Source organism: Rhipicephalus sanguineus, chromosome 7, assembly GCF_013339695.2.
Source record: "Rhipicephalus sanguineus isolate Rsan-2018 chromosome 7, BIME_Rsan_1.4, whole genome shotgun sequence".
Taxonomy (NCBI): Eukaryota; Metazoa; Arthropoda; class Arachnida; order Ixodida; family Ixodidae; genus Rhipicephalus; species Rhipicephalus sanguineus.
In genome coordinates, this window is record NC_051182.1 from 21983960 (window position 1) to 22108131 (window position 124172).

Sequence of the window (124172 nt, forward strand, 5' to 3'; positions counted from 1 at the left end):
TTTATTGACGCGCTCGCTTGTGACACTTTCTAGCACTCTTTTTTTAGTCAGGCAATGTCAATAACGTCTTGAATTCCTGCGGAACACGTACCAGCAGTGAATACACATTTTGTGCATGCCGCGCATATATATCTGTTTTGCATCCGTGATGCGTTGCGGTAATGACTTTATATTGTAATGTTTATAAGTGTGGACTTATCGGTCTGAATATACACAGCAAGTCGTCACATCGCCATGCAGTTGGTAAGTAAATAATCTCTGGCTTCGCGACCTCTCCCAACGAATGCCAGAAAAACAGCCTTCGTTCAATATCGCCACACCGTATATGCATCTCGGGCAATTATTGCACTTCCACTTACTTCGGCTATACGTTAGGTAACAGTTTAAAAAATGCCCCACCTCCCCGAAGGAAATCGTGAGGAAATGCGAATGCATTTCTAGCGCCGAGAGTACACGGCGTAGTAATTTTAATGGCGTAAAGCTGGACACATCGACGCGCTCGAGTGTCTCCCTTTTGGGCGCCTCTTTCAACGAACGTTTCCTACGTGCGTTCGTAATCACCTCAGGGATGTTGCCACCGCCTTCAATGCAGCACAAACTCGTTTAGAACGCGCTGTTTTCAGGCTGTGCCAAGACAGCACAAACGCTACAAACGCGTTTCAAACGAACTGCATTGAGGCGGTGGCGCAGGGAGGAGAGAGAGAGAGCGAACGGCGAGAGAAGGAGCGGCGAAGCACTGCACCTACGCTTTCCTACACTCTCTCCACACATGCGGGAGCTCCGCCGAGCTCCCGCGATGCGAGCGCCCTCACACGCCAGAGCGCGCTCCTCCTCTCTACTCACTCTCAGCTACTCCGCCCGCACCACCTGCTCTGGTTGCTAGGGGCACCCGCAGCTGTTGCTATGGGAGAGGGAATCAGAGCGGGGAGGCGCGCAGACACCGACCGACGCCTGAAATAGCCCGACTAAGAAATGCATTCGCATTTAAAATGTTCCGAGGCCGAAATGCAGAAACTTCAACCACAGCATCTCATTCGTGCCGACATCGGTCCTACCCAGTGCGACTCCCAGCGAGCGTTAGGACTGGCGTACCGGCCGAGTCCGTCTCCATGACACCGGCGCTTCATGGCTTAAGTACACGCAATTCCAACGAGTAAGAATGACTAGAAAGTACAGTCTGGACACTCGTTAACCTAACGTACCATATTTTCTTGTGTACGGTGTCCACACAAGGAGCGATGACCATCGATGCGACGCGCTTTCAGCAACGGACGCAGGCCCACTGAAAGCAGCTGGCCGCACTCAATGGGCTTTTAGTACGCGGTAGTACCTCTGTACGTAACGAGCGTGAAGCGTGTTGCGCCACCTGGTAGACCAAAATAGAAGTACGTGTTTTTGACAGTCAATTTGACCCAATCCAAGTATGATAACCAGAGTATGGGCATATTTTTAGCAACATTAAATGGCCACTGAAGGCAAATATTAAGTCGACGTTGATTGTTGAAATAGCGGTCCCTAAACCTCGTAGTGCTACTTTTATGCCAAGGAAGTGCTTATTTTGAAATAAAAAGTCACAGTTTCGCCGCAAGGGCGAAGCAATGAATGCGATAGCAAGAAACTAATGCTATACGAAGTGAGGCTCGCCAATGGATACTCTCAGTTTGAACAGCGCTCCTGTTGCAAAGCGTGCTTCAAGTGCCGAGCTGTGACACTTGATAGTTTGCGCTCATCTTCTGCTTGCTCCTTTAGCGGCGTCCCTTGAGCTCGAGTGTCTTTCGTACGCTCCGTAACCTGAGCGCGGACATCACGGTGAAAGCGTGAAACATCCCTCTTCCCCTCAGCACGAGAAAACCGCGCGAGCAGACAGTGGAAGGGCAAGGTTCTCCCTGCGCAAGTATAAGAAGAAGCGAGCGAGCTCGCCGACGACTTTTAAACGCGCCCGTCGCGCCTCTAGCGCCATCTCGCTGGTAATGAAGAAACGCTTATAAGCGCATCCGTCTCTGAGTCCGTCCAGCGGTAAAGGGTGTGTATATAACGCTCGCCGTTAGCTACGTGGAGGATCTGCCTTTCGTGGCCTCGTGGTTAGCGCCACTCGCTGCGGAGCAAGAGGTCCCTAATTCGATTCCGCGCTTCGGAAGCATTTTTCTGAATTATTTTTCTTTGGGGCTTTTATATATATATACATACTTATACATATACGGTGCATGACGGCGACGGCAAAATTCAGCCGAGACTGTCCATATAATTGCTAACGCAATAAAATCACGTTTTAGTGGTCCGCATCGCGTTAGCGCACTTCTAATCACCCGCCTGAAATCAGACTTTCATACCTCACTGCTGCCATGCCCAACGTTGTCCGCCTTTACTGCGCGGCCGCCGACATTAGTAGCAGCAGAGCGAAAGTAGCGGGACCCACAGCAGCAACAACGGCCATCGAAGCTTGCCGGAATCGCCGCAATGGATGTGGACGGAGAACTTGACAACGAGACATTGGCTCGCAATGCTGGGCTCCAATTCAGCGACTTGCCACTTGAGTTCCGATGAACGCGGTATGCTGCTGAGGGCTCCGAGTGCCGGCGTCGTTGCATGCGGCATTTTGTCGAACTTTCTGTCAGAGCGACTTTCACGAGTGCGCAAAACACACGCGGCAGTACGCGATACCGAAACTATCACTGAGACGCGACCGCGTCAGCGAAGCAGGGTGCCGGGCGAAGCGCAGTTCGGTGAAAACGTAACCTTTGAATCACGCGCGCCGTTCCCCATGGCAACGCCACTGAGGTTCTTTTTTCCATCAATCAAACGGAAACGAACAAACAGCATTTTATTACGTCTTTTGATGCACAGAAGGTTCTTTTTTTTATGGCTGCTAGTCTGATTACTAGTGATTTATTGTAGGCAGACTGTCATACGTCATCGGGATCACTTCGAAAATGTCCCACTCGTGGCGCTCATCATGTCATACATTTAGCTTAATTTCTCGGTAAGTAGGGCACTGCTGTTGATAATATTGCCGTTTTAGAAGTTGTCATACATTGAGCTTTCACTCTGACATAAATTGTTATTTTGCCTTTAGTGTAGTCACTCAAAGCGGACGGTTAATGCACGCACGAGTACGACTGCCAAACGTTCGGGCTTTCTCACCTGCCTTGCGGTAGGTGCGGCGATCTCTCCAGGAGAATGGTGAAGTCAAGTATATTTTGGGACACCTACTGCCTAGTGTACCTGAGTTGGGAGGACACAGAGGCACTCAGAGGCCGCGGGAGAGAGAGCCGCCGCGGCGTCGGGTATACGCAAGGTGGCCTAATGAACCTAGACTCAATGTCGAGTCATTGTTTTTTACGACACTTTCGCTTCAAAAACGCTGACTTTCCAGTGCTCGTGCGTGCCCTGACGATGCTGCAGTGCATCACTAGTGCTCAGGGAGTGAGGGTAACGGCCACGGAAGCCCTATTCAGATGTCTCAGGAGACTTGCCTATCCAAACAGGCTGTGTGACCTGCAAGATTATTTTGGACGTCACTATTCTGTGGTGCCCAGAATATCGAATAAATTACTCTGCCACATCGAGAGAACTTCGGTTGCCTCCTGAATAATATGACTACTCACCCGTGGCTCACACATTTGGACTTGAAGGCTAGGAGTGAGGTAAGTTATATTTTCTTTGTTTAGCCCTTCGAGATTGAACGCATTAGTGCGCGTTCTCATGTTGATATCTGTGCTGCCCCAGGCTCTTCATCTTAAAGGTGCTCCTCTGAGCAACTGCTGGGCGTTTATGAACGGTACAGCACGCCCCATATGCCGACCCTCGCAAGACCAGCGCCTCTACTTTTCCAGCCAAAGAGGCCACATGTGCTCAAATATCAGTTTTGATGTGGCCAGATGGGCTGATCTGCCAGCTGGAGGGACCATACCCGGGACGAAGGCATGATGCTGGTGAGTTATGTTCCGACAGAACGTTATATATTACCGCGTTCGAAATAGACAGAGAACGAAGACGATGTGCGCGCCAACAGTCTTGTAAAAAGGGACACTAACCAAAGAATACGACGTGCTTTTGTTTATGTCTTTGGTCTTGGCTGCTGCATAAAAACACACCGTCGGTTCTCGGACTCAACGTCTCGGTGGTCTGCTTACGCTGAACCGCGACACTGGTGGAGGTGCTGGACTGCAAGCCTGCCGATGCTCTACACTCCATCTGGGAGCCGTTCATCAAGTCCCGACACGCAGTCACCTGTTACGACACCAGTGCACCGCTTCAGTCGGTGGTTGCTAGGCCTCTCTCCTGAGCTGACTTCCTTGGACGAACATTCTACCAGGCATTTCTTACCTCTGCCAATGGCCTCCGCCAGCCAGCCACAGGTGGTCCAAGGGATACGAGGCCGCCCCGTTTCCAATCCAGCCCAGGTAACGCTTCTTCAGTCGCTTGTACCTAATCGCTTCAGTGGTGCCCCACATGAAGATGTTGAAGATTGGCTTGAACATTACGAACGCGTTGCCGACATCAACCAGTGGAATGACCAACAGAAGCTCGCCCGCACGTACTTCACCCTCGATGACAGCGCTCACGCGTGGCTTGAGAATCGAGAAGGCCGTATATCGACATGGGATGAGTTTCGTCAGCAGCTGATTGACACCTTTGCTAGCGTCGACCGTCGAGAGCGGGCTCAGCAGTTGCTCGAGTTAAGACTTCAGAAACCTAACGAAACTGTGGCAATGTTTGCTGAAGACGTGACACGCCTGTGTCGTCGCGCTGATCACAGTATGTCCGAGGAAAAGAAGTTGCGCTACCTTATGCGCGGCGTGAAGGAACAACTGTTCGCCGGCCTTGTGCGCAATGCCCCAACTACCGTGGCCGATTTTATAAGAGAAGCCACTGCCATTGAGCGTGCTCTGCACCAAAGATTGAGGCAGTATGATCGCTCGTCCACTACCACCCCAATCAACGCCGCTTCTGTGACTCTGGACAATCAGGGCTCCCTACGTGACTTGATCAGAGATGTTGTTCGCGAAGAACTTCAGAAGCTTTGGACTCCGCCAGTGGATACACCAGTGACCGCCGTTGCCGCAGTCGTTCGTGACGAACTTAGGCACGCTTTCTCAGCAGCTGATCTCGGTCGCGAGCAGCGTGAAATGAGTTACGCCGACGCTGTCCGCCGTCCACCACCCGTCCCGCCTATCACGTCATACTACCAGCCACCAACAGCCGCACCTTCGTCGCAACCTTTGCAGGAGGCTTTCAGATGTCAGCCCATGTCTCCGATGTCTTCATGCCACCAGCCATCACTTGCCGCGCCTTACTCACCACCACAAGAGGACATGGGACGCCCACAATTTCGCAGAACGGACACTTCGCGCACTGTCGATCGGCGCCCCCTCTGCTTCAACTGTGGTGGTGCCGGCCATATAGCTCGCTATTGTTGGTACCGCGGCACATCGCTTCGCCCGCCTCGGCCAGGGTGCGACGGTCGCCGTGCCAACGCCGACTATACTGTTCGCCATGGCGAACCTGGTTTTCGAGGGCCTCCAACGACGTGTTCTCCATATCACGAGTCGCTTCCCAGTCGCCAGCCCAACTCCGCCCACCGGTCACGCTCTCCATCCCCTGCACAGACATCGTCACCGAATCGACGTACTTTTGCTGACCTTCGGGGAACAAGGTCGCCCGGCCCTTACCGGGGAAACTAAAGGCGGAGACCTCTCGGGGTAAGGTCGCAGCCCGACCACAAGACGATAAAAAGTCCCCAGTACTGCTCAGTACAGAACGGCGCGACGTCGATGAATATTAACAGCGACGAAACGGTGAGCGCCGACCTCAATGTACTTATTGATGGAGAGCAAGTGACGGCTTTAGTCCATACGGGTGCTGATATTTCCATAATTAGTCACAAGCTGGCCGATCGTCTTAGAAAAGTAAAAACGCCATGGACAGGACCACATATAAGAACAGCGGGTGGTCAATTGCTGCTCCCTACTGAAAGATGCACAGCAAGAATCGGCATACGAGATTCCCCTTTCGTCGCGACTTTCATCGTTCTCCCAGAGTGCTGCAAAGATTTAATTATAGGAATGGACTTTCTCAGGGAGCATGGCGCAGTAATCAACATCCCGGACCGCGTGGTTTCGTTTTACGAGAGTGCTCGTCTGCCTGATTCTTCATCACCAGAACACAAATCCTTTCGTCTGAAAGACCACGACATAGTTGTGCCGCCTCGATCATGTACCCTCGTTTCAGTAGCATGTGACGTACCGTTCGACGGCGAAGGAGTCGCCGACCAACTAACCTCGCTGCTTTTCACTCACGAGATTTCAGTAGCACGAGGAATAGTCAATGTCACCGACGGCCGAACGAACTTGCTGTTGACCAATTTTACCTCCGAGCGACGGCACCTTCCAAAAGGCACAACTTTGGCATATTTTGACGAGATAGCAGATGTTTGTGACTGCTTTTCAGCACTCGAAGCAACGCCTACACAAGACCCACATGACCTAGCACCTAACCTTGACGTCAACCCTACTTTAATTCAGCAACAGCGGGAACGCCTCCTTGCGCTGCTAGCCGAGTTCCACGACTGTTTTGCGTCGGCCACGAAAGTTGGCCGAACGTCCTTCACCAAGCACCGAATCATCACAGAGGACACGGCTAGACCAATCCATCAAAATCCGTACCGTGTGGCTTCAAAAGAAGGAGAAGCGATAGAACAGCAGGTAACAAAAGTGCTTGAAGACGATGTGATTCAACCGTCTAAAAGCCCCTGGGCGTCACCTGTTGTTCTAGTCAAGAAGAAGGACGGCAGCCTGCGTTTCTGTGTGGACTATCGAAAGCTAAATCAGGTGACAAAAAAGACGTGTACCTGCTTCCCCGCATAGATGATTCGCTCGACAGGCTTCGAAACGCACGTTACTTCTCTTCTATGGACTTAAAGAGTGGATATTGGCAAATTGCAGTCGACCCCAGGGATCGTGAAAAAACCGCTTTCGTGACGCCGGACGGACTGTACGAATTTAAGGTCTTACCATTTGGCTTGTGCTCCGCGCCTGCTACTTTCCAGCGTCTCATGGATACCGTGCTTCTGGGCTTAAATGGAGAACCTGCCTAGTATAACTTGACGACGTCATTGTGTTTTCTGCAACAATTGACAAACACCTTGAACGATTGCAGGTGGTCTTGCAGGCCATACGGGCCGCAGGCCTGACGCTCAAGCCGGAGAAGTGTCACTTCTGCTTTGAGGAACTACAGTTTCTTGGCCATGTCGTCAGCTACGCAGGAGTTCGTCCAGATCCCGAGAAAGTTGCCGCCGTCGCACAGTTTCCAACACCATCAGATAAAAAGGCAGTCAGGCGTTTTCTGGGTCTCTGCGCATATTATCGGCGGTTTATTCCAGATTTTGCGCGCATTGCGTCGCCTTTAACTCGTCTTACGAGGGATGACGTTGCATTTGTTTGGGGTGTAGCGACGCGTTCCGACTCAGTAATGGGTCGTCCTCTCGAGCGCCTTCCAGTGGGTCGTTCTCTTCTCTGAGAGCACGCCCCTCGTGCAGAGAGTCACCCCGCTTTGACTGTCGCTGCCGTGCGCCGTCGCTGAGTGCCCGTTAATAAACGTCTTGACAATTTGGTGGAGAGTGCTGTGCCCTTTAAACAACTAGGATCCGCATTCGATGCCCTTGGAGCTACGATCCCGTACCGTGCCTGCTACCATGACTCAAGACGCCGCCCAGCAAACGCCTCCTCTTGCACCGACGCCATATCCGGGTGTCCCCCGCATCCGCGACCCTCCTAGTTTCACCGGCGCGGATGGCACCGACGTCGAGGACTGGCTCGCAATCTACGAGCGTGTGAGCGTCCCCAATAAATGGGACGAGGCGGGCAAACTGAGCAACCTCGTTTTCTACCTCGCGGGTGTGGCAAGTCTATGGTACAACAACCACGCATCCGATTTCGCTACGTGGTCCGCTTTCAAGACCGCCATCATCGACGTGTTTGGCCGCCCTGCCGTTCGCAAGCTGCAAGCCGAACAGCGTTTACGTGAACGAGCCCAGCAGTCCGGCGAGTCTTTCACGAGCTACATTGAAGACGTGCTCGACTTGTGCAAGAAAGCCAACGCAACCATGACTGAAGCCGACAAGATCCGCAACGTCATGAAAGGCATCGACGACGATGCCTTCACCATGCTACTCGCCAAAAACCCTCGCACTGTGGCAGAGATCATCACGCTGTGCCAAAGCTACGAGGAGCTACGCCGGCAGCGGCTTATGACGCGTCGACCTCCATCACGCGACGCCGATCTCGCTGGCTTGTCGGCCGTGTCGGACCACTCCGGCTTACTCACCGAAATCAAGTCATTCGTGCGGGAGGAAATTGCCTGCCAGTTCTCCTTACTGGCCTTCTCTCACCCGCAGGATGTTGTACAGTCGTCGACCACACTGCTGCCTCCCCTACGCCGGGCTATTGAACAGGAAATCGCGGAGGTTATGCCAGAATACCACCAGCCCCCACCGGCGTCTGCGCCGCTCAGTTACGCACAAGTTGCAGCCAGGCCGCCCCCAGCGCTCCCTGTGGTGCCCCCGCTGACATACGCTGGAGCCGTCGCCAGGCCTCAGGCCTTCGAAGCGAGTGTGCCGGCTGCGTACGCCGACATCATCCATACGCCCCGACTGCAGCTCACCATGCAGTCGTCTTGACAGGGGCGACGACCAGAAAGCTGCTTTCAATGACTTGCGGCAACGTCTACACGCGACCCCCGTGCTTGCCCATTTTGATGAGACAGCCCCTACAGTGCTCCTGTTGGCCTCGGAGCTGTGCTTGTGCAGCGCCAGGACGACGAGAAAAGAGTCATCGCTTACGCAAGCAGAACTCTGTCATGCACAGAAGCAAATTACTCGACAACTGAAAAAGAATGCCTCGCCGTGGTGTGGGCAGTTATGAAATTTCGCCCATACTTGTACGGCCGCCCATTCAAGGTTATCAGTATAACGTTTGAACTAGTGCAGGTGAAACTAGATTTTATTTCACCTGCACTAGTTCAAACGTTATCTACATGATCGAATGTTCATATTGTCAAAAACGGTACATTGGCGAAACGGGACAACCTGTTAATGTTAGATTAAACGGGCATCGCGCGGACACAGCGAAAAAGTTACCCAAAGCAGTGGCACAGCATTTTAATGTAGCAGGTCACAACTTCGAAGATCTCAAACTTTACATACTTCAGTCAAACTTCCGGTCCCCTAGAGACAGAAAATATACAGAGTCATACCTTATTCACAAGTTCAATACACTCCAGCCAGCAGGCATTAACGTTTCTAAGGGGGCTCTCGAATCTATTCGATATGGTACATACACAACGAAAACGAATGAGAGTTAATCCCTTCTTCTAAGCTTTCGAACCTACTATTGTTAAAATGCCACGTGCTTCCATTGACAATCATTCAGTGAAACGTACACCCTCCCGTCCTCCCCCCCCCCTTTTTTTTCTTCGTTCCTTATGACTCACCCAATCGTCGCGGTGGCCTCTCCCCCCCACCCCTTCTCCCCTCTTTTGGAGAGGGCACGAAGCATATACACACGATAGCTAAGGAAATCAGTTCCAGCCTTGAAGAAGACAAGTCCACTTGTCGAAACGTTGGCTCGAGCATCCACCCCCTGTTTTACGGATTTTTTCATCTGAACTTCTTCAACCCACAGAAATCCCTGTCGTTCTCACTTGCGTTCGCCATACTTTGGTACTCATGCCGTTGCTAAAATTAGCGACCGGTTGTCTGTGTCATTACGTACCGAAGGAGACTTGTGACGCTGGCACCAGCGTAGCAGCGGCAGTGTCGTGGGTCGCAGCCGCACTGACCCTCTGACCCGCAGAGGACTGCGCTTCGAGGCTTTTGATATTGTAGCCAACGTCCTTTGCGAAGCTGCATATCTCTTGTAGCAGATTTCTTTTTCCTCGTACTCCTATTCGGTACCCGACCTGGAAGTAACACAGACAGCTGTTAAAATATGACGACACCGTGGAAACATCGACAAGTGGATCTGCATGAATTCAGCTATGGGACACATGAATAATGTGAAGATGCGAATGCGTAGACATCCTTATGTATTTCAGTGTATTATTAAAACTATGCGCCATTTGCACTGCAAAGAGCACAGCAGTACACCGGGTAGCCTACATATACTACGCCCATTTCGATCAGGGCTCTGACGGCCTGTTTCACATGGCAACGATTTCAATCTGACAGCGGAGCGGCAGCTGAGGCGCGAGGCCGGCAGACACACTGCCTACACGCGCTTTACACGAATCGCCGCGACGGCCTAATCGTACAAAAAGACATGTAAAAGGGCCGGGAAAAATGGCTGCGGCTTAGTTAGGCTAGGCCTGGTTATGCAAGAGAAAGCTTTAAAACAAAACGCCAGGTCTACACCACAATTCAATTTCGCGAGGCTTCTCACGGGGGATCCGTTCTTCGCTTCAATGCAACGCAGAGATACACAGCGAAACTCGCTCGTCTCGGCCAGTAGGGCTTTCGCTTAAAGTTACACATGCGACATACGAAGCACATCGTGAGGCATCAAAACTTGAGTGCTCACTCTCTGAGGCTGGCGCGGTCATTTGCGATAAACTGTGCCAACAGAAGGTCCAGCCTTTCGCGCAAGGGGCGCGCACTAAACACTTTTCCCAGAGCAAAGTTCATGTTCCTCACGACGCCTTTCCACCGCGAGGGATCTTGAAATGGGTGTTGCGCGTTTACTGCGCGCAGCAGCGCCAAATCGTACGAGATGGAAAACTAGAGCCGGCTGGTGCTCGCCTTTGATGCCGCCATTTTGCGGAACGAAGTCTCGTGGTGTCGCGAACGTGTTCGAGAGCGGCGCGACCACTTAATCGTACGTACGCACGCACGCATCGCACGTGTGCGTACGTAGCGGCCGCGTACGTAACGTGATACGTGCGTGTTGCGTTCTTCGCATGCGCACTACGCAAAACGTGGCGTCCTTACGTGCGCAACGCCGCCACGTACGCAACGTACGCAGTAGTTATACTCTCTATGGTGGTTATGCTTTCTTATCATGCAAAATCGCTCATTTAAGGGTACAGGCATTCCAAAACACCGATCCCATTTTTTGTGGCAGCGTACCGGCTGCAACAAAAGCGTTTAAATAGAGCGTTTAAATACAGCGTTTAAATAAAGCCCGCTAAATATAAAAACTCCAGGCCTGCGCTGAAATCGCAGCACAGTCACAGCGAAAGCTGGAAGAGCGGCGTTTCTAGAGCCCGTTGTAAGCTCTCTTGGGGCTACAATAGAAGTACACTAGAATGGTACCCACTAGGCCATAAATCACAATTTTTGTGAAGTTGGGAAGCACCTACTGAGACATTATTCGTCATTCTGCGGAGAAGCGAGGCACCAGCTACACGTCTGTAAGGCATTATGTGCACTTTGTTGACGCGACGACTGATGACGATGAAGAATTATGGCTCAGCCCTTTGTAATGGGTTGGAAGCTTTAAACGGCCCACCAGTTATGCAATTTGCATTGGGTGACGCCCGGTCGCTATTTCCCTCTCCCATCATGCTGTATAACATACGTTGACGTGGGAGAGAGACGGGGGGAGGGGGGGGGGGCTAAGACTTTTACTGAGACCCCGAGGAAATGGATCATGCGCTTATGGACTTCCTTGGCAACCAATAGAAGTGCACTTGCGAGGAACCCACTACGCTATAAATCATTGTAATTTTACTGAGACCCCGAGGAAATGGATCATGCGCTTATGGGCTTCCTTGGCAACCAATACAAGTGCACTTGCGAGGAACCCACTACGCTCTAAATCATTGTAATTTTACTGAGACCCCGAGGAAATGGATCATGCGCTTATGGGCTTCCTTGGCAACGAATACAAGTGCACTTGTGAGGAACCCACTACGCTATAAATCATTGTAGTTTTTGAGAAGTAGGGCAGCAGACACTGTGCCATTTTTCGTCATTCTACGGAGAGCCGTGGTACCTGCTAAACACATGTAAGGCATTATGCGCACTTTGTTGATGCTGTGCCTGATGACGACGAAGAATTATGGCAGAGCCCCTTGTAATGGGTTGGAAACATTCAACAACCTACTCGTTGCGCAATTCGCATTGTGTGACGCCTCGTTACAGAATTCGCGTTGTGCGACGCTTGGTGCTTATTTTACTCTTCTACCACGCTATATTGCATATGCTAATGTGGTTCCTTCCCGACATGAAGCCTGTATAGGACCTTTTTGCGAAGCAGTTTCAAGCACCGGCATGGCTCAGAGGTTGAATACTGGGCTCCCACGCAGAGGGCCCAGGTTCGAACCTCGTTCCATCCTGGAATTTTTTTCTTATTTAGTTTTATTTTTCTTATTTCGAGCGATACTGGTTACGGACACCGGCGGCGGCGGCGGACAACTACGGCGCCAAAAACGGCCGGTGAAATGATCTCATAACAGCTTTCGCTGTAAAATAAAACCACGTTACTGCGCCCATGCGCTGCCACAGCGAGGCGCTGTCAATCGTGCTGCGAGAGAAGCAGCCGGCGCGTGTACCGTCAACCTGTCGCTTATCAGGGACGATGGTTCTTCCTTGTCATATGCCGTCGTCAAAAATCCTGACGCACTGGGAAGCTTATGCCTATAGCCACGGTCGCTCTTTTGGGCACGGTCGCTCTTTTGGCCACGGTCCGCGCGCTGGTTCTTTTGCTCGAAGCTTGTTTGAGAGCGCTGCAGCCCGGTAGCACACGAGCGCAGTCACGAGGTTTTATTTCATATTAAGTGCGGAGCACTATAGGGACTCGGACGTCGTATGCTGTCATCGTATGCTGTGGTATGCTGTCGTCGCCTGATGTCGCTTGGCGTAACCCAGGCAAAACCATGTATATCATAGCCATGTATTGTTAGGGGGCGGGAAAGGGAAGTGAGGCTGAGGAGCAGCGATGTGAGGGTGAGGAGAAGCTAAAGGAAGAAGCCCCGTTGAAAGCCTTCGCGTCGAATCCAACGAATCGTCACTTCATTTGCAGAGATTCTAAATCTCCTTCGCATATTTTGTAAAGGGCAATGGAAAGAGTGAACACCCCACATATAGTGCTTATATACATATAGTATATAACGCAGCGTTCGGTCCCTCCTTTTCGAATGCTGATGCCCTCCACCCCAACGCAAGCATTTTCACATCAGAGTGTTATGCGGTACTGGCGGCCGTTAAACAGATTAAAGAAATAAGCTTACACCGCGACGTTATTTACACTGATTCCTTAAGCGTTGTAAAAGGTTTGAAAACTCCTAAAGCGCACAAAATTCCTGTTTTTGGCTCGCTGTACTAACTTTTATGCACGGTCTAGACACTCAAACAGCATGTCGTAGTGTGCTGGGCGCCAGGGCGGCACGAAATACAAGGAAGCGTGCTGGCGGACCAGCTAGCTGCATCCGTCCACGAAAACGCTGCCGATACATTCATAGCTGTCCCTGCACTAGGTCTCAAACACTTCGTCAAACGAAACGTCACGGCTTACTGGCAGCGCCCGTGGGACAGTCAAACACAAAACAAATGACATGTTAATAACAAGCCGAATCTTGGAAACTGGCCACCAGTATCAATGTCACGCCGCACACAAGTAACACTTACCAGGCGCACATAGGACACACATACAGCACACATGTGTATCTTCTGTGCGGCGGTGATCGACCAAGGTGTGAAAGATGTGGAGAACCACATGCCGTGCTCCACATCCTGATCCAGTGGAATAAATTAGACACTATCAGGAAAAATCACTTTTCTATACCCTACCGACAGCAATTGCCACTGCATCCTACCATCTTCATCAGTAGGGATCCGCTTGTTGAATATGTTTCATTGTGCGCGTTTATAAACCACGCACATAATTTGCCTATCATATTTCCGGACAACCCGTAGCACGACCTCTGAATAGAGGTTGCTGCTGCGGTAGCTGCATTAGGAAGAGCACCTGCTTCGCAGTCCTAAGACTCAAGGGCCGTGACGAGGTGTTCGTGCTCACACGATATCCGCGTCATTTGATTGTCACGACCACTTGTCATTGATCCTTACTGGACACATGTCACGTCACTCTCATAACTTCAATACTTCTATGTTATACCCGCCTTTAGCGCGAGGAATTTTCGGCCCCTATACAGCCGCTTTACATCACCATGGTTCACATCTTTCGTCCAACGACCTGGCGCAGTTTGCCCATCAAAGGGCCCTTGCTCCAATGAACACCATATATCATTATCATTAGGGTTAGGTGATGGCAACGCCCAGGCGAAACTGGTGGAGCACGATGGCGCGCTTTCGGTTGATTTCAGTCAGGAGGCGAAAAGTCATATCAGAATCTGCTTCCCCCTGATGCCTGCATCGATACTCTCGTTGAGACCTCTAAGTTGCTGTGCACTCGCGCATGAGCGATCTCAAAAAAGAGTTCATGTAATTTCTCGAATACGGCATTGTTATGTCGACGGCCGTTGTACACAGCGGTTCTTGCTTCAGTGTCACCTAGCAGCTAGCTCGTTGCTGGCTAAATCACAGTGTCCAGGAACCCATCGGAATGTGATTGAGGGACCCGTCTTCTGCGTAGGCTCGAATGCTTCAATCGTACCTAAAGCTCATTCAAAATATACTAGCATTTTCTCGAGCAAGAATCAATGGCTGAACGCTCATATTGCATCAGATACGTGTAGTTTGGCTAGATACTAATTGCATAGTTTCCCATGCAGCAAGACGTTGTGCGGCTGTCAAAGCCGACTTTTGGTCTAACATGAACTTCCGGGAAGTGCACAGTTGAGGGATCAAAAAGGCTGGAGTCGATGCGGACGGAGTCACAGATCCATTGGAGCATTTGTGCAAAGAGTCGTCGCATCCTTCAGCCAAGTGGATCAAGGTGAGTTGCTTGAGGGCAGCACTACTAATATGCTATTTCTTCAAAAACGGAGGCATCTGAAGGCACACCACTGGCTTATTTAGTGTCCACGGTGGCACTCCGGGGTTCACGGCAGTTGTAAAGTCTGAAGAAATAATGTGCCTTCGTGTATAGAAGCATCGTGAATAGGTGCAGCCTGGATGGTTTTACAGACCAATGAGTGTTATGTTGAAAAGTATGGGGCTGAGCATAGCGGCTTGTGGAAATCCATGCCTTACGTCGAGCCGACACGTGCCTCAGTAAGAAGTCGACATAAAATAGCACGTCCGCTAAAAGGAAGCGAAACAGGGAAGATAGTAAGGCCGGGATGTTAACCAGATGGAAATAGCGGGCATGCTACCCTGCGCTGAGGAAAGATAGCTGCCTATCCACGCTAAGAATCGACCTCCTATACCAGCGCAGCGCCTCCTCTATTTTTCTGTACCTGGGCGAAGGAGCGGAGCGCAATGGTATTGATTGACTGATTGATTGATTGATTGATTGATTCTTTGATTGATTGATTGAAAACTTTATTGTAATATATACAAAGTGCTCTCGCTTGTTGGCTTCAGCACCATGGTGTAAAAAATGGGAAAGAAAATAGAGAAAAAAAGGATAAAAAGGTGATTTTCTCAAACTGGTGAGCTTGTTGTGCTTGTTATTGCTGGGCATGTGATGGCCGTCTTGCGCAAGTCATTGCACCGTATATTCAGCCTGGCTCTGATGAGTGCATCTTCGAGTATCCAGTGGGTGGTTTCCACGATGTCTTGCTGTAGGTGGGGCAGCGTACGTTGGGCTCATTTTATGAAAGCAGTTCGGCTTGATTCGTGAATTGGGCATTCCCAGAGGATATGCTCCGTGGTTGCTGGGGCTTGGCAGTAGTCGCAGTTGGGGTAAGGTTATTTAGTCAGCTACATCTTGTGAAGCACTGGGATTGTTGTGAAGCTTCGTGTTTGTATTCTTCTGAGTATGACATGGCAGGGGCGGGTGGATCTTGGTGGCGGGGCGTCGTGTTTTGTAGCTTCTTCTAATTTAGCCCTTAACTTTCGCCGACGCTGGACTTTTGCCCGGTAGTTGGCTTCATGGGTGTCGTCTTGGATTTGGAACCGACCGCCGGCGTTAGTGCGGCTTTTAGCCGCCGGGCGCCGCCAACGTAGTAGACCCGCCAATGCGTCGTCGCTCGCGGAAACGAATGCCGTTGGTGCATTCGAAGCTGCTATATGGTTCAGTTTTCGGCTGTATTCGCGTTGTTTAAAGTATAATGAAAACTTTGAAACTGGAATCATGAAGCACTTGTCGTTCTCGGCAACCAGCCCATTGTCAAAGTCATGTGTCTTTCGCGCTCTTTGATCGAGACGCTCGCGCGTCGTCTGCTGTTTTGTCACCGTTACGTTCGCTTGACTGAGAGTCGGTTATTGACTGTCTGAAAGTCGATTTTCGAAAACAGCATTTGCCAAGGGCTAATACTGAAAGCCTGGGCGCTTAAAGTTCCCCGATGCGTGATACCGTCTTCTGGTGAACACACTGTAGGTAAGCCTGGAGTTCATGCGCTAAATAGCATGAAATGTCACTAGACTGCTTCCAGGGATATACGTGATCGCTCGTTCCCTTCGTAAAGCTTTTGAGAATTACATTTGTTACCACCGGGAGAAAGCAACACTTGGTGCCAGAAAAAGAACTATGCCAAGTGGTTCCACCATTTCAGAGCTTACACCAGTTAAATCGTAATGGTGCGAAAAACAAACAAAAAGAGCTACATATGCCGCGCGCTTCCTGCAACATTGACCGATGTGTGTGAACAGACGCTGTCGTTCAAGTATAAAGTCGTAGTGCCGACTCTCAACTTGAGCCAATGTGAAAGGCGTGAAAAATGGCGCGGCCTGTTGTCAGTTGCTTGAGCTCGTCTTTGTATTTGTCGACGGATTGTTCTAGCCTCAGTCTCCGGCTCCTCAGGTATCTTTCTTTTCTCTTCCATTTGCTCCTTTCGGTAGTGAGCATAGTATAGAGGCTGAATGGCTGTCGACCTGGTCGTTTTTGTCGCATGGGGCAGACTGCTCAGCCTTGTGCACTCATTTATTGTGACACTGTACATAATGATTGTTGGTTGTTTCGCCGGTAGCGCATGTGGTGTCCATGGGCTCCGATTCTTCAGCTTCGGGACCTAATGTCAGCGGTGCATGCACATGGCGGCGATCGCGAGGCAGCGTAGCTACTGGTACTACATGCATTGGCTGACTGTTCGGAAGCAACACAGTCACGTTTAGGCAAACTTGACATGCTTGGTTTAGTTGTTACCTTGGGCTGCATACGTGAACGGTAGCTTGCAAAGAGTGACGCTACTGCATCCTTCTTAAGCCACCGCTTCTTATATTCTATGAAATCTTCGCGTTGTAAACGACGGCTGCATATTCTAGTGTAGTTTGAAGATGTATTAGGAGACCAATCATCCCGCCCAATTACTGCAAGCCACCTCTACCAAACACCAGCGCCAGCTGGAATTTCGTGGAGCGACAGCCGAATAGTGTATTAAGGCGGAAGCCTAAAATGCCTCATCAAACTCAAAAATTGACCGTCGGCGGCGTCAGCATGAGCGATGCAAAAAATAATTACGCCATGACGTCATCATATGACGTCATAGATCATAAAGTTTTGTGAGATCATCGTGACGTCACATAACGTGACGTCGTCGTATTACATCTTCGCTTGGTCAAAATGGGCCGATCACGGAGGCAGTGCATGCCGCCGCTGATGTGCAGAAAGCTTGCACTGCCTCCGATCCTTGAGACTGTAAGAAAACCCCGTTAGCTGCAGAAATACCTCGGAGGGAGGCAGGGAATGTTCAATACACTAACTGGAAGAAAAATAAGAAGATGGCTTTCGTCTTTTAGTCGTCTTAGATGAATGTATAAGGTACCTTGTGAGATTTTTTTCTGTACCAATAAAGGGAAATGAAAAAAAAAAGACAATCGTGATTTTTTTCAGTTTCATTTGCAGGGTGGTGCACAACAGTTTTACATACTAGGGCATGGGGGCGGTTACAATAGCCTGAAATAGAAAATAAAGCGAGAATACTAAGTAAACTCGAGTGCAAATACCGAACCGGCAGCACGGAACTGACAGACTGCCTGGGCGAGCAGGTCGCGCAAGTGAAGTAAGCCACTCGCGTCCCAAACAACAACTGAACTGTTATTTCTGTTGAAGTGCGCGAAGAAAAGTCACGTGGTTCCTCGCGCTTGCGCTGTTGGCCTTCGCGCACACACCGAAGCACACATTCGCGCACTCTCAGAAGCGCCGTTTCACGGCGCTACACGTGCAGCGGGGATGGAAAGACACGCGAACATGAGGCATCTGCATTCTTTTCTGTTTCGCATTTATTTTCAAGTGGTTATAGCCTGGATGATTGATGAAAAGACGACGTCATCCATGACACAATAAAAGACCATCTCGCATCTTTTTATTGCCACCACGATTAGAGCGTGATGAAAACAGCGCGCCGCTATGCTCGCGTTTCTTTCCATTCCCCTGTACCCGTGAACACCTGCAATAAGCACAAATGCAATTAAACTCGGATGCAAACACGAATTCGTGAGCTTCGCGATACGCGCGGCCGTTCAGCGCCAGCTTCCCGTAGTCTACTTGCACAGCGCCACCACGCGGCAGCGGCGAGCGGACGCGACGCGCGCGCTCGACGGCCCGAGGAGAGCGTTCGCCCAGGCACTGAAAAAAAGAGGAGGCGCTGACCAGCGTCATGAATCTCAACAAGAATGGCCTCGTGAAGGGCGGCATCGTATGATCCTATCAGACCCAAAAAATTGCGTCTGCCAATCTCTGACGTCTTTCTTTTTTACACAAACTAAACTAGCTCTAGAACGCCGTCTATCGATGATGGACCCCTGCGAAAGCTATTCAGGAAATATGGCAAGGTGCCTTGTTCTCCAACAGCTATACCAGTCTAGTGAGCACCATGCGTTCTAATACTGCGCCGACGCACCTGTCTGGAAAAACACGCTGCGGGGCTGCGCAGACATCCAGTAGACAGGCGATGGAAAAACACTTTTTATCAGGAATATGCTTATATTTTCTCATACTGTGCATTTTCACATGACTCCACTTCTACATATGCTTCATATGCAATTCTCATACCCAGGACAAAGGAAGGGTTACCTTTGTATGCTCTTTGATTTATGTGCCTGTAAAGGACAACCACTGTCATACATTGGATTTTCTAAGGTACAGCTGGCCGGATGCGTTGCATTAGTAAAGGCAAGTCTGCAATACAGCAGCAATTTTTTAGGCCGCACGCTTGAAAATATACAAGCAAAAAAGAATTTGAGCTATTGGTTACATAATTGCACATTGGAGTGCAACGGCGGTGCACTTGTACGCACAGAGAGAAGCACACTACCTGCCCATCAATGAGATGAGACTGTGAAGGTCCAGGAATACTCACGGCGTATCATCCAGAAACGCACCTTCATTGTTTATGTCACATGCTATAGAAATATTCAATAAAAATGAAATTCAATGCTTCATCTACAGTTGTTGGATTTACCATCATTAACTTGGACAATTTGTGAACATCGTAAAAATCAAGAATGCTAATAAAATAATTCAGAACATTTGCGCAGGCATAACGCACTTTAAGAAATACGTAAGGCGGAGCAGTTAGCAAGGGGCTGTTTATGAAGCAATAATTGACATGCAGCTAAGCATTACAAGGCGAATGTAAGGTCCGACATGACGTCGGTACTCGCGTTCGAGCGCACACGTCATGACGGTTTTTTAGAGCGTCGCACATACCTGAGGCCGTGTTACAGCCGACGTCCAAACACAGATGTCATCGGCATAAACTAATATATGAACAGAACACGGTATACGTTCCACAAGATTGATGAATGTGGGGCTTAAAACGCCACCTTGAGGAACACGGCAGTGTGTTTAGTGCTAAGAAGACGGCCCATCATCAGTTTGCAGAAAGAATTATCTCGTGTGCAGGTAGCAGAAGATACCAATGGTACACTCGACCACCAAACCAAGCGACTGGAGGGCATGAAGTATGGCGTCGTGAGAAAAATTGTCATATGCTGATTTTATATCGAAGACACGGTGTAAGAAAAATAATTTAGGTGTGGACACTCCGCCCGACGGCGCGTCCACATAATGTTCGCCTCTTTCCTCCTCTCGGCCCCCATGTCGCAGCGCCTCCCACGCAACCGCGGCCGGGGCATGTACTATAGAAGACGAGCTGCGTGCGTAGCGTCCGTAACGGCGTTGCGCACGTGAGAAGTCAGCGAGCAGAAAGACTGCTCACGCGCTCTAAGCAAGACGCCGCGCTTTTACGTACGCAACGCTGTTAGGGACGCTATGTGCGTCGGGTGCGCCGTTTACACCGTGGCCGTATGAAAACTCGCCGTGAAAAAATGCAATGAGGTGAAAAAAAATGAAGAAAAACGCGCGTTCGCCTCGTCGCAATAGGTTTCTTAAGCCCCCATGTCGCAGCGCCCCCCACGAAACTGCGGCCGGCGCATGTATTAAAGGCGAACATTATCTGGACGCGCTCTCCTTCGCGGCGGGCGGAGAGTGTCCACACCTAAATTATTTTTCTTACACCGTGATCGAAGAATAGCGCAACGAATAACCGTCTGCTCATTTTCTGGTGCTAGACGTATGTTACCAGATCAGTGACATTATGAATGGAATAACGTACGCATCGAAAACCGGCCACGGCATATGGGTATACGCTATAGCGTTCCAGGAAATACTTGAGTCTGGCAAGGAGCATTCACTTCATCAGGTTCTCTACGCAACTAGCCAGCTCTATTGCGCCGTGTGATGGGAGCTCAAAGGCGATTTCTCAGATTTTATAAGTGGAACTAAACGACTCATTTCGCATTCTTGTGGGGCTTGTCCATCTCGCGAAGATTCGTTCAACACTGTATCGGACATGCGCTGTCTGTGTTATCGTGACAGCGTGTTGACTGGGTTATCGTGATCCGTGCGTTTATCACTGAGACTGCCCCAGCCCCACCACCTATGTAACGACGTGTTAATAAACGCTGCCGTTCTTCTTGTTCCCGTCAACATGCAGTTGCCTCTGTCCTTTGTCAGACACGTGACACGTTATAGGAAGCAGAAGTGGGATACCAGCCACAACAGCGGAACTTCTCAAGGCTCCGGCCCCCTTGTAACTGACCGGCTACATCTCGGAAGATTGGAGGCGCTTCATACAGAAGTTCGACCTGTTCCTGCAGGTGACTACAACGAAGGAGCATCCTCGAATCGAAGCTGTGAAAGCGGCGCTGCCGCTAAACGTAGCCGGTGATGATGTTCTCGACGTGTTTGAGGAAGACGAAAGCAAGGACGACTACGCCAAGCTCGCTGGGAAATTCCAGTCCTACTGTGCTAACGTGAGCAACAAAGTTCACGAACGCTACGTGTTTCGGTCAAGGAAGCAGGCGGAGGGAGAACCTTTCGAGAAGTTTGTCCGCGACCTCAAAAGGCAAGCCGCGCAATGCAACTTTGTAGAGCAGCAAGGTTCTCAGATCAGGGATCAAATCGTGTTTGGCACGAATGACTCGAAGCTGCGAGAAAAAAAATGCTTCGAGAAAAGTCTTTAACGTTGCTGAAAGCTGAAGAACTGTGCAAGGTGGCAGAATCATTGGCACAGCGAAAGAGGTCTGGAAGGCCACGGAGAACCGCGTCGATGCTGTTTCAAGGCACGTGACAACATCGCGAGGCAAAAGTGATCAGGATTGCAAGCAGTACCGTTGCAAAAAGTGCAATCGACGACACTTGGCAAGAAAGTGTCTGGCCTACGGCAAAAGATGCAATGAATGTCGCAAGCTTCACCACTTCGCGGTTTGTTGTCGAGAAATGTGTGGAGTTGGCCAAGTGAGCAAGGACAGCAGTGACGACGACTTTGACGTTCTAGAAATTGGAACTGACAGAGAAGGCAGCAAAGATTGGATGTTCGAAGCTGAAATTGCCGGAAGAAACATCGCCTTCAAGGTGGACACCGGTTCACAGGCCAACCTGCTACCGTTCTCGGTGCACCGCAAGATTCCAGGGGCGGAAAAGTTAACGCCCACAGGTGCGGTGCTGCGAGCTTACACCGGGGGCGTGATTACTCACTTTGGAACGGCGCAACTGAAAATCTCTCTCGGTAACTCTTCCACCACAGTTAAATTTTTCGTCGTGAAGAACGCCCGCCAAGCCTTAGTGGGACTGGAAGCAACCGAATCGTTGGGGCTCTTTCAACGGACGATGGCCAGTGTGAAGGCTTCAAAGTACGAAGCAATTAGGGATTATAAGCATGTCTTCCAGGGGCTAGGCTGGCTTAAGAAGCCCTACAGCATAGTCATGCAACCTTCGTCAACGCCAGTCGTCCAACCAGCCCATCGGGTTCCCCTGTCTCTAAGAGAGCCACTCCGAGACGAACTTCAAAGAATGAAGCCTGCAGGCATCATCATGAAAGAGGATGGCCCCACAGACTGGGTAAGCCCCTTGGCTTTGGTTAAAAAAAGTCACAATTTCGCCGCAAGGGGAAGCACGAATACGATAGCAAGAAACTGTAATGCTATACGAAGTGAAACTCGCAGCTTCAGGAGAAATAATAATTGTAGCAAACATGCACTTGCTAAGTGAAGAAGTTTCTTGCGGCACAGGTGAAGGTAAATTAAACATAGCTCACTCGACGACCGCGACAACCGCCATATGGTCACTTAAAGGAGCACTGACATCAAATTTACGCATGTCAAGATTTTTGCACCCACGAGTAGTTATCTACCCCCTAGTAGTGATTCGCGACCGAAAATGCAACTGAGGGAGGAATAGCTATCTGTTTTATTGATTTATATCACCGGTATCTAGCACGATTCAAAACGGCCGGCAAGCCCGCCATTTCTTAGCGCTGGCAGCGCTCCCTCGCGGTCAATTCCAGACCGCGCCCAGTTTACCACTTGTCCACAGAAAGGAGTGACGTGAGGATCAGCTGCTCAGCTAACATGACGTCTGCTAGGCACGCACGTTCAGTCATGCCTTGTCACCAGCATCGCCGTCGTCACCGTCAAGAGTATCGACTAGTGTTGAAGACGACATTCTGGAACTTAGAATCACCGCGGTACGTGACGTCGCGAATCATTTTCGCTTCGACCCTTTGCAAAACAGCGATTCAAAAATGGACGCCGTTCCAAGCAGCAACGAGGAGGTGCCCGGGGACGCACGCATGGGCCATACTCGCTGGTGTGTCTCAATTAGCTATATCAGAGAATTTTAGCGTGCACAGCATTTCGGTATACGCATAACGGTCTATAGAATATCGGCATAGCGAATGCACACCAGCGGAGAAATAGCATACGATAGGTTTCTACAATAACAATCCTGCGCCGCCAGATGTCCCCACCTATCCGGCCTCTCACGGTTACGGCTGCAGTAACCCGGTATTACGCTAGCGCAAGGAAGTCCACGGACGAACTGACATTCACTAATAATGCTATATACGTGTTACTTGTTAGCGATGATATTTATCAATAGGCTGCTCCACTTCGATATCTTGTGGTCGTGTTGGCGTGTACCGTACGTGTAATGAAACGCCACGCACTTTCCGCTTTTTCCGCGCCTCGACGAGCAGGTCCGCACTACGCAGCGGTTTCCCGACATGCTGGCACGCAGTCGCTCCGATTGATCGCACTCGTGCCGAGGATCACACGACAAATCAAGCGATACGACACGATGAATCGCAGGTACGGTTGGGGACAGCGAGACGAGCCAGTGAGAGCCGGTGAGAGCGTCGCCTGGCGTCGGCGGCACTATAAATGCACTCAGATCGTCGACGTCATTGTTACTAGCGTATCGTCACTCAGGATGGTATGGTCGGAATGTATCACACCTGTTACGTAGCACTAGTGTCGATGTCGCAGCGTGATCAATCTTCCGTTGAGCTTTCGTATGCTGTTTGCCCTCGAAATCAAATTACTTCCACGCGACGGATTCAAATTTGGCCAAGGAGACCTATGCATACCGAGCAATCGACTGAAGGGCACATCTCGACTTTGAAATTTGATGTCAGTGCTCCTTTAAGTACGTTGGCAATGGCACGCAGTGCACACGTGACGCAACACCCTTTCCGAACACAATATCTAGACAGGTGTTGTTGCGTGTAGTTGGCTGTGTGACGTCAAAGAGGAGGTGGAGTCCAAGTGCAGCACCGAGAAACACCACAAGCCACTCATTTTAACGTCGAAGTACATTCACATTAAAGTATCCAGTGACGATCACCGGCACATCCTGTTGGCACACCGCACTGAAGTTGTGCAGCAAGAAGTGAGTGATGTCTTCCCGCGATGTTGCTGGCGAAATGTAGACTGCTGCGACGACGAAGCCGTGTGATGTTTTCACGGCACATGCATCACCACAACTCATCTTTGGCAGCGAGATGAATTGGTACGGAACGCTGCGCGGTAAAAGTGTGGGGTCGTCGAAGCGTTCGTAAACGGCCACTCCAGCAGCTCGGTGATTTTGTCGTTTTGCGATGCTGACGCACTTGTATCCTTGCAGTTCGACGGAAGTGTCCATCCAGGTTTCCATGAGGCACAGTAGAGGTACCTCGCGGATGACGTGATCGTGCGAGACATCGACGGCGTGCGCGGGCAACGAGCGCACGTTCATGTTGCAAGTTGCTAATGTGTACGGTGACCGGCGAGGCACTTGGCGGTGATTGTATTAAGTCGACGACTTTCCAATCGACGAATATCGTCCGACAAGGCCCGATCGCCATTTTCTGTACCATAGTAAACTGTGAAGTCCTGCTCTGCGTTTGTTAAGAAAAGTCCGTCCAGTGTGCTCGCTCGACTGAAAGCAACGTAGACGAGCTACTGAGGATGCCGCTTGTGATACTCGTGCACCACCTGGCTGTATGTTCCCCCCTAAGATTCGTGTATGGTGACAGCACTCGCATGCATTACAGGGAAGTGCTTGCGACGGCAAGAAACATGCGTTTTTTGTCCAAAGTGATGGTGGCGGTGCGCAGTTCGATGGGCACAGAGTCGACAGGCACGACAGGGCCTGCAACTTCGCGAATAGTCTTCGACTTGACTCGTGCAATGTTGCCTGGTGCTTTAGAAGGAAAGTGGAGCCAAAGGCGTTTAGGGAGGCCCAGTTCATCCAACTGCCCGTGCTTGAGTTGACCTACCGCTCCATTACCTAAGCCGTTGGACACGTCAATGTTGAGGGTAAGCATGTATGGCTTTCCTGAACATAGCACAAATCTTCGCGGCAAGTTGTCAACCTCAGAAATGGTAAGGTGGCGTAACCGACGCTTCGCACTCTTAGAGTCGGCATCACTGCAGTAGCCGACAATGGTTTCGTCTGCATTAGCCTCGTAAATAGCGTCCACGCCCTGGGCGGCATCCTGCGTGTTGTACGCCTCATCTTCCTTGTTGCAATGGAACAGCCTGACGCCGTGAGGGCAGTGGAGCTTCGCGTCGTCCTTGGAGAAGAAGCGGGCCTGAAGCATGTCGACTTCCTCCTTTTCGAGCACACGACCATCGCCGACCTTAGACAAGGCGGTGGAACAGTTGGCGTCGCTCTGGCGGACGACTTGCGTAAGTGGAAAGTGGGAGAGGTGATGCCAAGTGACGTGCATGTTAAAGATGTTGTCCCGTGTCCTACTGCGTTTGTACACCTCGTTTGCGCGAACGGGGGGAAGCTGGCGCGAGTCACCGCACATGATCAAGTCCAAGCCACCGAAAGGCTCATTGTAGCTTACAGTTATCTGCCACAGACGGTCGTCCACACGTGCGAGAGTGTCGCTGCTCATCATGCTGCATTCGACAACAATGACACACTTGATGTTGGTGAATGTTGAACGGAAGGAGTTGAGGTCTCCATCGCGCAAGCCCCCGTCGGTGCGCATACTCAGCTTGAACGCGGCGCGCACGGTGAGTCCGCCGGTGGCAACCGCTGCCTTACCTGTTGTGGCGCACGAGACATACGCGTTGTGCGTGCACATTGAGGCGGTGTTGGTGTAGCGGTTGTACGCGTCGATAATAAGCCGCAGAACGAAGGTCTTGCCACAACCCGCCACGTCAGTCAGGAAAATTGTGAGCGGGTCGGAGGCCGGGCACGTTAGGCGGTGGATGACTTCCCGAATAACTTCGAACTACTCCTTGTTGGTGAGACGCATCATTTCCCTGTAGGTATCACCGGTCATGACGTCCTGACGCGTGCAGACGGCGGCGCAACGAGCTTTTGCCGTACTAAGTTGGCATCAGGGGCTCCAAGCAGATCTTCCTCGTCATTTTGGTCGACCACGCGAGCGTGCTGTGGGTCGATTTCATTGCGCAGTTCGGTATCATGAGCGTCGTCTGCGTACGTACATCTGGAGACATGTGTCACGCAGCTGGTGCATATCGAACCAGGGGGATAAAACTTCTCGGTTTTTCTGTCCCGCAGCGATTCTATTGTTTGCGGGCTGTACTGCCTACGAGTATAAATGAACGTCGTTGTTCAATTTTATATTTATTTACAAGGTCACTTATTAACTCCGGAGTTTTTAATACGCAAGTGAACCTAAAGGTTGCAGTTCGAGATTGTGAAAATACGAGCGCCACCCGGTGTGGAAAACGGGAACTGTGCCGTCCTATCTCTCACGGCGAAAAGGGGGCATTTCTTGTCGCGCGCCCATGTACGCTACCACCTACGGTGTCCCAAAGGCTGCGTTTACCACCGTAAAGTTTGTTTCAGCGAAACCCTTGCAAGCTTCAGCGAAACAGACGCATGAATGGACTCGCTCCGTCATCAACAATCGTGCTGTGCTGAGTGGTGTCCAAATTCCTCACGCCACACCGGCATAAAAATCTTTCGGATCCCGGCGGACGAAAGGTACGATCTGCATGCTGCTCGTTTTGTTTTTCTACGCTTGCATGGCAAATTAGGATGCGGTTGCTGCAGTAGCGTAAGATATTGAAGTTGTGTGTTTACTGTATGAATGGCACGGTTAGGCAATAAAACATTCAAACGAACTCCGCTCTTTATTCTTGTCTAATTTATGTGTACACGTAAACAAAAAGAAAGTCTTACTTAGAATAAGTGGTGCAAAATAGGTAGATGGGCAAACCTTCATCAATAAAATCTCAAACTTTGCCGTTTTGATCATGTGGCGGTTTGTGCAACAGGAAGAAGGTCGCGCCCTCACCATCTGAATACCTTCCACTCGCTCATTTGGCTTGCCGGTGCATCCCAATTGAATTTGGCGCTAAATCACCCCCCTCCCCCCGCCACTCAGATCCTCAGTCCTCATCAAGATGGCGCCCCGAGCGCGTGTCTGCAATGCGCCGCCATGTTTAGCACCGCCCCCAAAGACCAGGCGTTCGTCCAGCGCTGCGAGCGAATATCGCGTTCCATGGATGGTATAGGAAATTTCACTTCCCTGGGCAAACCTGCTGTCATATTAAGATCGCTTCAGAAGCAAGGCGTCGACGTTTTCGGCGTAAATATGTTCAAAAGCATTACCATCAAGAATGTCCACTTCCCGGCGGAAACGAAGGAACAGTGTTACCGCTTCTTGCTTGTAGTTAAGTGAGTCGTCGACAGAGTAGCCGCGGTAACGAATGACGGCTGGATCGCGACGCTTTTGGTAGGAGTGGACACTGTAAAGCGCTGCAAAGTCTGCCCAGCACACGTGTTCCAAGTTGGCGGGGCGCTCTTCGTATCTCCGCAACACCGCAAATTTCGACACATGCGTTGACGCCGCGTCGAGTCCAGCTGCTTCCATCTGCGCACGCGTTTTGTGAACGCGTGTGCACTCTGCCGGGAGGCGTGTGGCAATATACGAGATCCGTCTACTTGATTTTGACATATCCTGTCGGAGCAGAGTCCAAGCAGCTTCCTGAGCACTCATCGCAACAGCCTTGACGCCAAGTACACAAAGCGCCTGGCCATAAGGTATGTTTGGAGTGTTTGCCAAAATGTCCGAGACAGCTTTGTGTAGGTTTGAGACTGCGCGATTAGACTTGTTCACGCAATCTACGACATAAGTCGCACACGAGTACGCGTTCAGGATCACCTGAGGGACCATGTTTGAGTCTTGCATAGAGGCGACCCACGGTTTGAATGTGTTGATCCATTTTCGCTGCATTATTCGTTGGATAAACATGGTCGGGCGTGTAATGCCAGCGCGGAGCACGGAGACGTACTCTTCATAGGATGTGACTGCGTGGTGTTGAAGGAATTGACTGATATTGTCGTAGTCATTACTTTCTAGAGCGGCGTGTATCTGCAAGAAGCGTTATTTAAGTGTCACGCGCCGCGCGGCTTCGTCATCGTCTTCTGTGAGCGGATAGGGAAGCAGCACCATGATGTTTTCAGTGGACCAAAAAGGAGCGCCAAAACGGCAACGAGCGTTTCCGCGCTTGTAGCAAGTGTGCTTGTGTTTGTGCACTTGAGTACGAAGGCGCGGCAACAAAGAGGTATCGAGTGACACAAGGTGCGTGGCGAGGCGCATCGTATCTGGCATGTCAGGGGAGACGGTTTCGTTAGGTGCGTTCACCAGCCAAAGCAAGATATGAGCGTGTGGACTGCCCCGGTGCTGGAACTCAATTCGCTTGAAGTAGTCCGCGACGCGGTGAGGCTTCAAAGGAGAGCGACCGCGGCAACGCAGGATGTTTAGGATGATGCACACAAGCCTGTGAATGTAAATGGGGCACACTACGGGGTCACTGTTGACGAGCTGGGCACGGTAGATTGATGTCATTTCCGACACGTGCACTTTTAAGCCAGAATCTTGATGGCACAACCGCTGAAGCAGAGTGAGCAACCGCGGCCAGTGCATCTCTGAGGCTGAAAAAGTGAGAAAAGCAGTTGGCTTGCCAAACTGGCGTATCATAGCGAAAACATCTTTCTTTCGCTGCTGCCAAAAGTGGACTGTGTCGGGAACGCCTTTCATAAATGCCATGTCTTGGTCAATAGAATCCTGAATGAAGTGTTCGTCTTCAAGCATTTGGCGCGTGATTTGTCGGTGTCGTCGTTCGGAGCACCTTCATTGCCATGAACAAGATGTGGTGAGGCGAAACACCGCGACGGTCTTTGCGACGTATCTCACTGGTAGCATATGTAAAGGGATGCGCTTCTGGTTTAACTCGCACTGGCTCCCCAAGCTATGTTTGAGGGAAGGACAGTTCTTCCGCTCTTTCATCGCTGTTTGTGTTCACCAGGAGCTATGGCCAGGTAGCGCTCTTCATCCCATACCACTAGTGTGCCTCGATGTCGCGCAACAAAACGCGCATCAAGGCACCCTACATACCACAGACTGTTCGAATAAATTAAGCGCCACACGTGCATCAACAGGTTTTTCTACGTCGGGACACTGGGGCAAGCTTTCGACGGAATCGTCAAGCAGTTGGAATGCATCGTAGTCGGGAAGACCATCTAAAGCCGAAGCGTCCAGAGTAATACCAAAGTACTTGTACAATGTACTCCGACACAACACATCGAGCCAGGGTTTCAACTCAGATTTTTTTCAAAACAACAGAGAGTTATGTTGTCTTGTTCATTAAGGCTTACGCTTAATGCGAACATTGATGGCATGGTCTTCGTGGACGTTTCGTAGTAACGATTTAACCATTGTATCATATACTTCGACGAGAACGTTAACGACGGGGCCCACGATGACATACTGTCCTCCACCGTACACAAGGCGACGAAATTGCATGGATGGTAGGAGGAGATCGATCAAACGCTCACTCACCAAGTTCCGTGGAGGCAACTCAGCGGGAATGGCCGGGTAAACGTAACCGTTACTCCCAGAGAGGTCTGGTATTGCATTCCTTTGCAGTGCCCCGCGGCATGTTGAACACAACATGGAGGAATGCACGTCTTCGTTCGGAAACTCGGTAGCAAGCAGGGGCACATGACCTACGCGGATGGTCGACAGGTCAGCTTTAAATCAAAGGCGATCACAAACGTCACATGTATATCCAAATGGGTTATTGAAGAACTGTTTTACGAAATGTGCGGTGGCTGCTGTCAAATGTGATGCCTGTGGGCAAGACGCGGTTACTTGAGGCGAGCGCCGCTGTCAACTTGAGTCGGTTTCGTGTTCTCGCACAGCTGCATCGTCACGCCGTATTCGATGAGTAGCCGCTTCCTGCGCTCGAAGTACAGGGTCCTGTCGGCGTTGTTTCCTCGCCTCGACCTCGCGTTCCAGCACTGAGGCATCTTGACGATGGGCACGATGTGCCTCCGCTCACGGTCGTAGCCAGAAATTTTTTTCCGGTGGGGGCACCTCCTTGATCTTAAGTGGGGGTCGGGCGGGCAGACGTGATCGAGTGTAATTTTGAGCTCTGTATGTCATGGCAAAAAAATTTGGGGGGAGGGCAGGGCCCGGTGTGCCCTCCCTGGCTACGCCCCTGCCTCCGCTTCGTGCTCTCAAATGTGGCATCCTCACGGCGGGCACGACGTTTGTCCGCGTCGTGCTCTCGAGGTGCCGGGTCTTGTCGACGCTGTCGCCTCGGCACAGCCTCGTGTTCTCGCAGGACCGCGTCTAGGCGCCCTCGGCGTTCAGCTGCTGTGTTAGATGCACGCGCAGCAGCACGTCGTTCCTGCGTCTGGGCACATGCGAGCCCGCCTTGCTTCAGAACGACTAGCATTTCGTTGAAGCTGTTCGGCCGGTGTTCGGACGACACGCAGGGACATGACATCGCGAAGTGCCCCGTGATGGACGCGCTGCTGCGCTGCAGAAACATCTGCCCCCGGCAGCAACCACTGTGGCTAGTAAGAGTTAGGAACCGCTGGCTGACCAGGTGGACAGGGGAGCATAGACGACCTTCACTTCACGAGTATGCCCTATGCCATGACGGTGATGACGGCGCGCTGGCGCCGCCATGTAAGGTGACTTATCAGCGGAATGCACTGCAGCGGCTCACCGTATGTCAGTACCACATCCGGTGCGGCGGTTACCCCCCCCCCCCCCCCGCGCCTGCAACTCGTTTAGGCTGCTGGCCGTTTAGTTTCATTGAAAACAGCTAAGCAATGAATCTGATAGCAACAAAGGATACCGCAACGCGAAGAGCGGGTAGCAGCTTGAAATGTCCGGTGCGTCCCTCGAGCTCAAAGGACGCCTCTATATGAACAAACAGAAGATGAACGCAAACTATCAAGCGAAGCACGCACGAAACGAACGCACAGATATACACCGAGCGATCGCGAATAAGCTGTGACAATGGATACTCTCAGTTTGAATAGCGCTCCTGTTGCAAAGGCGGCTGAAGCAGCGAAGGAAACTATCGTGCTTCAAGTGTCGAGCTGATCTTCTGTTTATTCGTTTAGCGGCGTCCCTTGAGCTCGAGTGACTTTTGTACGCCCCGTAACATCAGTGCGGACATCATGGTGAAAGCTCAAAACATCCCTCCTTCCCTCACCACGAGATCATCGCGCGAGCAGACAGCGGAAGCACAAGGTTCTCCCTGCAAAATATTAGAAGCGAGTGAGCTGGCCGACAACTTTTAAATGCGCCTGTTGCGCTTCTCGCGCCATCTTGCTGGTAAAGAGACGCTTATAAGCGCCTGCCATCTTTGAGTACTGCCAGTGGTAAAGGGTGTGTACATAACGCTCGCCGTTAGCTCCCTGAAGGATCTGTGTTTTGTGGCGTAGTGGTTAGCGCCACGCGCTGTGGAGCGAGAGGTTGCTGGTTCGATTCCGCGCTTCGGAAGCATTTTTATGAATTATATTTCTTTGGGACTTTTATATATACATACTTATGCATATACGGTGCATGATGGCGCCGACGGCGACGGCAAAAACCAGCCGAGACTGCCCATATAATTGCTATCGCAATAAAAAGATGGCAGGCTTCGTATTTGCATGGACCCAAGAAAGATAAACGAGCATGTCAAAAGGCTGCATTATCAGCTGCCAAAGCGCGAGGACATGGAAGGGGAATCGGCTGGTGCAGCCTATTTTAGCTGTTTAGACGCAAATTCTGGTTTTCACCACACTTCAATATACGAAGAAACGTCAAAAATATGTACCTGTGCAAGCCCCTTTGGAAGATACCGTTATCTGCGGTTGCCGTTCGGCATTTCGTTGGCCCCCGAAGTTTTTCAAAACAAATGAGCGAGATCTTCGATGGCCTTCCTGATGTACACGTGTACATCGACGACATTTTGGTGTGGGAGGCAACCAAAAAAATAATACGACCAAAGACTAGTGGTAGTCATGAAAGCGGCCGAAAAAGCGGGCCTCACATTCAACGCGGAAAAATGCAGGTTTGGCTTCGTTGAAGTGCAGTTCCTAGGTGATATCATTACTCGCTAGGGCATATCACCAAACCCCAAAGTTTGCTTCAAACGTACGTGTCTAAAGACCAATCAGATGTGCAGCGCATGCTTGGCGTTCTAAACTATTTTGTTAAATATGTGCCACGCCTGTCTGAGGGAACGGCTTCACTGTGAGCGCTTATCAAACCACACGCACAGTTCGAATGGACTGAGAACCATATAAGGGAGTGGTAAAGCGTCGTGCAGATTCTAAGCACAACACCAGTGCTAGCCATCTTTGATTAAAAGAAGCAATCAAAGATAACTTGCGACGCTTCAAAAGACGGCATGGGTGCAGCGCTCTTGCAATGTCACAACGGCCACTGGTGGCCAGTGGCATATGCATCTCGTATGCTAAAGGACACAGAGCAGCGTTATGCGTAAATTGAAAAGGAGGCGCTCAGCATTTCTTTCGGCTGCGACAAATTTTACCAGTTCATTTACGGACAGAAGATTGTCATCGAGACGGACCACAAACCTCGGTTGTCTATAGCTGCAAAAGGAATTTGTGACATGCCTCCTCGTCTGCAAAGGTTCTTTCTGAGACTTCTAAACTATGACTTTGTTTTACAGTATGTCCCAGGGAAGCACCTTATCCTGGCAGACAGGCTGTCGCGATAATCTCCGGCTCCTCAGGACGATACCAGTGGGGCTACGGACGACGACGAAGTGCACGCAGTTGCCATCCTTGGCTACCTGGTCACTGAAGACCCACGCCAGAAAATGGTGAATGAAACAGCAAAGGACGACTACCTGCGGACAATCATCTCTTGTCTCTCAACTGGCGAAAATATCGAAGGCGAGCTAAAGCATTTTTCCTTTGAACTTCCCGTTGTGAATGGTATATTGCTAAAAGGCACGAAAGTGATAATACCAAGACGCATGAGCCGTGATATCCTGGCAAGAACTCATGCTGGGCATCTCGGTCTTCAGAAATGCAAAGAAATGGCCCGTCGTCTTGTTTTTTGGCCTGGTCTCAGCCACGATATCACTACTATGATCCAGAGTTGCCCCACGTGTTATGAATATGCTTATAAGCAACAGCAGGGGCTACTGCTGATGCGCCCAGTCCCTGCTTCGGGTGGTATCGAGCTGGTGTAGATATTTTTATTTCGCAGAAATTTCATACACTGTGGCGTTCGATGCGCTTAGTAACTTCCCTGAAGTCGAGAAACTTGCCGATGCCACTGCGAGGACGACCATCACGGCACTGAGTTCCATGTTCGCACGGTATGGCGTATCCATGGAAGTGTGCACCGACAATGGGCCACAATTTGTAAGCCACGAGTTTGCAGCTTTTGCAAGAAAATACGATTTTACTCTAGAAGAGTTGTATGCGAGCTCGTTGGTACGGATTCATCTTAAAAACACAGCGCTAATTTAAACATGGACAGAAGAAACAAAGCTTAAATGATTTGCTACTGGCACACTACGATAGACAGCTCTCGGACCACCTCGTATAAGTTGGCTCAACCAAAGTGTTTCGCTACGTGGACGATTTTTTGGTTCTGTTCAGCGCTAATTCGGAAGACACCCTCACACATGTGCAGCTGATCTTCAGTGCCTTCCAGTCTATCTTCCGAAGCCTTCACGAAAGAGAGACCCCAGTCGACGTCTGTATCCGTATTCTCGACCTTGAGCTCCCCCTCAGCCAAAACCACACCTGCTGGGCATACGCGCCGCTCTCAAAGAAGCAGCTTTTGCCATTTTCCTCGGCCCACTCAAGAATCTTCAAACGAGCCATTGCACTAGGAGCCCTGAAGAATGCTCTCACCCACTCCTGCCACCACGAAGTTAACCGCAGCTTTTGCAAACAAATGGAGCGCCTCAAAATAAGCGGTTTTCCGTAACCTCTTCTCTCGTCGTTGGCAGAGGTTCTACTTCACGAGCTCAAGTCGCCCAAGGTAATGGCTCGGCCCAAACTCGACAAGTCGAACTTAGCGGTCATCCCGTGCGTACATGCGGTTTCCCACCGAATCAAAAAAGGCTGCAGGGCGTGCCGGTGTGCAGGTTGTGCTCTCGGCCCTCGTAAACTAAGGTCTTTGTGCAAACGTGCGAACGGCACCCACTGTGACGCCGACCCCTACAGGAAGAACTACGTGTCGCCCCTAGTGGAATGCAAAAGTGGTGTAATGTATGAAATTCCCACCACTTCCGGTGGGACGTACGTCGGCCAGACCGGACGATGCGTAAACAACCGCCTGCGGGAACATGCGAACAACGTGAGGAATAAGCACGGCAGTAATCTGGCGTATCCACTGTGCCATATGCGGATGCGCACCTCTGCTTCAAGACACCAAGCTACTATGCAAGTACCATGATGTCAATCGCGCTCGAGAAATTTTGGAGACTTTCATGATGATGCGCAAAAGCTCAGAGTGTGTTAGAGCCCCGTTACTCACCCTGTCTGACAAGGAATACAGTTTCCTACAGCAATCTTAACTATCTGCACGCCTGTTATTAGTGCCTCACGCGTAGAGGTGTGCGCCGCCGCGCCGCGCCGCCGCCGCCTGTGTTTGGTCACGCCGCTCGCGCCGCCGCCGACGTCCCAAGAGAGATCACGCCGCCGCCGCCACCGCGCAATAATTGCGGCGCCCCGCCGTTAGCCTTTTCTTTTAATTCGAATGGGGAATCTGGAAATAAAATGCAGCACTTCGCCGGAGGTGCTCTTCTCGGTGTGTCCATGTAATGAACTGTCCTTTTCAGCGGCCGCTGAATAGCGGGAGCTCGGCGAAAGCGCGCCCCCTGTTTCCGGTTCTTGTTCTGCAGCACCATCAAGACGTCACGAAGCTTTCAAACACTCTCGGCACAAATGACAGGGACGGAATGCGGTTCAATTCAACGCACGCAGCCCTCAGAGATCCGATTTTCGGTGCACATGTCTTTTGATGGTGTTAGCCATCGATTCAGGTTTAATGCGGCCGCTCGTGTAACGCACCTGTAAGGTCGTTACGCATTCTCTGCATCGTTCTCAAACATCTGGGACACATTCATATGCAAACTCACTCTTGAAAAGTTCCTGTTTCTGTGCATTTCGTCCACTCTGTTCTTACTCTAGGAATGTGCTGGCGGGTTCGGTGCGGCGACGTGGTCAAGAGTAGAGCACTGCACGGGCTCGGGCCTACCCGAAAACCCGGGCCCGCCCCGGCCCGTGGGCCGGGCCGGGCCGGGCTCGGGTTTGAAGCTCCGGGCTTAGGGCCGGGCCCGGGTTTGAGGTGGCGGGCTCGGGTCGGGCCGGGCTTGAACTTTGCTTAGTTCTTAAAGCGAATTTAAAGCGATGTAATGAATCGGTTAAGACTCGTAAAGTGAGAACACGAATGTAACTGGTTTAACCATCATAAGGAGAAATAAAGGGCAAAGTTTCATTTTTAAATTTGGCGCCGGAGTCTCCGCGCGTGACGTCACGGATTTCAAACTGTATTTGTCGTATTCTGGGGACCTTGCGTCAACAAAACCTCTTGAAGGTTCGTATGTTGAGTCTATGGCGCTCTCAGAGGTTAATGTACTTAATTTTTACCGATTAGGAACTACGAAGATGCCAGTAGACGCCGTCAAAATCTATGAGGTCACGGTGTTGTTGCACGATTTTCAAGGTGGCGTCGGCACGCGCATTTTCTTTTCGCGCGTTTTCTCGCTTACGAAATGCTCTTGTCGCAGCGAGCGTGGCCATTATGGTATTTTAAGAGTAATTTACTGATAATAGAAGAATTGTTTTTATTTAGTGTCCATTCAAGTGTGTTCCTCATGCGTTGCGCGCACACATACACTTCAGATTTTATCTCGATAAAACGATTCTTTTTTCTTTTTTTATGTGGGCCAAGCTATTTGGACAAGTTTTATGAGTGACAAGTATTGATCTTCTTTTGCGTCTTGCATATGGGGCTACTCGATTTATCTGAAACAGGCCAGCTAAAAGTAAATACACCAGGCGCAAATATAGACGTCAGACTCTGCCCAGGCGGCGCTGCGAAAAACACCGCCACCAGCGCCCTCATCGTAGCCCTGGCACTAACTGGGTAGTGCAAAGAGAGCCGCCCGCAAGCGAATGTGCATAGGCCGCAATATAACTCCTCCTCTTTCGTTGGTGTCGAGGCGCGGTTTCCTGAAAATCAAGGACCTATAAAGCTTCTTCCGCCAATCCACGCTTCAGAAACAAAGGAAGCTGATCAAAGCGAACTGCGAGTACAATGCAAAATTAGTTTTAGCTATTACCGCGCGCTGCAACTCGTAAGTACAAGCGAGCATCACACGACACCGAGTTCGAGGCAAGGCCTCCGACATCCGTTCTCTAGAGCCTAAATGCGTTAAAATCGGGTATATACGTATGCCACAGCGATAAAGTACCTACATACACGATCAATTTACTTAGCTGTGCATCTTACGATCAGTGGTACAAAACTCGGTTCATCAGGGGCGAATGGCTCCGGCGATTTTCGCCTTTTCAGTTGCATTCTCCCTTAATTCGTCTCTCGCTTCCTGTGCGTTGGAGTGTTTTATTACGCATCCTCAAATGGTCTCTTGATGGTCGTCTTCCGTTTGTATGTACTGCAAATGGGGATACGTGCACGTCCACTTTCGCGGGGTACAACCAAATCCAAAACCGTGGCCTCCGAGATAGCTACGGCAACCGCGGAGGACACGGGCGAAACAAACCTGAAGGGGGTCACGACCAACATTCTGCGATTTACTTGTATGACGCACGTGGTGTTAGCTAGTTAGAACCAGAACTATGAGCCTTCAAAACGTACGTACATGCGTCCGCGATGCTGTGTTGTGACGACCAACTCGTCGCGGTGTGCGTATCACGCGTCTCCAGTCTGCCTCTAGCTGCTCACGTCGTGTTACACGACAAGCACCGCGGTCAGAGCCTCTGCTGAGCTTCATAGTCAAGGTTACCACGGTTTTGCATCAGGGCTACGCAAAACAACAGCAGAGCCACACATTCATGCCACCGGCTCTGGCGAACGCGGGTACTTCGCTTACCCAACACGCTCGCAACGGCCCGTATCCAGCGCTCTCGCCTTTCTTCTTCGTACGACAACTATGGAAATCGGTAAAACTGAACGTTGTCATTCAGTCTTTTACGTCCGTGGCAATTCACAACGCAACAGTGCGTCTTTTGCGGCGTTTCTTCGTAGCGTGCGGAGGGCTCTCGTCTGCTGCTGTTTTCGCCGTCGTTCAGGCGAGTGATCCAGCAAGCACTTCACGACGGTTCGAAGGCGCGTCCGACTAGCGGAGAGCAATTTACAGCTCTCGTTCTGAGTGCTAAATGCGCCAACACACGCGATATTAAGCTCAATCGTTGTTTCGCACTCGCTAGTTGCAGCTGGTCCCATAGCAAACTGTGCGAGAGAGTCGGTCTATGCACTATTCAATACTTCTCCGACAGGTGGCGCCACACATCTTGGAAACTCCAGAGTCTGACGTCTATAGTTAACATCTCGCTATTCCGTGCTTTACTTGCATTCGTTATTATTTTATACCCAGAATGTTATTCTGTAATCGCCGTAATAAATACAATATAATAAATGTATACCTATAACTTATCATCGCAAGTGCGATTACGGAGCTTCAAAGCCGGGGAATGTTCTTGAAAGTTCCAGCCCTCCACTAAAACGAAAAGACTGCGCGGAGCCTCGCTGCATAAGATCCCTATAAAGACATTCTTTTTTCGTGGCTTCGTCTAGGTTCCCCGACGTCATGTGACGCGAGATGGACATGCACTACCTCCTTTTTGTGCCCGCATTATTGAGCTCTGAGCGTTCGTCTTGTTCCGCTCTATATCAGGGGTCTCAAAGCCGCCTCAGCTAACGGGCCGCATTTACGAAAATTTACTTCCGCAAGGGCCAGGACAGTGACGAAGGTAGGAGGCGATGGGGGGGGGGGGGGGGGAGGGAGGAATAGGTTGTACACAGGCCCGTAGCAAGGAGCGGGCCCTAGCCACCCCCCCACCCTGAAATTTTGGTGAAGTAGGTGTTTTTACCAAAAAATAAATAATGAAAATAGGTGCTTTTCTTAAACAGTATAGGTTTTCAGCAAGCGCCCCCCCCCCCCCCCCCCCCCGCCGGAGAACATTCCTGGCTACGGGCCTGGTTGTATCAGTCGTCAGACAACGTTGCCATTTGAAAGACCTTTTTAATATATCATATATGGGTCATTTCTGAAGGGTATCTGGCGGCAAGTTCCCACCAACATATCGATACCCTCTCCAAAATGACTAAAATCTGGACGCCACTTCTGCAATATAGTGTTTTGTTTCACGGTTACGTATCAACACATGGTGGCTGCAGGCGGTGCCTCGTGAAAAAAAATCACACCATCTCCCGCTAAAGAGGACCGTGAGGCGATGCGAAGCAGTGTTTCGGCATGTAGAGCCCGCGTTTCAGAGGGGGAGTGGTGAGGGGGGAAGAGAGAGGGGGAGGGGTAGGCGAGGGGGAGGGCGTTTGCGCATGCGTAGTAAGGGTGGTCACGCCGCACACCACCACCACCACCGGATTGAACTCCGCTATAAGATGCTTCACATCTAAAAATGCTTTAGGCCTTTCATGACTGTGTAGCTCAAGAACGTACTTGTAAATAAATAAAACAATGGGACGAAGGCAGTCATGTGCGGGCTGCAGGCCGCTAGCGAGAGGTCCGCGGGCCGCGTGCTTGAGACCCCTGCACTATATGGTGCGAGAGCTACATGATAGTGCCACAATAGCGTTGGAATGTGCAGGAATAGCACAAGTCCATTAAACATGTATATTCATGTGTAAAGGCAAAGTATGTTAGCTTGACGGAGTATCTGCATTAAAATAAGAATCACGAATTCCATGCCGGGTGATATCCCCTTACCTCGAATCATACGCATCCAATGAGTAAGCGTGGAGAAGTTTATTCGCAGCTTTATTACCAAACTGGAATGAACCCCGAAAATAGATCGCAATCACTTCGCCCACCTACTGCCAGTCCTACCAGTGAAGGAAAGAAGATGACTCTTAAGGGTTCGTTAGTTCTCATTAATATTGGGCGCGTTAAGTTAGGGCGCTCCGAACTCCAAAGGAACACGCTCGCTCGAGTGCAACGCCTTCGGAGCTTAGGTTAACGGTGATTCCCGCCTTCTGCTTTCGGGGGCACGAAAGCGTGACATGGCGAATGTTACGTTGCTTCCGCGGTAGGAACGAGTGGAGAAGGAGAACGTATTTCGTCGGAGGAGAGAGTCGGAAACACGTCATTTCTTCGGAAGCCGTAACAGGAGCGAGCTCTCGCGTACGCCCACGTGCATCGTCTCAGGGTTGGAGTGCGTAGAGCGCGCTCCGTAATCACCGCACCGGAAGTCTCTTTTCATTCGTTAAGTTTACAAGAGCGCACTCCGCCAGCTAGAGCGCGCTCGAGCTCCCTAGCTTAACACTCCCATTGTGTTTAACAGTCCTACCAGTGTAGTCTTACGAGCGTAGGCCACCTTCCACCGGTACAACATCGTTAGGAAGGCATACATCATAATAATAGGGGGGAAAAACAGAGTCCTGTGCAAGCCTTGCATAACAAACACTGCTGAAAACTGCAAGGACAAGCTCTCAGAGGCATTTATAGAGTATATTGAAGAGTGACACAACGTTCGGGAACGAGAGAAATGAAGGGATCAGCTTGACAGCTATTGTTATTCTGCAGAGGTCCAAAAAGACCTCCTAAATTTGTTCCAGTGATGGAAGTTAAGAACTACGACTGCCGACGCCTTCACATTTCGCAAGGCAGATGTGCGCCCCTGGGACTAGCCCAAGCAAGAAACTTTAGCGTGGCAGGACATGTGATGAAACGGCGCAGTCGTTTTATAATGTAATTTTTTTTGTACAATAACATGCGAGGAATTAAACTATAAACTATGCCACAAAAACTTACAAACTGTATATATTAGCAGCGGTGTCATATATGAAAAGAATGCTATGACAAATAGTTTCTTTTTTCCATTCCGCTTCGTATACGTATTTCCAAAGTGCACGCGGTGCGCGCGGTTCATTATAATTTTTATCTAGGTTAGTCTAATTACAACGAATGTAAAAAAATCACAGCATATCCACGGAGTGAATGATGATGAGTGGGCGAAGCTGCGGAGGTTCATCGGTAAACCGTGAATCTTCCGTGAATTCTGCCCAGTACATCATCACCGACGTGAGATCGGGCGCGTTTATACTAAAGGTTCGATGAGTTATGACGAATTGCAGCTCACTTTAATTTTACATGTACGCTGTGAATTTTCATTGTTTAGAAAACCATTGCTTTAGAAAACATCTGGCGTCTTTCGTTAAGCAGCTGGCGTCTTTTCATTTTGCTTTAGAAACATCTGGCGTTCTTTCGTTTTGCTTTTACAAAACATCTGGCGTCTTTCGTTGGTTTATTTCATCAATCAACGGCGTTTTGAACAAAATTTTTATTGTTTAATGACGCAAAGGAGAAATCTCACCAGGCACTACCTTGGAGGTAAACAATGGCTGCTAATGGGAATGAGAGACAGAGGAAGTCGGCTTTTAGCTAACACTTACACTTCTACTTCTACTAACGTTTCCTACTGGAACATGCCAATGGCTGCTAATGGGGAATGAGAGACCGAAGAATTCGGCTTTTAGTTAACGCGGACGCTGCGAATTTTTTATTGCTCAACAACGCACAGGAAAAATCTCCCACCGGCACCACCTTGGAGGTCAAAGCGTAAGAATGGTTACGCGCTACGACTACTACTACGACTACGAGGGACGAACGGGTGCCGCCTTAAGGAGCTTCGCCCCTAAAAATCTGGCCTTTTCCCTCTATTTCTCTTGATGTGGAAAGGTGCTACTACCATGAAGATATATCTGCTACATATCCAAAGGATGCATAATTGACTTTGTCGTTACAGCACACTTTAAAGGGACACTAAAGGAAAAAAACGATTTTCGTAGTATTAGTATATTACTCTTTCACAATTCCAAAATCCCCACGCCGGCCGCGAGAAGACTCATAGGAAGCGAAAAAACGCGCAAAAAGAAATGACGGCTGATGACACCACCTTGAAATTCCCGCATCAAACGCGTCATAGATTTTGACGGCCTCTGCTAGGCCCTACGCAGTTCATGATCGGTAAAAATGAAGTGGACTGTTTTCCGAGGCGGGGGTGGGGGGGCAGATACTTAACATACGAAGCTTCAGGAAATTTCGACAAGCCAAAGTCGCCAAAATACGAAAAATACGCTTTAAAATCCGTGTTGTCACGCCTGGAGGTTTTGGCGTGAAATTTAAAAATGAAACTTCGACCTTAATTTTACCCTTTATTAATGCGTGTGTGTTGGTGAAATTAACGACATTAAATTTCTCAGAGTACAATTTATCAATCTAAGCCGATTCATTGTCTCACTTTCGTGTCTATTAAAATTTCAATAGAGAGCGCAATAATCACAAAGTGAAGAGAGCGTTCTGTTGTCTGTCCCCTCTGTTTCTATTGCGCTCCTTATCAAAACCGCACTCATCCTGCAAATCACTCTTCTTCCAACAATATCTGCTACAAAACGCTCTTGATGATTCATGGAAAATTAGGTACAGTATGCCACTACCGAACGAACGTTCATCGTACCCAATATATGTCCGCTCAACTGTTTCCACGGTGAGCCAGCCCCTTTTTACAAGAAAATACCGTAGATTGAAGTATACTTGCTAGCGAAGCATGCGCCAAGCATGCGTAGATATTTGCCACTTAAAGCGCCTTGTGGTCGATTCTATGCTCGGGCAACACCACCTAGATTAGTGGCTCGGGCCCCTGTCGGGACCGATTTGTGATCGGGCCAGGCCGGGCCGGGTAGGCGAAATTTTTTCTCGGGTTCGGGCCGGGCCCGGGTCTCGCTTTGAGTCGCCGGGCCGGGCTCGGGCGGGTAAACATGAACGAGTCCCGGGCCCGGGCCGGGCCCGGGCCGAGAATTCCGGCCCGTGCAGCGCTCTAGTCAAGAGCGAGGTGACATCACGGCTGACCGCTTTTTCGAATCACTGAATGCGCTCTGCCGAAATGAACTGTGGACATCTTCTTTGGATGAACGCATCGAGAATAGCTCCCCAGAAATTGTAGTATCTTTTTCTTCTCCAGAAATATTACGAGTATTGCCTGACCCTAACGCTGCCGCGTCCTCCAGCCTTAAAGGTTGACGACCCAACTCGCTGGATAGCATATTCTTGGAGACTTGGACCTAGTACACTGTGCGTAAACAAATAAAAGTGATAAGTAATGCATATATATTGTTGCGAATATATTTATAACTTATTTACAATGTAGGATGGTCCAGCAGTCAAGATGGCGGTTGTTACTTCCAGCACACAGACACGTCGTCTGCCTCTTCTTCGCACACCTCACCATAGTCATAGCTGCAACCCCGCTACATCGACCTCCGGCGGCGAAAGCGCCGACTCGGCGCCTGTTAGCAGGTGATGGGCGAAAGGTACGGCTTCAGGCGAGCGACGTGGACGACGTTTGAAGACGTAGAGGGCGCCGTAGGGTCCAGAGGGGCGATGTCATAGGTAACCTCAGTCACCTGGCGTAGCACACGGTAGGGGCCGGAGTATTTGGGCAGAAGGTTTTCGGCCAGGCCAACATGCCGAGACGGAGACCACAGGAGAACGAGGTCACCCGGACTGAAGCGAACGTTCCGGTGGCAACTGTTGTATCTATGTTTCTGGCTGAGTTGAGAGTCCGAAAGGCGTCGATGGGCGATCTGACGGGCCTTTTCGGCTGTGCTGATAGCGTGGCGAGCATATTCGGTGGAGATGTGGTCAGGGATGGGTACGAGCGTGTCGAACGGCAAGGTCGGTTCTCTTCCATACAAAAGGTAAAAGGGAGAATATCCAGCAGTGTCGTGGCGCGAGCTATTGTAAGCGAAAGTGACAGAGGGTAGAGCAATGTCCCAGTCGCGATGATCAGTCGAGACATACATGGCGAGCATGTCAGTGATCGTGCGATTCAAACGTTCTGTGAGTCCGTTCGTTTGGGGATGATAGGCCGTTGTAAGCTTGTGCTTGGTTGCACAAGAGCGAAGTAGGTCCTCGATTACCTTGGATAAAACGTAGCGGCCTCGGTCCGTGATGAGTTGACGAGGAGCGCCGTGATGTAAGATGACGTCTTGTATCAAAAAGTCGGCGACGTCTGTAGCGCAGCTGCTCGGGAGAGGTCTCGTAATGGCAAAACGGGTAGAATAATCCGTAGCGACGGCGACCCATCTGTTACCGTTGTGAGAAAGTGGGAAAGGTCCCAGAAGGTCGAGGCCGACACGAAAAAAAGGCTCAGCAGGTATGTCTATGGGTTGAAGGAGCCCGGCGGGGTGTACAGCTGGCCTTTTCCGGCGTTGGCACGACTCGCAAGAAGCGACATAACGATGTACGGAACGGTAGAGGGCGGGCCAGAAAAAGCGTCGGCGGACACGGTCGTACGTTCTGGCAACACCAAGGTGGCCGGCCGTTGGTACATCATGTAGTTGCTGAAGTACGGTCGAGCGGAGATGAGTGGGTACTACAACTAGTAGTTCCTGTCCCACTGGGCGCATGTTCCGGCGGTATAAGATACCGTCTATGATGACGAACATGCGAAGCGAACTGTCCGTCGAGTCAGTATTCAGGCGGGTGATTAGATCTCGTAGGGACGCGTCACGCTGTTGCTCGTCACCGATGTTGCCGAAAGCGGAGAGCGAGGAGATACAGATGGACGTGTCATCCGTTACGTGGTCTGGATCGTCAACGGGGTACCAAGAAAGGCAGTCGGCGTCTTGATGTAGACGGCCGGACTTGTAGACCACTGTGTACGTGAATTCCTGGAGGCGCAGAGCCCAACGAGCTAGGCGCTCTGTTGGATCTTTGAGTGCTGAAAGCCAGCATAGAGCGTGGTGGTCTGTGGTAACGGTGAAAGGTCGACCATATAAATAGGGGCGGAATTTACCAACTGCCCATACAAGAGCCAGGCACTCGCGCTCAGTAATAGAGTAATTGTGTTCGGCAGGGGAGAGGAGCCGGCTGGCACACGCAAGAACTCTATCATGACCGGATTGACGCTGGGCTAACACAGCGCCAATGCCGTAACCACTAGCGTCTGTGCGGACCTCGGTTTGAGCAGACGGGTCGAAGTGGGCGAGGATCGGCGGTGTGGTGAGCAGCGTAATGAGGCGGGAAAAAGCACTGGCTTGGTCAGGACCCCACCAAAATGGCACATCTTTCTTGAGAAGATCAGTGAGGGGGCGGGCAATATCTGCGAAGTTTCTGGCGAATCGTCGGAAATATGAGCATAGGCCCACAAAACTTCGAACGTCTTTGGCACAAGTTGATACGGAAAAATCGAGGACAGCGCGAACTTTGTCGGGATCGGGTCGGATGCCAGATGAGTCAACGAGATGCCCGAGAATAGCAACTTGGCGATGGCCAAAGTGGCATTTCGATGAATTAAGTTGTAGCCCAGCCGCACGAAACACTGAAAGAATGGACGAAAGTCGGTCGAGGTGAGACTCAAAGGTGGGGGCAAATACAATGACGTCGTCCAGGTAACATAGGCAGATAGACCATTTAAAGCTGCGCAAAAGCGTGTCCATCATCCGCTCGAACGTGGCCGGCGCATTGCACAAGCCGAACGGCATGACTCTGAATTGGTAGAGACCGTCAGGCGTTACAAAGGCAGTCTTCTCACGGTCGAGGTCGTCTACGGCGATTTGCCAGTAACAAGAGCGTAGGTCTATCGAAGAAAAATAGGTAGCACCATGAAGGCAGTCCAGGGCATCATCGATACGAGGAAGCGGGTAGACATCCTTTTTGGTGATCTTGTTTAAATGCCGATAATCCACGCAGAAACGCCAGGTGTTGTCTTTCTTTTTAACTAAGACTACAGTGGAAGCCCACGGACTCGAAGAAGGCTCAATAATGCCTTTTGTAAGCATCTTGTCGACCTCCTGTTGAATAACTTGGCGATCTGATGGTGAAACTCGGTAAGCACGCCTGTGAATTGGAGCTGCATCACCGGTATCTATGCGGTGCTTGACTTGCGAGGTTAGACCTAAGGGCCCACCGTCGAAGTCAAATATGTCAGAGTAGATCATAAGGAGATCAGTGAGGTCTTTAACTTGAGAGTGCAAAAGTTCTGAGGCAATCATCTTGGTGATGTTGTTGTGCAGTGTAGAAGAGGTGACTGCGTCGACTCTATGCGGGTTCGGAGAGACGACAACGGGCAGTTCAGGTGACACCGATGAGATCTGGCACTCGTGCGACGGTGACAGAGTAGCAAGAGCAATGCCTTGTGGTAGGACTTGAGGGCTGAATCCGAAGTTCAGAAGAGGAAGGCACGTCTTGTTCGCTGTAACAGGTACAACTGTGTACGGAGAGGAGACGCTGCGGGCCAGTAGAACACTGGGAGAAGGAGAAACCACGTAATCACCATCCGGTACATTGGGATAGGGTTCAACAGCGACGCAAGTTAGGGCTTGTGGTGGCAGAGGCAGACGAATAGCCTCAGCACACGAAAGTTTGGTCTGAACCACCTCCGACACGTCGGCGGACGCAGGCAAGTCAAGTTGTACAACACCGGCCGAGCAGTCAATGACAGCAGAGTGGTCAGACAAGAAATCGAGTCCGAGGATGACATCATGTGGACAATGAGCGAGAACATGAAACAGAACGGACGTCTGGCGGTCGGAGAACCTCACACGTGCCGTGCACATTCCAAGTACAGCCGGAGTTCCTCCACTAGCGACACGTACAAATAGGGACTCGGGCGGCGTAAGGACCTTATTTAATCGTGCACGGAGATCAGAGCTCATAATAGAAATATGTGCGCCGGTATCAATGAGGGCAGTAACAGGTAAGCCATCCACTTCCACAGCAAGCAGGTTCTGGTCCATAGTGAGGGTCAGCAGAGGGTTTTCAGGTCGGGGGTCGAATGCAGCGTCACCTCCGGGAGCTGCATTGCTCAGTTTTCCGAGTATGGGCGTCCAGTAGGGCGGGGCGACGAATGGCGACGGGGCTGAGGTGACCGGGAGCGACGATCGCTTGGGGACGGCGAACGGCTGGAGCGTCGGACCGATGTCGCAGGAGCCTCAGCGTATGGTCCACCGTCACGAGCGGGAAACTGCAGGGGCCGGTGGTTGTCGTCACGTCGATAGCCAGAAAACGAGCGAGATGGAAAGGTGCGAGAACGACAGTAGCGAGAAATATGTCCTACACCGTGGCAACGAAAGCAGATCGGCTTGTCGTCCTGCGTTCTCCACTGGGCAGGGTCACGATAGCGGCGAAATATTTCCGGTGCACGAGGAGGCGTTATGGAACTGACACGAGGTTCCGTCAACGAACACACCGGCTGCAGTCCGACATTCGCAAGCTCTTCCCTCACAACCTGCTGGATCAACGAGATCGTTGGTCGAGGATCATCAGATGGCCGCGTCAGGAAAGATGGTGGCGACGCCGCCTCGATTTCTCGGCGCACGATGCGAACTACGCTCTCGTTGGTAGGCGGTTGACCGCATGGCGGCTGAAGGTCCTCGCAAGATGATGTAGCGGCCGTGTTCGGAAGTCGCACGAAATGCTGGGCAATGCGGCGACTCTTCAGTTCTTCGAACCGGCGGCACTCTTTGATGATGTCGTCCACGGTGGAGCAGTCTTTAGACACTAGTAAAATGAAAGCATCATCCGCAATTCCCTTGAGCAAGTGGCTTACTTTGTCACCCTCTGACATGTTGGTGTCGACACGTCGGCAAAGGGCCAGGACGTCAAGGATGTAGGAGACATACGATTTGGTCGAAGATTGTGCCCGACAGGAGAGTTCTTTAGAAGCGGCCCGCTGGCGTCCGACGGCTCTACCAAATAGGTCACGAAGCTTCTGTTTACAGGCATCCCAACTGGTTATGTCAGCTTCATGAGCCTGAAACCACGTACCTGCTGTTCCCCAGAGATAGAAGTCAACGTTGGCAAGCATCATTGTAGGGTCCCACCGGTAGACCGCTGCAAACCGCTCATACTTCGCGATCCAGTCATCGACGTCAACGTGGTCGGTGCCGCAGAAGTTACCGGGATCGCGGGGTTGAGTCAATACGACCGGCTGTACCGGCTGTACCGGAGGCGCGGTCGAAGCGGCAGCAGCAGAGTTGCTTTCTGTTGACATATTGCGGCTGTCCAGGATACGTCCGCTGCGGAGTTCCGTCTTGCGTAGTACCCAGCACCACCATCAAAATGTTGCGAATATATTTATAACTTATTTACAGTGTAGGATGGTCCAGCAGTCAAGATGCCGGTTGTTACTTCTAGCACACCGACACGTCGTCTGCCTCTTCTTCGCACACCTCACCATAGTCATAGCTGCAACCCCGCTACAATATATATATATATATATATATATATATATATATATATATATATATATATATATATATATATATATATATATATATATATATATATATATATTGGTGGGTTAGTACACTTTTTCCTTTCATTCGTAGTCGAGTAAATCGATAAATAAATACAGAAGTAAAGAGAATGGAAACTTAGAATATAGCTGAGCTAGTTGGTAGGTATTCATGTTAAGAAGACATGACGTGGAAACACGGACATGAGAGAAAATTCGAGAGAGTGAACGGCTATCCCTCACATAGACCACCATTCGCACTTGATTGATAGGTATGGCCTCTTACGTGAGAATGCGCAGATAAATATTGTTGTCTACCTTCGGTTCCCCGCTGTGTAATTTTTCAGATGTTAGCGGCGTTTCTGGTGTCATGACTACTCTCCTGTGTCCGTGTTCGCACGCCCTGTTTTTATAAAGGGCCCCTAACAGCCTCTTAAAATAGAACAAAAAACAAAAACAACGAGCACGTTATTCTCTCTTGGCGTTTCTTGTCTTTTTGAGTACTTCGTGATGCCAGAGCAGTGACTGACTTGACATAATCAGGGTACATACTCTCGGCTGGTCCATATACGGGAAATAACAGTTGTGAAATGTCTCCCATACCAGGGGCGTAGCCATAAATGTTTTTCGGGGGGCGGGGGTTCAACCATACATCATATATGTTCGTGCGTGCGTTTGTATGTGTGCGTGTATATAAACGAAAGCAAAAATGAAAAATTTCGGGCGGGGGTTTGAACCCCTCCAACCTCCCCCCCTGGATACGCCCCTGTCCGATACTGCTTTTCTATGCAGCCGCCCAGCCGCTCTTGCTTCTCTCGCACGACTATCGTACGAGAGAAGCAAGAGCGGGTGTAGCCGACAAACGGAGAATCATGATAGACTGTACATAATCATGATAGGTTCAACGATTAGTGCTACATTGTACGCGTGCTTTATGAAGAAATGAGTGGCGAGGAGATGTCTCCTGTAAGAAGCGTAGTGAAGGCAAGCAAGAAACCAATGGAAAAGGCACCCGATTATATGATTCTTCCAACGGACGCACTCTTTACAGCGGAGACGATGCAGCTTTCCAGGAAAAAAGGCAAGCCCGCTTTGACAGCTTTTTCAAAGATTTTTTATTTGTGTTAGCTATTGTATAGACACTCAGGACAGGTTTTCATCGTTGCTGTCATGTTCGGTATAAACTCTAAATCGATAACATCGCTCCGCTCATTGTATGTTCTTGCCGCGAGTAAAAGCTCGCGAGCGTTGGCAAGGAACATGGCTAAAAAAGAGATGGAACAAGCTAGCCATTTCCGTCACACATAACATCAATCCGCGTGCGAGGCCTGCCCTCGATTAGTCCTCAAGCAGAAGGAAACGCCCCGCCCGCTGGGCGAAGGAGCAGGAAAGGATGTCTGGGGAGAGGGACTGCGTAACTCGAGTAGCAACTGTGAACTTTGACTACAAGGGCGCGGTCGAGAGCGCTGGCACGCGCGCTATTTCGGCAGACATCCCTTAGCGAACGGCTCGTATACCTTCTACGCGATGTGAGCGCTGTGATCTCACTGCTTTGCGCTCGGACCACTGATACGAAAAACTGACCGAAAACCGCTTCTCTCCCGGGACCGGCCGTATTGCCATACACCAGTGTTTTGTAGAGCTAAGTCAGATCGGAGCAAAAAGAGTTAGCTGCTAGCCCTCGTTCATGTAACGTTACGGCGTGTACTTATGGCGCTCACTGCTTCGCTCCCCCCCCCCCCCCCCCCCGCGCCGCGCCGCCGCTGGTCCGATGAACCCCGCGCCGTTCACGCGCCGCCGCCGGAGGTAGAAACACCGGCGCGCAGCCGCCGGTGATTTGTTGTTGTTGTTGTGTGTGGTTCTGGAAGGAAGGGAAAAAGGCAGTTATTTCTGCAGCCCAATAGGGACGGCGCACATGTCTACTCGTTAGTGATGCAGAACTATCGGTAAATTGACTATCGATAGTATCGATAGTTTTTTTGAAACTATCGATAGTGTAAACAAACTATCGATAGTGCTACTATCGACAAACTATCGATAGTGCAATCGGTAGTACCATCGTTAATATTACTATAGCGATATTACTATGTTACTGCCACGCGTGTTTATTGCTTTGTTTTGACGTATTCGGGTTTCACCCACAAAGACTGTTAGCAACGTTTGACACAGACCGCGCCATAATGTGTGAGAAGCTTGACAATTGTTTGAGATCATTCTGTTAAGATTACGCGCCAGACGCGAATAGTCAACTTTATTCGAGAGCTTACGCGAGCGCCAGCGATAACGCTGGAAGGTTTGATGACTGATGTATAAGGACGACGCGTTCCGCCGATGATCAGATTACTCAACAGCTGACGACTGCTCCCGCTGCTATCAATGCGCAGCATGTATCGCTTGTATTTTTGAGTTGTGATTTTCTGGACACAAGTTCGCCCAAATAAAGAGCTCCGTATTTCCTACTCTTGCTGCAGCATTCTTCACAGTCACAACCACGTGACAATACTATCGATAGTGGTGTGAATAATGATGCGGTTGCTGGCAGGCCATATTGCCAAAATATTTGTGATAGCCTACTGCCAGCTTCGCTTAATTTATGAGCAATTTTTGGCAGGGAAATTAATTATTTCCGCAGTCAAAATGGAGGAATATGTCCATCAATAAATTCGTATACAAAAGCAACCAGTTACACTTTACAATTAACTTGGTATTTTTTTATTTTGAAATCATAAAATGCAATATCAATTTGAAGCCGCGCAGTTCCACCACATTTTACGCCTTCCTTTCCGTTACAGCTGAACAGTTTGACTTTATGATCATGTGTCAGCAAAGCACTCTGGTGAAGAACGCAATGATGTCAACTTTCTTGCCCTTCAGCCTGCTCCTCTGGCTCCACTATGTACCACGCGCGCGGAAAACCAAGTTTATTCTGCAGTGAGTCCGCGCTGTTGATTTTATACTATCGATAGTACCATTGAATTTTTTGCTATCGATAGCGCTATCGATAGTATTTTTCACCATCGATAGTTTGATAGTGATTCAGCTATCGATAGTATCGATAGTACCATCGATAGTTCTGCATCACTACTACTCGTGCGTCAGCATCCACCTCCCTCACCCCCCTTCTCGTTCCTTTCTTTCATAAGCTATATATTTGTGCACGCACAATAAAAGCTTTGCTGGCAGACAGCGCCCGTCCTCGTTTGATGTTTCAGTGACAGCTTCCCCTACATGCAGCCGCGTTGTGAGCACACAATGTTTCTGTGGCCTATATCTGAATCGGAAATTATTGCAACCTACACTAGCCCTAAAAGCAGCACAGCTACAGATAATGCGGAACTTCAGATCAAACCGGTAAAATTTGTCATTGACTTAATTGCGCCATGTTTAACGCATATAACTAACAGTTGTATTTCATGTGCAGTATTTCCGCGTAGGATGCAGTGTGCTAAAGTTACACCTATCTACAAGAAAGGCGACAAAAATGATCTTGGAAATTACCGTCCAATCTCCATTCTCCCCGTGTTTTCAAAAGGTTTTGAAAAAATAATTTTAGCACGATTGATTTCATTCACTGACCGTTACAGCATTTTAACGGATTCACAGTACGGTTTTCGGAAAGATAAGTCTACTGAGCTGGCATTGCTCACGCAAAAAGAAATAATTCTTGAAATGTTTGAAAGTCAGAACTTGGTCCTTGGTATCTTTTTGGATTTCACAAAAGCATTTGATCTTATTAACCACAATATACTAAATAAAAAATTGGAGCACTATGGCATTCGAGGAAAAGCTTTGTCGCTTATTCCCTATCTACAACATCGTTCACAGTTTGGCATGGTTAATGGTCACTGGCTAATGGCTAATGTCTAATGGCTAATGGCTAATGGTCTCCAGTCAAAGTGGGTGTACCACAGGGGAGCATTCTCGGTCCTTTTCTCTTTGTTCTTTATATTAACGACAGTGTTAATATTAATCCTACGGCAAAACATATACTATACGCTGATGATACTAGCCTCTTTTTCGCTGGTTCGGATGTTGCATGTCTCTCGGATCGAGCAAATGAGGCACTTCATTCCATTCACTCGTGGGCTACTAATAATGAACTAAAGCTAAACATTAGTAAAACCAAGGCAGTTTTGTTTCACCCGCGAAACAAATGCTGTGCAGTCCCCCGATTAGTGCTCAATAATTCTGAAATAGAAGTTGTGAATAGTTTCAAAACGCTAGGCGTATTTTTCTCGAGTAACTTGTCCTGGGATGATCACATTAATTACTTGCTGAAAAAGCTGTCAAAAGTAATTGGCCTCATGCGTCGACATTGTTGACTCTCTCTCTTTCAATTAACAATATTTTATACAATGCTCTATTTTCCTCTACTCTGACCTATGGTGCACTGGTCTGGGGGACGACAACAAAAGAAAATATAAAAAACTTCTCTTACTTCAAAAGCGTGCAATACGCATAGTTTTTAAAGCTCCTTACCTAAGTCACACACAGGGCATGTTCGAAAAGCTTAAAATTGTAAGCGTACAAAACCTTTACAATTTCAGATTACTTCGGCAACACAAGTTGTAAACAAAGAAAATTTCCCTTCTAAAGACATTGGCGAAATTGACAGAAAATGACCCTGCATACCACACACGCCATCCTGAAATATGGAAAATTCGAAAATGCCGCACGACCTATGGAAAGCAAGTGCTCAGGTACACATTACCTACATCACTCAATGAACTTGCCAGAGATGGTACGGACGTAGCTTTAATGACTTTGAATGAGTTACGCAATATGTATGTACAACTGTGATTGTTTCTTTTTGTCCAATGTACTACACATGTTTGTTACCTTGATTTGAAACTTAGCGAATTTTCAGTAGTTTTGATATGTACCGATTAAATATATCAATTACTAAGAATTGTAATATTGAAAAGTTCTTGTAGTTCTGATGTGTATGTATGGTTTTTCCTTTATTGATGCTTTTACGTACTTCCTTTGTGCTTTTTTTTCCTTTACGCGTTGCTTTCTACCTCTATTGTTGTAATTTCACACCACTGTATGCCATAGTCTGGTGCACGGATCTAGTCAAGCCTTTTCAGGCTTTTTGTCCGTGCACCAAACATCTGTCAGATGTTGAATAAAAACTGAATTGAATTCTCTCCATGTTTAAATTAGCGCTGTGTTTTAAAGACGATTTTACTCATTTTACGTCCAGACCTTGGTACCCACAATCTAATGGCCTAGCGGAAAAAGTGGTCCTGGTTGTCAAGCGTATAATGAAGAAATGTGCGCACGCACACCAAGACTTCTGGCTGGATCTGCTGGCCTACCGCTGTACGCCACTGGAGGACGGCCGATCGCCAGTGGAACTCCTGCAGGGCAGATGCCCGAGAGCTACTCTTCCTGATTTTTCTGCAGTGTCGACAACCGTCGGCACCAGCAGAAGAGCAGCAGAAAGCCCCTACCACCTTCGGCTAAAGGATCAGTCGTGAAGTTCGGAGACCAAACGTGGACACAGAAAGGGCAAGTCGTCGCAACTGCTGCGTCCAGCTCCTACAAAGTTCAAACCGAGGATCGACGGCTATTCAGGCGCAACAGGCGTCATCTTTTGCAAACCGATGAGAGCTGTGCGGTAGACGTCAGCGACAACAGTCCGTCCGAGTGTGAGCCAGATGACCTCGACTCATCAGCTCCAGACGTCTCACCAGCTGCCCCAGCACGATCATCAGGCTGCTCGCCTCGACAACAGTCCACCACGGACAGCGTAGCACCCGCATGTGCTGCGCGCCACGAGTCGCCAACTTCTCCAGGTTGGACACTGGGCCCACGAAGGTCTGCTCGTACAGTCAAGCCTCCGAAGAGACGTCATTACGATGCTGCTTTTAATCAAATGCCCTGAACTGTTATTTTCATTACCTTTTCATTACCAGGTGATGTATCGGAAATGCGCTGTGTTATCGTGAAGCGTTTTGACTGTGTTATCGCGATCCATGCGTTGATCACTGAGACTGCCCCTCCCCCACCACCCGTGTAAAGACGTGTTAAAAAATCCTGCCGTTCATCTTGTTCCCGTCAACATGTGTTTGCATCTGTCTTTTGTCAGACACGCGACACGTTACAAACACATCCAGCGAAGCTTTGCGTGCCCCCTGATTGAGGTTTCATAAAATGCGGCATGCCATTCCATCTGGACCAGCCGGCGCTGTCCGATTGCACAATGCTAAAGCCGCATCAAGCTCCTCTATCGTGAACGGTAGGTCCATGTGGGAGTCCAGTGAGTCCAGCAAGGCAGGCCTGTAGCCAGTGGGGGGGTCCCAGCCCCCCCTCCCCGAAATTTTTTGATACGTGGTGTTTTACTGAAAGTAAATAATGAAAATAGCTGTTTTTCTCAAATAGTCAAGGCTCTCAGCAAGTGCCCCCCCCCCCCCCCGAAAAAAATTCCTGGCTACGGGCCTGCAGCAAGGGCTCCTTGTGCAAGTAGTAAGGCCAGCAATCTTCCTGCGAAAATCTTCAGCTACTTCCATACCTCTTCGACGTTGGAAAAGTGCCAACGATTTTAATGCAAGTTCTTGTTAATGGATTGTACTTAGACCTCACACGGTTCGCCATATGCGAAACAGAGGTTCTTGGGGGGGTCTAGAGACTCGTAAACCTTCGCCCTCCGTTGAGACTCTAGTTTATCTAAACAACGCTGATTCTTTTCGTCAAGCGTCTGGCTGTCCTCAGATTATGAATGGATTTTGTGCGTCGGTACCTTCGTTCGGCATGTGGGCGAATCGCACGTAGTCGTTCCAACTCTATGCCAGTTTCGGAGTGCCTTGAGAAGCATGTCAGCGTGCGCATAACAGTCTGCGGTGCTTCCTTGATCACTTGCTCTAGGATAGAGGAGAGACCTCTGCGACAAGCATCTTGGATATTGGTGTTCAACGGATACCAATGAATTCTCCGGATTGAGCCTGAATAACAGCCAGCGAAGCGTTTGATCTTAAGGTAGCAGAAGATAGGATCATTTTCATGTGTCTCAATGCCTGACATGTGGCACAGCGACGTGACACAAACGCCAAGTTTAAGAAGTTGCTGCTTGTGATCGGACACGAACGAAGCCAGTCGCTGACCTGTTGCGTTAACATGTGCTTCCCTAGATTGGGGGGGGGGGGGGGGGAGGGCATGAATGTCTCCCGTAATAATCAATGGGCAAGGTTTAGTGTGAGCACGTCGTTGTGTCTTTTTCTATCAAATTGGGCTGAGCGAGATAAATATACACATACTAACGTAAATGTGAGGTGGTTCTTTTTCACAGTCAGGCAAACATACTAGTTGTCATCATGTGGTGGCATGGGTTGTATGAGGTAGGCATTTTGGAAACTTTTCAGCGCGAACGGGACGGAGCACAAAGAAGAGGACACAAGAGTAATATCGCGACGAATATCTAGGACCTTGCTGCTTTTATTCTAGGTTGAAGACGTCATTGATTCGTAGCCGGATCCCCTGATTGGGCTTGACAGCTTTGGTTCATAGATTATGATGATTGGAAAGCGTTTGGAAAATGCGTACTGGCGAAAATCAGAGCGCCGAGACCTAAGTCCTCTGGCATATCCCTGTATGATAGATGCTTGTCTGACCACTCTGCGGAATGATGGTTATCTGCCGTGACCGATCACGGAGGCAATGCAAAGCGACCATGACGTGTGAATACGTCATCATGTCACGTCACGCTATGCGACATCATAATGACGCTACATATTTTGGCGATCTGTGACGTCATGATGGCGTCATATGACGCCATCACGTGACGATTATTTTTGCATCACTCGTGTTGACGCCGCCGACGCGGGACGCCGACGGGCAATCTTCCCGTTTGATCAAGCCATAGAGCTTCATACAATAACCTAGAGAAGAAACTGGCGCTGCGATTGTTCAACCACCATGGGAATGATGGGAAGTACAGGCTTCGGCTTGGATTTCGTAAGCTAGCGAACTATCTACGGGTATTTTTCTACAGTTTCAGTTTCGTTCTTCGCGAGGTCTGGGCACTGGGGTGCGTTGCAAATCACTCAAGCAGTGCCTTTGTTGTTCAAAGGGGCTGAACACCGCTAGATCTCTTGGTTTGCTCCGACGCTGCAGCTTTACAGGTGGTATATAACAGTTTTAGCGAAGCGTCGTGCGCTCACCGCTGTGCATAGATGGTCCCATGCCAGTGCAGAAAATTGCACGGAGTTCCTGTTTTGTGATGAGCGATACTTGTCAAAACTCTTTCAAATCGACTGCAAAATGACGGCGAAGCTAAGCAGTGGCACCGTCAGATGATACGTTAAGGGTTTCTTACTCAATACAGTACTGTTATTCCCATTAATAGATAATGCGTACTTTCGAGGGAAAAACAAGTGTGTTTGTTTTCAAGTGTTGTAAAAATACAATTTATTATTTGGTAATGCCAAATCTAGAACACAATTGCAGAGCAATGCATACCCTGGTGGTTGAATTTGTCCAGGCTTCAGTTCCAACTCACCGTCACGCAAACTTTTTGTAATAAGTCACGTACAAAAGAATGAAGCAAGTTTAATTGAAAATAAGTTCATATCGCTTTGCTTTACACTCGGCAAACAAACGTCACGAATCTCAAGAACCTAATCCATCTGAAGCAAATCCGAAGCCTGTATTTCCCATCATTCCCATGGTGGTTGAAGCGCCGCTCAAGGAGCTCGCGCAGACACTAGCGCCAGATTCCCCTGTAAGTATTATTGTAAGAAACTCTATGGATGAAACTCCTAGGACTTTCGACGTTTTGCATTGCCTCCGTGATCGGCCCACAGATCACGCAGCCAATGCAAAGGGACCATGTCGTGTGAACACGACATCATGTGACATCACATTATGTCACGTCATCGTGATGTCATAATGAATTTACAAATTTAAGAGAGCTATGACGTCAGGATGACGTCATAGGTTGACGTCTTCACGTGACGATTATTTTTTGCGTCACTCGTCTTCACGCCGCGACGGTCAGTCTTCCCGTTTGAAGAGGCATCTGGCTTTCGCCTTCATAAGCTACGCGACGTTTGCTGGTGGACGTAAATAGCGAGAGAGTCAAATGCTGCGGCTATGTGCTCTGTTTATGTTGGCAATAACATTTTTCAGTCAAGCTTGTGTTCCCCTGACGCAAACACTGTGTGCTTAAAAGCCCAAATTTATTTGTGACACTCTGAAACTCACGTTGGGCCTCTCCAACCCCATGTATTTTCTTGGAGCCTCATTTATCAACGTGGGAAAGATGCCACCTTGTTGGCGTTAGACATGACACTGCTGCCAAAATTGCTGGGGTACTCGTCAAATATTCACCATCCTGTTTTGCGGCTGCTGGTTGCTGCAATAACTTCTATTTTATTCACCGCTATTTGAAGTTCACGTTAGTCCTAGTTCACAGCCGACGTTTGCAGAAGTCCGGCGAACGTTACTGTATTTTCTTTATTTTCCTTGACGTTGCATGCTACTACATGCTCGGTCTCGTAGACTACTTCTTCCACCAGCAATCTCGAAGTGGAGAAGCTTTGGTGTCTGAATTTGTTGATGACAGAGAGCGGCAAGTTAACTGCAATGCAAATGGACGATAATAAAGAAGCATTAAGGAGGACCGAACAAAACGAATGCACTGAATAAAGAAACAGAAGCAGCGGCATTTGCCCCCTGAGACGGCCGATCAGTACGCAGTGCAAGACAATATGTCAACTGACATTGAAGCGTACACGAATTTAGACCGAAAAAAAAAGAATTAATCGTCGGGACGGCACATCAGAAAGTTGCGCACCGAAGCCGTAGTTGTAACGAAATTGTTTTTAAACTGCTCTGATAGCGTCCACGCAACAGTAGTTGTTTGTGTACTCACAAATTCCCATATTTTGCGGCCTAAAGTTCACAGCGCAGTGCCGAAACGCGCTCGTAGTAAAAGCGAAACCATCAGCACGAACATACATGCAGACGCTCATACATGCACAGGCACAGTCAGTCGTCGCGAACCCGTGCGATCGCTGGCTTGAGGCTTCTTTCTCTAATGCACCGCTTGGTTATACAGACAGTCTACTCTAACGAGATATTTCACATAGTTTGCACTCAGCGACTGACTATGCCTCTTACGAAGAAGCCGGCTCAGGGGTCTTTATCGCGGTGATAGTGTAAAGCGGGCATTCCGTTTTCTGCAAAGAAACGGCGACTGTAAACTATCTTGTGCTTTCTGTTCTTCGAAAATTATTCTTTTGACAGGAAAGAATATATTTCTTTTCGAAAGTACCTGCAGAAATGTTCCGGAGGGCTTCCGCGAGGTGATTTTGTAGAGCGCCGACAGCAATACCTATGGGGCGCGCGCCGGCGGCATCCTGCCTAGCACGCAATCGAGGAGAGTCCGATAGAGGCGACTCCGTAACTCCTCGCCACCAATAGGCACCGGGGGGCCGTCGTTAGGCGCCAGTTGCGCCTCTCACGAAAAGCGCCCCAAGCGGCGGCAGGGACAGCACTGGCATGTGAAGCAGACGACGCGGAGCAGGCTGTGCTGCTTTCCGCCCGTATTCGAAGAGAAGCGCTGCGTTTCTTTTTGAAGAATTCGAAGCTGTGTGCTGTTGCGTTTGTCGCCCAGAGGCAAAAAGAGCGACATCAACAGTGTTCTTTTGAACAATGCACGAAGCGTTGGACAGTCGGACGTGTTCAGACAATTGGGCCCGTCGTCGGGCTTCAGAAAGACTCCCGCCCAGTCGTTTGTGGTCGTGGACGCGTTTAAGGGCCGCCAAGTCATCTAAAAAGAATGACACGTGTCCCTCTCATGTCCACACCGATGAGCGCCGTCGGAACATCAAACGAGTCAGCTACTTTGCGTGGTGCTGTGCTTGTAGGAGTTTGTTTTCGTTCGGAGGCGGACCAGAGGGGGCACGATTGCTCCTCCCTTTTGGGGCTGCAAACGAGACAGGCCCGATTGGCGACACAATGTAAAAGAAACATCCTTGCATTTTAACTGCAGAACTCGTTCTTCCTCACTGTTGTCTGGAGGGCTCTTGGCGGGAGGGCGAGTCCTGACAGCGCATGTGCACCCATGGCGCTGCCAGTTATTTTGCGCTGAAGTTTCAAAGGCTTGACCAGCTGGCGTACGCGTTTTCGTGCGTCTGCTCTAGAGAAGGGTCTCCGCTTGCACGAAGCAGGTCACGTGCACGACATCACGGAATATAAAGGCGAAAACGAGTGCAAATAGCGTTGCAAGTGCGCCCCGCAGACGAAGCTTAACCCTTTACTGCCGGTTGTCGCGAATTCGCGACATACCGAAAGACGCCGATTAAGTAACACACGAAACGTGTTGATGCCTTCACCGGCGGCTGTCACGTATTTGCGGCGAACGTAGCTTTCAGCACTAGACATCTAGCGCCATTGCATGTAAGGTATTGCAAGCTGGAACCCAGTGTTCTGTATCAGTTGCCGGAGAGCGCGAAGCACGTGCAACAGCTCTCACTACTTCGTTGTTTTCTGCCCAAGGGACGTAAGTTCTATCTCCTATAAAATGTTTTCGATGTGCACACGTACAAGAGATTGCACACGACATGTCACGTTGTTTTGAAGTACGTTATTTCCTGCACTATCCTCGCTTCTGTGGTATGTCGCGAATTCGCGACATCCGGCATTTGAGTCAGTCAGTGATGACTGCCTGTATGACAAGTTCATGATGGACTTCCGCTCATTTTATGGGAAAAAAAGGCTTCGCATGCGCTTGCCACCCGAAGATAAAAGTGACGGCAGCTGTCTCAATGACAGCGAAGACGACGATGTCGATCCTCATGCACAAGCATGAGTGTCTTCATCGAGCAGTGAGGATGAAGACGAAGATGTGGTAGACCAGCCAAGCTAGTGCCTCTCTGAAACATGCAGTGCGGTGGAAAAAAAAAGACTCAAGAACAGCGGGAAATGCCACACTGGAAAACCGCTCATCTTCAATGTGACACTGTCCGAGCTCCTATTGAATATTTCAAGGAATTTTTTATGACACCTTCACGGAACACATCGTTCAGCAGAGCAATCTGTTTGCAACGCAGAAAAATCCGAACAAAGGACTGGCTCTGTCTAGTGGTGAGCTAGATCTATTTCTCGGTGCCGTCACCTTCATGTCATTCTGTCGGCTCCCAAGAAGTCGGCTATACTGGGCGGCGGAGTATAGGGCACACATGGTGGCCCACACGATGTCACGTGATTGGTAGGGGGCAATAAAGTCAAACTTGCATTTAACAACAATGACGACGCCAGGTTACGCCGCCCTGAAGAGATCCGCTTCATTACGCCATACTTACGTTGCATTGAACATATTGAGCTACTATTGGCTTAAGTGCCGGTTGTCGCGAATTCGCGACATACCTAAAAGTATGCATTAAAGTTGCATTTTGGATAATACAACTGCTGATTTGTGTTAAGGCTGCTATTTAAAGCTGAAAAACGAAAAACAAATTTTTTTCTTCGGCGCTTTCATAATTCAGGCATTAAAGGGTTAACGCGATAAGTGACGATGCGGAGCTAGATGTACAGTGCTCGTCAAATGAAAGCCGAACACCGGCATCCCTTCGGACGGTATAGTGCGCGCCGTCCAGTTATCACCATTGACAGGCGCGCGCAGCCGGTTTGACCGCACTGCGCATATGGCGCCTGTCCATGGTGATAACTGGACAGCGCGCACTATACCGCTGCGAAGGCTTGCCGGTGTTCGCGTTTCATTTGACGAGCACTGTACGTAGCACGATTTCTATTTTTTTAAATGCGAAGCATTTCGTAGCGAACCCTAGGCACTTTGAGCGTTTCTATCTGGGTATCTGTTTATTTAGCCGCCTACGTCTGGGTGTTCTCGTGATCACCTCCTTAACTTGGTGTAGACCAAAATTGGCATGGGAGGGTAAGCGGATTTGACGAATATGACTGTCTCCTCATGACACGAATAAAGTGAAAATCCTGTCGCGTACGTCGTCAAACCCTTTCCTCCAGACACGTGTAGCACATACACGTTTACCACGGTCATCGGTGTACTGGTACGCGCCACAGGTGATTGACAGCTGATATCTACCCAGGAACGGCGAGGACATTGGTAAATAAAATACGAGAGCGTTAAGAAAAACCGACAACGTCAGCGTTGACCCGAAGAATGCAGAGAATAAAAATTAGGATCCCAGCAGGAATCGAACCCAATGATTCTGCGTGGCAGTCAGGTATTCTACCACAGAGCCACGCTTGGTCTAGAACCTACTTTGGAAAAACACCCTATGCAGGCGTAATGTCGGTGCAATGTCAGTTGTGGTCGTTGTGCTGGCTATCTGATTTTGATAGATTTACCAGCGCAAAAAAGACAGGACATTTAGGAAAGACACGCACACATAGCGCTACACTCACAACTGATTTATTACTTCGAACGCAGGGCCTTTTTGTAGGCACGCGTCGAAGCAACAGAAAGATAACATCGAGAAAAGAAACGGTGGGAACCACGTGACACTGCTTGCCGAAAAGACAATCTACCGACGGTAACCGCGCAGTCGAAAAATTCTTACGCTACAAAGTACGCCCCCGATATGAAAGAAGTGACACTATAATTGATCTTAAAACCAATCGGCAATCCAGAAAAGCCAGGGCAGCCACACAAGAAAGATAAAAAAGGTATAAAACGTTAAAAACTAAAATGAAAATATATGAAATGTGTAGAGCACATGGTAAAAACTATTGTGTAAAGGACAGGGTAAAAACTATTAAAAAGGTATGCGCCGTAGGTACCTGACTTCCTTATTTGAGAGGGAAATGGAAGGCCTGCTGACACATTTGTCACCCAGCCTCTCGATTTCGGCTGCCTCTAAAATCTCTCTAACAATTTGCTCGCTATGCCTGGCTAAGACAGTGCAACCCTCGAAATGCGGGGAGCAGCCGCAGTCTCGGCAGTGCATCGCTAAATGACTGCAGGCGACCGCTGACAGGTTCTGCTGGTGCTCTCTGAGGCGTACATTGAGGCACCTGCCCGTTTGTTCAACATAGTACTTGCCGCATGAGAGTGGCGTGGAGTACACAACTCCTTGCTCACACGACACGAAAGGACGGCGGTGCTTCGTTTCGCACACGTCCTTGTTCCCAGAGGGAGCGTTCACCGCTCGGCACAACCTGGAGAGCTTATCAGGGGCTGAAAATGCCACCCTGATGTCGCACCGCTGGGCTATCTTTTTCAGGTTGTGTGAACAACCTGTGCATGTACGGCACCACCACGGTCCTCTTCCCTTGAGTTGGCACCTGCTCCGGCACCCGGTCAGCACTTTTCACGCCTCTGAGCATGCTTTCCGCTACGGCTGATAGCACGTGGGAAGGGTACCCTGCCAAAGCCAGGCGCTCTGTGTGCTTAAGAAAGCTTGTGCCACTAGAGTGCCCGCACGACTTACGCAAGGCGTTTATGAAACAAGCCCTCACCAATGCCCTCTTTACAAGTTTGAAGTGCGCTGAGTCAAATGGCAACAAAGGTCTCCCTGTGCGTGGTTCATACGACCAACAGACATGTTTGGGCTCCAGGTTTAGCTTGAGGTCCAAAAAGCGGATGCACGAATCTTGTGGCACTTCACACGCCACCACAAGATGTGCTAGACATTCATGGAAAATGGTCAGCACATCATTAAGCACTGGTTCAAATTGTGTATGATCTGTAACCAACAGAACCAGATAATCGTCTACAAATCTAAACACTCGTGCGACCTTTGTCTCCTGTAACCGCTCGTGCAACACTCTATCTAGACTGGCTAAATACAAGTCGCTGAGGACAGGCGCTACTGACGACCCTATACATACACCAGTCCGCTGTAAAAACAAAACATCCGAACATTTTGAGAAGGTTGACTTGATATAAAACTCCAGCAGGTTCCAGAAAACCAACACTGGAAACACCCGTTTCATTCTGAAAGGCTATAGCGCCATAGCTATCAATGCTGCTTTCGATACATCCTAGCAGTTGTTCGTGGGGCAATGAATAATAGAGGTCCTTAACATCAAATGAACAGGCCAGGTATCCTTTCGCACTATTTTCTTTCAAATAAGCAATCACTTGTTCAGAATTTCTAATTATGAAGGGGTCATCTACTTCAAGAAGATTTAACTTGCTTTGCAAGAACCTAGCTACTTCTTTTTGCCACGTTCCATTTTCGGACACAATTACGCGTAATGGGCAATCTATCTTGTGTGTCTTGGCACTGAAAAATATCTCTAAGCTAAGGCCCTTCTTAGAATCTACAGATTTAAATAACTGCTCTAGATTTAACTCATTACACAGCCTTTTTGCTTCCGCTTTTACCTTCTTTAGGTTAACATTGACCTGACGCGCAAAGGATGATCCAATAGCTTCATCTGTCTTTACCGCTAGTAAGTCCTTTGGTAGCACTAAAAATCCTCCTTTCTTGTCGGCGTAGCAAGGCTAGTGCGTTACTCCTAAGAAACGAAACAGCCTTTTTTACAGGGACATTACTAGCTACCTGCTCGTACACATGTAAAAAATCCACCCCTTCCGAAACACACCGGTCACTTTCAGTCTCTGGAAGCACCTTCGAAATGTTTCTTACAATGCCCAGTAGCTCAGCCCTGGACTTCCTTGGCTCCACCGCGAATTTGGGACCTCGTCCTAGAACGACTTGCACTGCCTGCGGTAGAATTACCTCTCCGAGGGTGCGGACTGGGTTGCGCCGGGGGGGTGGCTTCTTAGGCGTTGAAGCTCGAAGCTGGCTTAGCGTCTGCATCCACAGAACCTCTGTCGCAGAGTTCGCCAAAGACGAGTAGTTTCGCCAAGCTTTGCTCACAGCGGGAGGAGATTGGAGATTGGCACCCATGTACTCTCAGGAAGAGGCAATTCTTGTAAAACCGGGCCTGACGGTTCCACTCGGCCTGCAGGATCTTGCACATGCGGACACCGTGGTTGTGTGAAGGGGCTAATTGTCCAAACAACTGTAGAACTTCTGCGGGAAGCTGCTTCATGCGAAGGTGGAAGGCTAGACTGCGTGCTCGGCATACGGCCACGGCGATGAACGAAATGATGAGACAAGGATCAACAAGAAAACAGTTAAAAGGGCCCTGTGTACTAGAAATAAACTTTGCTAAAATGGCTGCTTGGGCGGGTTGGTCCATGATTAAGATAGATTTACCAGCGCAAAAAAGACAGGACATTAGGAAGGACACACACACATAGCGCTGCACTCAAAACTGATTTGTTACTTCGAACGCAGGGCCTTTTTGTAGGCACGCGTCGAAGCAACAGAAAGATAACATCGAGAAAAGAAACGGTGGGAACCACGTGACACTGCTTGCCGAAAAGACAATCTACCGACGGTAACCGCGCAGTCGAAAAATTCTTACGCTACAAAGTACGCCGCCGATATGAAAGAAGTGACACTATAATTGATCTTAAAACCAACCGGCAATCCATAAAAGCCAGGGCAGCCACACAAGAAAGTTAAAAAAGGTATACCTTTTTAATAGTTTTTACCCTATCCTTTACACAATAGTTTTTACCATGCGTTCTACACATTTCTTATAGTTTCATTTTAGTTTTTAACGTTTTATACCTTTTTTATCTTTCTTGTGTGGCTGCCCTGGCTTTTCTGGATTGCCGGTTGGTTTTAAGATCAATTATAGTGTCACTTCTTTCATATCGGCGGCGTACTTTGTAGCGTAAGAATTTTTCGACTGCGCGGTTACCGTCGGTAGATTGTCTTTTCGGCAAGCAGTGTCACGTGGTTCCCACCGTTTCTTTTCTCGATGTTATCTTTCTGTTGCTTCGACGCGTGCCTACAAAAGGGCCTGCGTTCGAAGTAATAAATCAGTTGTGAGTGCAGCGCTATGTGTGTGTGTCCTTCCTAAATGTCCTGTCTTTTTTTTGCGCTGGTAAATATATCTTAATCATGAACCAACTCGCCCAAGCAGCCGTTTTAGCTATCTGATTTTATAAAGCAATAAACACTACATATGTACTCCTATGATACAGGCGTCATGTCTGGTTAACGTCTGCGGTTCCAGTGCTTGCTCTGCTTTTATATCAATGTAATAAACGTTACATTTGTATTCCTATATGATTCACCGTTCCTATATGATTCAGCGTTTCTGGACCCCGGAGGATACGCTAACGAAAGTTACGTATGATGTTCACATCATCGCACCGTAAAGTGCACTTCACTGCGGTAATACAGACGCATGTGCTGTAACGTAAGTGCTGACGTCACGTCAGACCGTAAGTTACCCTTCGAACGCCAGTATAGTCGACGTGGCTGGTAAGACTACAATGTGTACACATCTACTACACTTATAAAAACACGTCGATCCACCTCGTAACGCTTGGCTCAAAACAACAAAAAAAAGGATCATAGAACTACTCGCTGAGTGCTTCGCAAGAAACCGATTTCCACAAGACGGGGGATCTGCACTTTGTTATTCCGTCTACACGTTGCCTCCCAACATTTGATACCCTGCGTCTCCTATTCGATTTTTGGCTTTCTTTACGCGATGCTTGGCCGATTGCACATGTTGTTTCTCCGTTGTACTTCTCGCACACTCCTGTTCCCGTTTTGTTTTCCTTTTCTCTTCGATGCTTCGCCGATCCTAATATTTAAACGGCTATCTTCAGTTTTTGTATTTCGTGTAGCTTGACGCAACAAGGGCCGTCGCTGGCGGCTGGTGCGCGAACAAGGCCGTCGGCGATTGCAGACGGGAACCGATGGAACTGGATGTACTCCCCAGCTTTAACCATGTTTGCATAGCCGTTTGTGCAGCCTATGGTGCAGCCTGTCTGCTCGGGCTTGGTTCCCCGAGGCATTTCGGAAGCGCAGGATACAAGCGACGAGAGCACAATGAAGCGCAGCCAACATCCAGCACCGTGTGCGCGCAGCAAGCGCCTGCTCCTTTCCGGCACCCACATGCCTATAGTTCCGCGCTTTCACCGAAAGAGGCGCCACCAGTCCAAACTTGCCCCTCGGCCGGTGCCTATGCTAACGCGGTTTCTGCGATGAACGCTGAACTACCAGCTCGCAAGGAGTGAGAACGCGCCCTCCCCCGCGAGAGACAACGTCGACGCAGGCAGCGTCTGCTAGCGAGTTTCTTGACTGAAAAAAAAAAAAAAAACGATTGCTCGCGCTGCACAACTGTTCATGAGCCACCGCGTATATATAGGCACTGAATCTTGACCTGCAATGTTGTGCCGGCGGGAGATTTGTGCGTAGTTGAACAATAAAGATTCTCAGCGTGCACGTTGAATAAAAGCGGACTGCGGGTCTCTGTGTCCAATCTCTCTCCTGTCTCTCTCCTGTCTCTCAGTGCCCATTAGCAGTGATTTTCCTGTGGGAAACACCGGCGCACGCTGCATGCTTCGCTCCTCCACAGGTTTCACATTAGTGAAGCTCAAATACCCTTCCCTACTTGCTTCGCCCCTCCCCAAGTTTTTTGATCCGTGGACAGGTTTTAGAGACAGCGTCACGAGGGTCATCACTATTCTCGCACTTAAGATCTTTTACAAGACATGCATATCTAGTTTGCGGCTCAGCGCAACGGGGGCATACAGTGCTGCTCGTGCACACACAATTGACATGGCCAATCTTCTAGCAGGCATGGCATGGTGAGGTTGGCGGACATATGGTCGAACAGGATGTCGGAAGTTTCCGATCTTGACAAGCGATGGTATGGAGTCAGCTTTGAAGATCACCTTTACGTAGACATTTCGCCGTCGTGGGCGGCGGGAAAAACCCGTCGAGGGTGTCCATAAAATTGATATCACAATAAAGGTTATGCGGAGAAGCACGCGTCGCACTGTGTGGTTCCTTACGATTGTATTCAGCACCACCTTACCTCAAGCTTTACTCGCGAAGGCTTACGAGAAGCTTATCTTTTTTACTCTTGACTACATAGGAAGTGAAATACCACGAGCGCGTGTAGCTTTTCATCACGACGTATGCACTGAAAGAATGGTTATGGTGACAAGGGTGATTCTATAGCCGCCAAAATGCGAGAACATCGCTGTATGGTGTGTCGTAACGGTGAAACTGTTGAATGGGGCTTGGGTGCCATAGAATATAGAATATAAAGGTTGTGTTTTTGTCTCACCGACTACGTATTCTCCCCTTTCTGTCCTGCCTAAATGCGTACTTAGCGAAAACTGAAACAAGACAGTACAGAGTAAACTCTTATGCCAAATATGCAACAGACCAAACTTATTTCGCATCAGGATGAGCCGGATAAAGGCCGCGACAATTCTTAAAGCGCCAGTGTAGTGGGTAACGAATGGTGTTGGAAAAATGTTGCAGTGGCTTAGCTCGGCTAGGCCAGGATAACGTAGTGTTAGCAAAGGTTCAGCTGATTATACTTAGCTTTCCTGATTGTCTAGGATTAGCTTGATTATCATGCTTACTGCTGCTCCAATGACACACCCACGGTATACGTATTATGTGGCCCATGTATATTTATTTTGCCAGGCAACTATTTCGGGATCCGATTAGTTGAGCTTCTGCGCCGTTTAGCAGCATTTGCGCTCTCCTTCTCCATGGCTATACCTCACCGGCAAACGCCAGCCAGAGGCGCTATCAAGCGGCTCCAGCACAGTGTCAGACGGCGACTGCACAGCCAAAGCGAATAGCTGCGCGCACGCCGGCGCCAGTACGCCTGCTAGGGCTACGACGTCACTCCTCTGGGAAGCGCAGACCGGCGGCGGCGAGTCACGCGCGGCGGCGGCGGAGTGCGCGGGAGGTGCCGGCTCCGCTGCGCCAGCTGTGTGACATCACGACATCACTGATACTCGCGCATGCGCAGCACGGCTTTTCAGGAGGCACGCGAACCTGGCTCGGCTAGGCCAGTGTAGCTAACGCTACAAAAGTGTATTGATTATTCAGGAGTAGTAATGTAGATGCGCTGAGTGAAGCACAAACGAGAAACGTAACAAGGGACTGGAATAGTGGTTACGTTTCTCGTTTGTGCTTTACTCAGCGCATCTACATTACTATGCCGTACCACCTAGCCCAAATTGAAGCTTTGCTAAAGATTATTCAGGAAAAGGGGTAAAATGGGAAAGAGCGAGTAGGTGGGTCCCAGGGGCGTAGCCAGAAATTTTTTTCGGGGGGGGGGGGGTTCAACCATACATTATGTATGTTCGTGCGTGTGTTTGTATGCGTGCATGTATATATGTGCAAGCAAAACTGAAAAATTTCGGGGGGGGGGGGGGTTGAACCCCCCCCAACCCCCCCTTGGCTACGCCCCTGGTGGGTCCCTATTCGAGGACTCCAGTGATCCTTGCTACATTCTCCGCCTGATCCAAAAGGCCTCTTGAACCCCCAGCCCTGGCCGAGCGAGGTGGATTTCTCACGGCTCTCTAGAGTAGGTACGTAACATAGGCGAGTTTGCCTCCTGTGGTCTTGCTGCGCATTCCCGTGTCACGTGTGGCAGTGACGGCCATGCACCACACCATGGACAAGCACCGCCATGTAATGTGACAGTGCGAGATTCACAGCGCAACGAGAAGCCAAGGATGCAATGAACTTACTATGAACGCCATAGTACACAGGACGTATTTATTCCCGTAGCCATTTCGAATACGCGAACTCAAATAACTCTTCAATAAAGCACTTCACCATATTTACTTCTCGTGGTACCGCTACATCTTGTTGAAAGAAAAAAAATGGCCGCGTATCTGCTTGCTTCGCTGTAAATGTCGTCGAAAGACGATAGAGGAGCGCTTCGTTAGATTTACTGTATATGCTACCTTTGGGTAGCAGGGTTGCGCATAGGTCTGGCTAGCAACCATGGCTATGTCGCGAAGACTCACTCCGTTTTTGCAGGCGACATAACTACCGAGTCACCGGTCGACATGTTTGGCGTGTCGAAGACCGGTGATTTACTTTAATATGGATGACTAGTGTCAATCCAGTTCGCTGCAGCGGCGCCATCGAGAGATACAAAACTTGGCCCCAGCGTCCGTCAGCTTCTCCGCAACGGATGGTTGCTAGCGGCGTTTCGAAGACAGATGCGCAACTCTGCTACCTAAAGGTAGCATATGCAGTAACTCTACGCTGCGTGAGATATGGGCGCTCTCTGGCAATACGTCGGGAAACGAGCTTGTGCTAGATATGAGCGCCGGTGCTAATATCGCCGGCGGCGGCGCGCCGATGTTTCCACCTCCGGCGGCGGCGTGTGAACGGTGCGGGGTTGATCGGATCGGCGGCGGCGTGGCGCGTGGGGGAGAGGGGGGGGGGGGGCGTAGATTCAAGGGATGGTAATGAGAAAATGTTTTCCCTTGAATTTTGGAAAAAAATCTGTTTCACCGAAAGGGCAAAGCAGTGAATGCGATAGCAACATGTAATGTTATACGAAATAAGGCTAGCAGCGAACTCTTTTTGGTCCGATCTCGCGTAAGCCTACAAAACGCTGGTGTATGGGAACACGACCGCTGCCGGGAGAGAAGTGGTTATCAGTCGACACAGCACGAAGCGGTGAAATCACAGCGCGTCGAAGGGTATACGGGCCGTTTGCTGATGTCTGCCGACACAGCGACTGCGCCCTTAGAGTCGATGTTTACAGTTGCTGCTTGTGTCACGCGCCCCCCTCCCCCCCCCCATTACCCTGGCGTCCGTTCATGCTCCTTCGCCCAACGGGCGGGGCGTTTCCTTTGTGGTTAAAGAACAATTGTCAGCAGGCCTTGCACGCGGGTTGATGTTATTGCATGCGCCCTCCGTGCGAGAGAGAAGGTCAGCTTGTTTCATCTCTGCTTTTATAGTCACGGGTTGGTACAACATACGATGCGCGCAGCGTTGTTGTCGATTTGGACTTTATACGGAACAGTACGGCGACGGTTAAAAAAATATGTACAGAATGTCCATATAATTGTTATCGCAATAAGAAAAAATACACAAAAATTGTGGAAGAGGGCTCGCCTTTCTTCTAGAAGGCTGCATCGTCTCCGCTGTAAAGGGTTCGTCCGTTGGAAGAGTAAATTAATCCGACGCCTTTTCCATTGGCTTCGTTCTCGTGTTCACTACGCTTCTGAGGCGATATCTCATCGCCACATATTTCTTCATGAAGCACGCGTATACGCGTGCTTTATGAAGCGCGCACATACAGCAGGAGTGACATTGTATACATTGTCAGCACGAAGCGTCGAGCCTATAAGGATTTCGCGCTTGTCGGCTACACCCTGTTATCTCCGCATGCGCAGTCGGACACGCACAAAATGGAGCGAAATCACTTGATTGCGAAGGATATATAGTCACTCGAGACAACGATGGAAGGGTGGCAACTCCATGGCAAAGCAGGGTGGGAGGCAATTCATAACTGATATTACTCGTATATTGGACAATCGAGAGTGCGTACCGTAACGATGTCACGTGAATCACTGTTGTAACGCCACAAAGTGTGCCAGAAAGGCGAGAAACGCCACGAATAACGCGCTCAATTCTGTATTTTCAGAGCTTGTTTTGGGGCCCTTTAAAAAGACAGGGGGTGCAGAGAGGGACACATGATGGTAGTAAAGACACCACAAACGCCGCTACCTACTGAAAAATCGCACAGCTGCGGAAAAGAAGGTAGACACGAATACTTATCTGCACATTCTCAGGCAAGAGGCGATACCTATCAATCAGGTGCGTGTGGGGGCCTACGTGAGAGATAACTCTAAAAAGAGACAGGGCGTGCAAACACGGACACAAGAAAGAGATCAGGACACCACAAACGCCGACTAACAACTGAAGAGACGCACAACGGCTGAAAAGAAAGAAGGCACGAAAACTTATCTGCGCATGCCCATGCAACCGGCGAACCTATCAATCCGGCACGCGTGGCGGTCTACGTGGAAGATAACTGTTAAGGCATTTGATTTCATCTTTATGCAAGTTGATCGACGGTTGGCTCACGCATGCGCTACCACTATTCTCGATATGCCATGCTAAAGCTATCACTCACAAAATGAGTGATAGCTTTAGCGCACAGGTTACGCGTCTTTTAGATGTAGGGTATCCTCGTGATGCAGTGGCCACGGTCGCTGAGCGTTTAAAGAAGTCTATTGTGTTAAGTCCGAGCATGGTTGCAGAAAGCGATAGGAAGAAACGTGTCGTAGGTATTGCGTACATTCATTGCATATCTCACAGGCTAAAGAAAGTAGGAAGTAGATACGGCGTTAATGTTGTTTTCACGGCTGCCAATAAGCTAGGTAAGATTTGTGCCGCTGTGCAGAGGAAGAATGAGCGAGTAAAAGACAAGAAGCGGACCGATAATTGTTTCGTAAAACACACCAACAAATTCACTGATTGCCGTTAGACATTTTGACCGCACAAAAAAGACGACGAGGACAGAGGGAGATACGACGACACGGGCGGTCGTCCTCGTCGTCCTCGTCGTCTTTTTTGTGCGGTCAAAATGTCTAACAGTAAGCACCAACTAGGCCAAACGCAAGTTCTCCTGAATCACTGATTGCCGTACGAGTGTGGTGTATAAGGTCCCTTTCAGCTGCGGCCGCTGCTACGTAAGACAGACGGGCCGATGCATTAACCAGAGATTGTTGGAACATAAGAGATCGCTAACAGGAGGCTCACCTTCTAATCTATCTTTACATTGTCGAGATGGTAAGTGCACGCCGAAATTCGATGAATGCGCAGTGTTGTACCGGCATAGAAATGAAGAAACGCGCCTGATGATTGAAGCATGGCATATCGAGAATAGTGGTAGCGCATGCGTGAGCCAACCGTCGATTAACTTGCATAAAGATGAAATCAAATGCCTTAACAGTTATCTTCCACGTAGACCGCCACGCGTGCCGGATTGATAGGTTCGCCGGTTGCATGGGCATGCGCAGATAAGTTTTCGTGCCTTCTTTCTTTTCAGCCGTTGTGCGTCTCTTCAGTTGTTAGTCGGCGTTTGTGGTGTCCTGATCTCTTTCTTGTGTCCGTGTTTGCACGCCCTGTCTCTTTTTAGAATGAATACGTACCAACTAGCTCAGCTCTCTGTTATTCTGAAAGATAACTGTTAACTTTCTTGACTTCTCTCTTGTGCCCACGTTTGCACTTCCTGTGTTTTTAATATGAATTTCTACCAACTAGCTCTCTGTTATTCCAATTTTTTCATTGCCTTTCCTTCTATACTTATTTATCGATTTACTCGTATAAATATGAAAGTAAGAAAGTGTACCAACGCACTGATATATATTACTTATCTTATTTACCTACGCAGAGTGTACTAGGTTCAAGACTCCACGAAAGTGCGACACAGCGAGTTGCGTCGTCGCTTTTAAGGCTGGAGGACGCCGCAGAGTTGAGATGCCGGCAATACTCGTGAGACTTCTGAAGGAGAGAAAGGTGCAACTTCCGGAGAGCTATTCTCGATGTGTCCGTCTAAAGGAGATGTCCAGAGTCCATTTCGCCAGAGAGCATTCCGTTACTAGAAAAAGCGCTGAGCCGTGATGTCACCTCGCTCTTGACCACGTCGAGGCACCAACCCACCAGCACCTTCCCACCGTAAGAAGAAAGTGGATAAAATGTACAGAAATAGGAACTTGTGAAGTCTGAACTTGCATATCAATGTGTCCCAGATGTTTGTGAACGAGGCACGGAATGCGTATTGACCTTCACAGGTGCGTTACTCGGGCGGCCGCATTAAACCCAATTCGATGGCTAGTGCGATTAGAGTATACACTCTTACCACGGTAACGTATAAATATAACGATAAAAGTGAGTAACGGATAAAATAACAGTTACATCGTTCGTATTTTTGATGTTTTCATTATTTCCGTCTCGTTCTATCGGTTACATTGCCGAAACATACTGCGAATGGATGCGTTTATCGGTTACCTTGGAAGTTTATCCGTTACCCCGGCATGTAACTTATATATTGTAACCCATGCGTAACGCATACACTTTTTTGGTAACTTATAACCGAGATTCCAAGGATACCTAACTAATGGAGTGGAAGTTCGCAAATTACACATGAGCAAAGTGCAGGCTAAGTTGCCTTCGTGCCCCCCGCATGGTTAGTCTGCCTAATAAGAACGTGCACATTACTGAGTTACAAATTATGCCTCAAGGCGCCTCACTCGAGGAATAAGCAGGATGCCATACCGGAACTCGCCCGCAGGCAAATGTTGTGCGACAATAACGACGAATATTGCAAGACTTACAATAACCGACTTCTAGAGTATCACAAAACCAGCGTTCTTCTCACACCTGTGCCCTTGTATATCCGTATGAGAAGGCGAAAGCCATCTTTTTCTTCTCCGTCAATGTATTCATTCTCCCCCGTCCGCCTGCGAAAGTTTTATGCACCTAAAGTGGTTTTGGACTGCCTCCAGGACAGGATACATTGCAAGCTGTCTGCACCTCCATGATCGGCTCACTTTTTGCTAAGCGATGACGTAAAGACGTCATCACGTACCGTGATATTGTGTGACGTGGTGGGGACGTTATAGTGGCGCAAGGGATGTTCATCGGCGTCCCTGCCGAACGTGGTCTGCATCCTACAAGGACGCTTCGAAGGGAATGTGTGCCTCACAGCCCAAACAACGCAACCCTATTCACTTCGACCGCATCGCAGTTTTCATTGACGTCACTTTGTTAGCCATCTTGCAGCACAACCTGGTTGAAACGCCGTGTAAGACGCGTGGAGTGAGAAACTGTGACATTACATTAATGCCGGAGTGTTTCCCTTGACGCAGCTGGCGAACAGAAGAAAGCGGGAGAGCACAAAATACCACAGGGGCAGAACGACTGTGCGTCGTCCCCTACACTGACACTCTCTAATGAGATAAAAGTCACGGTGGCAGAGAACCTATCTGTGACGTCACATGAAAACTATGTATAGGACTTCCACACACCGCGCCTCACCCCCAAGCAAGCCCGGAACCGGCTCTTCGGCCCACTCGAATTGAGTAACTGTATATACAGCAACTCTGCACTCAAAATGCTTCTATAACACTCAAGCGGGGCTGAGCGTAAGCGACACTCGGCTAAAAATATCTATTATTTAAACAAACTCGGTTACGGCGCGAGCAAGCTTCTGAACAAACTGGAATGACATAAAATGTACAGAAAAAACATCTGCAATACGTCATTCGTTGCTATATTGTACATTGACACTGGTGGCCCAACGCGCCAATTCTCGCCAGCGCGGTGTTGGTACACCGAAAAGCCACATACTGCCGCTCCATTGCCGAGGTGACTTGTGGATTGATGAAATAGGCAGTGGTCTGAAGCAACAATGATCTCTTTCGCCACGCTTCAATAAAAAATGATAGCTTTCAATGCAGCATAACTCTTGCTAAGAGCGAACTCTGGTCACAAACTTTCGTTTTATTTTACTCACAATGGACGTGGTCTTGTTTAAGTGCGAGTAGCCGGATCCGAAAGTTTGAATCATGCTTCGGGGCAGAAGCAGCGGCCATGTTTCTATGGTATCTCTAGATTCTTGTTGCAGCGCTGCGTGTCGGGAAGGCGTTACGTAGATGGCGTCGTGATCGGTGCATGGTGTTGGCCGTGTGTGTTACCTCGCGTCGCCGGCTTCGCGCCAAATTTATACCATTATTCCCGATGGACGCGCTTCCGAACATATCAGCGTTGAACGTGGACTTGTTTGGAATAGCGCGCGGCCGCTGCAAAGAAGTGGGTTGTGACTGTGAACGCTACACTGTGCTCGCTTCAGCTAACGTACGGTGTGACTACTGTGATCATTGCCCCGGATCGCATGGAAGATTAGACGAACTTGGTAAGTGGTTCTTTTTCATTGTTCTGTTTTCTCTGTTTTCGGTATAGATAAACGAAAGTGCTCTCACCCGCACCTGTCGAGATTTAACGGCTGCCAGGAAAGAAAAGGAGGCTTCAGCTGTGTCCATTGGGGGAATTCGTCGCGAACGATGCCTGGCAAGGCTTTCGCCAGTTCTTTGGCGCTTTATGCGTTTGCTTTGGCCACTCCGGCTTTGTGTTCGTCGTCAGCTTCGGCAGTGCCCTTGTCATGACGTTTGTTGACATTATAACCGCGCTTGGCATTGTTTGCAGTTATTCTCAATGCGTTCTATTTTTCGAGCTTTTATGCCGGCAACAGTAATAGTGTCAGCAACACGTGCTCCTTTGCAAGCACTTAGAGAAGCTACGGTGCACTGTTTGTCTATGACGTTTGTCTTCAACACTGTTTGTTTTGTATGTTTGTCTGTTTGTTTGACTGTCTTCAACGGCGACGGCGGGGTGCCGGCCTAAGGAGCTTCGCTACTGATAATTTGAGTTTTTGACAGCGTCTATGGGAGCACCTACGGCTGGAAATGCTTTCTCTAATGTGCTGGAGAACTCCGGACAGGCCGGTACCTTTAGTAATCGTGAATACGTAAAGCCAGCATTGTTTAAAATAAGTACTTACATATATAAGTAGAATAGCTGTTTTCTGTGTTTTAGTTTTACGGTATCCGCTGTACTAGGCAAGCGTAACGCCTTTCGTGTCGAGTATTCTTTCTAGAGGCTGGTTTCAGTTCCCCGAGCAATTAACGAAAAAGAACCTGTGATGTGACGCTCCGGGCATCGCTAGCAACCTGATTGTTGTAAATTTTAAGCAAGCGCTGAACAGCACCCATTGATTGGCAAATTACAAGAACCTTATGTTTTATTTTTTTAGCTGTGGGCCATGTTTTGATGGGATAATTTGAATCCGCCCCTTCACTGGGCGTGACTGACGGATGCCAGTGGCGCTCTCTGCGCATTTAGTTTCACTTTACAGGCGGGCTTTACAAAAAAAAAATCTGTGAGATTTAGCAAAAAAATCGAAAATATTTGGTGTAGTTCAAAAGATCCATCGTCGAATTTTCCGACCGCTGTGCCGGCGATATCGAAACTGAGTGAACAGAGTGCGTCGGAAGGGCGGTCCGTGTACTGCGTCACACCGAATCTTCCCTTTACGTACTTTCATGATGGCGCGCCGCGTGAGGACTTTGCCGCGGGAAAGACGGCGTGTCATTTGAGGGGAACGAGCCAAGCAACGGTCCTTCGCGCGTGAAGTGCGATGCTTGTCGCCTTCTTTTTAATTTTGACTTTGTCTTTCTTTGTAATTTTAGCTTTGACGCTCATCGCTGTCTCTGTCATTTGCGATCCTCGACCCGCAACAACACTGCTTAGCATGACGTGAGCTGTAGCGTTGAGGGGAACGCTGGCAGCGTTATCATGACCACTTTAATATCACAAAGAATGCGACAAGCACTGCACACCACGCGCGATGGACCATCAGTCGGCTTGCTCTCCTCAGATGACACACTGTTTTTCACGCGGCGAGGTCCTCGCGTGGCGCACCATCATTCAGATCACGTCGAGGTAAGTTCCGGCGTGCCGCAGCACCTTCCGGCGCACCAGGTGTGCTCTGCAGTTGCGGCATCGCCGGCACCGCGATCTGGAAATTCGACGAATTTTTGAATCAAATCTGCAAAAGGTGTTCATTAAAAATGAGCCACTATAACAAATGTCAGCTTTAATGGCGACCAATGTCGAATAGTTCTTAGCGAATCAGCTGATAAACTTAATGAACATTAGTGTTCACATCTGTACAGCTGATTTTTATGACGCCTAACATTAATTTAAGGCTGTTTTCATGGGAGTGATGGTTCTCAGTGTCCTAAATTGCTTTGTTGCAGTTGTGCATCGAGGTGGAACTTCGGTTCAATGCCAACATAGCAAGACTCGAGAGCGAACTCAATGAAGGGGTAGACGTTTTCTCTGAAAAGAAAGAACGTGTCTGCACACTGGTGGATGTTATGAAGCACATACAAGGCAAAGTTGGGCACAGTCTGATAAATGAGGTATGTGGACACCCTCTTCAACACTAATAGTTTGCGGCTTGAGCCCCCTCGTAGATACGCAAAAAGGATTCCTTGTGCCTCTGAAAAACCTGTTTAAAATTTTTGTATCTTACACCACAACACTCCCACTTGTGGTATGTTGTAGCACTGAATATATGGTTTGCTAGTGCCAGCATTAATAGCTCGCTGTTCTCATTTTGCCCTATTGGCACGTATCTTCATTTTATTCTGTGGGCAAGCGCATGCATACCATACTCCGCACCACCAACGAACTTTAGTTAGTAGTTTATGTAGTCTTTAATTTCTTTTTGTAGGCGGAATGGCCTGGTGATGAACTTCAAATATCAGCGCCTCACATTTGCTGCACTCCTGAATAAGTCTGCGTTTTTGCTGGCAGCCAAGCCGAAGTCATCTCTGTCTCCACATCTGGATTACCGCGGGCACTTATTTTTTTTTTTTGTCTTTTGGTGTATTATATAAATAACTTACAGTATCCATTTGCGTATTCCCAGATGCTTGCTCTTGTGCAGACAATTGCATTGCCAAGAGATAGGCCACCAAAAAGTGTGGTTTGTGGACGCCTGAAATGTTTTTTGGCCTTTCTAAAGCAGAAAAATGTAATTTAAGCTGCAGCACTTTTCTCTGATATCTGTGTTTATGTAGTAATGCAGCTGCGTTACTTTATGTAGCTGTATTTGTGACATCTTTTGTGTCTCATATTTTGTGTCTTTCATAGCTGTAGGGCTCTGACACTACTCGACGTGTCACCCTGTTTGAGATATTACATCTTGCAAAGAAGAGATGTTTAAATAAAGAATTTCGTACCTGACAGTGCTTTTTTGAGAAAATTCAAGAAATGTGTAAAGGAATACCTTGTTTTAAAAGTTCAGACAGAGTTAGCAACTTCACTAATGGAATTGCCTTCAAGTTCATTTGAAATGCCATTGATATCTGAGACATTGCCCGGAGAGCTTTGCAGTGTGATTGAACTCACCTGTTCTAATATCAGCCAGCCTAAAATAAATACAAAATATAGCTGCCACAACCGTTTCTCGTCACTGCGTGTAATCGTGCATGTTTGCAAATGCACGCGTACATGCAAAATTGAAAACTTTTGAGGGTTAGAACCACCAACCCTCCTCCGTCTACCAGCTACGCCAATGTCGAAGGAATACCCGAGCGAGCGGCAGTATATGTGTGTGAAAAAACTGCAGCTGATTTATGTGAGTGGGGAAGCCCAGACAGTATTCAAAAGAGTGTGTTGATTTTTCAGGATACTTTAGCTACTTATATGGACATTTTTATTTGTTTTGATTGCACTCTGTTTCACAGCCAGTTTTCAACATTTAGACGATGTCTCAAGTCTAGAAATCTTGCCCACAAATTTGGTCAGCAGTGTGATTTGTCGACTTGTCGGTTCTCATGAGAGAATCTGTGTAGAAGATTGAGTAATGGGACTGAAAGTGAAGCCATATACGGGTAAATCAGCAGTGCGAGAAAACGTTATCCACTCTTCAATGACTTGTTCAAATGCATCGAAATATAGGCGAAGTGATTTTATCAGACTCCCAATTTTGGCATCACAATCTTCTGTGAGAACAATTGCCAGACGTGACAGTACCATTGTAAACCTCATTACAGTGAACCTAAGGTTGGCTATACCGGGTGTTTCAAGAAATGTGCTGAAAATTCTCAAAAATCGCGAAAATGCGATATTTGCTGGCTGCCTTGAGAATTGCTTGAGCTGTAGCGGCAGGCATCTTAAGATTGTTAAAGACCATTTGGGACTGCAATTAGAGTTAAATTAATTAACTTTTTAATTAGTGAAGTTAGGTGGTTCTGTCAAAGGGGTGAATTGAAGTTCTTTACGCAAAGAAGCCATCCCAGCTTTGAAGTATAGAAAAATCTGCCTCTGGTAATTTTTTGTCGTAGTGACATTCAACCAAATTCCACGGCTTTCAAAGTTGGCATCCATTGAATTTGGTTGAATTCCACTACGACACAATAATTACTACAGGCTGCTTTTTCTATATATCAAAGCTGGCATGGGTTCTTCGCATGTAAAACTTCATTTCACTCCTTTGATACAACCACCTAACTTCACCAGTTAATGAGTTCATTAGTTTATTTTTAATTACACTCCTAAGTGGGGTCTTTAACAATCTTAAGATGCCTGCCGCTACAGCGCAAGCATTTCTCAAGGCAACCAGCAAATATCGCATTTTCGGTGTTTTTGAGAATTTTCGGCAGATTTCTTGAAACACCCGGTGTAAATAGAGTGCAATCAAAACTAAAGGATATCAATAGCTGACGTAACCCTTAAAAACACCTTTTTATAAGTTACATTCTATAAGTTACATTACATTATAAAAAATACAAGGCTACAGCGTAACCTATATAATATCAACAATTATAAGGGTTACAATGTAACTGATATCTGTAACCGTTACAATGTACCTTATATATGTATCAGTTACAATGTATCTTGCTAAGTTATCCGTTACAAAGTATCGGATAAACATGATTTTGTGCACGGATAGTAAGAGTTACAAAGTTAAGAGTGTACGCACGGCCTCCGCGATGTGCACCCAAAAGCGGATCTCTGGGGGCTCCGTTCGTTGTGTTGAAGCGTATTACGTCCCTCAATAATAATAATAATAATAATAATAATAATAATAATAATAATAATAATAATAATAATAATAATAATAACTGGTTTTAGTTCCAAAATTACGATAATCTTACTAGAGATGCCGTAGAGGAGAGCTCCGGAAATTTTGATCATCTGGCGTTCCTTAACGTCCACTGACATCGCACAGTATCCGGGCCTCTAGCATTTCGCTTGCATCGAAATGCGACCGGCGTGGCCGGAATAGAACCCGCGACCTTCAGGTCAGCAGCCGAGCACCATAACCACTGTTCCATTAGGGCGGACCATTCCGTCCCTCTGATTTGTGTCAAGAGTTGTGAAAACTTCATGACGTCCAAATGACGTCACGAAAAAACTGGAAACAGGGGGCGCACTGTTCGCCGAACTCCAGTCAATCAGTGGCAGCCGAAACGGACAGTCCACTAGGGGGACACATCGAGAATAACTCCCCAACTACATTGAACCAGAAGTGTTCACTGGCATGCTGGGAATTATGACCGGAGCATGGAGCACGAGCGGGGAGCGGCATCGGAGGAGGTTAGCTTGTGGACACTCGTCAGTTTTATTTTCCATGTGCCCACCACAAAAAGGAAACTAAACAGGAGCATGATGGAAATTTTGACACGAACCCGAGGAGGTAGCGGCTTCATAGGAGGTTGGCTTGTACACGCTAGGCGCACTCCCTCCTAATTTTTTTCTCCAAGGTGTAAGCGCAAGGTTGGAGATCATTCTGTACCTCTCATTTGTGTTGGCAGTTGTGAAAGCTTCGTGACGTCAAAATGAGAAAAGAACTGGAAACAGAGGGCGCGCTGCTCGCCGAGCTCCCGCCAATCAACGGCGGCTCAAATCTCTTTCCTTTCGCCTTCTCGGTTGTTTGCGTCGATGAATTTTCTTGTAGCTCAGATGAAGTCCATTACATGGTTACATCGAGAATAGCTCCTTCAGGAATGTGTTGTATTTTACGCTCAGATTCCCCGTTCATATTAAAAGAAAAGACAAACGGCGGCGCGCCGCAGTAATAGCGCGGCGGCGGCGGCGGCGGCGGCGTCATCCTTCAGGGATTTCGGCAGCGGCGCGAGCAAAAACAGGCGGCGGCGGCGGCGCACACTTCTAGCTTGTGCAGAGGGCACGGAGGAGGAAAGTTCTTGCCTTCCTCCATGGCAGAGGGCTTTCGTCGGCGCGTCGCATTTTCAGCGCAGCTTAGGAAACTAGGGTCTTCAGAATTACGTATCTATGTATTTTCTATTAAAGGAACACACCACCTAATACTTACCTAGTGATGTTGCGCCTCAGATATGCGTAATATTTACTTTTTGATCGACAACGTTCACAAGTATGAACAGCCGTACCAGTTCAAGCTGGGTGGGCGGTAAGCAAGTGGTTAAACTTTGGCCGGGTGGCTGAATCGGGTGACAGACAGATAAACAGACAGACAGACAGACAGACAGACAGTCCAAAATTTCTGCGTTTATGTTCCCCAAAAAAGACTATTGTCTTTAAAAAAGGCCCGCACTATAGCATGATGACCTACTCTATCGTTACATACGAGTACAAGCAGATTCCCTACACCTCTGGTTTCTGGATTACAGCTTTTTTAGAAATAATTTTTAAGCAGCGCGGCTATACTCAAACTTGTCTCTCAATCATGCCAAAGACATTTGTCGTGTTAAAATACGCGAGAAACATTGCGTACAAGGTTGTTTACGCGTTAGGCATAGTGCGGAATAATCGTATTAGGCGAGGTACTTTTTTGCATGGATGACGTATATGGAGTCGTATTTGCAGGAAGTTTCGTCGGTGTCATGCTTTGTCAAAAGCCTAGTTACATCCCTCTTCAGGCGTCTCTTCTCTTCCGGTGAAAGCAGCCTCAGGTCGGGATTGAGGGACATCTGAAAATCTGAAAAATTCAGGCAATGTACCATATGCAGCAACTAATGTGTTCGTTCATACAAGCACGACTATATGGAGGGAAGGTCGGACACGCGCGTCAGAGTGAGGATCCAGTGAAGTGTCTTGTACGTTACTGAGGAAACTTTTCAGCGCATATTCTACGATGACACGTAACACAAAGAAACATGATAGGCACCAACTTCCAAATGATTTTATTCCACGGAGCAAACAAGATTTTAAAGCGCAATACGCGGGCTCATGTGCGCGTGCGTCACAGGTTCTTCTTCTACGGGTACACAAGTGATTCTTGTTAAACCATGGGCTTTAGAGCGATAGCTCTACTTATCCCAGTACAAACCCAGAAAATTACCGTGTCTGAGGCTCGTGTGACCTTGAAGGCAAACTAAGGTCAATTTCCGCCTGTTCCTTCGCGCATGTGCGCCGTCATAGCAAGGAACATGCGCAGTGATGGTTTTTCTCCCTGTCCCGCGCACCCATTTCCTTTGCTCAGCGAGAGCCGTGAGGCGGTGGGCGCGAGCGCCTCAAGACCTCAACTCCTATCACCTGAATTCCGCGCCGGCAACAAGGTCAATCTAAATAGGTCGCGAAAGTCGGAACGAAAAGTGGTCGGAAACCTATTGCGACAAACATCAACACCCGCGTAACGATTGAAGCGCTACTAGGTGAGGGGGGGACAAATAATGAAAACAAAAAATTAATTAAACGTTTATTTTCATTAGTTTTAATTTTATTTGTCACGAATTAAATTAATAGATTACTTTAATCAAACTTTAGTCTTGGGTATGTGGTTGAGTGGCCAATTTTTTTCGTTTATTTTCAGAAACAGCGGGCACATGCAGGCAGTCTGGTAACATGGGCCAACGGTTTTGCGCATTTTCAGATGCAAATGGCGTCGCTCGTTTTTGCGCAGTAGGTTTGTGCCTGTCGTCCTTAGGTGATTTCCTCGCATAAGCGTTGTTTTCTAGTCGGGGCACTTGGCAGAAGGTAATATAGCCCATCACAGCCATCGGGAACCGTTTCAGTGACTGTGTTTTGCCAGCGCACGGCCGGCGTGCTGTCGCCCTTCGGGACGATGAGTCCGCCACGCTACGCGAAGAAACGCTGCGCTGTCTACGGATGCAAGAGCAACACGTGTGCAAGGTTTGTGTGCACGTTGAATTGTTATGCTACTTCTGATTTCTGTGTTATATATTTTGGGGTAATATCCTGTTCAACTGCAATATTTCGCCAATAAAATACACCTTATTTATCAAATCTGTCTTTTTCGTCTTCCCGTTATCTTGCAGGCTGCTATTATGGAGCCGTCATAGTGATAAGAAAAAGAACGTGCAGCTATAAAAAAAAAAGTAAGAAGCGGCGCCCTGTCAAAAGATTTCATAATTTCGCGCCCATCGCGTTAAAACGTGACGTCATTTCAGCTTCCGGTTGTGACGTCATCTTTTTCTTTTTTTTTAAATTCTGTTTGTCCCCACCTCACATAGATGGCGACTGTTGCAACAACTAGCCACCGGCTTAACACGTGGGCTTCTACGGAAGTTACGCTACCAGTTTACATATACCTTGCCGGCAATATGAACAGACGTATGGACAGCATGCAGGTGCTTGCCACGCGGGGACGGCGACGCGCAGGATAAATCCAGGGCATGCTTTCGGCTGCAGTTGCTGCTATCACTCGAGAACATTTTCCCTGGTTCCCCTGGAGGAGCTTTTGAGTGTTGCTTTTCGCGGCATCTTCCTCGGCGCCACGTACAGTCTTATGCAGTGGCACTTGCCGCTCCTTGATGCAAATTTCTGCCACAAAATCAACTGCAGCCACCGTGGACAGTTCGCATGCTTATACGCTACGCGAAAGAAGCGCTACACAAAAGCGACTTGCAAATCTGGTAATGTTAGTCCACAGCCGCTGGGAAAATAAGTATCTGATAACCAATGTATAGTGGAAGCAGGCGACAGAGTACACCTATATTTATGGTCTCGCTATAAACTTTCCATGAGGACAGTGTGTCATGATTTGTACTTGCGGACTACTGTGTTTTTGTGTCACTTTTTGTGTAAGTACAGCGCGCTGGCTTCGAATCTCGGTCGCTTCTAGCACAATTTGTGTCTACATGTCTACAACGCACTGGCCTGCCTGCATTCTCGCTGTAAAATTGGTCGCGTTCGTGCAGTGGGAAGATAAATGCGGCGCAGTGCCGGTGATGTAATACGAAACAAATCGCGCTCATGCACGTGCGTAGACACGGATCCGGAATTGCACTGACACGCTAATGCCGGTTAGAAAAATCAGGTAATAATTTGTACCGCCAAATTTAGAGGGCCAATTAAGCGAGCGCGGACACTATTGCTCACCATCATCAAAATCACCCGAAGCCTATTCAGTGTGACAGCAGGACGCGGGCACCCTCGAGTTATCGACAATTTACGCTATATTGTGCGAGTTCATTCCACTTGACTCCTCTGAACTTCTTAATTCAGACGCCCTATTAAATGCGCTGCCGTCCCTGGCTGCGTTTTTCGTCTCTATGTATCCACTCTGTTACCGCACTTGAGCAGCGGTTGTCTGTCCTGTGCTTTACGTCGTCAGCCCAGGGCTATCTCATTCCGCCAAACGGCAACTAGGATCTCCGCTACTCTGTTTGTACTCTAATCGAATCTTCTGCTTTCCGATCGCTTGACATTACGCCTATATATTTCTTTTTCATTCCACGCTACGTGGTCGTTAAGAATTTATCGAGTATCTTTCATAATGTACAAGCTTCAGCCTGATACGTTTGCTCGGGTATCTTAATTATTGTACACGTTTTGTTTAAGAGAGAGCGATGAATTGCCATTGATATTGTGTGCCGTATACACTCTACACCACCTTCATTGTCCATTGAACTTAATCTTTATCAGGAGCGTCGCTGACTTAATATATCACTGTTCCACAGATCCTAAAGTATGCTTGCTAATTGTGAAAGATGCTACAACTTCAAGGCTGTTGTTCATAACATGGTGCTTAGCATATTCATCTTAGTTCTAGTTTAAGACTTTCATGGTTTGGACCTTCATTCATTTTATGCAACTCGTCCAGATCATTCTTGAAGAGCACAGCGTTATCTGCACGCTACAGGCTGCATAGATTTACTCCGTCACACTTTATTGCCATTTCTTCCTAGTAGAGCCATCTGGACGTTTTCTCTGGCTATGGAGCGAACAACATTGGAGAGATTGTATCTCCTTGCCTGACTCCTTTTTTCACTCGCTGCTTGAAAAATTGCTCACGTAATGTTTACAAGGCTGCTGGTAAATTTAGGGAGTCGACTGCCTTTCTTAATCTACGAAAGCTATAGACAGGTTTTGTGCTGAGCCGACTTCGCAATTACGTCATTGATTCATTGAAGATTACTACAACAATAAAATCATGATAATGATGCACTTGATGCGCACCTTTCGCATTGCGAATTCTGCATACTGGCAAAATTTCTGGACTTTGCCTGCATGGCTGTACGTCGGACTACTTTAAGTTTATATAGGCCACTTATATTTATCACAATGCTTACTAGCCGTTCATAGATTCTATAGAAATCATAAATGACGTCTGCATAGTCTTTGTAAATAATAAACCCTGCGTTATTCTCTTTCTTTGCAGAAAGCCCTTTGTAGCAGAGGGTGAGGCATTTCTCCGTACAGTATATGCTTTTGCATTTCTCCTAACTTTATTCAGGTCAAAGATAGCCAAGGTAAAACCTGTAAACTTCTCAAGTAACTCAGCTAGTATAACTTCGCTCGTGAAAGCACTTCTGTTGAACGTCGCCAGCTTCACTTTCTAGTGTCGGCCTGTTCGTTTGCAGTGATTATAGGCGCCTTACTATGCTTTGCAAGTTTGATCGCCGCAGCGATGAGATGCTCCACAGCTGCTCAGGTTTGAAGGCCAGGGCTGAATTGTGGGCACCATGTAGGTTGCTGTGAGCATGTACTGCACCAGAAAGAGCGTTTCCTCTTCTGTGGAGGGAATGATTCGTAGCGAGGCAGCATAGAGGTTTAGCCCCTCAGCTCAGGGGCGTAGCCAGAAATTTTTTTCGGGGGGGGGGGGGTTCAACTATAGTTTGTGTATGCTCGTGCGTGTGTATGTATGTGTGCGTGCCTATATATGCAAGCAAAATTGAAAAATTTCGGGGGGGGGGGGGGTTGAACCCCCCCAACCCCTCCTTGGCTACGCCCCTGCTTCAGCTGTCTCATTTGTCCGCAACGGACCTACAAGGTTGGGGGAGGGGGGCACCTTCATCAGGATGCCGCACGCGTGAAATAAACACAAGAAAGAGGGCAGAGGAGGGAAACAGATCAGTGTCTCTATTAGCTTCCAAACGTGGCTGATTTGAATGCATGACCATGTCTGAAAGGTAGTTGAGGCCTGATATCTCAAGACTGCCTGCACTGGAGAGTCGATTTCGGAACGTCGGCGATATTGGGGATTTGCTGATTTCAAATGGCAGGAAAGGGGCGACTAGCAGCAATGCTCCTCCTTAGGTTGGCTACCCTTCAACACTAATTGAAGCACTACGTTCAATTCAAGACTTTTCAGCTATATAACGTCTCCTTTCTCATAGTGAGCTCACATACAGATGCGGGTGTCTCCACAGGCAATGTGCACTCGCATGGAATTTCTGTACATAGAGGAATGTTTTTTTAAAGACATAACCAAAAGGTGTACGCAGAAAGGATGACGCCGTGGGCTTTTTAAATTTGTCTCACAAGACCTAGAATTGGAATATATGGCGCCAGTGAACAACAAATGTGTTGATAAGGCCTGATAACATGACTATCTGAAGATAACACTACTTGCACGGAAAGTGTCTGCAGCTTACAGAAAGCAGCGCATGGTATTTTGCCACAAAAGGCTTGGCTTTTTATTTTCTACATTCATTAGAGCTGCACTGATAAACCTTGTACTCACCAATAGCCGCTGTAGCGTCCCACACAAGTGGCTTGTAAAGCAGGATTTCGCACTTGCGAAGCTCCATGTGAGATGATGTGATTATTTCCCGTAAATAAGACAACCGTGTGCTGTCATCTTCAATGTCCTGACTTTTGGGCACAAAGCTTTCGAAGAGCTGCACACAAGAAAGTGGCTCGAAATTATTGATATTGGTTCAACGGGGCTAGCTGGTATGGCGTCGTTCTTTTGCTGCGTTAACTGAAACACCGGTACAAAACGAGAAGACAAGGCACATATGTGCGCAAATTCGCAACCTTTTAAGAGATGTGAAGCATCCTATGCCGGAGTTCAAACCGGTGGTGGTGTGCGGCGTGACCACTCTTAATGCGCATGCGCATACCGTCTCCACATACCTCCTCTCCACTCGCCTCTCCTTCCTCCCCACTTCCCCTCGCCCTCTCCACTCCCCCTATGAAACGTGGGCTCGACATGCCGAAACGCTGCTTCGCATCCCTTCATGGTCCCCTTTAGCCGGAGATGGTGTGACTTTTGCTAACAACGCAAGTCATATATACACACACATGAAAGGGCGAGAGGCAGATAAAAAAATCTGGTACAAAGAAATGAAGGTGAATTGCGCAAATCTAGGATTCATGAAGACACGTGTCGATTGATGATTCACTTGTTTTTATAGGTTTTTTTTATCTGCTTCTCAACCTTTCATGCGTGTATATATGGCGTCAGTTGTTAGCAATAAACAGTTGTAAGTTCGCGCACATACCTGTCCTGTCTTCTCGTTTTGTCCTGCTGTTCCAGTATAGCGCAGCAAAATAATGATCTAGACTATTGCTAGGAGAGCAATCACGAAAGAGTCATTGCACTACCTTCCTCTTTGTGTCAACATTGCAATTCTGGGCCCTGTCCCGTCTTAGCCTTTTAAGTTCGCATTTAAATATGAGATTGACAATAAACTCGTTCTAAACATTTTTTCTAGGGCTACATTCAGCGTAGTTCTCCTATATATTTTCTTGATTTTGTGCATACTTTTAAAACAACGGCATGCAATGCAGGATCAGTTCTGTGGAAGCCCTAAAGGCGGACGAAAGTTCAAGAAAAAATTAAGGCACCTTGGCAGTAATGATGCCAAACCTGGATGAAGTGCAGAGCTGGGCGGCCTCCCCTGTTCCTCTTTATTTTTCTCTCTTTCTTCCTCTCTGTCTTTTTTTTTTCGTTGTTTTGTTCCCGTTTATTTCTATGTCTTTCTTTTTCTCTCTGTCTAGTTCTTTCTATCTATCTTTCAATCTCTATCTCTCTCTAGCTGTTTCTCGCTTCCTCTTTTAGAGGTCAAGCAAGCCAATTTTAAACTACGCGTCGGCGCACTCGAAGCTAGTGAATTATGTTAGAAGAGCTTGCTCGGAGATAATCCGGTAAACAGTGAATGCTCCGTAGAATTCCTCTACTGTCATATAAAGACGTGACACGTTGTTATCGCAGCGATTGTTGTGAGGTTCTTGTCGAACCACAAGCGGTCGCAGACCTTGCAGCCGTGGCCGAACGTGTGGTCGAGGAAATCGCGCTTGAAGCGCGCGTCGGCGCCACCAACTTCAGGTAGCGACCGCTTTCGTCACTTGGCCTCTGCATCCCGCGCCCGTACCTCTTCGAGGTTCTCTTGCCGCCGCTTCCGCGCTGCTTCGGCTTCGCGGGTTTGTATCTCGGGGTGCGCACGACGCTGACGTATGTCTTTGGCCTCGCGAGCTCACACCGCAGGGTCTTGGCGGCGAGCCCGCATTGCTGCCGCCTTGCGAGCCCTCCGCTCCGCCGCCTTGTCTTCTTCGTTCATGTTATTAGTATCGAAGCGCACTGACTGACTCCTGTCGAAAGAGCGAGGAAGCGCGCACTTGCGGCCCTCTAGCGGTCTCCTATCAAACTAGAGCACACGCTGGTGTGGAGCGATCCCCGCACGCTACAGTTGGCTATGCTATATGTGGTTTTGCCTGCATTAATATTATCAAGGCACCAGGGTGTCGGAACGGAACGAAAACCGAAAACGAAAAACGAAAAAAACGATATTTTCGACCGGAACGAAAGCGTAACCGAAACCTTTTCTATTATTTCGTTCCGGAGTGAAACCGAAATTTTTCAATCGTTTTTCGGTTCACGAGAAAACACCGCAATCCGGAGCAACTGAGCTCATGCAATGTGAGCACATCTAAGGGTACAGTATTAGCGCATACCTCAGGCAGGAATTCTAAGGTAAAGACATGTTGAAATTGTGCGAAAAACGACAATAGTGGCAACCAGAGATGTTTATATTAACGCAAGTGGACTTTTGCACGCCTGTCACGTAGGCCAGCGTAGAGAGGGCATTGTCGGCGCTGAAGTTTCTTACAGCGCAAGCTGTTATGAGATCACAACAGCTGATTTTGGCGCCATAGTTGTCCGCCGCCGCAGGTGTCCGTGATATAAGAAAAATATCGCGGGATATAATATATCGCGGGATATAAAAAAATTAAAAGAGAAAGAAATTTCTAGGATCGGGTGGTATTTCTACCCGCGCCCTCTGCGTGGCAGTCGGGTCTTCCACCACAGTGCCACGCTGATGCTTGTAACTCCTTCGCAAAAATACTCTATACAGGCGTCATGTCGGGCAAGGAATCGTGTTAATATATGTAATATAGCTTGACAGAAGAGTAAAACAACGACCAGTCATCACACAATGCTAATAGCGCAAATAGTGTGTTGTTTAATGCTTGCCACCAGTGTTGCGTAGTTGCCCCACCAGAATGGAAATGACTCCGGAATCATTCCACATTTTCGTGACCCCGGAATGGAATGGGGACAACGCTTGCAGGAATGGAATGAGAATGGAATTAAGCGCGTTTTTCACGGAATGAAATGAGAATGGAATTACGTCTTTTTCCGAATATAGAGCGCGTTTTCGTCTACGTGCTGCTTTTCAAACTTCAAACATTAGTAAGTCAGAGTCTCGAAATTAACAATAAAGCAGTATTTTTAAAATGGCTTGGCTGATAACAAGCACGGTACATTTATAAGCAACGCGCCTACTAGAAACCAAGGCGTAAGTTAGTGTACAAACAAATGCGTTATCCCAGCAGATACCGAAGGGAGAAACAAGTTACCTCTGCGCGTTGGTTCCCATTGATACCCCCACACGAAAGTGGCGAATACTCTATGCACAGACTGATCTTTATCTCACGAGCAGTTTAGTACCTGACACGCGTAAATACCCTTTGCGACAAGGAAGACATTACATACCTGCGCACTGGCGAACACAGAAAGTTCGCCTCACCCCATCCATGCTTGCGAAGCGCGCTTGACAAGCATGAGTGCTGACTAGTAGTGCGGCCCAGTGTTCCGTATTTGATACAAATGCACAAGGTGCCCGAGCGGTGCACTGCTCCAACTAATACCAGCAGATGTAGAGGGTCTTATTCCCCATTGACCAAATCCTAGTTTTCTCCATATTCACCACCGCTCCAGACGCGTGACAAAACTGCTTAGTCTTCTTGAATTCTACTTTTGTCAGCATAAAAATACGCTATATCGTCATTTCAGCATTCTCACATTTAAGCATAAACAATATTAAAATAACACCATTCGTTCAAACATGCTGACCATGCAAATACTATAGGTAGCGGGAGAACTGGTAACGTGTTTTGCGTATTTTTGCAGTTATTAGTGCATCTGACGATATCACCTTTATGGGGCGTTCATTCTTGACTCGATGAAACTATCAAGATGCCTTTCCTACGTTGAGCAATTACAGGAATGGAATTGAACTGCCCGGCAATTCTCAGAGTGCAAATGGGCTAAGTTTTTTCATTCCGAGGAATTGAAAGGAATAGAATTGCGGCAAGTTCTAATTCCCCGCAGTGGAATTGAAATGGATTGGAGGCGCCCATTCCGCAACACTGCTTCCCATCCACTGCAAAGTGCTCAGCCATAATTCTTTAACATCATCAGTCACAGCACAAAGTGCATATAATGCCTTACAGATGTGTTGCGTGTACTACGAGACTCCGAAGAATGACGAAAAATGGCATAGTGGGAACTTCTCTACTTCAGAAAAAATGGGATGATTTATGGCGTAGTAGATACATTCCATGTGCACTTGTATTATTGCCCCAAGAGACTCTCCAACGGGCTCTACAAAGTCCGCTCTTACAGCATTCGTTGTGACTGTGCTGTGTGGTCCGTGCAGGCCTGGCGATCTTTTTATCAGAGCAGCGGTCTCGCACATCAGAGAGCACACTCAATGACGTGCTGCTTCTGAGATCGTGCTCACTCCCTTGACACAAAGCATTGAGCCCACTAAAAAAAATCGTATTTGTCTTTTGAGAAAATAAGTACTATGACTTTGAAATTAATATTGGTTTGTGCTAGTGGTACAGTTACTTCTGCTTGTCTGAAGAACGTGTTTTACTTTGTCTCACTTTCCTATAGGAAAGTGGGACAAGTGGGACTTGCCCTCCTCTTATAAGAGGAGGGCAAGTAACTACATCACAAATCCAATGTTCTTTATGATTACATTAAACTTAAAATTTTTGCATACAAAAAAAAAACGTTACGAACCGTTACGGAACATCTTTTTTTTCGTTCCGGAACAGAAACGGAACGGAACTTTTTGCGGTGGAACGAAACTAAAACCGAAACGAAAAACATTTCGTTCCGACACCCTGCAAGGCACTCGAAGAACAAGAGGAAGGAGACTTCTCTTTCGCGTGAGCGTGCGCTCAGATGATTATACTTTACCTGTGCTGAGCAAGGAAAACTAGCGGCTACTACGGCGATGGACAAGCCCCGAGCATAAGGAGCAATCTCCTAAAAAGGCATTGCTACGACGTGTTTAGGATCTGCTGTCGGAAAGTCTTGCCACCACCTTCTCATTATGAACTTTTCGCAACAGCTTTACCGTCTAAAGAAGGCCCGCTATTTGCAAATGACGCTGGTCTCAGTATGTGAAGGGCTTGTGAAGAAGGTAAAGACAGGGGTACTACATCAGCTACAGAATCAAACAGAAAAAAAAAGTTCGCAGTACTCCCTTACATTCATCAGATTCGGCACGGATTAAAAAAGGCAGCTGAGTGATATGGCGTGCAAGTGGTTTTTTCCGCAGATGACTCGTAAAGTAAGATACAAAATCTTGTCAATCGACCTATACCAGCGTCTAAGGCTACCTGCACCATAAAGTACAAGAAGAAGTTCGTGCCATGCTTTGCAGATGCAGTTTATGCCATTCCACAATTATATAGGGTAAAAAGTAGTTCGGGCAGACGGGGCGCTGTATTTTAACGTCTGTCGTGGAGCACCACACCGCTGTCGAGGACTCCGCACACTGCAAAATGTGCCATTGCGAACTAATGTAACACAAACAAGGATGAAGTGTAAAAGTAATAACCAAATCAATCGCGAGGTTGTGGAAGCTTATCGCATGCATGAGAATCAAAGTGCGTGCGTCAGCCAGACTCCTATCGCTTTGCATAATAAAGAAGTGCAATTTGTGAATTTTGTAATCAAATGACACCAAGTCCCGACATGCACGCGCCATGGGATCATTTATTGTTCTTATTAACCACATCTGTGAAAGAAATAAGACCAGTTGTCAGTCAGCGCTCGTGTGTGTCCGTTGCTTTTAGTCATCTGTCCGGGTAGCGCTGCCCATAACGCAAAACTAGGTTTGATTACCAACTCGCCCAGCTTGCCGTTTTAATTATCTTTTTCTTCTATTTCTTTCTTTTTGTCTCTCTCTCTCATTCTCTCTCTCTGCAGCCGTTCATTCGCCCATCAGAGTTATTGCATCCTACGCCGCTCAAATCGGCGCACTTGTTCTGAGAGCGAAACAGAAGATGAAGACCAAGTGGAAGAAGAGGACGCGGAGCGCGTGAAGGTTCACGATAATGATAATATTAATTCCTGACTAATGGAGTTTCTCCGTGCTTAATCTCTGGCTTTCTTCGTTTCCTTCCCTCTCTTTCTTTTCCCGTGTATATCTTTGTTTCTCTTTCCTTCTATCTCTCTCTGTACTCGTTCTGTCGCCCATCAGGGTTACTGCATTCCACGCCAGACAACAGGCGCACGTGTTCTGGTACCGAAGCAGATGATCAAAAGAAGAGGACTTCTTCCAAGAGGAAGAAGAGGACGGTGAGGGCGCGTGATGGTTCATGATGGAAATAATTTTTGTCCGCGACTAACGGATATTCTTCGAGCTTAAAGAGACTGTCTACCACTCAGAACACTTTTTTTACTGTGGTGAAAATGAGAAGATTCTCACATCGGCGGTAACGAGCATGATTTCGCCCAATAAAAATGAATTCCATTTTTATTTTGGTTCTGAAGGTCGTGAAAGTACGACCGCTAGCGTCACCCAAGGCCGATATGGTTCGATCTATTGGTGTGGACAAAAAAGTCTCGAAGGTAGACTTGTTTTGTTGAAAGCAAATCTGTATAACTTAAAATTGTATTTCATGCACTTTTGGCAGCTTCACTTTGCGCCAGAGAGTAATTCTTGCTTGTTTTCTCGCGCCTTCAAAGAGGCGCCCGGTGGCGCTGCTGGCGACGCGTTTGCCTGCCTGCCTACGGCGGAGAGATGCGAGCCACGCGAGCACGACGCCCGGTACTGCTCATAAAAAACAAACATTTTCGCCGAAGAGCAGCGCGACTGACTTCAGAGAATTTTGGAACCATGCCTGTGAGTCAAACCTAATCCACTAACGTTGCGTGAGTGCTCATGCGTAAAGTGCATACCAGAATTTATGGAGGTTCTACATTGAAGAAGATTTTGCCATCACATTCCGCATCGCCAAGGCGCCCGTGCTGGCTGTAATATCGCGTATGCAACACTGAACGCCTAAACATAGCTGAACGACAGCAGGGACCTTCTGTTCTTCTGTGAAGCGCGTCTTATGTTCACTTCAATATCACATTTGGCAGGAGTGGAACCACTACAATTTGTTTCACAATGCCGGCGTACCAGTATTGCTGGAACAGACCATCTTTACCACTCGACTGCGGTGGTTTTTCTGGCTGACTAAACAAAGCTGGAGAGACTGTGGTAGCAATACTTTATTTGACAGTTTGCATGCTTTAAATGACCACTATATATGTTGTAATATTAGACAAAACTTCATGAAACCTGCAAAAACTGCATGTGGTTCCAGTTTTCGACTTTCACCGTCACTACAATCACCATCGCGTCATCACACCAATGGAAGTGATGTGGGCGTCCTCACACCAATAGAAGAATACCGAATGCAGATAGAAAAATTCTGTTTTAAAAACTTCCGCTCACTTTCCAGAGAAACCGCAGCAAGGTTAGACACTTCAGACGGTACGCTTCCTATTGAGATACAAAACAAAAAAGCGATAAAGGACGGTAGACAGTCCCTTTTAGAAGATCCGCTGTTAAAAGTAAAATGCCGACCACACATTTAAGGCGCAACACAGCGTTGCAAGACCAGGACCAATTTTTTGCAACTGCAAAGAGCGCTCTTTCTGAGAAATGCCTATAGACTTGCTTCGCAACTTTGTCCTACAAATGACAGAATGGTCATTCTTTACCTTTCAAGAAACAGGTCCAATAGAAAAAAAGATCTTCGTACTGACGAACCCTATTCTTCCTTTTTTTTTTTTGCGCCAGATACAGGTGAAGACCTTTAGGTGGGCAGCAATGCAAGTAATTTTCAAGGAATTCATTTCCTTCTACGGGAGTCAGTGTTGTACACAATCGACTTTATTGTGGGCGAGCACAAAGGTTTACTTCGATCAAGGGCGCCTTCTACAGATGTGTTTGCTCTGCTGTGGAGGAAAATCTGGCGAACATTCGCTTGACTGGAATAAAGACGAAGTTTGTGCGTTTAAATATTTGAAATGTACATTAAGGGCGAAAAACCAGTGTGCTGCGCACTGGGATTAAACAACGCTGCTTTCTGAAGGGTGAATAATGGCCCTGTTTAATGATATGCCAATTAGAGCAAAATAGTAGCGGAGAGCTCACTCAGCGGTCGTTAGCTTATGATCTGCGGCGCCCATGCGCCGAATATTTGCACATTACTCACAGTGTATTGTGGCGCAATAATTGGGAAGCACGCTTACTTCAGATTGCGTGAAAACTGACTGCACGAAAGACATACCATTAAATATAGCTCCGCTGAAAGATGGCTGACAACATTTCAGAAATTTTTCAATGAGGTTGGCAGGTGTAGAGTGGGAACATATCCTTTGGTAGTGCCTGAATATATTGATATTTGCGTATGGCAACCTGTGGTAGCTCTATCAGGGGCGAAGCTCCTTAAGGCGGCACCCGTTCGTCCCTCGTAGTCGTAATCGTAGTCGTAGTAGTCGTAGTGCGTAACCAGTCTTACGCTTTGACCTCCAAGGTGGTGCCGGTGGGAGATTTTTCCTGTGCGTTGTTGAACAATAAAAATTCGCAGCGTGCGCGTTAACTAAAAGCCGACGTCTTTAGTCTCTCATTCCCCATTAGCAGCCATTGGAATGTTCCAGTAGGAAACGTTAGTAGAAGTAGAAGTGTAAGTGTTAGCTAAAAGCCGACTCCTTCTGTCTCTCATTCCAATTAGCAGCCATTGTTTACCTCCAAGGTAGTGCCTGGTGAGATTTCTCCTGTGCGTGATTAAACAATAAAAATTTTGTTCTAAACGCCGTTGATTGATGAAATAAACCAACGAAAGACGTCAGATATTTTGTAAAAGCAAAACGAAAGAACGCCAGATGTTTCTAAAGCAAAACGAAAAGACGCCAGCTGCTTAACGAAAGACGCCAGGTGTTTTCTAAAGCAATGGTTTTCTAAACAATGAAAATTCACAGCGTACATGTAAAATTAAAGTGAGCTGCAAGTCGTCATAACTCATCGAACCTTTAGTATAAACGCGTCCGATCTCACGTCGGTGATGATGTACTGGGCAGAATTCACGGAAGATTCACGGTTTACCGATGAACCTCCGCAGCTTCGCCCACTCATCATCATTCACTCCGTGGATATGCTGTGATTTTTTTTTTACTTTTATGTGTTTACTGTGGCTGTCCTACATTGCAGGTTTGGTCCCCGCCGGCGGAAAGTTTTCTTTTCGTCTGCTTTACATTGCTCACATATATGTTACAATTACTACAATGCACTTAAAGCAGTATAATTAACGTCAACTATATCTTCTCTTGGCTTCGTTTTCTGCCTCTTGTCACTATGGTTGTGTCAAACATAGAAACGAGTCCTCAAAATTACCTTCTCTCCTTCATAGCCGTTATTCTGGGTATCCTAGGTTAGTTCTGTCAAAAGTTCCGTATTTTTGTTATTCTCTAAGTTCAATGAAGTAGTGAAACCGTGAGGGCAAGGGGTTACACGAAAAATTTATTTTAAAATTCAAACGCGTGTGTGTACGGGGGCTACTGCTGTCACTGAAGACATTATTGCGCACTCTTCATTTCATCGGGCATTAGTGAATTATAAAATATGTTTTTCATCTATTGCTTAAAATATTGCCTGTTTTGCTTCCCGCCTCACCTCAAAAGGAAGAACTCATTATTTGGCAAATTGTCGCAAGCTTGCTACCTAAGGTGAGGATGTCATTCAGTTTCAGGGCGTGATTACAACTGAGATGCGGTATTGTGAGTACTCTTCTTAATGGTCTTTTTTTTAACATAGAAAACACTAGACCTTCAAGACTATGAAAATATCAGAAATGGAGTGTAGGAACAGGCCAGCTAGCAGAGACGTGTTTATCTGTTATGAAATCTCGTCTTTTTGTACATTGCGCAGCGCGGCATAAAAATATGTCAAAATCACACGTTATTTAGTTGCGTATACGAATGCTCCCCTGTTGCGCCACCGCTGCATAAAAATGTGTGTTAAATATCTACATTTGGGGGTTAACGTACACCACGCTAAACATGTCGATACGAATATTGAAATATTCAAGAGAGGTATTAACGAATAACCGTGGTGTAACGTCATGGTGACGTCACACCACGTCACCTCACATGATACCATTATCGCATGACATCGACGCTTGGTCAAAAGCAGGCCGATCACGGAGGCTGCGCAAAACCTTGTGAGGCGCACGAAACTTGCAATGCCTTAGTTTGCTGAACATATCGTAAGTGGCGCGAAGCTAGGAACATGAAAAAGGGCCGGAGGAAAGAGACAGAAGAGCGCCAAACTACCAACTGTTTATTGCCAGCGCAGGCTGACAAATAGGTAAACTTCCACACATGCGCAGTGGAGTGGGAGAGTTACCCCAAACATGACATCACGTGAGCAGTTCATTAAAGAAGGACAACTCAGACTGAAAGAGAACAATGGATGTGTCACTGACACAAGCGGACCCTTTACTTCTAATATGATACGCCTCTAGTAATTCCCTTGCTGTCTGATCTCTGCTTTTGCCCACTTACGCGCCACTTACGATATGTTCAGCAAACTAAGGCACCAACTCGCCCAAAAACAAGTTCTTGCAATGCCTCTCATCCTGGAGGCAGTGCAAAACCACGTTAGGTGCAGAAAGCTTTCAGAAGGGGGCGGGGTAGGAACAATACATCGACTGGAAAGAAAAAGAAGACGGCTTTCGCCTTCGAGTCGTTCTTAGGGGAAGACAAAAGGGACCCTCTCTGCTTTTTAAACAATTTTGTCATAACCATAGCACCAGGTAATAAACAGACAAATTTATTGATGATGCTTTTTGCGTCAGGCATAGACATACAGCGTCAGCAAAGTAGGGTGTTTAGATGAGCGCATGAACTCTATATGCAGTTTACAAACCTCAGGCATGCATGTTTTTCAAGAGTGGAGACCTAAGTATATTACCCCGGAAATCAGCAAAAGACCTTGAAACTCAGTGAATGCTTCCTAGATTGACTTGGCTAACATGAGCAACAGATGTTTATATATTGTCATTCACACATACGCACATAAGCGCTGAAATTGTGACACTAGGACAATGTGTACGATGGCATTAAATACTGCGTGTAAAAATGCAGTCTATATAAAAGTTTCGGTACGTAGCAGGAAGCTCACTTCTTTATACTTGCGCCAACGATCGAGACGTGCAAGCTTCATCCAAGGCATCCTTGAACGAGACCAGGCCGGGAAGACGAGAACACACTCTCCACCTGACGATAGGAGACTGGACACGTTTTTCATTGCTTCTTCCTGGTTTCGAACCCAGTTGAGACAGAAGAAGGAGTAGATACGATTGAAGGTGCTGTACTTGGCGACAAAATCGGCGACGTCGCCACTGATGTCCAGACGGTCGTACTCGATGCGAGGATGTGCGAACATTTGGCGAGCGTACGTCAGCATCTCCTCGGAGGAGTCGACAGCGACGATTCTTGCGGAAGGTGGGCATCTCGGTAGGAGGCACCGGCGCGTGAAATCTCCCGTGCCACAGCCGAGGTCCAAGAATTGCAAGTTTCTGTCGTACATGTGATCCAAGTCCTTCTCTACCATGTCCAACGCCTTGAGGTTCAAAATACGCTGGTCCCCGTTGTTCCTCGCGTAGAAACCGGGATCATTGGTATCTTCGGAACTGTCTTTGCTCTGGTCTGAACGAGTCATTCCTTCAAGTCTACTCCTGGAATGAATGAGGCTGTTCAGTAACTTACCATTTTGTCAACGTAAACATGTCGACTGGCACACTTTTCGTGCCACAGAAGTATTTATGCCCTATCCCATGTGAAAGGCTGCGTAGTTTTGCATATTTAGCAAGCAACAAGAAAAGGAATAAATTAGAATCTCCGAAGTGCTGCGGGTAAAATGCGCATCTGTACCGCTTCTCCCCGCTACAGCTGCGGTACTATAATGTTGCAGAAACATGGGTACCTTTGTCGTGGGAAGGAATAAAAAAGAGAGAATATTGATTTCTTTCAGCCTGTATACACGCTGTTCTGATGCAGAAAATAAATTAGAGGTTGTAATGAAACGGACAGATAGCACTTGTATTTTGGCACAACGGTAAGCGAATAATATACCTCCAAATCAATGAAAAAGTGAATCAAGAACTTGTGTACTTCGTTATATCTATTGCTTTTCTGTACAATTGAGAACTAAGTAATGTTTGCTTCCTGAGTATCTGCAGAAATTACAGTGACATTAGTAACACAAAAGGTAACCAAGTGTTGAAGCAACGTTATCATTATGAAATGGTAATCCTCTACAATGTTGGCCAGTCGTTTGTAAACTTGATGTGCACTTTACTAGAATGACGATTATCTTTCTCATAATTTCTGCCTTCGTGTGATAAAAATACGCTTATTCTAAGACACACTTGACGAATTCTATTAATGGCGAAGTGATAGACTGTGGCTACTCTCAGGCTAACAATCGTGATTCATGGGGTCTGTAAAGAATCAAGCTACACATTTAATCAAATTAGATCGATCAGCATCATGTCCGGAGGAATCGTTTATATAAAATATTTCGTCAATTATAAAAAAAGTTATTTCATCAATAAAATTAGGGCTTTAAATAGTACTGTTAACGTGAGCGTTTCGCCAAGTTGGTAATTCATCCCGAAATAAAATTTTACAGCGCGCAAAAACACAAACGGACGAAGGGGGAGGCACAAACTAGCATGGACTAGCGATCAGCGCTAGTCCGTGTCGCATCCCTTCGTCCGTTCGTGTTTTTTCCGCGCTGTAAAATTTTCCTGCCTGATATTAGCTGCACAACTGCATAGCCGCAAGTCTATATCTTTATGTATCGTAGAGCAGGTAGCGCAGAAAAAACAGACACAAGCCAGGATCCCACATTCATTGTGGAATAAGATGTGCTTTCTTGGGTGACGACGTGGTGTTTTGATCTTTTCTGGTTGATAAATAGGCGTGGATTCTAAGAATAAAGTTTAGTTTGAAGTTTGCGCTCGTCTCGAGTTTATGTTCCTGGCTTGTGTCTACGTATTTTCTGCGCTAGCTGCTCTATGATGCATTCGTATAAACACGCCCAGATTTTCCCTTTTCTTAAGCATATATCGTTAATACGAGGCTTTAAAGCGTGCATTTACAGCAAGAATCGAGCCGTGTGAATTACGTGCATGCATAGTTGAAAAAAAAAAATGGGTTGAATGGTAACTGTGGCTAAGGAGATTGAACGATCTAGTTGGAATTTTTCACAGTACAGTAAAAAAAACGAGAGTCCGGTAATAAAATCAGTTTAAGTGGAACAAAGAAATAAGAAAGTGAACTGAAAAGAACATTCATTACCTTGCTTAGAAGATTATTTCTTGTATAATATTCTGGTGAATGACGCCACAGACTATGTTCAGTCTTGAATGCTGCACCGCAGTGTATCTACACGACACCAGCTGGCAACGTTTTTCTATTGTGGCGCAGAAACGGTGCGCTCCTCATTTATTGTTTCTATGCAATACGTAGGCAGAAGCTGCTAGAGAGCAGTGAGTACTTCCTATCGTAGAATGCCTTTTTTTTATTTCTGTTAGCCTGCGTAACGCTGCGCCTGTTGTGACCAGCAATAGTTTTTTCTCTGGCGCATTTGCATGTGCTCTCGGAAACATGATGTTGAAACGGGATAGCAGGTGGTTCCACGGATGAAACGCAAAAGGCAATAAATTACACGTCATAGCTGGAAAACAACGTTAGCAAACTTTGATCTCATTCGGGAGGATGCAGTTATGATTAATGGTTTCTAACTGCATTTCAATAAGTTTTCCTCTACAGCGACTATTTTTGTTAAGTGTTCCTGGCTTCGCATTTCACTGGTAGTCTCTGCGTCACGGTATAAATTATTTTGTGGTACAGATTATTGGATGGACTAGTTGGTTTGCGTTTACTATTGTTAGACAGATAACAAACGTCAGCTACTTAACGCACCATCATCACTCTCCAGGGCCAAGTATTACTTATCTCGCGAAGGCGAAATGTCCCTTACAAAGTGGTGAAATAGTAACAAAAGAAAACAGCACCATCCAATAAGTTCCACCAATAAACCCCGCACCTACGACACATGTAGGCGGTGTCACAAGACCCCGCAACCTATATTTTTTATTATGTTTAATAAAATGACAGGACGACCTACGCTGAAATATTCTCGACGGTATTTTAACCCCATGGTCATAGGCTACGGCAAAATATTAAGCTGAAAGAAGCTCGAGTCATTCTTATATAACTCATATTTATGGAACAGGCAAAGATAAATTTCACTGACAGGCGTAAAAGGTTTAGACATTAACATCCAATAAACAGCGGCTCTTTGTTCCAAAGGTAGAAATGTTCGATCTAGACAATGTGTCAGAACCACATTTTTGTTGAAACAAGGGTTGCCATTCTTATACCTTGTGCCAAATGTTCTACTTTACGACACGACATCGCGACAAAAATTTAAGCTTGACTCCATGGCTACTTTGGACTTCCCTTTTGGCGCAAATATTTACAAAACTACAACTTTAAATTCAAGCGAAATGGAAAAAAACTTCTGCTAGATTCGCAGCAGATAGCTGGGAAAAGCCAACTTTAGGCAAAGGAAGTCAACCATTAGCCAGCATTAGCTCGTCACGTAGAGAATAATAGGTAACGCTGGCAGTACGCTAATTGCTACGATACTGAAATTCGGCAAATAATATTTTTTTAATAAATATTTTTGAATAAATTATTATTAGGGGCGTAGCTCCTCTTTGTCTAACCTTGTCCCATGTCAGGCGTAACCGCGGCAGTATCTCCCGAACAGTATATTAGATGGCGCTGTCCCATAGAGATGCATGCAAACTGCAGTTGGGTGACGATATACGAGATGGCGCTGTCCCATAGAGATACAAGGAGCATTAAGCGGAAGGCCAGAGAGGCGGAGAGGACCTATTGCATGGCAGCGATAGAAAAGAAGCCGGCTCTGAGTAACTACCGAAAGGGAAAAAACGAAATAAGGAGGGAAAAATTTTACGATAATTCAAGGGGAAGCGCTTTACTGCTTGAAGCAAGGTCGGGCTGCCTTAGAACGCGTAGTTATAAAGCGATATTCAGTAACGAAGAAGAACAATGTACATGCTGTGGGGGAACAAAGGAAACGATGGAACATGCGCAGGTTGAATGTGGCGATATTCACCCAGGTAGACGTGTCGGCGCGAATCTACATGAAGCCTTGGGTTTTAGGGACAACAATGGAAAGCTGGACACGTCCGCGACAGAAATAAGTAAGAGACGGTTAGAGTATTGGTGGCAGAAAAGTAGAGATAAAGAACAAAAATCAACAATGGGGAAAAATAATGTCATTCTACCTTAGGAGGCAGAGAGATGGACCGCGAATTTATATTTTTTTGTATAATAACATAGATTTAATCAATGTAGATAAAGATTAGGCCAACATGAAACAAGGAAGTTTTTTTTTCTTTTTTTTCTTCGAGCCTGGTGGCAGACATGTCAACGCCCCGTTGTAAAGGGGACGCTCATAGCATGCACCCAGAAGAAAAATAATAAAAGAAATGAAAAAATAAAACAATGAAAAATAAAAATAATAAAACTAAATAAAAAGTATATTAAAATTTAAAAAAAATAGGCAAATATAAAGAAGGAAAAATGCAGAAAGGAAAAATAGTCAAAGCGGCGTATCGCTTTGATTACTGCTGGGAGAAACCACTGAACATTTCACGGTGTACACATGATTGCTTCAGGGGCTTCGTCCAAGCTCTTCATCATTCACCCGTGGATATGCTGTAATTTTTTTTTTCATCAAGCCTGTTCTGGGAACTCAGTGGCAGAATCCAACGTAGACATTATTTGTCTGTAAAATCTAGCAGCGTTTGTTCACCATGAGGTCATAAAAAGAAGGGCAGAAAGGGACAAGCGTTCTTGAGGCAGCTGCTACTCAAAATTTTGGCGAGTGTCTTGTACAACCACCTGGGGTGCCATGCAGCATGGCCCGAGTTTGGCGAAAATCAGAAACTTTCCGAGCTCTGGCGACACCCCCTTTTGAACGAGCTAACTGTACGAAAAGGTCAAATCCATCCCTGAGAGCGCTGCGTTTCATTGGTTATGATGAAACGCGGTGTCACGTCAAGGGCGGCCAACAATGCTGGGTATTCTCTTCAAACCAGAGGCATCTTCTTTCATTTTGTCGCCATTTGAGTGCAGAAGTGCACCCATGCAAGAAAAATGTCAGAAACCTTTACTAACGTTACTTTTAGAGGCACGACGGGCTGTCTAAATTCCTTTTCAGGCGTTTAATGTTCGCACTAAGTATCGTTTAGAATGATCAGCACCGTGGCCTCTGAGATTAGCTCCTGGCGAGTGGCTTACAACACCTCGGCCGGAGATAACCGCCGGGGCCACGTGTATAGTCATCATGTTCGGCCTGTACATTCTAGCACGTTGCTCGGTACGGCGCGCGCCCTCTTCGCCCCCTTATCGTCTATTCGCTCCCAGAGCACGTGAACCCGGCTGATTAGGTGATCGGCTGGGTCGTCTATGTATCTATTTAGGACAGGTTATAATATATTCAAGCTAATTAAGCCATGTCATGCTAAGACCATGCTAACGAAGCCGCGTAGAGCTAGGACCGAGCTAATTAGGACCTTACTCACTAAGAACACGCTTCCTAGGTTCGTGCTAATTACGATTATGCTAATTAACTTCATACTAATTAGAACATTGTCAATTAAACGTGTGTAATTAATGTCGTTGATTAAAACACGACCAATTAAGACAGAACTATTCTATATCAGTTTAATTAGGACCTAGCTGATTAATACCATCAAAATTGAGTCCGAACTGACGTTCTCTTCACTCCGAAGCAGACTGAGTGGACGAGCCACGTAAAAAGCTGAAAGAAGCTAGGTGATCACAAGCTCCTCCGATGGCCCCAGCCTTGCACAAGTAGAGCAAGCTGACCAAATTATTTAATATGCGAAGAAGCTGCTGCGTAGCGTCCACCGCATGAACCTCTTGACAAGCACACCGACACTTTGACGGCCGCGAGTTGAACTGGGGCCTTTTCAGGATCGACGAGTTTGTACCCGACTTCGCGCGTCAATAAGTTTGATCGACAGACGCCCGCGACGAAGATCAAGTCCGCCCACCGCGTTTGCTCTTGCCGAGGAGCAGTGCTCACGCAACAACGCCAGCGAGCGGCGCGATTCATCTATGAACATATTCGCACAGACCACGCACACAAGCACGAATAAATAAATGTTATATCATCACGTGGCTACGATGTCTCGCATTCAGTTTCACCGCGCTCCAACGTACCACTCACAGCCATGAAGCAAGCACTCCTCTTGGCATCTGCGGCGAGATATGTTACTATTTACATGTTGGTGGAGTCATTGTTCCTACCGATTCGTTACTGCGGAAAAATTTTCAGACGTGTAATGTAAGTTGCAGTAACCTGTCTATTTATTGTATCCACAATATTCCCGAGAAGCGAAACGAGCTGCACGACAGTGCTGCGTGCGCGCCCTTGTTGCCTTCGAGAGTGGAAATTTCCACGCTGCAGGTGGAACGAAAGAACTTGCTCGAAGGATGACAAACGCCCGCGAACACGCATGTGGGTGGCGCGATATTCAGGTGGCAAAAAAATAGCACGAAAATCACGCTGGCGTCGCTGCACTGTTGGAATGTTGACTGAGTGGCCGCGTTGACGCGTTCGCACGCGGTGTTCCTTTGAAAATCGCCGGAAATGCCGCACATGCGCTTGTGACGCCATGTTCGTTCTTGTAGCCGTTTTTTTTCAACGCTGATATTCGCCGCGAGATCGGGCTCTAGGTGGCAGCACCGTCCCCACGTTTGTGTGGATAGGCGGTCGGCGGCTCGTATGCAAATGTACGCAGCGGCGTACATTTGTATACGAGCCGCCGACCGTATACAAAACCGCGTTGACTACTGCCTAATGGGGATGTATACGCCCTCCATTGCCACATCAATGCACGAAATTGTCCTAACGTACCTACTACGTGTGAGAGAAGTGCAATCTGCCAATCAGTGGGGTACTGGCCTTCGGCCACATTCGTGTTTTGCACTGTGCTCGATGTTTTTTCTTGCTTTATTTGCACTTGTTTAACTTGTGTTCAGCCTGTACCACAATATAAACAGTGTTGCGTGACTGAGCCAATGAAGTATTTGCTTGCTCTAGCGGCTACAAAGAAAGAGATCCTGTATTTCTGCGTAATTAGATGAAGTGGAACTTTGTGCACTCTATTTTCTGTTTGCGTGAATACGTGTACTACTGTAAAAATGCGTGGCTTGAGGTCTTTTTTACCGCTAACCATCCTTTGCAGACGCTAGTTCATGCTTTGCGGTATCACAAGCATTAGCAAATCACCAACATATTACGAGATGGTACGTGTCGCTAAAGTTGTGCATTCACACCTCGGCATTAAGTACTTTTTTTCGGTTAGGACGACGCCAAATGCACTATGTGATGCGCTTGAACGAGAAAGTGGTACCCACAATGAAATGATTTTGGCGTATAGACCTAGCGCCATACCGACACGTGCATGTACTCATTATTAGAGTGCATGCAAGTCTTGTAAGGCGAGATGCTTATGTATATCGTGTAGGCATACGTACAAGCATTTGATACTGTTCTAGCACAAAGGAATAAGCTGTAATCTGAGGACGTGCATGACGGTTACGCACACATGCGAACACGGTGTGGCTAGCAGACGACGCAAGGAGCCATCCACACTGCAGGGTTTCGTCCGCTCGCCGCTGGGTGCCGCCTATGCTATATCTCACGGCTCGATCGCGCGCTCCTCACTGTCTTCCTACCATGACCGCCGTAGTGCGAGCTCGGAGCAAACTCGTGTGCCAGAGAAGCTCGGGCCATCCTGCATAGCACCCCTAGCCTGCGCAGAACGAACAAGTGTAATGCAAGGAAGCTCTTTATAGCCTAACTATCTTACGTGCAATATTATTGCCTTATCTGAACAAGAAGGAGTGCTCTGAAATGACCATGTGAACTACCTAGGCAAAATGATATAAGCTGCCCCGATCTCGCGGAAATACGTACCACTTGTAAGCAAGATATTATGTGCAGAGATCCGCTACAGAGACAACGCGAAGTTACGTTTTAGCATAGTCCCTCAAGTATTGAGGGACTGTGGTTTTACTATGACTGTGCCGGTAATTTTTTTTTTCAATTTCTGTGTAGTTTGTCTTAAATCCACACCTATATACACCTATTTATACAATTCATACTCTCAACTAAATGTCGAGGTTATCTTCGTATGCTCTCTGGTTTACGCCGTCGTAAAAGATTATCTTTTTGATACTTTGAATCATCGAACGAAAAGTTGGCGATTTGTATGGCGTTAAAAAAGATAAGTTTGCATTACAGCAGCAAATTTTCTATAAATATATAAAGAGTAATTTCGGTTTAGAGGTTACTGTTTTACACTTCGCAACGCTCTCTCACGAGGGCGGTGCACTTATGGGGTGACGCGGGGAGAAAAAAAAAATCGATTTTCGAAAAAAACGGCCCTTTTCAAGTTTGAGCTGTTTCGGATTGCTGCTTCACAAAAGAACATGCTCACTAAATTTGGTTGTTATCTATGTAGCAGAAAAGAATAAAACGAATGCTTTTCACGAGACGGCGGCACTCATTTGCTGTCGAAAGCGTCTCTGAAACACCCTTTTCAAGGCACGGCTGCAAAGCGGGCAAGAATCCGAACTCGGTGTGAATGCTCGCGTTAGAACGTTTGTTTTTCAGGCCTTTTAGTCACGAAAGATCTGGCGAGGGTGCACCACGTGACAAACAAATAAATTTTAAAAAATCCTTTTCGCCGCGGTCACACCAGTGTCGCTGGTAAACCGGAACCGAAGCTCGAATTAGCGGAAACATATCGTGTAACCATCCGCTGCTGCTTTCGCGCCGATTCCGAGTTATTCGTGCTGTGTTTGTGTGATATTCGGCTTATCTGTTCTTTCTCCGATCGGCGGGTGGTCCGTTTTGTGATCGACACGTGTTGTGAGCAACATTCAAAGTTCGAAAGCTGCGGAATATTGAAAACGATTGGACGCGATTGTCAAAGAATAGCGTCGTGTTGACGAGGAATGCCCCACTTATGTAGCAGGTGACCCTGATTAACTTTTTTGACCATCAAAGGAGATAGCACGTTGTGAAATCTTTGAGCTCATTTTTCTCAGTTTGCCTTTTTGGAGAGGACGAACCGGTTAGCAGAACAATTGTTTCTAAACTGCTTGCCAATAGCCACTTACAAGGTTGTTTCTAGACTGAAAGTTTGCCAGAAACAAAATAACGTACTTTTCTGCTCCCTAAGTACTTTCTAAAACTAAAAAAAAAGTGTGAGATGTCTGACATGCCGTGACAAGGAAAAAAAGTGATGTTCGCCTTTAGAGTGATGACACTTTTGCATCATAAAAAATACGTGCTGGCCTTATCCTCCACTACAAACCATCTAGAATGCATGTAATGATAAAGAGCGAGTACATTTCTGTTATTTATGAAACGATAGTTGTCCTAATTTAGCATAAACGCTTGATCGTTGTAACAAATATGACTTTTTTGTATTCCCACTAAGGTGCCGAAATTTGGCATATGTTCTAATAGCAAGTAGATAAGCCATCTGTGAAATTTTCATAAAAATCGGCGCAGCAGTTCAAAAGTTGACTCTAAAAGGGGAGCCCCGCCTCCCCTTTTATACGCAATTAGCGCAACACCTTATTATTTTCTTTTCAGTGAGAGAAGAATGTAAACGTGCAAAAACCGCAGGGTGCAGGGTGTATAAGCCAAAAACACAGATTCATTCTCCCGCCACGGTGGTCTAGTGGTTATTAACGTGGCGTTTTGGGCGTGTTGGTATGTCATACTGAACATTACAGCGCACGAAAACACACGAACAAAGCAAGCAGGAACGACCAAGCAGAGAAAGTGAAAACGTCCGCGAAAGTTTTTCGTTCTTTTGGTGTAAGTTACTGCGTGCTTGTGGGATTAATGCCGTGAAAGACGGTAAATTGGCTGCGGCGAAAGTGTTGAAAGTCAAATCGGCATGCAGCTATTTAGTCTTTTGGGGAGTGCTTGTACGATATGCCCATTCGGATCATTTGCGCCATTGGTGTATAGAACCGGACAAGGATCCCGCTACGGCCTACGAGTTTGAACCAGGCGTCGCAAATTGAGCGCCAGTTTCGGTTTCAAGGAACGTGCGCGCTCGTAGCGGTTGCCGGGAATCCTCAGATTGGTTGAACGAAGTGAGGTTGATGTGGATGTTCGCATTTATTCCATTTCACCAGCTTTTACAAATAAAGAAATTTTATTGAACTGTAAAGAACTTTTATTTAGTTTATTTATTTTGTTAAATCTTATTTTGCGAATGCTTAATTAAGTCGGGTGAAGAGCGGGAACTCGTTGACTTGTGTTCGTAGCGCTTGCCTCTGCTCACCCTGGCCACTCGCTCAGCGATATCAGAAGTTGAATCACGCTCGGTTATCTCGCTCGGTTGACGTACCAAGCATGAATACGGGAAAGATAAGACATTTGACGGGGCGTGCAGCGAGCGGAAGCCGCTGGGAGCCACGTCGAGGAGGCCAACCGAGTATTAGACGAAGATGGCTAAATCCGGGCATCACATGTTTTGCGCGGCTCTGTTGTGTGTTAACTCAGTGATTTCCAGTTCCGCGAAAGTTTTTCAGGTTTCCTAGTGACAACGGGTGAACATAAGAATTTGGGTCCATTATTAGACCATGGTATTTGTTTCGTGCAGGGGCGGTACGTGACACATGCGAGCCAAGTTCAACACAACAAAGAACAGAAAAGCTTATTCAGCGCTGCCTTTTATGCATTCCCGCCAGGAAGGAAAGTCCAGATAACGTGGCGCCACAGAGGGTGCGCAGTGACGTCAGAGCACGGCACTTGCACGTTGAGAGCTCGGGCTTTATCATACGTGCATCCAAACACGATTACACTGCGTGGCACGTACAGACACGATAGAGTATTCATTTTGCATAAGTACATGAGTAAATCCAGTTCTCTGCAAACCTGACTGGACCGACATAAGCGCAGTGTCGCTTATGTCGGTCGACAGCCCACCTGTTGCCTACCTGCAGCCTACCTGTTGCCTACAGCCTACATGACGACAGCCGACCTGTTGCCGGCAAAATACGTTTATAAAAGGCTTGAATGCTTGTTGGCTCGGCGACACAGATTTTTTTATCTTTTACTTTTGCCATGTTGTTCAAATGATGTGAAGCAATTATAGGCTTCTTCCTGTTCATGGAAATGCATGTAGCCAGTTTGAAACTCCGTGGGCCTCTACTTCTAATACTGTCACTGAAATACCTGTAATGGACTCACTGATATCTTTGAGAAATCGTTTAACAGGGAATGTCGAAGGAGCCAACGTTTCGACAAGTGGTCTTTTCTTCGTCAAGACAATGCTGCTGCCCTGACGGAGACAAGTCAACTTGTCGAAACGTCTCCAGCGGCATTCCCTGTGCAACGATCGCTCATCTCTTCAAGCCCCCATCTTCCCTTGTACTTCTGTCTTGTTTGTTACTAAGTTCTGCAAGAAAAATATGTTCGCCGTCATAACAGACGTGATTGAGTCAAGTACGACGTGGCCTGCTGGCGAATAATAACAATTTTCGCATTGGTTCGGATATTCTGGGTTCAATGGTTGCTCATTATGCGCATAATTCAGTTGATATTTAAACCTGTTTTTGCAGATTGACACTTTCACACTACGTGTATGTCTGTTTTTAGTATGAAACATGTGATAAAATAAATATAAATTTTACTTGTGTTGGTCGAGTTTTGTCTTAATGAGAAATCGGTCAGCTTTAGTTTGTCTACTTCGCAACGCACGAACAAAAAAAAATGGTTAACTAATATTAACGAATGGCCGCGTCGCCCGAGCGGCCAGCAGACCTACAAGATAGTACGAAAACATTCTGCTTGCATGTGAAGTGGGAAAGGGGGGATTCCGCGCCAACTCTCCTCCTCTCGGTTTCGCACCCTTTCCCTCTATTTGCTGACCTCAGCAGTGACGTCATGAACGAAATGTTTAGTTGGGGAGTTATTTCTAGTAGATCCCGGCAGCCGCCAGTGGTGGAAGCGACGCTGCCGCAGCGTATCCGCATGCGACAGCGCGTACCATGGGAGGTATAGGGAGTTTCCAGCCCCTGTTTGAACTGCCAAATGGGCCCGAAGAAGGTGCGCTAAAAGCTTTGACGGAGACACATTTTCTAAGGCACCCCATGTTTCCTATGAGAAGCATGCTGCGTTACAGGCGGGTATGTGTGGGGTATTCACCGGGGAATGCGTACCCATTCAAATACTCCAGTTTCACAGACCACTTAACAGTTAACAGTACATATGGTAAACATATTTTTCATTAAAAGTACCGTATAAAGCTACCGGCCCGATTACCATGCGCGATACCGATAAGGATCAGAATTTCGGTAGGGTGAGTTGCTGCTGAATCACACACGTTTTTTGTGCACAAGTGGGAACTAAAAAAATCTTCAGAAACAGAACAACACAATAGATAGGCGAGCGCAAAACGTCATCTGACTTTATTTCACAAAATTCCACAGAGTGCAGACACATTAAGCGCTTGCTTGCAGCAGCTATGCCACTAATAAAGCACCAAATGAGAGAAAGCATTACTCACTATTGTCGCTAATAAACTTCGTGCCCTTTTTCTTAATGCGATAAGCTTCCAGCAACTCTCTTCCCAAAGTATCATCGCTTGTGCCGATGTTCTGAATCTCGCGAAACCGTAGTGCACACGTGCAAGCAGTGCCGTGGACGGGTGAATGAGCATTACCTTTATTTTTCCGAATCAGTTCATGTTCCCGGGCACGGCCGTTAATACTTCTTTTAGTTTCACATGTGTAGGTCTTCCCACTCGATAGCGGAACGGCATACACAACGATGTGTTACGGCTAAACCCGGTTCACTGTGTGAAGTTTGTCGCGCTTATGTTCAGCATCCTCACAGCTCCACAGCTCAATGTTTCTTGCATATGGTTACGAGAAGCTTATATGCTTATTCTTGGCAACTTGCGGGGAGGAATGCGGCGAGGGTGTTCCGCTTTTCGTGATGACGCTCAATAACGCGGGGACGGTTACGGGGTGAAGGACAGTTTTACTGTCCCCGAGCTGCGGGAAAACATATGTGTGCTCCGTGAGCAAGCTGCTCGTGCTGCATGTCGCTGAGGTCTCGCGCAATATGAGTAGTTTGTTGTTGCTCACAGTCTGTGTGTCTAGTTTTGTGTCATGTGTAGGTGGTTATTTGGTCAAACCTGAAAGAAGGCTGAGCTGAGAATAAATTTTCATGCCAGAATTGGGAACAGCCAAAACCTTTTTTTTATATCACCATGTGCCGGTTTCAGGTCGCGACATTTCTGATTTCTTGTAGTGCCTATGTAGAGGGCGCTGAATGAAACTCCGAAAAGTAGTTTTGAGGGAGGGAGGGAACAAAGCCGCAGCCGTGACTCACGCTAGTCACCCAGACAGCAGCCAGATGCAGGATACAGAAGGAATGCCTGAGCGGGTCATTATTGCCGGTGACTCAAATTTAGTCCGATGCGCAGAGGCAATCAAGGAAAGGGTGAAAGGAGATAAGAGAGTCTCGATAGGGACATTCCCAGGACATACGCTAAGGACAGTCATGAGGCAAGCGAGTGAAAAACTCGCAGCTAAAGCTCACAGACGTAACCTCGTGGTAATTGCGGCAGGGCTAAATGACGTGTTGAATGAAGAATCGTCAGGACTAGCGACGACCTTGGTGAAAGGGGTCGATAACATGCGCACCGTGTCCCCCCAGGTGCAAATTGTAATATGCACAATACCGGAAGTACCAGTGCGCAATATCAACTTGCAAAGAGCGGTTGTCGACGCAAACAACGAGATATGGCGAATTAGTCGAGAGAAGGGTTTCGATGTGGTGGATATAAACAGCGAGGTGCACAGGTGGGGTGGTTTCCAAAGAGACAGAATTTACTTCGATAAGAGGCTGGGTCGTGAGGTAGGCTGGCGACTGGCAGGATGCGCAGTACCTTTTTTTTTTGGGGGGGGGGGGGGGAGGCACGCGGGCCCTTCGGTGTCCGGGGTAGCTAGTAACAGGGAAGACAAACAGGAGGACGCTTTGACAGGCAGTATTGCGAAAAACCAGAAGAAAGGTAAAACAAAAACGGAGAATGCGCGTCCTGCAATTAGTTACATAAACATGCAGGGTGGCAGAAAGAAGGGAAAATGGTTAGAGATTGAGGAGCAGTTAAACAAAGAACAGATAGGCGTTTATGCGGTTACAGAAACACACCTCATATCATATTAAGAAAGGGAAAATAGACAACCACCCGTTTGTAGCACAATGCCACAAGGAAATCCAGACGGATTTCTCAGAAATAAAGCTTCTTAGTCGCCGAAAAATTCGTCCTGGTCCGGGGATCGAACCCGGGACCAACGCCTTTCCGGGGCGGTCGCTCTACCAATTAAGCTAACCAGGAAGCTAGCAATTGGCAGCGCGAGGGCGAATTCATCGACAACCCGAAGCAACTGGGCACATATTGCAAATCAGTTCTGCGGAATCCCGCAAGGTGGCGGAAGAGTTAAGAAAGGGAAAATAGACAACCACCCGTTTGTAGCACAATGCCACAAGGAAATCCAGACGGATTTCTCAGAAATAAAGCTTCTTAGTCGCCGAAAAATTCGTCCTGGTCCGGGGATCGAACCCGGCACCAACGCCTTTCCGGGGCGGTCGCTCTACCAATTAAGCTAACCAGGAAGCTAGCAATTGGCAGCGCGAGGGCGAATTCATCGACAACCCGAAGCAACTGGACACATATTGCAAATCAGTTCTGCGGAATCCCGCAAGGTGGCGGAAGAGTGAAGAAAGGGAAAATAGACAACCACCCGTTTGTAGCACAATGCCACAAGGAAATCCAGACAGATTTCTCAGAAATAAAGCTTCTTAGTCGCCGAAAAATTCGTCCTGGTCCGGGGATCGAACCCGGGACCAACGCCTTTCCGGGGCGGTCGCTCTACCAATTAAGCTAACCAGGAAGCTAGCAATTGGCAGCGCGAGGGCGAATTCATCGACAACTCGAAGCAACTGGACACATATTGCAAATCAGTTCTGCGGAATCCCGCAAGGTGGCGGAAGAGTTAAGAAAGGGAAAATAGACAACCACCCGTTTGTAGCACAATGCCACAAGGAAATCCAGACGGATTTCTCAGAAATAAAGCTTCTTAGTCGCCGAAAAATTCGTCCTGGTCCGGGGATCGAACCCGGGACCAACGCCTTTCCGGGGCGGTCGCTCTACCAATTAAGCTAACCTGGAAGCTAGCAATTGGCAGCGCGAGGGCGAATTCATCGACAACCCGAAGCAACTGGACACATATTGCAAATCAGTTCTGCGGAATCCCGCAAGGTGGCGGAAGAGTTAAGAAAGGGAAAATAGACAACCACCCGTTTGTAGCACAATGCCACAAGGAAATCCAGACAGATTTCTCAGAAATAAAGCTTCTTAGTCGCCGAAAAATTCGTCCTGGTCCGGGGATCGAACCCGGGACCAACGCCTTTCCGGGGCGGTCGCTCTACCAATTAAGCTAACCTGGAAGCTAGCAATTGGCAGCGCGAGGGCGAATTCATCGACAACCCGAAGCAACTGGACACATATTGCAAATCACTTCTGCGGAATCCCGCAAGGTGGCGGAAGAGTTAAGAAAGCGAAAATAGACAACCACCGGTTTGTAGCACAATGCCACAAGGAAATCCAGACGGATTTCTCAGAAATAAAGCTTCTTAGTCGCCGAAAAATTCGTCCTGGTCCGGGGATCGAACCCGGCACCAACGCCATTCCGGGGCGGTTGCTCTACCAATTAAGCTAACCAGGAAGCTAGCAATTGGCAGCGCGAGGGCGAATTCATCGACAACCCGAAGCAACTGGACACATATTGCAAATCAGTTCTGCGGAATCCCGCAAGGTGGCGGAAGAGTTAAGAAAGGGAAAATAGACAACCACCGGTTTGTAGCACAATGCCACAAGGAAATCCAGACGGATTTCTCAGAAATAAAGCTTCTTAGTCGCCGAAAAATTTGTCCTGGTCCGGGGATCGAACCCGGGACCAACGCCTTTCCGGGGCGGTCGCTCTACCAATTAAGCTAACCAGGAAGCTAGCAATTGGCAGCGCGAGGGCGAATTCATCGACAACCCGAAGCAACTGGACGCATATTGCAAATCAGTTCTGCGGAATCCCGCAAGGTGACAGAAGAGTTAAGAAAGGGAAAATAGACAACCACCGGTTTGTAGCACAACGCCACAAGGAAATCCAGACGGATTTCTCAGAAATAAAGCTTCTTAGTCGCCGAAAAATTCGTCCTGGTCCGGGGATCGAACCCGGGACCAACGCCTTTCCGGGGCGGTCGCTCTACCAATTAAGCTAACCAGGAAGCTAGCAATTGGCAGTGCGAGGGCGAATTCATCGACAACCCGAAGCAACTGGACACATATTGCAAATCAGTTCTGCAGAATCCCGCAAGGTGGCGGAAGAGTTAAGAAAGGGAAAATAGACAACCACCCGTTTGTAGCACAATGCCACAAGGAAATCCAGACGGATTTCTCAGAAATAAAGCTTCTTAGTCGCCGAAAAATTCGTCCTGGTCCGGGGATCGAACCCGGGACCAACGCCTTTCCGGGGCGGTCGCTCTACCAATTAAGCTAACCAGGAAGCTAGCAATTGGCAGCGCGAGGGCGAATTCATCGACAACTCGAAGCAACTGAACACATATTGCAAATCAGTTCTGCGGAATCCCGCAAGGTGGCGGAAGAGTTAAGAAAGGGAAAATAGACAACCACCCGTTTGTAGCACAATGCCACAAGGAAATACAGACGGATTTCTCAGAAATAAAGCTTCTTAGTCGCCGAAAAATTCGTCCTGGTCCGGGGATCGAACCCGGGACCAACGCCTTTCCGGGGCGGTCGCTCTACCAATTAAGCTAACCAGGAAGCTAGCAATTGGCAGCGCGAGGGCGAATTCATCGACAACCCGAAGCAACTGGACACATATTGCAAATCAGTTCTGCGGAATCCCGCAAGGTGGCGGAAGAGTTAAGAAAGGGAAAATAGACAACCACCGGTTTGTAGCACAATGCCACAAGGAAATCCAGACGGATTTCTCAGAAATAAAGCTTCTTAGTCGCCGAAAAATTCGTCCTGGTCCGGGGATCGAACCCGGGACCAACGCCTTTCCGGGGCGGTCGCTCTACCAATTAAGCTAACCAGGAAGCTAGCAATTGGCAGCGCGAGGGCGAATTCATCGACAACCCGAAGCAACTGGACACATATTGCAAATCAGTTCTGCGGAATCCCGCAAGGTGGCGGAAGAGTTAAGAAAGGGAAAATAGACAACCACCGGTTTGTAGCACAATGCCACAAGGAAATCCAGACGGATTTCTCAGAAATAAAGCTTCTTAGTCGCCGAAAAATTCGTCCTGGTCCGGGGATCGAACCCGGGACCAACGCCTTTCCGGGGCGGTTGCTCTACCAATTAAGCTAACCAGGAAGCTAGCAATTGGCAGCGCGAGGGCGAATTCATCGACAACCCGAAGCAACTGGACACATATTGTAAATCAGTTCTGCGGAATCCCGCAAGGTGGCGGAAGAGTTAAGAAAGGGAAAATAGACAACCACCCGTTTGTAGCCCTCGCGCTGCCAATTGCTAGCTTCCTGGTTAGCTTAATTGGTAGAGCGACCGCCCCGGAAAGGCGTTGGTCCCGGGTTCGATCCCCGGACCAGGACGAATTTTTCGGCGACTAAGAAGCTTTATTTCTGAGAAATCCGTCTGGATTTCCTTGTGGCATTGTGCTACAAACGGGTGGTTGTCTATTTTCCCTTTCTTAACTCTTCCGCCACCTTGCGGGATTCCGCAGAACTGATTTGCAATATGTGTCCAGTTGCTTCGAGTTGTCGATGAATTCGCCCTCGCGCTGCCAATTGCTAGCTTCCTGGTTAGCTTAATTGGTAGAGCGACCGCCCCGGAAAGGCGTTGGTCCCGGGTTCGATCCCCGGACCAGGACGAATTTTTCGGCGACTAAGAAGCTTTATTTCTGAGAAATCCTCTGGATTTCCTTGTGGCATTGTGCTACAAACGGGTGGTTGTCTATTTTCCCTTTCTTAACTCTTCCGCCACCTTGCGGGATTCCGCAGAACTGATTTGCAATATGTGTCCAGTTGCTTCGGGTTGTCGATGAATTCGCCCTCGCGCTGCCAATTGCTAGCTTCCAGGTTAGCTTAATTGGTAGAGCGACCGCCCCGGAAAGGCGTTGGTCCCGGGTTCGATCCCCGGACCAGGACGAATTTTTCGGCGACTAAGAAGCTTTATTTCTGAGAAATCCGTCTGGATTTCCTTGTGGCATTGTGCTACAAACGGGTGGTTGTCTATTTTCCCTTTCTTAACTCTTCCGCCACCTTGCGGGATTCCACAGAACTGATTTGCAATATGTGTCCAGTTGCTTCGGGTTGTCGATGAATTCGCCCTCGCGCTGCCAATTGCTAGCTTCCTGGTTAGCTTAATTGGTAGAGCGACCGCCCCGGAAAGGCATTGGTCCCGGGTTCGTTCCCCGGACCAGGACGAATTTTTCGGCGACTAAGAAGCTTTATTTCTGAGAAATCCGTCTGGATTTCCTTGTGGCATTGTGCTACAAACCGGTGGTTGTCTATTTTCCCTTTCTTAACTCTTCCGCCACCTTGCGGGATTCCGCAGAACTGATTTGCAATATGTGTCCAGTTGCTTCGGGTTGTCGATGAATTCGCCCTCGCGCTGCCAATTGCTAGCTTCCTGGTTAGCCTAATTGGTAGAGCGACCGCCCCGGAAAGGCGTTGGTCCCGGGTTCGATCCCCGGACCAGGACGAATTTTTCGGCGACTAAGAAGCTTTATTTCTGAGAAATCCCTCTGGATTTCCTTGTGGCATTGTGCTACAAACGGGTGGTTGTCTATTTTCCCTTTCTTAACTCTTCCGCCAACTTGCGGGATTCCGCAGAACTGATTTGCAATATGTGTCCAGTTGCTTCGGGTTGTCGATGAATTCGCCCTCGCGCTGCCAATTGCTAGCTTCCTGGTTAGCTTAATTGGTAGAGCGACCGCCCCGGAAAGGCGTTGGTCCCGGGTTCGATCCCCGGACCAGGACGAATTTTTCGGCGACTAAGAAGCTTTATTTCTGAGAAATCCGTCTGGATTTCCTTGTGGCATTGTGCTACAAACGGGTGGTTGTCTATTTTCCCTTTCTTAACTCTTCCGCCACCTTGCGGGATTCCGCAGAACTGATTTGCAATATGTGTCCAGTTGCTTCGAGTTGTCGATGAATTCGCCCTCGCGCTGCCAATTGCTAGCTTCCTGGTTAGCTTAATTGGTAGAGCGACCGCCCCGGAAAGGCGTTGGTCCCGGGTTCGATCCCCGGACCAGGACGAATTTTTCGGCGACTAAGAAGCTTTATTTCTGAGAAATCCATCTGGATTTCCTTGTGGCATTGTGCTACAAACGGGTGGTTGTCTATTTTCCCTTTCTTAACTCTTCCGCCACCTTGCGGGATTCCGCAGAACTGATTTGCAATATGTGTCCAGTTGCTTCGGGTTGTCGATGAATTCGCCCTCGCGCTGCCAATTGCTAGCTTCCAGGTTAGCTTAATTGGTAGAGCGACCGCCCCGGAAAGGCGTTGGTCCCGGGTTCGATCCCCGGACCAGGACGAATTTTTCGGCGACTAAGAAGCTTTATTTCTGAGAAATCCGTCTGGATTTCCTTGTGGCATTGTGCTACAAACGGGTGGTTGTCTATTTTCCCTTTCTTAACTCTTCCGCCACCTTGCGGGATTCCACAGAACTGATTTGCAATATGTGTCCAGTTGCTTCGGGTTGTCGATGAATTCGCCCTCGCGCTGCCAATTGCTAGCTTCCTGGTTAGCTTAATTGGTAGAGCGACCGCCCCGGAAAGGCATTGGTCCCGGGTTCGTTCCCCGGACCAGGACGAATTTTTCGGCGACTAAGAAGCTTTATTTCTGAGAAATCCGTCTGGATTTCCTTGTGGCATTGTGCTACAAACCGGTGGTTGTCTATTTTCCCTTTCTTAACTCTTCCGCCACCTTGCGGGATTCCGCAGAACTGATTTGCAATATGTGTCCAGTTGCTTCGGGTTGTCGATGAATTCGCCCTCGCGCTGCCAATTGCTAGCTTCCTGGTTAGCTTAATTGGTAGAGCGACCGCCCCGGAAAGGCGTTGGTCCCGGGTTCGATCCCCGGACCAGGACGAATTTTTCGGCGACTAAGAAGCTTTATTTCTGAGAAATCCCTCTGGATTTCCTTGTGGCATTGTGCTACAAACGGGTGGTTGTCTATTTTCCCTTTCTTAACTCTTCCGCCACCTTGCGGGATTCCGCAGAACTGATTTGCAATATGTGTCCAGTTGCTTCGGGTTGTCGATGAATTCGCCCTCGCGCTGCCAATTGCTAGCTTCCTGGTTAGCTTAATTGGTAGAGCGACCGCCCCGGAAAGGCGTTGGTCCCGGGTTCGATCCCCGGACCAGGACGAATTTTTCGGCGACTAAGAAGCTTTATTTCTGAGAAATCCCTCTGGATTTCCTTGTGGCATTGTGCTACAAACGGGTGGTTGTCTATTTTCCCTTTCTTAACTCTTCCGCCACCTTGCGGGATTCCGCAGAACTGATTTGTCATATCATATTATATCAGAAAGGAAAGGTGTAGGTGTAGAAGTGCTAATCCATCGCGGCGCCAAATAGGTTAGAGTGAAACAGACGTGTTCAGAGAACCTCTGGCTTTGGTCACAGTAGGTGGAAAGAAAACGTGGCTAGGGGTGGCCTACTTGTGGACGGGGAATAAACGCAGGGAAAAGAATCAGAAGATAGTGGATTGCATGAGTGCAGATACTAAGGCATTTGGCAATGGGGCCCGAAATCATCCTTATAGGGGACATGAATGCCCACATACACGACCTTGACGGATATTCAGACACCAATGGGAAGTTATTACTAGATCTCTGCGAGCAACATAGTCTGGAGATAGTTAACACGGGGCCTAAATGTGACGGCCAGATCACGTGGGAAGTCGGAAACAAACAGTCAAGTATTGATTATTGTCTCATGTCTGAAGGAATTTATCACAAGCTGAGAGAAATGAGAATAGACGACGAAGGGATTAAAAGCTTCGGTAGTGATCATAAACGAATAACATTACAAATGGGATGTAAAACTGGAAATGAGAGCATAGAATCAAAGTCTGGCACCTCGTATTTAAATGAGAAACAAATAATAAATATAGCCACAAGAGTCGTGGAAGAAGTAGGCAAAATACCAGGCAAGGACTGGGAGTACAGTGAGCTATTAGATCTATGACGAAAGAGATAGGGAGAGAGAAGAAAACTATTTGCTGGAAAGGAAAGAGGAAGCCAAAAAGTTGGTGGAACAAGGAAATCCGGGAAGCGATCGAGAAGCGGCGTGAAGCATCGCGGAATCATAGAAGGGCAAAAAAGTACAAGCGACCGCAGGACGAAGTCAACGAAATATGGGAAATATATCTAAAGAAAAATCCATTGTACAGAAATTGGTCGAGGCAAAAATTAAAGGCGGAAGTGAACGCTGGGTGACAGAGATTCACGAAAAAAAAGGAGGCCGCACCTAGGATATTTTGTAGCCGCATAAACGCGCTAGGTAGGAAGTCTGTTACAACGCAACAACATATTCTAGATGGAGGAAATCAATTGGAAGGGTACAAAGCGCTAGGTTACATTCGAAAGGTAACAGCCGATTTGTTTAAAAAGAGCGTCCAGGGGATTTCCCCGGTGAGTAAAAGTGTAGCGGAGAGACAACCGAGGAAGAGCTAGTGCTGGAGAATTTCAATTGGAAAAAGGCTGAAGGAAAAATTCTAAAGCGCACTGCCGCGGGTTTAGATGGGATTCCCGTAAGCCTCATTAACGAACTAGGAAATAGCACTAAAGAAGCACTGCTGAAAGCTGTAGAAAAATGCTTAAAGGACAGGCAAATACCGGATAGTTGGCGAAAAGGTAGAATGAACTTAATCTATAAAGGCAAGGAAGAAAAGGATAACATTCGCTTGTATAGACCACTAACCATTACATCGGTACTATACAGGTTGGCGATGCAAGCAGTAAAAATGAAAATAGAAAAGTGGGCAGAACACAACGATATTTTGGGACAACTCCAGAATGAATTTCGAGTCGACAGGCGGTTAGACGATAACCTGTTTGTTCTCACTCAGTGTATAGAAATATCTAAAATAGAAAATAGGCCCTTGTACATGGCTTTTCTAGACATCACTGGGGCGTACGACAACGTTAATCAGGAAATTTTGTGGGATATATTGAAAGGGATGAGCATAGGCAACGACTGTATACAGCTTTTGAGGGAGATATACCGAGAAAATACAGTTAGCATAGAATGGGAAGGAATGAGTAGCAACGAGAACGTTGAGATTAGCAAGGGGCTGAGATAGGGATGTCCTTTGTCCCCGCTGTTATTCATGATGCACATGGTGAATATGGAAAAAGCGCTAGAAGGTAGCAACTTTGGTTTTAATCTGTCACACAAACAGGGCGGCGTGATGATTGAGCAGAAGCTTCCAGGATTATTTTATGCTGACGATATTGTCTTATTTGCTGACAGTCGAGAGGATATACAGCAGCTGGCGGATATATGCGGAAGGGAAGGGGAAGCTCTAGGACTAGGGTTTAGTGTAACAAAATGTGGATTGACGGTAATCAATGACCCTTGTGATCAGGCGGTGTCAATACAGGGCCAAGAAATACCGAGGGTGAGCGAATACAAGTGCCTCGGAGTATAGATAAATGAGGGTGACAGGTACATGGAGGTACCGGAAAAAGCCTCGGCAGCAAAAGGAAAGAAGAATGCTGCAATAATGAAGCACAGAGCATTGTGGGGATACAATAGGTACGAGGTGCTTCGAGGTCTGTGGAAAGGTGTAATGGTTCCGGGGCTTACTTCTGGGAACTCAGTGGTGTGGATGAGGGCAGAGGTGCAATCGGGAATGGATATAAATCAAAGGACTGTGGGACGCCTCGCGTTCGGTGCTCACGAGAAGACGACAAATGAGGCTGTAAAGGGCGATATGGGATGGGCAGGTTTTGAGGCGAGGGAGGCTCGGAGCAAAATAAGGTTCGAAGAAAGGCTAAGGAATATGAAGGAGAGTAGATGGGCAGAGAAGGTGTTCCGTTAATTGTATAGGAAGAGCGTGGACACACAGTGGAGAAAAAGAACTAGGAGGCTCACTAGTAAATATACGGCTGGTAGTGTAAGCAGTATGTCAACAAAGAGCGTTAAGCGAAAAGTCAGAGAGGCAGAGAGGATTTACTGGATGGCAGCTATGGAGAAAAAATCGGCTTTGAGTAACTACCGAAAGGGCAAAAATGAAATAAGGAGGGAGGCATTTTACGACAATTCAATGGGAAGCGCTTTACTGTTTGAAGCGAGATCGGGTTGCCTTAGAACGGGTAGTTATAAAGCGAGATTTAGTAAAGAAGAAGAACAATGCACGTGCTGCGGGGAAGATCAGGAAACGGCGGATCATGTTCTGATGGAATGTGGAGACATCCACCCAGGTGTACGTTTGGGCACGAGCCTACATGACGCCTTGGGTTTTAGAGACAATGGAAAGCTGAACACACCCGCGATTGAAATAAGTAAGAGACGGTTAGAGTACTGGTGGCAGAAAACTAGAGAGAAAGGACAAAAATAAATATTGGAAAAAAAATAAGAACATTCTGCCGTAAAGGGAAGAGAACGGAGCTGAAAACTTAAGTCCTTTTTTTTCTGGAGTAAAATAGTTTTAATAGAAGTAAAGACACTAGGCCAACGCTAAGAAAAAAAAAAAGAGTAAAGTTTTTTTTTGTCGAGCCTGGTGGCACACTTGTCACCGCCCCGTTATAAAGGGGACGCTCATAGCATCCATCCATCCATCCACATTAAATGAATGCCACATTGCAAAGCGATGAATGCAACCAATTAATTTAATAGCAACATTGTGACCCTCCGAGACAGGATTTTCATTCGGCTGTCTATAAATGCGTTTAATTTTCATAATTTTATGCGAAGGTCCTGGAGACCGAATTTTAAAAAAGTGCGACTGTTAGAATCAATTAGTGATTTGTATACTAATTATTGCAATCACAACGACAATTGTTGTGTATTTGTTGCACAGTCAGCTATGCTATATTTCTTCATAAAATGAATTCAACGACCGGCTCAGATCACATGCCATTGCGATGCGCTGGCGAAAAGCCTTTCTAAAAAGGTGAGAAAATATTTCGAAATTCCTGCCGGCACGCTTCGCGTCGGAACGTCACGTTAATCACGGCACTACCTTCACCAAACGGGTCATTCGTAGAAACATAATTCACCCAGAAGGGCCTTAAGAGAACTTCAGGTAATAAGAATTATCATTATAAAATAAGCTGACCATTCTTGTACTCTTAAAGCTGAAAGTTGGGCTAGTTGGTTTTGACCTAAATACATAATATAGCGGAACAAAACAAGGACAGGAAAGATACACGGAGGAGGACCGATACATGGACGACCGTGTGTATCTTTCTCTGTCGTTGTTTATTTCTTCAGCTATATTATGTATTTAAGTCTTGTACTCTTCCTTGTCACAAGTGCAAACAAATGGCAAATGTAAGTCGCGTCTTCAAACGAGGACGCCGTATTGCAAAGCGATCTTTGCGAAATATTTACCCCCGCATTTCTGTACAATGCATGAACTCCAATAATACCTGGGCACTCAATATTTTTTTCTTTTTATTCTTTCGATTATTGGGAAACATTGTTGAATGTAGACATTTACATCTGTAAAACAATTGACTTCTCTAACTCAATTGTTATACAAAACATAATTGCATGCTCCGCTAGTTTTCTGATTGCTTCTCTTGAAGACAATGTCCGACCAGTATAATGATACTCGCGACTGCTACCAGCAGTAGGACTATAAGTTTTGCCGGTCTTAAAATCGGTGAGGAACGTCCCGCAGAACGTCGATAAGGTATCTAGAGCAGTTCGTATCAGCCGAATGACGCGGAACACTTCTTCGCATGAACGACGTATACGGAGTCTTCGTTGCAACATGTATGTTCGGCGTCAAACGTCTTCAGAACACTGGCTACGTCCTCCTTCAGGATTCCCTTCTCTTCAGTTGCAAGAAGCCTGAGGTCTGGATGGAGGGTCATCTGGAAATCTGGAAAATTGAGGCACAGTAAGAGATGATCAACACACGCGCTTTGGCTTTCTGTTGGATAGCTTGCTAGTTTAATCCATACATTTCACCGGAATTACATGTGACGTTGGGACAAGGTTTTCTTGTACAAGCTCTGAGAAGAAAACACTACTGTTCATTACTTTGAAAAGTGCCGATTATTGCTACTGGGAGACCCTGCCCTTCCACAGTCATCATTGGCCAAGTTATGCTTTATGGAATGAATCGGAGTTAAGATTAAAGTGTGCGTGCGTGAAAAAGGAACCACGGATGAAGAGGGACGTTGCGCTCGCTGCCCTTGTCAGATAATTAATCGCGGTATTTCTGTCAGGCCATTTGTGACACGCCCACATAAGAAGGACTGTTGTGTTTGTTTCTTCTTTTCCATAAGTATGATGCATTTATACATCTTCCCTTCACTTGTATTCCTGAACTGAATATTAAATGTGCTCCCCTTTATTCTGTGAGTGCTTTTTGTGCGCTAGCCAACGTGAATGTTGCAGATACCAGGCAATAGAGCTTATTACCCGCACTAGAAGTTTATATATATATATATATATATATATATATATATATATATATATATATATATATATATATATATATATATATATATATATATATATGCAAATGAAGGTACACACGTATAACGAACAAAAATAACTGATAATATATTTACTACATCGAATGAGTCATGCCTACGTTGAAGGGAACTGACTGAAAAGCAACCGCATAAATGCCCTTAGCTCCTACGGGGCACCGTCCTGCATATAGTTCGCTATAGAGGCAGTTCTGTAGGTGCGGTCTGAAAATGGGCGGCGCATAACCATGCGCACACACGCGCACGGGGCCATCCAGATACGAAAAGCCACCTATATTATCTTTCATGCCTTAAGAGGGCTAAGAAAGAGAGTATGTGCCACACTGTTCATAGGTTATCCTGGTCATCCCTTCAAATCAATTGAAATTGATGTCCTGGCCAAGGCTGTGCGACTGAACAACGACCCGTACATTCTATTGGTTTGGCGTGCAGACACGTTCATCTTCGTTCAATAATGCAAAGTGTTGTGGTATTTGTTTCTATGTTGCCACGCCCGCTTTTTCTTTTATTTTGATGTATTCGGGTTTGACCAGTAAGGACAGTTAGCAATGGTCGACGCTGACCGCGCCGCAGTGTTCGAGAAGCTTCGCGATTGTAGCAGATCACTTTGTTAAGATTGCGTGCAGGACGCGAATAGTCTAGATTATTCCAGAGCTCGCACGACCACCAGTGATAAGACTAGAAAGTTCGATGCGTGATGTATAGAAAACGCGCATCCCAGCCATGAGCAATTTATCGACTGCCAACGCCCTGTTCGCCGCTATCAGTGTACAGCGTGTCTTGCTGTAGTTTGACTTTTCATTTCCCGGCCACAAGTTCAGCCAAATAAATAGTTTCATCTTGAACACGCCGGCTGCTGTCTTCGTCGACGTCACGACCACGTGACATTATGAGTGTTTGATTTAACACGCATGAACAAAATATCTACACATAACATACGACGCCCTGGACACTTAAGATTTATGCATTTCAAGACTTAGTGCTGTCATGCACGGTGCTAACTCAACAATAACTATGTTACTATGAGTTTTTGTGAGGTTTAACATTTCAAGGCGATTCAGAGACGCCGTAGTCGAGGACTGTGGAAAATTCGACCACATCGAGTTCTTCAATGTCAACTGGCATCGCGCAGTAAATGGCCCAACACTATTTCGCTTTCATCGAAATGCCAGCACCGCTGTGGGGATCGAACATGCGTCGTTTGGGTCAGCCACCAAGTATTGCAACCACTGGAACACCGCAGCGGTAATGGGAAGGTTTTAAGGCGCAATCAAATTATAAAAAAAGAACAACAACACAACAGGAGCCTGCGTATTACTCCAAAAGGAGAACACAAATTTCTTTCAGCAGCACAGGCATCGCTTTTAACTGCGCAGCAGTTCAATGAACCGCCCTATCTTCGTCTCATGCCTCGCGTTGGCGTCACGAGGGTCCCACGTTTGATGAACATTACCCAAGCATGATGCATGTTTGGAAGCCCAGCGCTTGCTTG

The 124172-nt window shown here is 47.8% G+C and overlaps 2 protein-coding genes and 14 non-coding genes across 16 annotated transcripts; 6 read left to right on the forward strand and 10 right to left on the reverse strand.

Moving 5' to 3' along the window:
• Nucleotides 1-24867: 24867 nt before the first annotated feature.
• On the reverse strand, nt 24868-25917 carry LOC119398539 (ATP-dependent DNA helicase PIF1-like). The gene has a single exon (XM_037665381.1). The coding sequence runs from the start codon at nt 25915-25917 to the stop codon at nt 24868-24870; it is 1050 nt and encodes a 349-aa protein (XP_037521309.1).
• Nucleotides 25918-52819: 26902 nt separating this feature from the next.
• On the reverse strand, nt 52820-97443 carry LOC119398540 (juvenile hormone acid O-methyltransferase). Its single transcript, XM_037665382.2, has 5 exons — nt 96904-97443; nt 85881-86037; nt 80860-80930; nt 53285-53413; nt 52820-52951 (listed from the first exon to the last, which is right to left on the reverse strand). Exons 1-5 carry the CDS (start codon nt 97441-97443, stop codon nt 52820-52822), a joined length of 1029 nt encoding a protein of 342 aa, XP_037521310.2.
• Nucleotides 97444-111224: 13781 nt separating this feature from the next.
• Nucleotides 111225-111298, reverse strand: Trnas-gga (transfer RNA serine (anticodon GGA)). Its single transcript has one exon. It is a non-coding gene; the product is annotated as a tRNA-Ser (tRNA).
• A 482-nt stretch (nt 111299-111780) lies between these two features.
• Nucleotides 111781-111854, reverse strand: Trnas-gga (transfer RNA serine (anticodon GGA)). Its single transcript has one exon. It is a non-coding gene; the product is annotated as a tRNA-Ser (tRNA).
• A 1038-nt stretch (nt 111855-112892) lies between these two features.
• On the reverse strand, nt 112893-112966 carry Trnas-gga (transfer RNA serine (anticodon GGA)). The gene has a single exon. It is a non-coding gene; the product is annotated as a tRNA-Ser (tRNA).
• Nucleotides 112967-113170: 204 nt separating this feature from the next.
• Nucleotides 113171-113244, reverse strand: Trnas-gga (transfer RNA serine (anticodon GGA)). The gene has a single exon. It is a non-coding gene; the product is annotated as a tRNA-Ser (tRNA).
• Nucleotides 113245-113448: 204 nt separating this feature from the next.
• Trnas-gga (transfer RNA serine (anticodon GGA)) lies at nt 113449-113522 on the reverse strand. Its single transcript has one exon. It is a non-coding gene; the product is annotated as a tRNA-Ser (tRNA).
• A 204-nt stretch (nt 113523-113726) lies between these two features.
• Trnas-gga (transfer RNA serine (anticodon GGA)) lies at nt 113727-113800 on the reverse strand. Its single transcript has one exon. It is a non-coding gene; the product is annotated as a tRNA-Ser (tRNA).
• Nucleotides 113801-114004: 204 nt separating this feature from the next.
• Trnas-gga (transfer RNA serine (anticodon GGA)) lies at nt 114005-114078 on the reverse strand. The gene has a single exon. It is a non-coding gene; the product is annotated as a tRNA-Ser (tRNA).
• Nucleotides 114079-114282: 204 nt separating this feature from the next.
• Trnas-gga (transfer RNA serine (anticodon GGA)) lies at nt 114283-114356 on the reverse strand. The gene has a single exon. It is a non-coding gene; the product is annotated as a tRNA-Ser (tRNA).
• Nucleotides 114357-114518: 162 nt separating this feature from the next.
• On the forward strand, nt 114519-114592 carry Trnas-gga (transfer RNA serine (anticodon GGA)). Its single transcript has one exon. It is a non-coding gene; the product is annotated as a tRNA-Ser (tRNA).
• A 204-nt stretch (nt 114593-114796) lies between these two features.
• Nucleotides 114797-114870, forward strand: Trnas-gga (transfer RNA serine (anticodon GGA)). Its single transcript has one exon. It is a non-coding gene; the product is annotated as a tRNA-Ser (tRNA).
• A 1037-nt stretch (nt 114871-115907) lies between these two features.
• Trnas-gga (transfer RNA serine (anticodon GGA)) lies at nt 115908-115981 on the forward strand. Its single transcript has one exon. It is a non-coding gene; the product is annotated as a tRNA-Ser (tRNA).
• Nucleotides 115982-116185: 204 nt separating this feature from the next.
• Trnas-gga (transfer RNA serine (anticodon GGA)) lies at nt 116186-116259 on the forward strand. The gene has a single exon. It is a non-coding gene; the product is annotated as a tRNA-Ser (tRNA).
• A 760-nt stretch (nt 116260-117019) lies between these two features.
• On the forward strand, nt 117020-117093 carry Trnas-gga (transfer RNA serine (anticodon GGA)). Its single transcript has one exon. It is a non-coding gene; the product is annotated as a tRNA-Ser (tRNA).
• Nucleotides 117094-117297: 204 nt separating this feature from the next.
• Nucleotides 117298-117371, forward strand: Trnas-gga (transfer RNA serine (anticodon GGA)). The gene has a single exon. It is a non-coding gene; the product is annotated as a tRNA-Ser (tRNA).
• The last annotated feature ends 6801 nt before the right edge of the window (nt 117372-124172 follow it).

Coding starts and splice junctions, on each gene's coding strand:
- LOC119398539 (XM_037665381.1), bottom strand. CDS start 25,917: ATGTGCACGCACAACGCGTATGTCTCGTGCGCCACAACAGGTAAGGCA.
- LOC119398540 (XM_037665382.2), bottom strand. CDS start 97,443: ATGACTCGTTCAGACCAGAGCAAAGACAGTTCCGAAGATACCAATGAT. Junction 80,931..85,880: donor GGACGCTACAGCGGCTATTG/GTGAGTACAAGG, acceptor TGAATTTTTCAG/ATTTTCAGATGTCCCTCAAT. Junction 52,952..53,284: donor TGATCGTGCTGGGGCAGCTG/GTGAGACGTCTG, acceptor TCTGCCCTGCAG/GAGTTCCACTGGCGATCGGC.